The 127,650-nt window shown below is 41.3% G+C and overlaps 2 long non-coding RNA genes across 2 annotated transcripts; both read right to left on the reverse strand.

Moving 5' to 3' along the window:
* Nucleotides 1–16,404: 16,404 nt before the first annotated feature.
* On the reverse strand, nucleotides 16,405–87,306 carry LOC108448142. The gene is made up of 3 exons (XR_001863921.1): nucleotides 86,929–87,306; nucleotides 84,999–85,122; nucleotides 16,405–16,529 (listed from the first exon to the last, which is right to left on the reverse strand). It is a non-coding gene; the product is annotated as an uncharacterized LOC108448142 (long non-coding RNA).
* An 8,684-nt stretch (nucleotides 87,307–95,990) lies between these two features.
* On the reverse strand, nucleotides 95,991–106,795 carry LOC103619643. Its single transcript, XR_552357.1, has 3 exons — nucleotides 106,653–106,795; nucleotides 106,116–106,221; nucleotides 95,991–96,139 (listed from the first exon to the last, which is right to left on the reverse strand). It is a non-coding gene; the product is annotated as an uncharacterized LOC103619643 (long non-coding RNA).
* Nucleotides 106,796–127,650: the final 20,855 nt, after the last annotated feature.

Below are 127,650 nucleotides of genomic sequence, written 5' to 3' on the forward strand. Positions count from 1 at the left end.
CGCTGTTCCCCAGCCACAGCCCGGCAGAAACGGCTTCTGTTGCTACTGCTAATGATGAATACCATATGCTTGGCTCTTGCTGTTATAAAATAAGTTACATTACTACTGCCTGAGAGTGAATCAACTCTTTTCTTTCATTAAAAATAGACGTTTGTGCCCATTCATGTTTCCTCGGCACTAGTGCATGGGCAAAAATGTTTTTTAAAAAAGTCAAAATATCCTCCAACTATGGCTTTTTTCTGCCTTTCACCATAATCATCGCCTTCTTCCATTTCAAGCACAGCACCCCTTTTCCAAGACAATAATCCTGAAACAGAGAGGAGAAAGAATTTATATGATCATTCATACAATTTTGTTTTCTTCTGTTACTTTGCACCAGTTCAATTCACTGTAGTTAAAACATAGTATGTGATTGGCAGCCTTGATTTAGGAAATCCTTCTTTAGACACAGGAAAAAGAGAAGTTTACTGTAGACATTTAATTTTATTCAGCCTCCCACTATCTGAGTATCAGCTCTTTTATTAAAGTCATTTTGGCCACCACTTATTAATTTACCAGTGAAAAGGGACCTCTTGGATCCACTTGTTTCCATTTATAACTTCATATACAAACAATTTACTTTGCAATTTCACTAAAGGCCATCAAATCACAGGACACACAATTAATTCAATTAACATGAATCCTGCCAGCCTATCCACTCAAATACCATAGTTTCATAATTTTAAACTGTTGCCTTCACAACTGCGTACTCTGTGGTGATGTGAAATAGAAAAGTATTTTGTATTTATTTATGTTTTCAAATAAACATCCCCCTCCAATTTATAGGTATATTAGCACATACGTACATATGGTGACAGGTCCTTACTACAATGTGGAGCTCAAACACAAAAGCAGAGATGATTTAAGATTTTGACACATCTTTTTCTATTTTTGAGGTTTCTCTAAGATCAGTTTTTACCAGTAAAATGAAGCAAAGCTCCTGAGGAGTAGCACAGTGTCAGTGCAGGTAGAAGGAGAATGACACAACTGAATGCCACAAAAGACCCCTTCTTTGTACTTCTGACAAAACAAACCTGCAGATTGCTTCAAAGTCTGCTATAAACAGAAAACTGCAGAGATACAAAAAAATAAAGACCAGCACCAAGCCTTTAAAACAGAGACAACCCATTGCAGCACCTCTCCCTGTTTACTTTATGCCAAAACGATTTCCTTTCCACCTGCTCATAGAAAACGATAAGAGCTGGAAGTATCCAGTAATTGTGAATTGGAGTCACAGGGAAAACTAATACTTTGGCACACAGCCTGTAGGAAAAAAGAACACAATGTATTACTTCCATCATATGTGTAGGAACTACAGGGGATCATTTTCCTACACTTCAATAGGCCACTGTTAATGATCAGCAGTTGATTGGCCAAATTAACCCCAGGTCTGCCTCCAAAATGATTATGATTGCATATTATAATTAACAATGACACTAAGGATATTAGGCTCAGAAGGGGTTTTGTTTGTTTGAATGAATGATGGATCATTCCATTCAGGGGTAGATGTTCATGGCATGCTTTGGGCTTATGCATCTCCACGAAACCCCGGAGATAATCTCATGGCTGATGGTAATTCTGGAGAAATGGGAAAGGGAGGGGGGAGTCCCTTCTGGATTTTAATCTTATTTCTTCCCTTACGGAATGAAATTATCTCAACACTTCTTGGTTGATCTCTAGTCTATCATTTTAATTAAATGTATCTAAGCAGTCATTGTGAAGTCTAGATCAGAGTAATAGGTTGGCAAACTGAATATTGGTGTCTAAAGACAGCAAGGACGGTCTGCAGCAGTCCTGTATATGACCTGTATATGGGCCTTAGTAAAAGACAGGTTTTATGCATGTATAATGAACCAGGAAAAAAGAGATTTCCCGGAAAAAGAAGAAAAGAGAGATAAATTCCCAGACCAAATCCAAGCCCTGATCCCAAAGTTTGGGAGTCTGAGTGTCCACTGATCTAAATCTTGCCTGTCACCAGCCACTATCTCTGAAATAAGCAAGCACCTGAAGTCACACCCCTCAAATCTAATAACTCTTGAAATTTGGCTCCAGTTTTAAAGCTTGGCTACAATCACTTTGGTTCTGTCCTCTCACTCCCCTCCTTCGTGAAAAGATGAACACCTCTAAGAGCGGTTTGAAAATTTGGGGTTCTGGAGCTGAATTAGTGAAGAGCCCCAAACACAGGCCTGGCTTCACACTCCATCAGAGGTGACACATATTGCTGAAAGGGGCTGCAGCAGAAGGCTCCAAAACCATGAAATACAACATGGTTTACCTTTCAACCACCTTTCCATTCATGTTTAAAGTCTCCAAAGTGAGAAAAAACCTAACTAGAAGCAGGGCTGTGGACTCGTTCCTGGACCGGCCATTCAAAGCAAAGTTTGGGCTTTTTCAAAATAAGTTGATTGCTCTTGATCCAAAAGCCAAGACAAGTGAACAAGAGACATGACCCCTGAGGTAGTTTTTGCAATTCTAAACGTGATCTCCCTTGAAAATCTCCCACCACAGCACCAAAATTCTTAAATTAACACTTCTTTAGAGTGTGCAACATATCTGTTGATGGGTTGTAAAAATTATACACAGGGTGTGTTATTACATGTGCAAAGCATGACCTTCAGCACTGGATTTATCAAGAGATTTATGCATGGTTTGGAGAGAAAACAACCTTTTCTCTTTTTTTTTTTAATTTTTCCCCTCAACAATTATCTGATTTCCATGTGTAACTTTAGAAGAATTCTTTCTAATACCATGTAAGAGCAGATTAAAAGTCCCTTCTCTGGGTCTGTCAGATACAAATTTGAAGCCTCAGATCAGCAGTTCAAAACTGATATTTGCCACAGAGAAATTCTGGCCCAGGAAAGAATTACCCATTACCTGTTCCTGGAAAGCTGGTAGCAATAATCTCTCTCTACCTGTTATTCCATTCCAACTGCATGTTACATATAGAAAAACAAATATTCAAGTGAAAAAATATAATGTTGGGCTGCAGTAAAAACTTCATTTTCTTTCCATATTTACTTTTACACTTTAGTATTCATATAGTAGTTAATACCTACAATTAAAATAAACTAGAGGTTTATGAGGCAAAATATAAATTCTGAGTTACTTGGTCTTTGTTTTAATTTTTGCATTCTTCTAAGTGCATTGCTTTTCATAAATATGTAGGTATATATGTATAGGTACTTGTGTCCTCTTATATAGCTTAGAAATAAACATCATAATTACTTTACCTGACCAATTTTTCCACTACTAAGATCTATCTACCTATAGTTTTAAATACAGCAGCTACTTGACAGAGTATATTGATGGGCTTTAATCACTGCTGAACATTTCCTGTCTGTTTGTAGGCACTCAGAGAAACCCAAGGGGCATCATTTACAAGAGTCCAAACTGAAGAGATTTGACAGGATGTCACAGGGAATAATCCAAGAATTATGAGGGTAAAAACAGATATTGAATAGCACAAACCAGTGCAGCCCTCGCAGTTCAGCAATGCCTGTAAAACCAGAAGAATCACAGTGGTGATCTCTTACCAACATGGCATAGTTAGAACAAATTATTTAGGAAATTTTTGTGGAAAGCTCAAACAGTACTGAACTCCAACTGAAGTGCACAGACAAGTTTGAGAGAAGGGGAAAGAAAAACCACTGATGTCCCAGTGTTTCCTTATTTCTCAAAAGAGGATGCAACCAAACTTTGAGAGTTTTTAAAACTACATACGCACACAAAAAAGGCAGAAAGGCATTTCCATTTTTTTGTTAGAAACTATTTATAAAAAAATTAATTGAACTTCTTCAGTGTTTTTTGGCTCACACAGGAATAGAAATCACATTTAAAGTTGGAAAAGATCCTATTTGCTACTCCAAGCCCAGGAATTGCAGGTGAGCTCTTTGAATCAAGGCAGGTCTGCATTGCTTTACCTGGGCACTTCTCTCCCCAGGGATTCAGAAGCAAAGAAAGGGCCACATGACACGGACAGGCCACTTCTGTCCTGCCCAACCCCAGAGCACATTGTTTTTCACATGTAGCAGCAGCAGCAGAGGTGGTGATTTGGCAGATGGGAACTCACAATAGGACCAAGTATCTACAGGAAAGAATCCAAGTCGGAGAGGTGACAAGGGAGCTCAGGAGCTGGGGTGATGGGGAGAAAGAAAACAGGAAAGAAAAAGCATTTGACAAGAGGAATGCTGACTCTGGAAAAAAAAGTCAGAGGAAGAAAAAGGGGAGAGAAAATCAACATGAATTATATTGATTAGGGGATATGAACACCACTAGAAAATAATATGAGCTGGGCACATTATTATTCCCTGTGCTCCCAAGAGCTTCACCTTCCCATTTACAGAAACCTGCATTCCTTGACTGCAGACTGACAGGGAGCAGGTGAAAAGGAGAAGGTGTTGAAGGACTGGGAGGAGGAAAAGTGGCTGCAGAGATGCATTAGAGAAACTGGGTTTTGACAGGGCGCTATGTGTAATTCAGCACAGAAATGCCCTTGACAGTGTCCGGAGTGAACCCACCAAAAAAGCCCTCCTTGTGTGCTTACAGCTCGATTCTCAGCTCAGCAAGTTGCTAAGCCAGGGCCTTGGAGAAGGGAAGCTGATTCCTCTGGTAATGAAAAATGCCTGTGAGGAAGGAAAAGACATACGTGCATTGTGAAGAAAAAAGACCACAGACCCTGGATTTATTATATACATAATAATTAATAATGACCCAATTTTTCCTATTCCAGATTTCAAAATTCCTTACTCACTTTAATTAAGTTCTCTCTAAAAATAGGATGCTGTAGAACAAAGAACTTTTTTACTACTTTAAAAATGCAAGCTTACTCACTAGTTAGGATTCTCCCAGCTCTCCTTGCTTTGGTACAAAGAGCTATTATGACATGATATAAATGCGCTATCAATGGGAGACATTTTTAGATAAAACTTGATAATGTAACATTTACTGATTCCATCTGTCAAGACAGATAAAGAGAATGAGACTTCATAGCAAAACATGCAGGGAACATAAAGACAGCAACAAAAACAAGTGCATGCAGTGCAGACCCCACTTATGGATCTACAATCTGAGTTAATTTTTTTTTTCCCCATGAACACAGGGCCCACTTTCCACACCAGTATGGCTCTAGGATCTCCACTTTCAACAATACAACTGCATTTACTTGACAGCATTCAGAGCTTACTTACATTAGGCATTTTTAAACCTCCTAATTCTGTCTCCTGCACACAATCTTAATGATGAAGAGCAATATGGGGCTCTAGAGTTGTCTAAATACACGGCCAGTCCGATGAGATCTCCTTCCCTGAGGCCCATCAGCAGCACTGGGCTCATAAACACAGCTCAGAAGCCTCACATTCCCCTTCTGAGCCACAAACCTGATTTAAATTCTGAGCAAAGACCAGCATCCCCAATGAAGAAGAGCAATTGCTCTTTAAACAACTTTTGTAAATGCTTCCTGTGCCAACGAGGGAGTGCAGAGTTTGCTTAGGTGAAATAAAGCAGACAGACAGACCTCCCCACATCCTGCTTTGGTTCCAAGATTTCAATAATGAACAGGGGTGTGCAAAGAAATGAAAGCAGTGGAAGTGCCAAAGGTATCCCTTGGAGATGTGAGTATCCTGTTGTCATGTAAAAGAGCTCTTGAATGATAAAGAAGCGGAACCCAATTACAACTGGTTTCATGCTAATCTGAACCCACGACTAACTGTAGGTTTTGGATGGTGTCGTGGTGTCCACAGTAATTAATTCACCTCTTCCTTTCCAAAACATGCCAGGAAATTAATTTTCATTGCTGGAATTAATTTGGCACGAGAAGATGTGTAAACATTGTTTGGAGTTACCTGGCAATGATTTTGAGGTCTTATCTGGGATGCAGAGAAGTGGTGTCTGCCACCTCATGGAGGCTCAGAAACACCACTGCCATGGAAATCTACACTGGCCCATGCCTGCCACTGGAGAATGGAGTTTATCCCAACCTTTCTTTGGGAATGATGGGCACCACCAGGCAAGGAGAAGACTGCAATGGGCCAAGCTAGGGCATTTAAATGGATGAACTCCAAATCTTGGTGCTAACACAGTATGGTTTTTATGACCACACAAAGGAAGAAGCAATTTAAAAACAAATTAAACAAATTAATTAAAGAACAAATTAAAAGTGAATAAGCCCTTTTCAGGCTGTTAAAAACCAACATGAACACCTCGCTGGCTTTGTAAGAAGATGGTGATAAGTATGAACTTAGAGGTGTTAAGAAATCTTCAAGGTACAAGTGTAAAGTGAAGCCTGCTCTGTAAAGTAAGTTAAAGTCAGATTTTAAGTGATTTTGGATGAATTTTCATATGTTTGGGCACTGAAGGATTCCTGAAACCATTTTCACTGGAGCTTGAATTCCAGTTAATAAGAAAAATTTTACATGCAAACAGTCTTAGACTGTTCAGAAGTATTCTCACTAATTATCTACTTTTTTTGCTGATATGACCAACATTTTATAGCTGCGTACAGAAAGATCACCATGATTATAATTCTGTCAGCCTTGTGAACCCATCCTGCCAGATAAATACCAACAAACCAGGAAAAATGTGACATAGGATTTTGGTTATGTGGGGAGACATAAAAATCTTCCTTACTTTAAAAGGTGTCTAAAAGTAAATAATCATCCTCAATTCTGTTGGAAACCAAGTTTTGCACTTAAGCTAAAAAAAATTAACATGATACAAGAATGTCACTGTGTACCTAGGGGTAACTTACAAAATTTGCACAGACAAATAAATGAAATAATTCTTATCCCTCTTGCTAACTCTACTTTCAACCAATCCTTCTGTCTTCTCTCTCTCAGCCTCTGAAGGCTGATGTTTATTTGTGAGCTTTTAAGAGACATAAAAAAGCAAAGGACTGCATCACATCCGTGGGGCACAAAGAAGCTTTGCCTCCCCAAACCTGCAGCTAGTGACACTGGACCACTGAAATGGTCACACAACAAGGTTTTGGACCTGGGACAGCATCTGGAAAACATTTGCTTTACCTCTTCATTACTTTTTTTCTGCAAAATAGCCACTTTTTAGAACAAAAGCTAAAGCTTTTGTGATAGCTAGGGATGTGGCAGAGGTACACCTCCCTGCATCACATCTGATTTTTTTTTAAAGTAAAAAAGGGTCTTATCCACCACCTCAAATTAAAAAAAATACCGCCCTGCACTAACCAAACAATTTTCTGAATTGCAGCTTTTTTACTAGGTAGAGAGGGGAAAAAAAACCCAAAACAACCCTTGAGAAATGGAATTTTGCCCATAGACTGATGACTACAGATCACGTTTCTAGTGGGCTTATAACCTGCTCCAGTGAAAACATAATTTTTAATTTGCTTTTAGGGTTATTTATTTTTTTTATTATTACACTAAGGGTTTATAATTTAACGTCAAACATAATTTTGCGCGAATTACGAGGCTGCACTATGATGCTGAAGATAAGATGTATGTGACTGGTTGGCATGGCCTCAAACTCGGTTTCTGAGAAAATGGATCACTAATTGGCAGGCTGCCATCCCCTACACTGCTCAGTGCATCTTTACATGAGACGAGCTATCTTTTGCAGGGAGTTATGCACATCCTCCTCCCAGACAGTGCAAAGAAAAGTAGGCATCTTTTAACAACGTTGTATTCACCATTTCACACCATAGAGGCAACATTTGATGTCGGAATCATGGGATAATATTAACTTGTGCTGTTCTTAAGAAAAAAAAGAAGGTATTCCTAAATGTTTATGCCTTTAAGAAGAAAATAAGACTTTTCATGTAGCAATTAAAATCCTAAATTATTGGTCATATCACTTCATAAAAATCACACCAATTTTGATTAATTGTAGTTCAGCCATTTAAGAGCTGAAAAAACATGACATTTTACTATGATGTCATTTTCCCATTCATTCCAGTGGTAAAAGTCCACCACCACAGCTACAGAAAGAATAATATAAAAATTAAAGCATGGAAATGATCAGAGGAAATAATTTTGACAATGAAGTAATTTCCTAGATTGGTTTTTAAGTATGACTTCTTTGTCAGCTTTAAATAAAAAATAAAAGATGCCATGATTTTATTGAACTTGCATGGGGAATGAGTAATGTGCATGTGTAAGAAGTGGTGTCACTTCACTTGAAAAATCAAACCATATGCTCGAGCCCAGCTAGAACAGAACACCCCAAGAGTAAACCCAAATCAAACATCTACACGGGAATCCTGAGCCAAAGTCTGGTGCCTTCAGAACCAAGGATTCCTGATCATAACACCCACAAAAAGTAGGATGTCGAGGTCAAACACAATTCCATGACAAATAGACCATATGGCCTTTATTCCAATTTTTATTCAAAACTGTTATCAATACCTTACATTTCCTATCTGAAATGTCTGTAAATTTCAAAGATTTTTCTTCTAAATCACTAATTTCAAAATTTTGCTGATGGTTTGGGTTTTTTTTAATATTGTTTTTGAGTGCAGTGGAAAGTGAGGCCCTTGCATATGTTTGTATTTTCCTAGGTGCCAAACTGATGCTAGGATTCAATCCAACTACTTTTGAAATCAGTTGGAATTTTTCACTTGACTAGAATTCAAGCATCTGTTATTAGCAATTTCAGAGACAGAAAAAAAAGTCAAAAATAATCCAAAATACGGTGTCAGGACACCAAAATTTTCTCTGTTGCCTTAGCTCCTCTAGAAATTGTGTCACTTGCAATCTTCTTTATTTCCCAAAAGGATACCAAAGATGAGAAAAAGCAGCAGGGACCATATCCTTGTGATAAACTTCTACAGTGACAGCGTTCCCCACCAGCGCCTTGTTGGAACAACAAAAATGTGAAGCTCAGATACAGATGCAAAGCCCTCACACAATCCTGAACCTGCAGTAGGATCCAAGAGCAGAACTATGGAATGAATTTCCTTTTACAGCAATTTACATCATCCCAAAATGCCTTTGGACTGGAAACAAAACAGAACTTCTGGAAGGGACCTTAAATCTTATCTCATTCCAACCTCCCTATCATGAGCAGGGACACTTTCCACCAGACCAGGTTGCTCAGAATTCCATCCAACCAGGCCTTTTTCCAAGATTCCAAGGCCTCAGTTCCCCCATGCAGAGAGTATAAGGGCCCTTGATTAATCCACACCCAGAACAAGATCCATCCCTTCAGACTCAGAGTGCTTTTTTTCATTGCCAACCTCCAAGTTAAGGAAAACTTAAATTTAAACCCAACATCTCCAACACACCCAAATAAATCTACTTTAACATGCCTGAAAAAGAAGCAGTCCACTGCAAACAACACAGCTCTGAAGTGTTGCACCTGCCAGGAAATGAAATTTCTTGGGGGTGAAAAAAAAAGAAAGAAAAAAAAAAAAGAAAGAAAATCAGAAGGGAATCACTCTGCCTGGGCAGAGCCGTGTGGAGTGAATCATCAGTACCAAACTGGTTTTGCTTTAAAACCATGCAACAGTTTGTGTATTTAGGAAAAGATTCGTTTAGCAAACAGACATCAACAAAATTTGCTCAAGGGAAGTGTGCATATGTTTGGGGTAAGGAGGTGACCTCTGGAGAAGAAGATCCAGGCTCCCTGCAGTGCTGAGTGAGGACTCCCTTTGGTCCTGGCTGAGTCTCCCAAGGCTGCTTCTGTCTCAGAACTGACCCAAGGAAGGATGGATTTACAACCTTAGACATCTCATTGCAATTTGCTAACTGGGAGGTGCAGTTGTAGCAGCAGATAAACTTCAATTTATTTAACTTAAACCACTATAACCTTCCACTATTTTTTTTTATCCCTAATGTTTTCCAATATGGAGACAATTTCTTGCATATAAGGTGGTACTTTGGCAGCTTTCATGGGGTTGCTGCACTTTTTGTTCATGTGGTAATCTGATGTGTAAGATATTTTATTTAAATCACGGAAATTTAATAAAATATGCCAGCCACCAGAGAGAGAAGCTGTTCCTACAGCACAAGCCAAACATAAGAAGGGACAGCACTGAGCATAGAAGACCTGGGAATAAAGGATCAGTAGAGTGGGCTCCCTATCCCTTTAAAATTCATGGATGGTTTCTTTGCCAAAAGCCTCATTTCACATCGCAAACCGTAAAAAGCAATCAGAACCTAGCCAGGGTTTCATTTTTCTGCATGTGTGGGGGATATTTTGTGAGATGATTTTCAAGTCCAGTCTTGCACTACTGGGAGTCACCTGGATACAAAACTCTCTTTACCATCCAAGGGCGGTGGAAGTTCCTGGAAAGTGAACTTCAGCTAAGAATTAACTACAGTCAGGCCATCACTTAGAACAAGTTTCTCAGTTTTCCTGGTAAGGCTCTAGAATCAGAAAGTGATTATTCCACAAAATGACTTCATGTAAACATATAAATGCAAAGTCAGGAGTTTCTCTTTTCATAATGATTGACTAGTACAAAGCTTTCAGCTTTACTTGAAATATCCAAGTTTTTCTTCTCTTTCCTAAATTATGTGCATAATCATCATTTCCTTTTACCAGATTGCTCTAATAAGTGTACAGGAAATAATATTTCAAAAGACTTCTACAGACTTGTAAGGGATCATTCCCACTCCTGAATGATTTGGTTAAAATATTTTTCAGTTCTAGTTAAGAAATGACTTTCTTATAATTTTATTTTGCCTTTTACTCATGTTTATACAGAGTGCACCATAAGAACCTCACCTATCCCTCACTAAGCAGATGGAAATCATAAAATAGTTTGGGTTAAAGGGACCTTAAAGACAACCTCATTCCAATCCCCTGCTGTGGGCAGGAACACCTTTCACTAGACCAGGTTGCTTCCAAGCCCTAAACAACACTTGAATATTTAAAAAAAAAAAAAAAAAATTTGAAAGCATCTCTTTTGCCAGCAAATGGGTGAGCTTTGTCAATGACTGATTTTGCTGTGGTGAGAAATGAATGCTGTGTTACCTACAATTTACTAGTCCAGCAACAAAAAGTTTCTACTAGTCTTTAGAAAATCTTCTTGGACTTGAGTTGACTTCATGTCCCTCCCATCTCAAAAACCCTGCTATAAAACTCCATTTCTCCCCTTTCTCAGACACATTTTTCTTTGGTGACTCACCCTATCACCCTCTGACCCAGATCATCCAGAATCTTTAAAACGACAACAAAATTATAAAATAATCTGATATTTTGCCAGAGTTTTTGCATTAATTCAGCAGCCGTAACAGTGACCAGACATGACCACAAGCCCACGGCCCAGCATCCTCTTGCCTTATCCATGAACTCAGGTGCCTAGGTGGCTTTTCCCACTAAAACACACCTCCAGTCTTCAAGTTGTGAGCCCAAGCACTGCACACCCTCCCATTTTCCTTTCCCCCCCTCCTTTCCACACAAATAAACAGACACAACCCCAGCACACAGCCCAGTGCTGTTAGCACAATATCACAGACCTCCAGGTCTTTTGGCAGTGCTAAAGGTTCAATGAAGGGCTGTTTAATCAGTACCATAACATTAACACAAATAAAAAGGAAAAAAAAAAACCAAACAAAAAAGCTATAAAATGTGTCAGTCTCCCACCTTTACACATATCAAGAATATTTTATCCCAAAAGTAATTAACTGAAATACTTGGGCTCTCTGCAGTGTTTCTTGGACTGTTTGTTTTTAAGGTTTTTTTTTTCCTTCAAGGAAATAGGGAATACGTGAGATCAGTTTCTAAGTCCTTTAATTCACTCTGGTTTTTTTCCCCTCTCTCCGGTCTGCCCAAAGATTTTTAGGTTTTCAGATGAGCATTAGGAGCAGGGCAGAGCACATGTGGTAGGACTGTGTACCAGGTACTATCCTGCTCCAATCCCACTGCTTGTCTCCTGCATCCTGTAGCCAAGCCTGTTTCTTTCTCAGCTCTCCTTTCCCTCTACTCTCTTTTTTCTCTTCCACAATTATTCCATTTGGAAAATTCTCCAGGACAGAAACTGCTTTACAACTGTGGTTACCCATTACACCTCTATTGTTATTAATATTAATATAACAATTATTATATAAATGCAGACAGAGTCACAAGCTACACAAATTACCTGTGCCGCACACTGGTTCATGTTTCACATGTTCCCAAAAAATATATGCAAAAGTTATTAGAGGAGATGCTGAGCATGCCCATGAAATACAAGTTATTTCAGCAGCACAATTTTGCTTTTCTGGAAAAGAAAAGAAAATCCAAGTCTGTCTGTTTCCAAACTCCATGTGAATCATTATTGAAGGGGCTACTGTTATCCTGAAGCTGCTGTAACTTGCAATGCCTCCCCTCCTGACTATTCAAAAATCTTGGAATTCATCTTTTTCAGACACAAGCATGTATGCTTGAAATAAAAACTAAAGCAGATAGAGATGATCCTGGAAAGTTTTGTAGACTCCAGTATGGCAGCGAGTGGGACCATTAAGGGCAAAAATACTGACCATGGAAGAATAGTATCTGCATCGGAAAAAAACAAGCAGAGGTTTCAATATCTTGAAAGCAAAGAAAGTTTAGTGGTTCTTGGAAAAATAATTATTTTTTGAGCTTTACATGAAGGGTCTTCATCCTGTTTTTCCCTATCCAGCCAACTCCCATTAGCTTTGATAAACGTTTCCCCTGTCTAAGTGCAGGCAGAGCAAGGCCTGCTTGGTCATGGCCATTAATTGCATTTGGAAGAGGGGCACAGTCCAGTCTGACCCTGACAACATCTTTTAGGGAACATCTCTCTGTGCTAACAAGAAATGTCTTTTAGGATAAAAAAATATGAGAATAACCTACTATAACCTTATGTCCACCTATGGGCACTCTTGCTCCATTGCTTTGCATTATCCTAGATCCACTTTAATACCTTTTATTGTATAGATCTCGCTCTCCAAGCAGCACAATTTCTATTTGCCATGAGTAAAAGCAGTGCTGCTGTTTGCATCGCTGGCGTAAATGAAAAACTACACCTCTCTCACTTTCAAAAATACTTCTAAGGACAAGAACAATCAATTTAAGTGGAACCAACTTCAAAATGAAATGCACTTGCCACGACCAAAACTGCTTCGTGTAGGCTCAAGGAGAGGTGAACTTATTACTAGTTTAATCTAGTCATATTTAAGATAAAGCAGTTCATATTTTCAGAACCTAAGAATCAAAATTATAATTGTTTTTGTCATTTGCACAGCAATTTTACTCCTGAATGCGTTGTTTTAGGCAGGAATTAATAAAAATTGCATGCGCTTCAGGTGCTGTGTAGCTCACCCTTTTCCACACAGCCCAGCCTGGAGCTGTGAATGCTCCTTTTCTTATTATCAGTTAATAATTCTCTCTCATTGAGGCAAATTAGGAACTTGACTGTGTTAGAGAGTCCAGAACGCTGCTAGAGGCAAAAAGGGGCTAAATGGCAGAAATTCCTCTCTGAGCAAGATGCATGAAGCACAACATTGTGTCCACCACAAAAGCTGCTCTGTATTTTTGATCCTTTCTAATTTAATTAGCCCAAGAGGTAGCGCATTAATTTGCCAAGAATTCTTCTGATGCGAAAGCTGCCCTCATTGCAGCGAAGGGAAAAAATAACCTGCCTGCTACAGTGGCATGCCAGTAATGAAAGGGGGTTATTTTTGTGTTACAAATGGCATTGCAGGGTTACAAGAGACCTTTAAACCTTTTTATCTCTGGTTGGGTCATATGTAACACAAAGCACTAATTAACCAATTCTGCTCCAGAAATCTTTTTAAATGCTTAGAGTAACACTGTTAGAACCCAGGTCACAGGAAGAACTTTCTTTTTTTTTTTTTATTTGGGAGGAGAAGAAAAAAAATTACATACTATATTAAAAATAGCATTAAGAAAAAAATAAAAAAGAATCAATCGGCAGCACAAGTCCTGTTCCATGGGACTCCACATCCCAGACATTTATCCTGGCTTTGTTTTCTTTATGTTTAATGATATTCTTTATGTGGGCAATCTGGAGCCTTCAATTCCCTCAGCCTGTCTCTTGGCTCTTAATGCTGTATTTGTTTGGTAAATTGTCTCCATGTTAATCTTCTTCATCAAATACTTGGGGTCAGATTTGAAAATCTTTGATCAAATCTTCTACCACCCAAGCTTCTTCACTGCCATGTGCTTCTGATATGTTCTTGTGCATGTTAACGGGTCATTTACTCATTAAAGAACAATGAAAAACATGCATAGTATGAGACGTCCTGCAGGAGACTTTGAACTGTTTATTAAGTCTATGAAATAATTTCTCTCACTTGGCTTTTTTTTAAAGGAGATAAGCAGCTCATTTTCAGGGGAATTCCTGATACTTCACAGTCTCCTTTCTCCTGCTTTTCTGCACTACAAGGTTCGAAAATTACTCTGCAAAACAAAAGCTGTGGCATACTCCGATTCATCCCGTAGAACCAAGAGTAAATGACAAATTAAAGGGATTTCAGGCTTTCCTACACAGAAATCAAAGGGCACACCAGCTCTCCAATGGACTGGTGGTTTGTACTACTGGTACTCCTATACCTGCACATCTCAAAGTCCATCATTTGCATCAGACACCCTGACCTCGAGGAAGGCATGCCCTGGTCCTGTCTCTGCCTGAAGCACTCCTTGTACCTGTCTCAGCACACAGCTCGTGATGCAGATCAAATGCTCCACATCAAACATCTTGGACCCATCTTTGCTAAACGGGTTGTAGAACACAAACATTAAGAGTTTAAACTAAAAGCATTTCCCGGTTGGTTTGCAAATTGTTTTCCTGGACAAAGGACCTGGGAATACAAACTGACAAGGGACCTGCAGAGGCTGGAGTGGATGCTTGGGACATGGGCAGGACCCAGTCCCTCACCATCACCAGCCAAGAGCACTATTTACTTTCCAGCGGTTTTCAAGAACGTGTTTTGCAGTTGTGTTTGAGGTCAGAGGGACCACAGAGTGAGCCACTTGTAAATCAAGTCCGAATATTTCATTTCAGGATTCTTTTTGCTTGCTTAATCATTTGTTTTATGTTTATATCTGCTTTTGTTTTTATAACACATGGCACCAACCAAGTTCAAGTAGATGGCTTAAATCAAATGAAAAAGCCCCTTTTCCTCAAAAAAAGAAACCAAACCAAAACAAAACCAACATAGATATATTATGCAAGTTTAAAAGGGTAAAAAAAAAAGCTCTAGGAAAAAAATGTACTTTTAAAAAAAGAAACCAAACCAAAACAAAGCAAAACCAACATGGATATATTTTGGAAGTTTAAAAGGGTAAAAAAAAAAGCTCTAGGAAACCAATATACTTTTTCAATTACTAATAATCAATTTCAAGTTGTTTTCTAACTGCTTTACACATCAACAACTCCAAAGAGTAAAATCTTACACAATTCTTGCATCAGCAGGACTATTGCCCCCATAAAACATACTATACCACATGAGAACAAGGATACTTTTTGCTCTGTCAAAGCTGCATCTGATACTTTCTGGACTCAACCCTTTCCTTTTGTATCCTCCTACCATTTCCACTGGCTCTTTAATGTATTCCAATTGCCAAAATTTGCATGTGTGTAATTACAGTGCAGGAGGCATCACACGGGGATCTCCAGTCTCTCCGCACAAGCAAAACAAAATAAATCCAGAAAAGTTCACACTTCCAGACTGCAGCTACAGAGGAACTGCTGAGAATCTGGGACTTGTTTTGGCCTAATTTACAAAGATATTGTGCTAAAACTGATAAAATGCTGCCTGATGATGAACTTGGTTTGGAGCCGGCTGCCTGTCCGCAGGGGAGGAGAGCTGTGAGCCGTTTGAGCATCGACCTAGAAAAGCCATCGGAACAATCCCATAAACAATGGAGTGAGGCGGCCCTTGGATGCGATGACGCGCTGGGCGAGAGCCTTGAAGTCAATGGGAGGTTTGGCACCAGTTTTAATTAGGCCAGGATTTCAGCCAGTGAGCTTTGGGCTCTTAGCAGCCCATTGGGAAAGGGGCCAACCTCAGGAAGAAAGAAGCTGACCAGCAGGAAGAGGAAGCTCCCGGATTTCCCCACAGCAGCAGCTTCCTTTCTCCTGGCGCTCCAAAAGTGACGAACCTCATGTCTCGTCTCTGCGCGAGCGGCGGTGGGACCCAAACCACAACAAACAAACCCAGGCACCAATTCTTTTCTCCTCTGCATGATATCTGGAGGGAGATGTTCATAGAGGAGCCAGGGCAGAAGAGGGGCTTTGCCAAGATTGTCTGTAAACGCTCAAACCAGAAAGCAGAAAAGCGCAGAGTCAAGCAACCTATTTGAGCAATGGGAATTGCTATGGGAATATCCAGAAGCTATTTGCCCACAATAAAAAAAACCACCCTAACAGAGTCACAGCCACAGAACATCAGACATTGGAGGGGTAGTTGTTCTTCCCACCTTTAACTCCTTGTTTTTTCTCCTGGGGTTATTGCTGACTGCTGCATTTTGAATTTCAGTAGCTCCTGAGATAATACTGAAGTAAATGCACTTGCCTCCTTAATGCAGCTTCTGAACATGGGGGAAAGTTCCTAAAAAGTGGAAGAAAACAAAACTTGCTGAAAACACAGGGCAAGAATGCTGCCTACATTATCAGAAGCAAAAAGTAAAAGAACCTCTAAGTAGGTTTACCAAGAATCGTTAAGTAGGTTTACAAGAACAAATTGATCAATAAGTTAAAAAGAGAGAGCAAACTGGGGAGATTCCTTTGGTGTTGGGATTAATTCAGTGCCTCCTACAGTCAAAAACTTCTTTGCTCTAATCCCTGTGTGCATCCAGGGTGTACACTGGAGGCTGCAGCCCTCCCTCCATTGCCTGTGGCATGAAACCTTTATCCATATTTTGGCAAACACCTTTACCCTCAAGATGAGGTTGCTTAAATGAATAAGAAAAGATTGTTCATGTTGAATTTTCATTTGATATTTAAGGATATGTCACTACCACCACCCAAGATTTTTTTAGGGCACAGGCAAAGCACTGTCTTAAGTTTTAGTCCTCACTAAAAGCACTCCATCAGACCAGGGGAAGTCTGAAGAAGCTGAAAGACCAGAATGAAATTAGAAAAATAATGTATTATAAGCAAAGTAGATTTCCATGTACACACAGGTAACTCCACACATGGGGCATACAGCACTTCACTACAGTAAGAATTATTCAAGAGTGAGCTAAAGCTATAGAGATTTGCTGCCTAAAGATGTCCAAAAGCCCTGGGAACAAGTCCCATAAAAGTTTACCAGTGGAAACTCTTATTGAGCTTATGCCTAGAAATGAAACTAATGTCCATTTCCTTCAAGAAGGGTGATCTCACTTTTTGTTTGAAGACCTTTAACAGCTTTGTAGGCATTAAATTAATCTTTAAGGACATTTACTAATTTAATATCACAACCACCTTGCTAGACAAACTAAAAGCAGATTGTATATTTATGTGTTGTAAATATATACAAACTAACATCTATAGGTACATGTACACTTATGCACCTAAACTGATTCCCAGCAAGCAGGTATCTGCTGCTGCTTTTCCCTTCAAATTACCTCCAAAAATATCCAGTGCCATTGAAGCTGGAAGTCATAAGTACTTGCAAGCAAAAGGCAAAACTCAAGTCTTTTGAGCTAATCACGAGACCTTAATCCTTTCTTGTACATATGGGATAAAAACACATCAAAGAGCACATGTCAAAGGAAATGACGTAAGTCATCTCCATTATTGGCATTTTATGGAACAGTGAAAGCAGCCCTAAGTAAACAAGAGGCTGGCAGAAACAAGTTAATTTAATAGAGGTGTCATTTTTGAAGATGAGCACTTGTACTCAAGACAGACATATTAGGGTACTTTTCCGAGCGTGAGAGGTTCACCAATAATTACGCAGTGTCCTCTGCAGATTCCACTGAAATTAAAAACTCTCAATTTTTTTGAAAAGTCACTTTCTTGCCAGCAGTCTTAATTTCTCTGGCTGCACCAAGCACACAGACAGGCAATAATTTTTTTGGTGGAAAAAACAGAGTCCTCCAGTGCTCTAGTTCATGTGAGTAAGACATCACAGACCTTCACAGCCCCAAAACTTTAGCACATCACCTGCAAGAACCACCTTCAGCAGCATCTCTCTTATTTGAGGAGGAAAATTCTAAGTATTTTCAGCAAGGCAGATTCTTGCATAAAATTAACGCGTACATAAGGCAGATGTAGAGAATAAATATACACAAAAATCACTGGGATAAATCCATGTGCTTACAGGGAAAGTGTCTCAGGTACCTAACCACTGAAATCAGGGTATGAACCAAGTGCTGCCCTTCAGGGTTTGCAAGGATTTCCCTCAACTGCTTTGAACCTTATCTGCCCTGCCCTATTTCACCACAAACATTGATGCTGTAAGAGGAAGTTACTTCTCTTCGCCTCACTTTTTTTTTCTTTTAAAGACAGTCTGAAAATCAGACGCTGTAAGAGGAAGTTACTTCTCTTCTCCTCACTTTTTTTTCTTTTAAAGACAGTCTGAAAATCAGATTTTTTCCTTTTTGCAGCAAACAGAAGCAGATCAAATATTTTAATCACTCTTGGGTCGTTTGTGCTCATATAATTTCATACCCACATATCTTCAATATTTATAGCAGACATTGAAAAGATTTAACATATGTAGTGATTTTCACCAAGTAACTCCACACTCTCCCTGAATACAAAGATGTAATTTGTCACCATTTATACAACCCGTTAAAAATCCAGCTAGTAATCCATGTGAACAAGTTTCCCCTCTAAGATTTTAATTAAAACACAAATGTCTTGCACACTTCAAATTGTGATATCCTGTACATGTGTTTTAACTACAGCCTGAGCAGAGGGAGGGGTCTAGAAATAAGATTTATTCTCATATCTGAAGAACATCTAAATAATTAGATTAACACCATAAAATACGTATTTTTAAGAAGACTCCAAAATTACAGCTCTACTAAGAAACATGCAAAATAGAAATAAAACATTTAAAGAGTAATAACAGTTGTTGAGATCAAAAATAAAGACTAGCTCAGGACTAAAACTAAATGTGATTTACAGGGCAGCAACTTCATACATTTTAGAAGAAAGTTCATATTCTTTGGAGAATACCAGGAAGAGTTTTTTAAGAAAAGAATCCATAAAACAGGAAATTTGCCGTAAAATTGAAACGGTACCTGACAGGGGATCTAGTGGCTGTTTTACAGGGACTGTGTGTGCTTGCTGGTTCAGCGAATAAAAAAATAAAAAATAAAAAAAAAAAGTTATGATTATGACACATAAGGGATAGAAAGGGCCTCAAAATCTGAGTTACTGAGTAAAAATATAAGTAATACATCCCCATCAGTTTCAGAGCCTTTCATGTTAATGAGAGGTTAAAGCAGTTGCTTTTGGATACTTTAAATTTTGTGTGCATATATTTACACTACAAACTGGTTACAGAAATTGTCTACCAAAGGTCACATTTTGCCTTCCGTTGCTCACAAATAACTCCAATGGAATTCAAGAGGAGTTGTGTGCACGCATCTGAGGGATAGCTGGCCCCAAAATATATTCCTTAAGTTGCTGAAAATCTCCCTAGAACAAAACAAAAGTGATAATAGGAACAGAATATAATAAAATAACTGTGCTCCCTGGAGACCCCAAGACCACATCCTTTGTTTCTCTGCAACATTCCTTGGTAACTTTTCAGCTCTGTCTCTTTTTATTGCCCAAACTCTGCAGTATTCCTGTCCTCCTCCTCATCATCTTCTTTCTTTATCACCAGTCTGCAATTTGTCAGTAACCTCTGTATCTTAAAAAGCAGACTCAAAGCTTTCTCCAGGCCCTCTTTGAGAAAGTGAAGATAGATGTGAAGAGGAGACGTGTTTGACAAACTGACGCTCAGCAACAATTCCTAGGAAATGTGGACAACTTCTTTTTCCTCACTGCTTCTATCTTCTGTTTTATCAAAAACCATGATACATAATTTCTGGAAACAGGGGCCAAGCGGGGTGAGAGGAACTATAAATATCCAAAAAATATATTTATGCCTTCACCCTGTCACTGATGTATGCTCAGCGTGGCTTGAACTACAGGACTTCTCAGGGATGCCTCACATTTTCCCTGGACAGCCAGGAGAGTGTTAGCTAAGACCTGCCAGCAATATTTGCTTATTTGAAGTTGGACTAAAAGTGCAATTCTTAGCACAAATAAATAATGCTACTCTGCCTTACGCAAGCTGTCTGCTGTGCCCTTGATTTTGCAAATTCTTTATTGTATTGAGTAATACTCTGTACATATTACTATTTCTACATACTAAAAATCAGACCAGAATCTCTGAATAAATTTTTACTAGATATAAATCATTTTACTCTTTCCTTTAAACACAGGTTGGGTGAAATTCATCTTAGGAAAAAAAAAGGAATGGTAAGAACTAGTTACGTACTGGAATAAGTTTGTGTAATCTGGCTGTATTTGTGGCTTCTATTTTTCTGCAAAAGAGGTCTCAAATGGTGTCAGTGTATTTCTTCTATTCTCTAATCCTAAGGGAAAGTTGACCTTATTTTCATTTTCCCACTGTCTCAGCCTTTGGTTTGCTGCAAAATTCCAGGAAGAACTTCCTGCAGGAGAACAATATCTGGCACCCGTTGAGCTGACTAAGTGAAGGAGCAGTATACTAAAGGGTAGGTCAGCTTCGAGTAAATAAGGTAAATCACTGTTATCCTGGATACAAGACCTCTGAGGCAGAGCTGCAACACCTTTCAGGAAGCTGGGAAGAGCATGCCGAAGGCTGCTGCTCTCCTAGAAACACTAAATGGACAGAAGGCCATTCTGTCATAAATCCAGTTGCACTTCGGTGCACATCTTTATTCTATTAAAAAGAAAGCATCAGAAATGTCTCCACTGAACTTCAGGCTTGAGAGAGAGGGTTTGCTTGGCTTAATTTGTTTTAGGTTTTTTTAGAGTTTTCGTTAATATTTTTAGTAAATGCATGTACTTTTTGGTGCTATATGGGTGTGATCAAAATAACGCGAGCAATAAGATTGCCAAGATCTGTTGGCAGGTCCCCTCACTGTTTAAGTACTAACATAGATGCACTTTCACAGAATCACAGAAAGACTTGGTTTGGAAGGCACTTTAAGCTCTTCTCATTCCAATCCCCTGCCAGTGGCAGGAAGCCCTTCCACTAGACCAGGTTGCTCAGGGCTTGGTCAATAACACAAGTCTAGGTCAGGGCAGCAAGAGAAAGTCTGTGGTCTCTGACCATCAGTGAATCCACACTCAGCATGGTTTTGCCTTGGTTTCTCATGAGCACTGACTTAGAAAAGAAAAATATGGTGGAGTTCAGTCTGGAAGATGAGTTTATTCTACCTGGAGTACAAACTAAATGTGGAGAAATTTTCCTGCAGCACTCTTGAAGCATGTTCCTTATTTACCTGTCCAGGTCTGGCCACAAAGAAAGTAAAGAACAAAACAAGAAATGTAGGAGAAAGTATAAGAGAAAATGAACAGCCTTCTCTAAATTCTGCCAGAGCAGTTCTGCAAACCCACAGCAGCAAAAGCACAGAGCACAGTGATGGGTGCCATTCCCACAGGACTGGGTCAGGACACCAAACCTGGCTGCACCAACCCTGTCCCTCAACCTCCCCTTTCCCAACTTTGATCCAAACCTCTAACCTAGATCTAAGAAACATTTCCTGATGAAACACATGTAACCAGGTCCTTTTCACCAAAGCCTTGTGCCAGGAGTGGCTCAACATATCCGTAAAGGTATATCTTTATACATCTCCTTATCTCTGGAAATCCCTGAGCTGCAACCACAGGAAGGTGGGAAAGCACATCAGAAAGGTGTCACTCTGCCCACACTCACATAACCCTGCCAGGTAGCTCTACTGGCTCCATGGAAAAGTATGGACAGCACACCTTATCTCTCTTCAGGGTGGCCATTTCCTATTTGCATTTCTGTTCTGGCAACTAAACTGTGACCACAGGCACTGGATACACATGAACCTACTGTATTCCCTGATCCCTTTGGCTCACTCCTTTATTAACACGGACCCTATCCAACCCAAAAGTGGGTTCTGTGCAGCAGAACATTCCTAGTAAACACCCACATCCCATTCAAAACCACTTTCAGAGTTGATACTATTCTTGAAGTCTGTGGTTAATCTGGACTCTAACTTCAATGCTTTTGCAGCAGCTGAAAATCCATTGCTTTAAAGTGTAAAACCAGAAAGGATTAAACGAAATTTAAAAAACAGAGCCTCTTCTTTGAGGCAAACAGGCATATGGTTTAAAATATTTCAGAATTCTAGCTGTACCTGTGAAACATAAGCCTAAGCAGATCACAAGCCTGGGTGCTAGTTAACCAGACTAGTGCAAAAGCCTCGGTGCACTTAAATTAGAAGACTTTCAGGGGAACACATTCCTTTGAGTTGACATTGGCAATCAGATTAAGACACATGGCATCCATGGGGCCATTATACCAAACTCTGTTTGGGAGGGTACAAGTGATCTGCAGAGAGCAGTTGCCCTTGAGATGAAGGCAGCAGCGAGGCAAAATAGACGGATGTATAACAACCACATGTTTCTTGAGGGAAAAGGAGGCTCTGGCAGAGCTCCAGCAAGGGTACAGCAGGCAGCTGTATCTTGCTCTGAAAATGCAGCAACCACCTTCTAGAAGAGGATGAAAAGGGGCTGCTTCCCTGCGTAGAACTCCTTGCAATCTGCAGTTGTGTCTCCGGTGCAACTTTACACCAGTGTTTTATTATTCTCACTAGGGAGGAGCATGCTTCTGCAAATGCATTAGAAGTGTAAATATATTAATGCAATACTTACTCCCAATTAAATAATTTATGTACTCCCTTTATAACTGAAGCATGAAAGAATATGTGGCTTTCTACTAATATTTGAAATGGCAGTGGTTCAAGTAGTGCCACTTTGGGGAGTCGACAAGTTGCAGGTAAAACAGAAGTGTATGATCAGAAGCAGCCATGTTATCCAGGATCCCTGTATTTTGCTGCACTATTACATGTACCTGTGGCTGTATCACACCAGTGAAAAATAAACATCTAAAACACATGCTAAACTTTTAGTGCTTTCCCCCTAAATAGGAAATAGGAAAAAGATATTCCATAGTGCAACATTAAAAATGTATTTTTTCCCCTCCAACTTTTGTGAGAACATGCAGGTCAGACCTCTACAACAGTTCTCCCCAGGCAGGGAAAACCATTTCCTGTCTCTTTTCCCATGAATTTTGTTGCAATTTGCAGGAGTTTGTGGGAAATTTGCCACAATTTGTGGGACGCTTCGGTCCTCTGTGGGAGTTTGCAGTCATGCACCGCTGCAGCCTGAAGATTTTGCTGAGAAGTAGATTTTATGTGGTGTGATTTAAACCCAGAACTTCACGTGAGGATAGAGAATGGCCTTGTTTAATCTGGATCACTGGGAACAAAGTATTGCTGCACACTCACAAAGGTTGAAAATCAGCTGGACAATCAGGAGCCCCATTCATGAGCCATAGGTCAAGAAAAATTAGGGAAAAAGAAAAATGAATCTTCTTCACAAGAAAATCATGGGTTAGAACAGGGAAAAAGCCTGGAGGGAAAAAAGCCCCAAAACTCAATAAAAGAAAATACATTTTAAAAAATCACAGCTAATACCATATCTATATAATGGAGAAAGGAGTTAATACTTTGACTTCGCTTTTTTTCTTGCCTTTCACAAAAAAGCCCAGCTGCTCTCCCATCTCCTAGGTAGCTGATAAGCAAATCTTGCAAATTTTTGGCTCCATGTGATTTCTAAACAGCACAGGAGGAAGAAGCGACCATTTCCACCAGAGCTGGCAGTCTAAGAAAATCTTAAAAAAATTAAAAACAATGAAAAGAAAGGGAAGGATGGGGTAGAGAGAAGTGATGATATGACAAGAGAGAAACCCAAGTAAGTAATATTGAGGACAGGGGGAGTATCAATTCTCCAGGCATTTTTGTGCACAGGCACTGATCAGTGCAAGTGCTTGGTGAGCAGAAGAAAGGAAGAGGACAGTGGCTGAACTGAGGAGTGACAGGGAATGACCCTCCAGGAACACTTTTCATTTACCTCTGAACTCCACTACTCCAACAGCTCTTTAGTTAATATTTGCTCAGGTCAAATGTACCAATACCAGCATGTAGAGACAGGACTTTTTAACTCAGCTTTTCAAAATCTTAAAGCATATTTGGCTTCCTGGAATGATGCTGGCACTTCATTTTCAGAAAGCAGAAACTTATCATCCCCCTGGTTCCTCTATTTCCAAGTATCATGAAAAAAGTAGAAATGCCCAGTGTTTTCCAGTACATATCAAGGACTTTGCCAGTCATAAACCACTAGACTTGCCCACCTCCAGTACTGGACTACAGTAGTTTTGTGACAGACCTACATTCATTCATGATATAGAGACAATTTGAACCTAAGAAGCAGTCTGGTTATAAACAGATTCCAGTATCCTTTTGTTTCTTCACTTTGAGGCTGATTTCTGCTACAACAGTGAGTGGCAATAAAAAAAGAATAAAGAGACTGCTTCACCTTGTAGATTTTAAAGGAGAATGCTTTCCTTGGAATAGAGATAGACCTCTGTTTTCCAGGCACCATCTGATGGGAAAGCTGAGCCCCTCACCTCTGTTTGAGGGAGTTGATGTGATGAGCACCGTAGCTGTTTGCACAGGCAGTTCTAACCACTGTCAGTGGACCATGCTGGGATTAAATGATTTCTACAGATAGGTCAGAAATCCAGTTCACAGACCTTCACAGCATTTGCTCTACATAAATTATTCAGCTCAAATTTCTCATCATCCAAATAAGTTTGGAAACATGCAAACTTCTATGACTATTATTTGATGAGCATCTTGGCAATGATAACTCATTTTGGGGGGAATAGTTTGGAGAAAGGTCCCTCTATCTCTCGAAAAACCAGACAAGGCCCACACTTCACATTCACTTTTTGAAATTTTTAAAGTATTATTTTATTTTACTACTGCTTTACAGAGTACTCCTACATTGCATGCTTTTTTCTCCCCATCTACAGCAAAAGGCACTGATCTGGTACTTAACAAGACAGACAGTTAATAATTCATGTGCTCACGTTAAACCAGGTAATGCCATAAAATGGTGGAACCTGCTTTTTAGTTAATTTTTAAATAGTCCTTCTGAATGCTGAGGGGACTGCAAGCACCTCAACAGTATGTAATATTAACACATAGAAAGCTACATTTATATAACATTTATGTGACAAATCAACAAAAGCACAAAAATTCAAGAGGCAAATGCTCCATCCATAGCTCATTCGTAGACTTTTTGCTACCACACACACATGCATAGAGGAGCCAGACAGAGCTGTGAAACCCATGAGGCACAGCAGAGTAAAGCAGGGCATGACTGGCTTATCCTCTGCTTCCTCTGCACTTACACACTTGGGTCAGGCACTTGTGAGACAGCGAGTTTTGTTTCACTATTTAAAAAGATGAAAAACCAAAGCCAAACACCAAAACAGGAAAAGCTTAGAACGTTCCTTTTAGAACACCAGAAACTTGGCTTTTGCTGCTGTGTGGGCAGGAGCTTCTGTCCCTCGGAAGCCCCACTACATCACTATCCCTGCACAGAGTGATGGAGCAGTTCCTTGCACAGCACGGGGGCTTCAAAATCTACAACTTCATAGAACCCTAAAATGCTTTCCAGTGGGTTTGGAAGGGACACCAAAGCTCATCCAGTCCCACCCCCTGCCATGGGCAGGGACATCTTCCGCTATCCCAGGTTGCTTCAAATCCCATCCAGCCCAGCCTTGGACACTTCCAGGGATCCAGGGGCAGCCCCAGCTTCTCTGGGCACCCTGTGCCCGGGCCTCACCATCCTTGCCATGAAGAAATGCAATGGACAATGAATATGCCTCCTACAAACCAGATCATAACACCCCTAGGAAGTTCATCCAATGGTCAGTGTTTCTTGACTTGGTTTTATCATTTTCATATATAAATACAATTTTTCAGGCACTGCACCTTCCCTGGGAGAGTGTGTTTGGTTTAAATACCAAAAACATCACAAACCAAATAAAATAAGCTGTCTTCATCTCATAATAATTCAGTTTATGAGCAAGCCCTACTAAGCCGGGTGGAAATGCTTTGTCAGAAATACAGCTGCTGTAGTAGACTTCCAAGGATGCCACATTTAACTGGATTACAGGTATTTCTGGGCAGACATCCTCTCCAGTCACCCAAGCAGAAGAACCAACATGCTGCCCATTACCATTGCTCCATTTCCCTCCCACCACGCATTAGGAAGCAGCACCTGGAAAAAGCCTTGCTCAGATGGACTTTGCAGGGAAATTTCAGTGGCTTGACTTCATATACACCATGAGCACACACTTGCAAGGATGGAGCCATGCAGGAGAAAATACACCATCATGCAGAGACTGGGCCAAAATGGCTCCAGCAACCGAATTTCCTCACTTGCCCAATTCCCTTCGCTCAGGGAAGCCAAACCACCACACAGGATCTGCGACTGAGACCAACTCGAAACAGAGCTCGACTTGGAAAACAAAACCGATTGTCACAGACCTTTGGAGCCCTCTTAATAGCAACTGACAGCTTTCCCCCCAAGTAGAAAAATTGCCATTTTCAAATAATTACTTTCTGCTTTTCGAATTCAAAAAAGATGCATATTTTGAAGAGGAAAACCTGCTTTAAGATGCCTGCATGACTCTACCTATGAGGTGCCACCATAATAAACTGTCATTCAAAGGACAGCAAATTTACATAGCCTGCTAATGCATGGTAATACATGTAATATAACTCAGCAAAAGGCTGAATGAGATGAAGTGATTTCCTTGGCTTGGGACCGCCCAGATGAGGGTGTTATTATCACACAAATTAGTATGGCTTGAATGTCTCCCTTTAAAGATATTAGGATAACAATAAAGACAGTTCACCCTCATGTGACCTGCTTCTTCCATAACATTTAACACAGCCAAATTAAAAGTGCAAATCCGTTACCACTGCATATAAAAAATAATGTACCTCATATTATTTTAGGACTCTCTCTTTTTCTTAAGGGAAAAAAAAAAGTAACAGCTAAGTAACATGTCCTTTCAACTGGAAAAGAGATCAAGTTCTTTGAACAGGTAAAAAATTAATTAGGAAAATGTAAGTTATGTCAACTTTAAATAAAACCCACCTAATTAAGGATTTGTGGTATCCATACATCATCGTTCACTTCATGCTGCAACAATTTGTCACTTTTCTGTGTTTATTAAGACTGTAATTTCTCATACACTTTGTAAATGGAATAGGAATATGGGGGAGGAGTTGAGTTCTCACTATTTTTTGACAATATCCATTAAAGATGATTTGCGTATTAAAATTCCTTTTATATCCTCCCTATGCAGGATCGAGTTTAAAGTACAAATTATTCACAGCATTATATGCCTGGAGAGTAATTATTCTGCTCCACTGCCCATCATCACTGTACTCACAAGATGGGGAGAAGTGGGTCAGCAACAACAAAAAGAAAGCCCAAACTTTGTGGCCAGTAATTTTGAGGTTAACAAAAATCTTTGTAGCAATTCCTAGAGACCAACCAAAGGACACCGTGCAGAGCCAGGTTCTTAACCTCGGTGAACTCATACTGCTCCAAACAAAACTTGAGTTAGATTGAATCAAGCAGTTGTGAACATGGCCCATGACAGGTAACATGGGACAAAACTGAGTATATTGGGTGTGATGGGTTTAACTTGTGAGAGTGGCTTTTATCTCTGAGCTACTGTTTGCCAGAGAGGAGGAGGAAAGGACACTGTGCTGCTCTGTCACACTACATGGGAATAAAATCTTGGCATTTGGTGCCATTCAAGAAGTCCTAGCACCTTCTGCCAGAAGGAGACATACATCCTGTTATGGCAAACCCAGTAATCAGTGGAAAAGTACGAGAGGGTCACTATGACCTAAATTTTCTTGATATCAGTGTGAATAAAGTTCTTAAATTTGCTGGTTTGAAATGCTGAAATATTGACAGAGCATAAATTACACAGCCTTCTCTTAAACTGCTTGCTTTACCTACTAGTACCGTATGACAGAACCAATAATAAAATATGTTTTTATCAGAAATGCTACATGAGAAATGTTGTAGAAATCAGCGTTGAATGCACTGCTTTACCCAACTATGGCTTCCCTGCTCCCCTTCACAAAGGCCTCACACATGCACCCCCCTCCTCAACTTTCTTACCCCTTAAAAGCAGACAGAAGCTCTAGCACTGAAGCAGATGGACTCTGAGTCTGGGCTCAGCTTTTAACCCCCAAATTAAGCAAAGAGCCGAAGTGAAGTGTACCCCACTCAAAACGCTGGCTTGGCTCCAAAACCCATAGTTTGTCAACCCCAAATCAGCCCTTTTGGGAACAAAAATCACAGAGGATATTTTAATATGAAGCAAGTTGCTTTGCTGTCCATGTACAGCTTTGTGTTCCTGACTTCACACATCTAGCAAGAGATTTTCCAAGTACAAAGGGCAGTCAAGCCCTCAACACCATTGATCTGCAGCAGAAATAGGCCACCTAGCTAAACCTCCTGCATTTAAATATCCCTCGCCTAAACCTGAAAACGATGACTACTGTTCCCCCTCTCTCATCATAAGCTTCTTATCCCAAAGGAGAAACATCAAAAGAGAAAGACCTTAAAACATTAAACAAACACAAACTGTTCGACTTGCGTTTTGTAATAAGAAAAAAAAAAAAAAAGGAAAATTTAAGACAAAGCCAAGTATTTCACCAACCCAGGAAAATAGGATGGTGTTAAGCTCTAGGTCAGGATGTTAATGGTGTTAGAACAAGTCCTAGGGCTAAGGTTAATGATGGTATCTTCCATCATAATCCTAAATGTAAAATACTTGCTATTATTAGAATCTTTTATTCCTAATCCTGTTAAATTTCTACTCTCACAGTGACTTGGAGAGTCAGAGAAGTAGAGCACAGGTCAAATGACTCCTCTGTGCTAGAAATTTTTAATTCAAATGGAGGTTGTTCTTTTTTGTGAGTGTGTAAGTTAATTTTCATTTACTCAACTCTTCTTCCTTCCCCTTTAATCAAAACTAAAATATTTGCCAAGAATGAGAAGCCAATGAAAAAAGAAAAAAAAGCCTTGAGACTTTACCTCTGACTGTAGCCTTAGGTGAAAATCAGGGAATATTTGAGAAGCAGGAAAAGGAGGACAGTGCCCACTCAGTGAGCATTCACCATGCTGCAGTGACAGTGATCACTGGCTGTGTTAGTCCCTGACTCAGACCCAGCAACCTCAAGTTTCCAGAAGCATCTATTTCATCTTCAGCAAACAAGGCTCCTTCATAGCTCTCACAACAAAAACATCTTGAGGAATGCTGCCAACAACCATCCCAGAGGAAAGGGGGCTGTCATGAAGCACTTGCCTATCTTCATCCCAGCACCAAAGACTCAGCTCTGGTGTAAATATGGCTATAAGCAATACAAAACTTTACACAAAGGACCAAACAATCCTTCCAAACAATCAAATCATACACTTATGGCTTCAAACATTATTGTAAGTATTACCTAGATGATATTTTTACTTGGAAAGAATAAGCTTATGTAATTACCTAAGATTGTAGGTGATAGTATAGTCCACACTCCTTGATCTCAACTGAATTGCTGCCCAAAGGAGCTGTGGTAGCCCCATCCCTGGAAATGTCCAAGGCCGGGTTGGATGGGGTTTGGAGCAACCAAGTCTAGTGGGAGGTGTCTCTGCCTATGACAGGGTGAGTGGAACAAGCAGATCTTTAAAGTTCCTTCCAACCCAAACCATTCTATGATTTTATGATTCTATGAATTCAGCAGTAATTCTTCAGAAAAGGTCCTTTTTCTGTATTTCAGATGTCAGACTATTTTATCCTCTTCTCCTAAGCCTCCTAAGACATTCAAGAAGAAATCACCAAGACACACACCAGAATCATCCCACTAAAATCAGCAGCAGGTGGGTATTTACACCCCCAAACTGCGTAACTGCGTGGTTGAAAACTCATTTGCACTTGCTATTACCTAGTTTATGCACACATGGACAGAACCTGTGCTCTCTGGGTTGTGGGCAAAAGTTCTGCGTGGATCTCCAATGCCAGGTTTGCATCACTTCCACAGCAGCTCTGTTGGGAAGGTGAACCCACAAGCATCCGTGTGTGAACCTTTGATCTCTTATAAAAAGCCACAGAGGCAAATTGCAGCCCAACTGCAATCACTCCTTCTACCATTACAGAGTCTACAATATTCTGTTAAAGAGGTGCTGCTTGCAACATAATATATTTTAAAATTATCAAAGATGTTTGACTTTAAGAAAACCAGTTTGGAAAAATATGAAACTGCTTCAGTGATTTTTAAAAGTAATATGCTATACATTGGTATAGTCCAGAACTGAGATCAGTTCCAAATTAAAGCACCTATAAAACATCTGTAGTGCTCTGATAGTTTTAAATCACTTTACACCGCTGAAGTCCAGATTCCCTATCACTTTCAAGCTGAAACACTTATGATAAATTTGAAGAGCTCTAATAATTTTAAATCATTGTGTATTGCACATGCTCAGAACCTTGATCACTTCCAAATTCAAGGGCATATAAAAATTTGAAGAGCTTCAATTATTTTAAATCACCATGTGCAGTGTATAGAGTGATTTAAAATTGTTGTAGTGCTTCACATTTTTTTAAGCACTTCAGTTTGGAAGCGAGTCAAGAAGCATTCCAGCCTTGCAACTCAAGACACACTGGACTGGTTTTAAAATGCAGCACTCCTCAGAATTGGAAATCTAAAGGAAAAAACCCTTCTGCATTTTTGGGTGGGTTTGTGGGGTTTTTGTTTTGTTGTTTTTTTTTTTTTTTTTTTTTTTTTTTTTTTGGGAGGTGGCACAGGCAGGGCAATTAAAATAATTAGTATGCCCTTTAAGAAGAATGGAGAGAAATATCATGGGGTTTTGCATCAGAAAAAGAGGAAAGACATTAAAAAGAAAGTTTGAAAAATTGCTTGAAAGATTGGATTAGGATTTTTCTTGCATTTTAGCTGGACTGTACAGAGCTAAACACTGAAAACTCCCGTTTCTCCATCCTCACATCTGACAAAAATATCCTTTTAACCAATACATTTTTCACCCCTAGTCCAAGATCCTCTGCCCTGAACTGCTGCTCTAAGGATTACCACTCTCCAGATTTTGGGACTTCCCTGGAATTTAGTTCGTCTTGCCCTATTTAACTTTCACCTTCAACCAAGAACTAGTTGATGCTTCATTATAACAGTCCTTGGGAATATCTAAGATGCCTACCAGCAGGTAGGAATTCTAAACTGGTAAGAACTATGAGTTTACTAGCTGGTCTAAGCTGGCAGGAAGTCCCTACTAGTGTGTAGAAATCTATAAATGATTTGAAGCAAATAATATAAATGAACTGCCAGTATGGACCAGCACTTCCAAACCCCCAAGCCAGCAAAGCATCCATGATAACAGTGACAGACCCAGGCCATGATGCTGAGACACCCCCAGCCCTCCCATCCTGAGCTCTTCCCAGCTATTTTTAGTCATCCCACTTCTTTCTGAAAGAGAAAAAAAAAAAGTGACTTTGTGGAGGGGCAGAGAGAGGTTATTTGTTTAACTTTGTGGTCGTCTCTGTTGCCTGTAGGTCTGCGTGTGGAGCCGGCCAGGCAGTGCCTGGGAATCGGGGCGTTCTTCATAATTCTGCTTCAGTGGAAACATACTGTCCTGCAGTTAGCAGGAGAAAGGGAAAAAGAGCCTGAAGGCCCTGGAATAATTAAGCGAATGCAGTGACAGCTGTGGCAGGTCCTGGGCAGGACTGGCTCCACTGAGCTGAATTAATGGCATCAACAGCCCAGCATCTCCATTAACATTTGATCATTAATTATTACCCTCTGACAGTGAGATCTGAAACCTTCTTATGAGTGGCCTGTTATTAATCTACCTTACCTGCCCTGAAAATCAGGCAGCTCTCCCACCTAAACAGAGCAGCTCTGCTTTGTTTTTACCTCCTTTAAAAAGAAAACAACAGTTGCTTTCAGGGTTAGGTTAGAGAATAATACCCACAGAGCTACTTTTAAATTAAATAGGTGCATTCTTAAAGCATCAGCAACATTCCTGGCGTGTTCTTGTGTTGACTTAAACATAATGGTTACCTCATATACGTTCCTGGCTGCCTGCACTTCACATCCTCAGAGGGAAGAGCCACAAGTGCTGCCTGTCATAACCAAATGAAGGGCTCAAAATGAGGGGTTTGAGTTGTTCTTGTGCTTGTTGGGTTGTGAGGATTTTTTTTAAAGCTCTGCACAGCTGAGAACATCAGCTTCCTAAGCAGTGCAGCAGCTGATTTATCAAACCTAACTCACAGACCTGCTGTCATCAGAAGACCCATTGCGGAAGCTAAGCAAAACCTGCATCTTTGGAGAAAAAAGGCAAATAAGTGTAAAAAAAACCCAAAACCCTAGGTTTTTTTTTAAAGTGGAAAACAATAGTGAAGGCCTAATTATAACACTAAATTTGCATTTAGCAACCTTTGTACAGCCATTTGTGTCTCTGTCTTGCTAAAGGGGAGTTATAGAACTTAAGGGGGTTTTTATTTTTTTTTTTTTTTTAAACCACCAGAACTTGTTAGTCCTATGAATACCAGTCAGGAAAAATAGAAGTGGGGGGAAAAAAGTAAATCTAATTCTGTCCTCGCTGCTGTAAATCAGAAGTGAACCTTTCCCAGCCAGAGAGCACCAGGTTTGCTGCAGCATCACATGGGGTCCATGGAACTTCCCCCTCCACCATCCACCCTCCTCCCTCCTCACCCCCTCCTCTCCTTGCAGAAGGAGTTGTGAGTGCTGAATAGAGACCAAATCAGATTAGTTGCCTGTTTGACCTTTTCTCAAAGCACAGGGCTGAGGAAGGTGCCCAGGCCAGGTCCCTTGCAGCACAATGGCTTTTCTGATAAGAGAGGCAAATGGACATGAGCAACGAGGACCTCATGAGCTACGGGGGGAGGAGGATGGAGAGAAAGAGGAAGAGTGTACAGGTGGCCTGAAGCCACGCAGCCTGCTGCCCTCGTGTGCCTGAGCTGCCTGGCACTGACAAGAAGACAAAGGGGCCATGCTGGAGGTTGGAAAAGGATTGGGTTATCCCCCAGCACACAGAATCACAGTCCCCAGGGCATCACCAGGGACCCACCACACCCCACTGCAGGGCAAGGGAAAAAGTCATCCTGTGAGCATGGTCTCTGTGTGAGCAATTTCTCGGGCCAGACAGATTTGGGATAAAAATTATAATTATTAAGAATATTCTTGGCATTTCTCACCATACCCCCAGTAAAAGAAAAAAAAAAAATTAAAAAGATTAAAAAAAGTTTTCTACATGTTAAGACACTATCTCCTCTTCAGAGGCAGAGCTTCTCAGGCTGTTTCAGAGCTAACATAATGGGATATGTATTTTCAAAGGGGGCTGTGTTTCAGACCAGATGGTTTCTGTCTTCTCATAGAGAAACAGAGACTACACAGTCGCAGCAGTGTTCAGCACTGAGGCAGTGGCACCCACGTTTTGGGGACAGACAAAAGGATGATTCGTGAGAATCTCTGCGTAACTTAGGAAAAAATTGTTTCAATCCCTTACTGCCACAGTTTGCTGTGAAACTGGGTATCATATATCTCCAGTGATCACGCAAGCCTTATTCTGGTTTCACAAACACACCTATTAAAAGAACAGTGTGACAGTGTGCCCAGATTAGCCAAATAACGGGCAGTAACTCTCCCACAGCCCTGAATTTTCAGGAATTGCCAGTATTTCACTATTAAGCTATATCTTTCAACAAAGGGTTTGTTTCAACAAAGGGTTTGAAGCATTCTTCAAGAAAACAAACAAAGTTGCTCCTTTTTATAGCCTGGGGAAAAAAGTGTACCTGAAAAATAAGAGCTAGGCTTTTCTTTATTGTGGATAGCTGATATTTGCAATTTAATTTTCCAAAATGATTAATTCCTCTCTGCCCTTGGCTTTTGCTGGGAAAGTGACATGCACTGTTTCAAGCTGTTGTGACTGTACCTCACCGGGGTAACCTATAATAATAAATATTTTACCTGAGTGTCCCTCACTTAAGCAGGAGTGCTCTGCAAGTCTGGGAGGTGCAAGTGGATGAGTTGGTTCCAAAGCAGGAAACAGAGACAATGAGGCAAAAGTCTCAGTTACGGCATGCATGAAAAGTCAATGTTTTTGCATTGACCTTTCACTTCCAAAGGTGAGGCTGGAATGGATTTCTGTAACCCTACAGGGAGTTTCACTGCTTTCAGACCTTGCAGGTATTTGGGAGGTTATTAAAGAAAACACCCACACCACAAGATGAGAGCTTGCATGGAAAACTTGGGATAATTAAAATGCCTAGCCAGTTTTGCCCTCTGCCTTTCTGGTGAAGTGTTTTAATGAAGGGAGGACTATTTCACTAATAAAAATCTCCATGCAAAGTTATTCTACATATTTACATAAGCTAAAAATTTTAATAGTTTTTCCATTGCCAGTAAAACCCTCTCTTTTCCTTGATGTCTTGGTATAGTAAAAATTACAGATTAAGCATTTTCTAATTTGATTTAGTGAACAGATGCATTCTTTGCAGAACAGGTCAAATATCCCGTTCCAAAACTCCCTAACATCATGAAAGCATCACACAGAGCATCTTAGACTGAAATACATTAACGAATGCAAACAAATTTGGAATCAGAAATATGCTTAACTAGCCTGAAATAACCTGATTAGCTGGAGATCCAGTGCTCATTTTCCACAGACACTGACAACATTCATTTTTATTACTCTCTTCCAGAATAAATTTGTGTCCTAGAGTTACCCGTGCTGATGGGAATATAGCGTGTAAGGAAGACACCTTGATTAAAGCACTGCACATCAAGCTGCAACAAAACAAAGAATGTTTGACATCCCCCACCACACCCTGTGGATAAACAAAACAAGCTGAAATAAAACACAAACAACCCCTACACCACCTAGAATGTGGGAACAAGACAAATGGGTGAACATGGCTCTAAAGGGCATGACCAATCAGATCAACTCTATAAAGATCTTCTCCAGGAAATCTGTTTCTGCAACTTTAATCAGCCCAGAGTTCAGATGATGTGCAAAGCTCCAGGCACACGTGGCCAAATTTTCACAAGTATTCCATAGATTAGCTATCACCCCAGCAAATCCTTCCTTTTCAGCTGTTCTTGATCCATAATGCTGAAGTATAATTAATGCCACATATGAACTTGATATACTCAATTGTTATGAATAGCAGAGATTTACCAAAGCAATCAGAATATTATTTGCATTGGGTTTTTTTCTACTGGCTTTACAAAGAGCTGTGCTGTGTTGCTTTGGATTGGTATTAAAACAAAAGGATCAGGTTATCCTCTAATTGCACTGAAGTTAGAGATCTGAGATTCATGCAGAGAAAAAACCCTGATGAATAGCTTGAACCCAGTTCAAATATTTGGTGCATTTAGAGTGAAATGGGTATTTCCTCAAAGTAAGCAAGTTGAATAATTAGTAAGTCCCTAACCAAGCCAAGAACTTCCCATTTCTTTCTCCAAAACACCATACTTCCCAAATAGTTTGAAGAGCAACAATATGCAATGTGTAATTTGAAAACCTTAACTAAGCAAAGTAGAGAAAAAAAAAAAAAAATAGATATCTTCACATAACTTCTCCAGTATGGAGAACCTTCAAACATACTCCTGTTCCTAAAGAGAATCTGATTGTATTTTAAAAAAATAAAATTGTTAATCGTGTTAAAGATTTGGCAAAAACCCAGAGAGTTGGAAAGTAAGTCTCCAGTTTCCATGTGCTATTGGATAAATATAGCTGAGTTTTACATATTCCAAATATAACAGAAAACATCTCACTCCCTCTGGATCACCGGTGGAAGCAAGTAGGCTGCACCTGAGGGTCAGGTCCTGCTCTGACATTTCTCAGAACAACAAGGATGAAATTCCAGGCTCAGCAAAATTTGGATCAGTTATGAGAGGATGTCAGATCCTAGACTTGTGTCTTCTTCTTATGCCTGCTGTTTAAGTCACAATTTTTGGAGCTATAGCTGCAAAATCATCATGATGTTCATTAACAAGCATGTGTTTTATTTAAGAGGCCCAGATAATGGTTCTTTAGGACAGCCTCACATCTCGTGCTGTGGGAACATGCCAGCCAGCCAGCCACGAGTCAAGCCTTAAGCCAAGCCTTAGTCATAAAAGAAAATCTTGGTCCTTAATAATAAATCATCAAGAACATGTTTTTCATATAACATGTATTGTGCCAGCCAATAGCCCTCTTGTCACTTTGATGCCAACCAAATGAAATACAGATTAAACAAATTAAATTTCCTCTGCCATTGAAAGCAAACCAGGACAATGCATTCTAAGCACTGTGTGGTGTCATGGGAGGAGAGTAGGGCATAGGGTAACAGACAGACTTGGATTTGCATTAACCCATCACAGGGCACTCTGTCAGCTTATTCACATTTCTTCTTTGCTCCACATGGTGCCAAAGCACTGTAGGACCACCACAGGAATAGATCTGTGAGGACACAGAGCAGATGAAACTTTGCTTTCAGCCTCATCTGGAGAGACAACATTTTCTGAAAACTGCAGGGTGTTATCTACTTCCCCTGTAAATGCTTAATCACTTATGATTGTGCATTAGGACAATAAAAACGATACCAGAAGCTTCTATGGCTTGGAAAACTTCATCACTCCTGCAGAAACCAAGGCCATGCACTTTGGCTTTAGCTGGTAGAGCTTCACTGGTAAGAAAACTCATGGGCCAAGTATTTCCCAATCTCTAGGCTGCTGCACACTGTCCAGATTCATCCACTGACTTGACTTGGGTTTGACCCATAGCCAGAGATTCACAGCCCACAATCAGTGGAGCCTCCTGAATCAATAAGAACGGCTGTAGAACATCAGAAACCACATTCTCAGCAGCTGCATCCCCAAAATCTGTTGCTGTTTCCAGCCCTTAACCACCTATGCTCACTACAGCCCATGTGTTAAGCCTCCGAGTGTTGTCACATTACTTAATTTTTCTTGACAAAGAGCCTTTCAGAAATGGGGCAAATCCATCTGTGCAGTGTTAGTGCAAGTGCAATTACAACAAGAACCACCTCTGTCCTCTTTCCTCTTAACAATCAGATCCATAGGACTATAGAGGCTGTCAAGATCCACTTTGTAACAATCTAATTTTCCACAGCTTCCCTTAGTCAGATGCTGTAAGTTGGCAAACAGCAGGTAGTAACTCCAGAAAAACACATCTCGAGGGTGCCTGAAAACTGTATTTCTCTCAGATTACATACCAGACAGTAAAACTGCATCCTGCATCTCAAACCACCCAAAGTGACCAGTTATCAGATCAATGGGCAGCGCTCTTGCACAATTACACTTGCAACTCACATGTCACTGCACGGAAATTCCTGACTTTCTACTTCTTCAAGCTTTCCCTTCATTTATTATTTAATAAATTGCCCATAGGAGCTTTAATTGTAAACATTTGTTAAAGATATCAAACCTAGAAATGTGCTAGAATGTTTCCCACCTCAAGCTTTAATGGGTTTACAATACCTTCAGCCCATATGCTTCAAAAACGTTATCCTCAATTATGTAACAGGAGGTGCTCTGCTGATATCTGTTAACAGCTAGAACAGCTGTGGTTTTCTGCTTTTTTGCACTGCTCAGGAGAAGCAGCAAGTTCAGCTTCCTTTTTTTTTTAATTTGGTTGCAAAACCTCCAAGCCGAACAGGTGTGTGCAATCACGAACCACAGCGATGAGCCCAAACTGCTGCTCTTCTAAAAATTCCACCAGTTAGTGACACACACTGGTCAAGGTTGCACAACCTTGTTTTCCACAGGCTGTTTCTGATGATTCATTGCCCTCACGGAGGTGAGTTTCAATTATCGTTAATACTTTTTTTTTCTTGTACTGTACTAAGAACTTCCTCATTTTCATCTCTTCTCCTCCTCCCCCCAGCTCTCCTAATTTAAGTGAGTTTTCTTGTTAATCAAGAAACTTACCTTGAACATTAAAGAAAAAAATCTCCCTATGTGTGCCCAGAGCAGACTATAACAGCAGAACATTTTCTATATCATTTTATCCTCATTGGGCTCTATGAAAATGCTCCTTCATTCTTTCACCTCTCACTAACAATTGGCAGCAGCCAAACACTTTGTGATGTTGTGGCATTGCTCTGCAAAGGGCACTTGAGCTACCAAACTAATTTCACATATAGGTGAGCTTATACTTCCACTGGTTTCTAAAGAAAGAACATGACATGAACTTGACTGCCTCATGTTCCTGCAATTCCTCATTCCCTAATTTTTTTTGTAATTTGAGGTCTTCTCACTTAATCTTAACAAAAGAAGAGTTGTGGAAAAAAAGAAAAAAACAGAACCAAAACACACCAGGAAAAGCTTAAACTTAAGGAGCCAAATTTCTTATCACTTTTTTTGTCAATGTAACCTCCATTTCCTTTCCCTAGGTCTCCATCCCCACCTAAGTGTCAACACACAACTGTAAATAAGAGGAAATGTGTGGAAAAAACTGGGTCTTCAGGAGGTCAGACGACACCAAGAGCTGCAATTGTGAAAGCTGACATCAGACAGATCTCACTTTTATGTCCTCACAAATTCTGTCTGCAAATACATCAGACACTTTGTTTTAGAAAAGGTAATAACAGCTGCTTCCCAATGGAGAGACAGGAGCTGGTGCCTCCAGTGCTGCTGTCTCTGCTCAATGTGCCCTAAACACCCTGTGTGGGTTCCTACAAATATTCAAATAAGGCATCACTCGGGGCAAAAATAGGTTTTCCTTCTTTACGGACACTGGGCTTTCACAAGGTTTTCCAAACCTACGTGTTTACAGGCACATCCTTCCCCATGGAGCCGCCACACCAGAGAGGGAAGGGCTTCAGAAGGAAGGGGTTGAGCCTCCCTCCACTCCTCCATCTGCTTCCCTTCACCCTACTCATGGTTTCCAAGAAGTCTGGGCTGGCTGGCACAACAGAGGGAGGCAGGGGAAGCTCTGCTTGGTGTTGCCTGCAGAGCTTGAGCAATTCTGGAGATCTCAGAAGCACTTACAGTTTATCAACACACACTTCGTATCTAAGGAGATTAAGGTTTATCCAAAGGTTAGGTGGCAGCAGAATGTAGAACCTAGGTCCAAGTTTTGGATTTCAAGGGGTAAATCCCAGACAGACACTTAAGATCAAGAGTTTTTCTACAGGAAAAACCTACGAAAACTCAAAAATCCCACCTGGCATGTACTTGTATTTTTAAACATCTAGTCATCCTCAAGGACCTAAACACATTCCTTGCTGGAAGTCCTCAGAAAGATGATGCTGAAAGGATCTGGATGCCCTGTCCTGGGGTCTGACACCTTAGTGGGGAACACATTTCCCACAACTCTCTCAACACAGCACAGAGAGCTCTGTCTTCCACACCCCTGTGGACATCTTGCAAGTCACGTGTGCTGACACTCTGCAAAAACAAGGTTGTTACAAAGCAGCCACACCAAAATACAAGACCATGAGGCCTATTTCAAGGGAAGCTGGATGGCAGCATCCAGGACATTTAGAAAGAAGGAACAGAAACTTTTTTTCTCTGAACTTTTCCTTTGGAGCCTCATGACTTCAGATTTTGCAAGTGCATAGGGAAAGATACATGCACATCGAGAACCTGTGATTCACTAGGCTGCAATCTGTAAATTTAACTCCTGAATCACAGGACCTATAATTGTAAAATGATTTTCTACCAATTTTAGAGTCAAATAGCCAAGGAGAAAATATATATCCAGAGAAACAACCATCAAGGTGTGTCAGACTCCTCTTTTCTACAAAGAAGGGTATAAAATGACTGATTCATCATGTAAATTCTGAAATTCAACACTGGCCACTGCAACTTTCTACTTAACAGCAGAGACAAAAATAAATCTCCTTGATAAAAGCAATGGTCTGTATATTGCTCATCTGTGGAAGACACTGCAGCAAGACACCAAGCCCACATTTAACAGCTTTCATGCACTGACCTGATTCTTAATGGATGTTTTAATAGATGGTAGTCTGTGTCCTTACATATAAAATAAAATATCATCACCATCATCTTTACTTCAGAAGTTATTACAAGCTCCCTTAGATGCATATTGCACTCATGGAATGCTTGCAACAGGATCACAGAACGGTTTGGGTGGAAGGGACCTTAAGATTCATTCAATTCCACTCCTAGCCATGGTCAGGGACACTTTCCACTAGAACAGATTGCTCCAAGCCCTGGCCAACCTGGCCTTGAACACTTTCAGGGATGGAGAATCAACAGCTTCTCTGGAGTCTCATCACCCTCCCAGGGAAGAATTTCTTCCTGGGGTCATGTAAGGGGTTTGCATGGCCTGGTTTTTGGCAGCAGGTGTAGCTTTACCAGCACAATTGATTATGGGAGACGTTAAGAGCATCAGTCAAGCACCCGCAGTGCTGCTCATGTCACCCACCTTCCCTTTCCCCTCACACAATACCCATACATTTTAAAAAGGTGTATCAGACAAAACATAACTCACAGCCCTTTACTGACACAGGAACATGAGCTTTCCTAGGCAGTAAAATACACACTGGGGAAAAATGGCATGCATGATGTAGACAGATTATCTTAAATATCAGGTGTAAAATTACTTCTTCAGCAGTCATAGAATGACTTAAAGTCTGGTCGCCTCATTTAAGTATCCTAAATCCCACTCTACAGGTACCAGAGCAGCTGGCATGATCCACCCTTTGCTCAGGAATTTAAAAAATTAATAACAATAAATTGACTAGAGTAGCACTAGTAACAACTGTTTTGTTACTCACATCCACACTCCCCAAAAAGGCAGTGAGGGGAAAAAAAAAAAAAAAAACAAAACAACCAAAGAAAAGGAAAAAACTCCTCTTCTTCATAGGGTCAGAAGGTAAGGGCTTCAATTCATTAGAGAAGACAGCTTCCTTCGCTTTGCATCACCTTAAGGCTAAAATTCAGGATGTACCTTTTCACATTCCCACCAGGGCAAGCTTTATTGCTGCTTCTCCTCAGAAGGATACAAACACTATTGATTTTTAGTTCTCTTTTTCACTCCATGTCAGTACCATCATATACAGAGCTATATAATATCACAATTGCCCCACTGCACCCACTGCGTTGAGATTTTGAACTGCTGTGGAAAATGCAAGGAGACAACAAGGAAGTTTGGCAGTCAAATAAATCAGGGTTGTTTGGGGAGGTGAGCTGCCAAGCCAGGGTTTTTCTTGGAAAGAGACAGGAGAGAGGCACCCCAACCAATTTATGGGTGTCCAGATCATAGCAGAGGCACCAGGTTAGCAAGTGTCCATGTCACATCCAGGAAGGTGGGGTAATAATTTCTTATTGCATTTTATTTATGTGGCACAGTGTAGAATAGTGAAAAACACTTCTAGAAGGGAAGGGAGAAAAAAATTATCAGGATTCTTTTTTTGAGAATTAAAACAGAAGAGCTTTTTTCCTCCTCTTTAGTGATTCTGCTGGAATAGCCAGTGTCAGCAAGGTATATTTGCACACAATTTTTTCATAGAGAAAAAGAGTACTTTGAGTCAATTTGGTTACATCTGTAGTGATGTGTAAGTGTTTGTACTGCTGGTTAAATTCTTTGATTACTTCTCATTAGGGATCAGGGAGTAGTGATTTGGTATTTCAAACACTTCAAGTTCAGCCCAAAATCAGATTTATGTCAGACCAATGTAGGGTTCGTAATTTAATTTAAGGCCATGGCTACAACTCACAAAAGTGAAGGTGTGATCAGATTGCATATTGGACACTGAATTGTGGAAATGAAGCTCACAGTTTAAATTCAGCTCAGCTCCAGGAGAGAAAGGATGTTACTGTATTTACTGACTTCATCTTTGGGTGGAGAAATAGAGGCTATATGCATTTTGGACTTTAGAGTCTGGTAGCTACATATGTTTCTGAAATATTTTTAAATACATTTTACTACATTTCATCTGGTTCAAAAGTGGATGTATCATAATAGAGGTCATCAGCTTCTGTCTGAAGCCTGCTGCATCGTGCAACTTTGGTTACAACACTGAGTATTAGCTCAGTAATAAACCCTCCCATCTGAGATGGGGATTCAGATAAGACCCTCATTTGACTTCATGTTTTCACCCAGTCTTTAAGCCCCATCCTGTCAGAGGAGTATCTGGATTTTTTGCTAATAAAACACTCAGAAAACAGCACATTTCAAGTCAAACAGAAAAAAAAATTGGTAGCAAAGAGTATAGTTTTATTTTTTCATCTCATGCATTACAGGAGAAATGGGACAGTGCAAGTTCCTAGTCCTAAAAATGCTCTTTTCTACCTGCTTATCAGTAATCAGCAGTAATTAGACAGCTAAAAACCATCCTGAACTGCAGCTCCTCCTGCCATGGAAAAAGTGATTCTTCTCTAAATGACGCAGAAAAAGTCATATTTTATGGCACATATATATATATTTATGCATGTGTATATATATATATATATGTGTGTGTGTGTGTATTTAAAATCATCAATTTTCATTTAGTAATGTGTCAGAAGTGTTAAAAAATTCTGCTAAAGATTTAAGTGTAAGGAAAAAAATTGCCCGAAATACCACTAAGTACGTGAAACAAAATTTAAAAAGTGAAAATTTATTTAAACATTTCCATAAAATTTGCAGTCTTCCCTTAAAAAGACGATTATGCAGGCATTAAATGCCAGGTAAGCAGAGCATCCACAAGTCAGAGTTGGATGCTGGAGAGCAAACAGCTCCTGAAAAGCCCCCATACTGTACAAGGTAGCAACACTTTTTACCCCATGTAATTCTGGATTTGACTGCTAAAGCCTATATTAAGGTCTCGTTTCAAAGCTCATCTCAATAAATGGCAAACTCCATATCTGGAAAGAACACAAGCATTGTTTAGACCTCAGTGCCCCTTAAAGCCTGTATTAAGGTCTCGTTTCAAAGCTCATCTCAAATGGCAAACTCCATATCTGGCAAGAACACAAGCATTGTTTAGACCTCAGTGCCCCCCAGAATTGAGAAGGCAAACTCCAAATTTTTAGTTTTGTGGAGTTATCCTCAATGGAGGGTCTCATACAGCCTCCTCAGAGAATCAAGGCTGGAAAAGACCTCCAAAATAGAGTCCAACCAACATCCCAGTGCTCAGTAGCTAGAATATCTGTTGCTCTTTTTTTATGGCACCTCACCTGCTACAATATTCACTGTCCCATTGCTTGTAGCAATGTAAAGTAAATCCATCAGGATTATAAAGCTCACAGGCTGCTACTCCCAGTTAACAAGTTATATTTAGCTCAGGCTCAACACTCCTGGTTTTGATATAGTCTCTTTACTCCAGATTCAAAGGTAATGGCTTCTTCTATTAAAATTTTATCAGACATCTATAAATGTAGCAGTTGCTTTAGACTGCATCACACAAAGGGAAGAAAGAGGGAGAGACTGATAAATCTTAAAGATTTTATTATTAATACAGGGAGAATTTCCTTTGTTTGTCATGACATGTTTTATTGGTGTGCTCACCACAGCTCGATTTAGATTAAGAGGTAGGAAGATTGTTTCCCAAACGACAAGTATCATAAATAAGCACAAGCAGAGAAATTCCTGTGTTTATACCCCAGAGAGAAATGCCAAACTACCTACACAGAGCCAGGCTAATGGGTAAACCTGCAGGTTCAGGGGGAGCCAGCCTGTGTTTCACTGCCCTTGACAAACACAACTGTGCGGTTCTGCCGAGTTTTGATCCGCTGCAGTGCCAGCACTGCACTGTGTCAGGTTACACTGGGTCACATCTCATCTGTGATGTGACACAACGTGACATGACTCAATGTGATGCTCTGCACAGAGCGGGCAGGTGCCCACAGGAAGCATACACTCCATGACTACGAGCGAGTTGTTCGGCACAGCAGGTACAGCGCTCCGAGCCGCTCTGCACAGCCATTGATGTAGATAATTAGTATACAAAACAATGCTCTGCAATATGCTCATTCCATCTCAGTTGTTTCTTATAAAACATACCCCTAAAAAATATTTTTTGGGGGCTGTTGGTTGGGATGATTCCATGTTTGGGTGTTATGATCTTATAAAGAGTGAAGTTACCTGCCTCAATAAACCACCTTGAATCTCAATTTGGGAGGCAATGTTCAAATATTGGTATATGAGGGACATTAGCTAGGTAGACTTTGCATTTCATTTTGGTGAATAAACCTTTCTATAATGTTGTCACAGGCTGAGCACAATCTTTATAGCCAAAATAGCACTCTCTTCACCCCTGAGAAGGCCCCCAGCCCAGCAAGTGCTGATGGTTACCTCTGCACGGTAAATGGGAAGCAGCTACATTACAATTTATTACCAAGCAACAAAAGAAAAGCTTGCCACGAAACAGCAAACTTACTTTACATGCTTTTGCAAACTGACATATTATGACTTATCATAGGAACATCAACATTACTGTTTCTGATTGTTAATTGGCAAAAAAATTCTACAGCACATTTCAACAGTTGTGTCGTTTGATTTAGTTTGTAATTACCATACAGAGCTTCATGGATTAACATAACTCATGGTTCTTCGATGAAGGTCTGCTAATCTCTTTTTTCATAATCTATGCATTGAAAAGCATCCTGTCTTTCCAACCCAGGCAGTTTCAAGTCAAAAAAAATACCAGGAAAACCTGCCCAATTCTCAGTTTGGAGGCAGTTACTAATATGCTTATTTTTAATCAATTAATTTTACTTTTTTCAAAGTGCCAACAAAAAGAACAGTTCAGAAAGCCAGTCAGCAATGGGTATTTTTAGGTATCATATGAACAGCAATTTTAAAAAGACACCAAAAAAATGTCTCTCCTGGACAAACTACCATGAGGTGATTTGCTTATGTAGCTCTGCAAGGAAAACACACAGAAGAAACTGAGAGCACTCACTGACCCCCAAATCTTGTATCCCCTCTGCAAACAAAGGGCTAAGGCTAATGCACTGGCCTGTGAAAGCAGCAGAAGGCCCCTCTCTCCTCCACCCATGCACCAGATCCCTGCTGCCTCTGTAGATATGGTGCTGTGGCTTGGTATTTAATTGGAGGAAGGCGCTCCCAAGCACAGAGTGAGTGAGGTGTGACAGTGGTGTGAGCCTGAGCAGCTCACACACACCATGCAGCACATTGTCCCTGTGCCTGCCCAAGCCCAGGGCTTGGAACCTGAGGATTTTTAAGGTCTCCTCCAACTCAAACCTTTCTGTGATTGTCAGCAAGCTACAGGCACGTGTAAGAAAAGGCAGGAGAAGCAGATGTGAGACTGCAAGGGGAAAGGGCAATAACAGCCCCAGTCAGAAAGCATTCAGTCCAAGGTGCCCTTGTTTTATATTTAGGTATTCCTTGCCTATAGTTTTAAAAGCATGTGTGCAAAATGAGCAGCTTTATTTTGCCCTTACAGGAGAGATGTTCCCAGCCAACCGAAGGGGGATGATGTACTGTAGACTGACAAGGGCTGCTAGGCTCGATCACCGCAAGTGTTTCAAACTGTGGGAGAGCTAAACACAGAGTGAGAACGTTTTATTTTTAAAAAGCCTGGCAAGCCATGCTCCCCATATAGCTCACTTCCTCCCAGAAACTTTCCCTAAAATATTTTTGTTTGATATTTTGATCCAAGTCCTTATCAGATCCAAATCCGAGGCTCCTGACATCTGCTCCCATCTTTTCTGGAGAAGCTGGAGCCTTCAAAAGCAGGTAACTGCTGCCTCTGCACCCTGACTGCAAACACGCTCAGAGTAGTGACAATGGTCTGTTCTCAACTGTCAGCGTTTACCAGCTACTACCCACTTCTCCAAGCTCCAGCCCTGCCATATGCTCAGTGCAGAGTAGCCCCTGATGATGTGTTGTAACGAGGATGATCCTGTTTAAAGGTTTGTGCATAATACAAAAATAAATATCAGCATTATTGGCAGCAGCAGCAACACATATAATCATTCGCCTGAAAACTCCTCTTACTAATAGACACTGATTTCAGTCACTTTTTGTCTAGCCAATTTTAACTGTTTGAGCTGGCAGTGTTATGCCAGGTATCTGTTTGAGAGACAGATGCTATGGAGACACTTCAGCTCAAAAAAGTTGAGGCATTTCTTTGATGAGGACTGGGGAGAGGAAATGCATTGCCTTGCCCAGAATAACAGCGAGGCTTATTCTTGCCAAAGTTCCTACCACTGTTCCAAGCAGGAACTTGGGATTCAGCAGAAATGGGGTAGCTCTTGTCCAGGATCACCCATTTGCCTTTGGCCAGGTTGTTCTTATTTACATCTCAGGTTCTTCTTACTTGCATCTCAAGCTCATGACAGATTTTTAATTTTTTTTTTTTTTAAACTTCTCAAAGTTGAAATGCATTTTCCCACAAGCCAAACCTATCCCTACTCAGGGTTTTCTAAAGCCACTTACACAGCAGGGGAGGGTTTTGTGCTGAGCTTAGGGCTACAGGAGTAAAAAGATTTATCACCTGCAAATGCTGCTCCTGGATTTAGGGCTGGGGACCCAGAGCAAACACAAATTTCAACTGTCCGTGCTTTTCAGGCAAATGAAATAAAAGTGGGGTTAAGGGGAAATCTGGTAAAAGGAAACTATGAATGTGCTAGAACAGGATAAAGGTAGAAGAAAATCTGATCAAGACAAGGTGAAATGCTAGGTACCAGACAGGATAGAGAAGGCTCTGGGTAGAGGAAAAACAGAAGTAGAGTAGAATCTATCCCCAACATAGATGCAATAGCAACCAGGCTACAGGTAAAAAAATCCTGCAAGTGAAGTGTGATAATGCTTTGGTTTTAAACTCAGCTCGTCCACAGAAAAGCCCACGTGAACAAGCTCAGAGTGTCAATGTTTGGCTTCTCAAAGCACAGACTTTTTGTTTCTCCACCCTCACAGAAACGTCTGTCTGGCTGTAACCCCTGCCTCGCTCACGTCTCACTCCCAAACATTTACCCCGGCGAGCGCAGCAGGGGACGTGATCAAACCCTGTCATGACGTATACACAGAGAAGGCCACTACATGTGTATACAGTTAAGGTCACACAGGCTTTCTTCTGACTTTTGAGTCTCAGGCACTGCCAGATTTTGTGCTGTGCAAACATAGGATGCACACACCCAGGAGCCTCCCCCCGGCATGGGGTGCATTTGGGAGCAGCATCCTACACTGAGGCAAAGTCTCAATGGAGTCTGCAGGAGCTGCAGGGTGCTCAGCACTTTTGAAAAGCAGAACAGTTATATTTAGACTCTTAAATGAACTTCACAGCCTAAATTTAGGCTCCTATTTCTGACACTAAATAAAAAAAGAAAAAAAAAAAAAAGAAAAAAATCCATATGAGCCTCCAAATTTAGAGCTGGGTACCTCGACATAGTCATGTCGGAGTGAAATGTAAACCTTGCACTTCGGCCCACATTCCTATCAAGTTGATTTCCAAAAGGGGAAGCAATCAAGCACGCAATATTTTAAAAGGAAAATAATAATCCAGACTTGCTCGTGTGAATTCCTTACATCCTGCTTTATTGCTAGCTGCGAGTCAATTGATTTGGATCTCGCAGCCTCTCACACAACTGCAACTCCATCAGCTCTAACGAAAGCAAGATTTTTGCAAAACTTTCATCTCAACTTCAGCTGTTAAATCATATTTCCAAAGGGAACAGTGGCATATAAAAAAGTTTTAGTCCTAGCAAAGTCAGCAGGGCTAAGGCCTCTAAATCCATGCTGAAGTATTACACACCTTTCAATTTTGACTCGTATAAAATATCACTGTGCAAATATTTTCCATTTGCAGGAATCACCTGCTCCTGACAGCTTCTCAGGGAATTTTTCTTCACATGTAATACAATCTAAACATATGTGTTGCATTAAGTTGGGTTATATCAGGTCATGCCACCTGACACGGTATATCCCAACATAATCTAATGCCATGTAAATCATTCATTACAACAAACCTAAGGAAAGAAAAAGGCAGAAAAAAGCCAACTTTTCTCCCACCTCACAGGCAGCTGCAGCAGATAAAGTGTCTATATTTTCATAAAGGGCCAGGTGAGCATCTGTGTTTTGGTGTTATTTCAAGGCATTTCACTACACTTCCATTTCCATGGTGGCCGTAGCTACAGTCCCCAGCCTGCTGATAACAAGTGGTGAAAGGAAGGGAAGGTTTAGGACTTAGTTTTATAGAATATTTTCATAACTAATATATGCTACAACAAAAGTAAAAATGTCAGAAGTATTATAGCAGAGCCATAAAATTCAGTGCAGGTCCAAAGCTCAGTGAAAACCAACAGAGGAACAGGTGGGAGAGCAGGCAAAGGGGATCATCTGTCCGAGGAGGTGAACTCAAGCCACAGTGCAAATCCATTCCCATAGAGGCCAGATTTCAGGTTCTCCCACCTCACCTTAAGCAACAGAAATTAGTAATTCTGCATCACTTCACCAACTTTACCTAACTGGGGGTGATCAGCCTCTTTTACCAGCCCCACTTCTCCCTACATAAAACTGGGGAGGCAGGAGGAGACAGAACCATAGGGCAGGTTATCCCCTGCAGGAAACCCACTCCCTTCACTGGGAAGTGGCGTAGAGAGGTTTCTATATCCCATCCACTCTGTGCAACATTTCATCTCCATGCAGCCCTTAAAGCTGGAAAAATTACTCTTGGGGTTTTAAAGCAGGCATTGAAAATCAGCAGTTCTTCCATAAATATTAAACTATCACACTCATTATGACAAAGGCATCTGCTGAAGGCGATTATTTGTCTGAACAGCCCACACAGCGTAGGTAGAACATGGGTTATGTTAAGAGCCTGTTGTAGGATGCAGTCTTGTATCATTTTATAAAGTAGGAATTTTACATCCAAAGGGTAAAGCTTAATATCATGAATTATAACCGTAGTAAGTTACTGCTGATTTTTTTTTATTTTGCAATTCTGTATTTTTAAAGCTGTCTACTTATCTGCTAGAACTGCACTGAATTGGATTTAATTGCCAACAGATTTTTACTTATAGCAATAGGAGTGTCTTGTGAGTAGCTACAAAAGGATTCTTACAGGAGCAGGAAAATACCATCCCTTTACACTGAAACAAACAATTACTGCTGATGTAAAAATACAGCGAGTCTCACAGGCAAGCATGAACTCTGCAATTGAGATCATTTCAGCTGAACTGGCTTTAAACTCAAATTCAGGCTAATGAAGAGACTGCAAACACACCTTGAATCCTAATTCAATAATGAGATCAACAATTACTCTTAAAGGTTACTTAGCACTGCAGCAGTGTGAGCAAAATCCTTTTGATCACCTATATTGCTCTGTTCATTATTTTGTTTGATGATTAATAACACTGAAAAGCACTTGGTAAAAGAATAAAATGAAGTACAATATTTATACCTTATTACAAAGTGCATTAGAAAATCAGAGCCCTCAGAGCACCTACATTAAAAAGAAAACATCATCAATATTTGATGTCTGTCTTCTTTAACATCTAGTTGTGGTTTTAACAACAGCAAAACTTTCAACCTTGGATCCACTGCAGTTCCCAAAAATGCCATCTTTTATCCAGCAGACCCATGTACTGGCCATTTCCTTACACTTCTTTGTTTCCATCTTTGTGTGGCCCTTAGAAAACAGAAATCAGCATTTGTGAATGTGCAATTTCAAGAGGTGAGTGGCAAGAGACATTTTAGCAAGCAAGAGGAAGGCAGTTATTTGACTTGGTGATTTCAAAACTATTCTGTGTCGGGAGGGAAAATGGTACGAAGACATTGTGCTAGGCAACAGATCATGTAAACATTTCCTATGACAGTCTTTCATCATCTATAGGAACATTTACACTGCCAGATCTTGTCTTCTTTAAAAATGTCAGCTTGGTAAGTTTGATGCACATGTGCTCCTTCTGTAAGTGTCTGCTCAGGCAGACAGTTTACTAATTTGTGGCTCAGTAAGCCTTCCACTGCACCGAGCACCTTGAGGTTAGCACATCTCTAATCATTATTTGATAACAGAAATCTGTAAGCATCACATCCCTGGTAACAAGAACATTGTATCTTAGCAACCAGCCTTGATATTCAAACAATTTCATTAAAGCGTAGCACCTCTTAGCAGGTGGGTGAGTGCGGGTGTTGATAAACATTTATAACATGATCAACCATTGTGTTTGCCAACACTATAATCATCATGACAAATTTATGAATTTGTTTACAAGCTCTTAGGTACCAACCTAAGTAGGTAAACTATCTCATAGCACGCTTCTGTGTCTATAGATAGAGGCGCATTCCGAGATTTGATGCTTCTTTAAATTGAACATATTGGGGAAAAGGTTAGCAGATGAACATCACATGTCACCATAAAAATCACCATTTAAATTAAACCACAAAGGATGTGTTAGAGCAAGGGCAAGGATTATATTTCACCCCCAAGAGAGCAAGGAAATTTAAAGTTGAAACAGTCTGTAGTCTGTTCCCAGGTCCCCAACAGGGCACGAATGTGGACACAGTGCCCCAGCCCCACACGGAGGAACCTGGGGGTCACCCCCACCACGCACAGAGAGCAGTGGCTTCCTAACCTCAGACAGATCTTGGCAGCCCTGCCAAAGGGAGATACCAGGATAGCACGTGCCTCTCAAGAGAAAGGGACAAAGCTCAAATCATTCCAGCTCATCAAATACAACACACCTACACCCAGGAAGGATGACAGGCCTTGAAGAAAGCAAATCCACCACCTTATTTGGGAAACGCAGCTTGGACATCCTCAGTCATGCTCAGCAAAAAGGGCTCACATAAACATATCCTCTGAAGTGGAAGCCCTGCAGGCCAGATTGGCTAAATTTTGCTTATAGAAACACAGGAAATCTTGCTCAGTTCTGAGTTAGAGCCCTGTCCCTTGTTATCCTAGGAAAGCTCATCATATAATGCTGTTCATAAACTACTTAGCTTCATCTTAAGTCCAGTCAACTTTGTTAACCCCATAACTTCCATGGGTAGTTTTTTCTGGAATTTAGATAACTTGAAGACTCTTAATCTGGAGCTGGTTTTATTTATGGCTCTTGAATATTCGTTTGTTCTCATGCCAATATTGTCATTTAACTCAGACCACTCAACCCCTCTTGGTGTTTACATCCCCCTTTTTTTTTTAAGCACAGAGCAATCATGACCCCGCTTAGTCTTCATTGTTGCTAGGCTAAACAAATTGTGCTCTTTTATGGCTGTATTACATCAACACAACCCTGTGGAGGGCAATAGGTTTGCTCTTTTGTAATCAAAACCAGCATTTGATCTCATGAACTTAAATGGAAATATCCTTCTAGAAGTGTTACTTTCTAAAGTGATTTCCAGTGCTGAGTTGCTGCCCAGAGGGGCAAGGGGGAGGGAGAGGGGACAGCCAGTGAAAGTGAGCTGGCCAGCCCAGGGTCAGACAAACTGACCGCTCTGTTTGCGATTCCACGCGCCAGCTGAAGTCACTCAGATCCTTCAGAGGACCAGATTTTATGCAAGGGTTTTGGTTGCCAGCCTAAGCTATGAAACCACCAAATCCACATAAAAATGTGAGTCTCTCCACCCCTTCATTTCCCTGTGAGGTGAAGCCACCTTTACCACCTCACAGGGTTCTCTGGGAGCAACACCCTCAGGCCACAACATCCCCTGGCCATGTATCACACAGACTCGGGTCCAAACCCACTCTCAGATTCAAATTTCATAGTCTTACATCTATATTGTGCACCAAGCCAGCCTGTGGTTGGAAGGCAATATCTACAAACTTCCAGACACTTTTTCTGTGAGCAAAACATCCTCATGGCATTACCCACCAGTCAGACGCCTTTCTGCATTGCCATCCACAGGGGAGCGCATGCCAGGAAGCAAACAAAGGCAACAGGAGTGGCAAAAGTATTTAAGATTAATGGGTAGAGAAACAGAATACATGTCATACTCTGGCTTTGTGTCTGATTAAAGGATATTTTACTAAAAGAAATCTGGAGAAAAATTCTTGGAACAGTCAAGAACTCCTCGATGCTTCGATCTAGTCTTCAAAATGACCTGTTCCCCTCTTCAGTGACTGGTTTGCAATACTTTTTGCAAGCAAACCCAATAATAACCTTGCTGGAGCTGCAATGCGTGTTTAAAATTTACCAAAAGGTGGAAGGATGGAATGCACACAAGAGAAAAACAGGAATATGAAGTTTGTACCTTGTACCTATGGCATCCAAGGTAACACCACTGCATCACTGATTTCACACTGGGCACGTTACATCAGGCTATTAATCTACCTGAAATACCTGGGGCCAAGTGAAGCGTTCTGAAATAGGTAACTGAGACTCCCTTTTGGAAGCTAAAGTCATCCACTGCAAAAGAGGAACAACACATTGTGCCACTGTAGCTTGTTGTCTTTGTGGTTAACTTTCCTTCCAGAGCTAAGATCCGATGATAATCCTATAAACTACAGCTGGGAAAGGAAACCCACCTGACACAGACTAATGTTTTGGTGGGGTTTTTCGCCCCTCTTTTCCTTTAAGCCAACAGTCCAGGTTTGAAAAGCTACATAAGTTTTAATGAGGTATCTGAAGATGTTAAAAACACCCAGAAATCAGAAACAAGAACTAAGGGCTGCAGTAAATCATAGAAAATACTACACACACATTTTACTAAAAAAGTGTCAAGTACACATCCACATCATATATATAAAAAATATAAATTTACAAATCTGACGCAGTCCCACACCAAAAAAAAAAAAAACAACCAAACCTATTTTAAGCAGGAGACCAAGTAAATCCGTATTTTCTCCTATACAACCAGAGTAAAAAATTTAATTCCCAAAGGTACACCCTTTTCTGTTATCAGAAAATATATATTAAAAAAATTGGCCAGCTGTGGCTTCTCATGCCTCAATTTCACCTTCTATAAAATGGGAGAACTTGGTTCCCATCTCCTTTCCTGAAAGCTATCATTTTCAAAGCACTCTAAACCTGAAGTTATTTTTGGAATAGTGTCTTCAGAACAGGCTGAAGAAACACCATAAAGAGCAACACCACTTGCATGCAGAAGTCAGATTCATATTCGTTAGCAGAAATCTTTATACTCTGTGTTTTCATAGCACAGCAGAGTCTGAGCTACAGAGTGATGACAGCGTTAAACTGGAAAGAAATTTTCTCCTTCCCCTTCAGCGTATTTCTTTTGCAGGACGCATGTCTAGCAGTCAAAGAAGAGAAATGAAAGAGCATTTGTAATGCTGTGAAAAATTTCAAGTTTGGTTTAAAATTTCCAAATGCAGTTTGAAACGGGACAGGTTTAGAAGAGAGTAAGAAGACTTTGAGGTGGCCTTCAGGCAGTGTTGCCCTGCTCTCTTACTCCACCCATGTACTGCTCATAGAAAAACCCAGTATTTTGGGTTATTATTTTCCCAGCAGCCTCAGATTGCATCTATTCCCCATGAAAGATTAGTAGAGGTGTACATGAAGCCAAAAGCTGGTGTAAAACATCTCTTGCTGTGCACCTTGTTTGCTAATATTCTATTAGCCCAGCTTCCAAGTCTGTCCCACGTCCCTGCTGCAGAGGAAGCCACCTGATGACACTTTCTGGCCACACAACACAGCAGGCAAGGACACATTGCCCAGGTCAGCCAGGAACAGACATGGGGGCAATAATAAAACAGTTCTACAGAGGCAATAATCACTTAACACCCCCATGGGCTGGTTAAATATTATCCCCGTTATGCAGCTGGGGAAAACTGATAGAGATCGTGCTGAGGCTACATGGAGCCACTCATCAGACATGGAGTTTGATCTCCTTGGATTCAGGCCCCCATTTTTATACCCACAATCAATGCCAAAAAAGGAAAATGGATGTTTTCAGATACAGAGATTTCTGGGGGTGAGAGGGGCAGTTTCTAGTGCTTTTATGGCCTTCCCCAAAGCAGCTATAGGGCTGCTCAAGAGTTTTGGCTCACAAAAGGAGAAGGAGCACATGCTGAGGCCACCTGTGGCTCCACATTCCCCTCTTTCATTCCTCATCCTTCTCCTCCCCTCCTTCCTGGGGGGAACTACTTACAAAAAGAGACACACCATGGGTATATGGGAGGTCCCATAAATTTGAAATTTCTGTGATTCAAACTCCAGCAAGCTGTTTTTACCCATACTGGGCCAGGAGCAGCAGAATGGGGAAAGTATGCTGAGAAACAGGGTCCTACTGCACCAGCTGGGGGTAACATTTTCTTACAACCAGCACAAGATGCCACAGCTGATGCCTGAAGATAAATATACACCCTTTCACATTTAACCAGCATATTTCGCCTTTTCAGCACAATACTCAAATCTGTTTAATTTTCAAACTGCCAGTTGAGATCTTCCCGACATTTTCAGTGGAGAAGGACAAGAGGACCAAGGCTGAGGATGCCCACACAGAGCACTGCAGGTGACATCACTTTGGGCCCAGAACAAAAATGCCACCCCAAGGGATGGTAGAAAAGCTCACTCCAACACTACTACACAGCAGCTTCCAAGACTCCAACATTTGTTTTACAATCACTAAGCAAAGCCCTTGAAACCTTTTTTACTAACTTTAGGCAGTCGAGGTGCCCATTCCAGTCCCAACACAAAGGTTTAAGTATTTAAAGTTTTTGTGCTGATGTATGCTGGGCTGCTACGTGCTAGAAACATCCTTTTCCTTGATTCCCAGCAGAATTTTTTGTCCAAAACACACATACAAAACCAGCACAAAACCAAAACCCACCATAACCCAGGTAAAGCTGAGTTTCATACTGGTCTGAGACAACTTGTGGGCCACCTACTTAGTACTATCACACTAACTACAAATGTTCTAACAGCAGGAGAAGGTGGAAAACACTTTGGATGTTTTGCTGAATCTCCTGGAGTTGTATGAATTTCCCTGCTTTAGTTCTTCAGAAGCCCATCCTATAGATTAAGATCTCGCAGTGGTCAGTTAAATTATATATGTTTTTCATTAGAAGCCTAAAGATAAATATGAATTTATAAGTGTGTGTATATACACTCATATTTGCAGGACTTAATCATTCAGATCACAGTGGAAAGTAGTTTTAACACAGCAGTGAATTTCGCCTTTCCAGTGTGTTAAAGAAAAAAAGTAGAGCTGTGTATGAACATAAATCAGAGTGACCTTTACCACTTCTTAAACTCCCAAGGAAAAGCTATTGCATTTTAGGGAAAGAATAGTCTCCATTAAAGAAAGAGACAATCAGCCCATTAGGTCAATTTTAATTTTAAGACCAGAATATTAAATACTCCCTTTGATTATGAATTGTATTAACATGATTAAAATCATCTAATAAAAAAAAATCCTAATCCCAGACCTGCTGTCATATAAATATATACGGTTCAAAATATTTCAGTGCAACTTAACATTTGTAATAAAGTCCATAATTTATTAAAATTATAATCTAACCACATTTAAATTAATTTTAAAACTCAAAAGTATAAAAAAAAAAATCACATTTTTTAGCCTTTTACTTCTCTCCCGATTGTGTGACCACCTCTACAACACAAAAACATCTTAAAGGACTCAAACTCCATCAGATACTGGGAGAGATGAGTGACAAAAGCTACAGGCAGAAATCCTAACATTTCCTGAAGAATCTTTGGTATTATTTATAAACACTTTTTTTTTCTGTTGCTGTAACACAACCAGGAGACATATGCAGATAGATAAAACACCAAATGTTTATTTTTTTTCAATTTGTTTTTTTATGTTTTAAAGTGATCTCTACATTATGCAGGCTTTTTCCTCCAGATCACTGTTATAGTCTTCTGAGGCAGGCTGCAATCCCCGTTTGGCTCATCACATTATGTGCTCGTATTAAGTTTTGCATTAAATCCCAGTGCCATCTATAACTTGCTACTAATATCTTTACACCACTGAGGCTTTGATATTTGATGGAAAGCCCCTGAAACCTCACCAAGGGTCTCATCAAATCAGGCAAGCCTCACTTTGCTATGTATTTACCAAGTGAAGCATATATTCAAGTGAACCCAGTTTGAGGAGTCCATGGTTAGTTAATCAGCTATGAAGAGTTTTCTCAACCTATTGTTTTTAGCAATACAGCCAAAATTCTATGAAATGGCATCCCTTGCTGCTCTACTTGAATATCAATGCTTTACCTGAAGAGAATCAAAATGGTATCTCTCCCTCCCACTAATTCCTGACTTCTTGCTTGTGCAATGCATCTAAAGAAATGAAACTTATTGAATCAAGTTTAATGACATAATAAATTCTTCCCTTCAGACAATGTTGAGGCTTAATTCACTAGGCACTTTAAGCCTTTGCCTTTAGCATCTGATGGGTCATTAGTCTGTAATCCAGCAGCTAGTCTGTTTGGAATCTAAACTAAATCAGGAACCGTATCAGTAGTTTCTGAAATATGACTGGCAGGTCAAGTGGCCTCAAAAGGACTGCCTGGGGCAGTTAAGACTAGGATAGGGCATGACTAGAACAGAACCAGTGATGAATCTGGAAGCGTGTACTCAATAAAGACTTCATTCATTCTAACTCACTAAACAGCAGTTCTTCAAATGACTTGACTTATATTTTTGATGTTTTTAACCAGTAGGTCATGCAATAAAATTGTCCTGTATGTGCCAATAGGCTTGACACACAGATCATTGACTTGCATGCTTGGGCATATTTTATTTATATTTTTCCCTCAAGTTTTTCCATAGCAGCTTGAAAAAGGCAATAGAATCACTGCTGTGTGGGAAAACATGTAATGTAAAGGACTTAGATCATACAATCTTGAAAAGCAGAAAGTTTGATGAAACACCCTTTTGTCCAAAAAGAAAAAAAACACTGAAATGCCAGTTCCTACACCTGGAAAGTCACATTCTTGAGATGCTACAAATAATCTGTGTTCCCAGCTGAATATTTGTCGCATTACGTATTAAAAACACTCCATATGTAATAATTTTAGGGCTTTTCAATACAAGCCAGAAAGCCAACTCTGCTTTAGAATTTCAGCTGGAGTATTTCAGGCTTATTGGAGAGGAAAGTGTGCTGTGCCCATCTCCAGCACCCTCCACCACTGCATTCACTGAACGCTCGTAAGGCTTGATTCAAAGTCCACTTCAGTCAATTGACCCCAGTGGTCTTTAGATCAGGCCCTTAATCTGTACATTGCACTCAGATAATCAGTAACAGCTTAGTTAGAGGACACTTTTTTTTTTTTTTTGCACCCATCATTTCCCAGATTCAATGAAACATTTCCAAACCCCTCAAAATCAGACTGGCACTTCTGGTGGATACAGTGAAGCACATGCTATAGTCGAGGTTTAAGTGGTATTTGCAGTTAGAAAAACAAAACAAAACAGAACCCACAGAGGGGAAAAATAAATAGATAAACATATAAACTTGATGCTCTGACTCACAGAAAATACCCTGAACTCTGCTTCAGCTCTGATGCCATAGTGATTTCTCAGTGGAGACAAAGACACATTGGCACCAAGCAGGGAGTGAAAAGGAAGACTAATTCTGGTTTGGAAACAGAGCACAGGGTTGGGTTATGAACTACAGACCAAGTTCCTCCACTGTCCCTAGAATACCAAAATACCAGGATTCAAAAGGCAGGCAGGATAATCTCAAGATCCCTGCTCTCAGGAGTGACACGAGCCCACAATCACCCCATTTAAGAGTCACCTTCTACAGAGTGGCTGTGTGAAATTCAGCAGGGCAAATCCCAAAATATCCCCAATTAGAAAGATAACTCATTTCCAGATCCAGCCTGCTCAAAGTTGTCTACAGTTTAATTTAAATATGCATTAAACACACTGTGTAGCAGAGGCAAAATTACTTATTGCTTTAAGCATGCCCATGCTATTTTAAAATAGCCTGGCCGTCATGAGCATTTCTCCTATTATCTTTGGTGACATTTAATCAGTGCTTAAATGTTGGGAACACAGGGGAAAGAAATCAGGTTATATATTTGGGAAGGCAACTCTTAGAAATTAGGCTTCTTTCCAAAAGAAAACTTAACCAGTTGCTCACTGCCTAGGCAAGCAGAGTTAACACTTACACTCTCTCCTGGTAGGAGGAAAGCCACAGGACACTTCAACCTGGGTCAAATCTTTTGGGGATGCACTACCAAAGCTGAATTCAAATTCCCAGAAGACTCAGACCAATAACTTCAGCCTCTGCACAGCAAGATTCTCTTTTCCCCTGTATCTCACAAACTATGGAGGTAGAAGGTATTTACAGAAATGAGAAAATGTAACTTTTTTTTCATTTATTATTGAACAGTTAAAGGCACTCTGTCATTTGGGATCTCCCTCCATCTCCAGCCTTTGTATGCCAAGGTACTTCAGTAACAGCAGTAAGTGAAACTAAAATGCCAACTTGAGATTTGCATTATAAATGGCATATACAAAGAGAGATTTTTTAAACTTTGGTTGATCTAGCATATCAAAGATCTTTTTCTCTCTTTTTCTAAGCTACTTCAGTGACTGTATTGAAGTGAACTGAAAGGATTAGCTTGAAAGTGGCAAGAAATCTGGCAAGCAAAGAAATAATTTTTTTCCCCCACACTTATTTCAGTTGAACTCTTCATTATATGGAGACCCCTTTCCTCTTCTGAAATGCATTTTGCTCTGTCTCTCTCAAGCCTTCCCATGCTGTTCCAATACCAAACAAGGTGAAAATACAAAGTGTGCAAGAGCAGCTCCTGACACTGGTTCCTTCAGCCCCTCTTCAACCTTCTGCACTGCTAAACTGGGTACCATAGTGAAGACTGCAGCACATTTACTCATAATTTCCTCTTTAGCCAGAGCTGGAGGTAAATCCAGTGACACGGATGGCATCTGCCTCTCCCACACTTCATCCTGATGCACTTCCCTACAGCACAGACCTCCATGTGATCAGGACACATATCCCAGAAACACACACGGAGGATGTTCTCTGCCTTCTGAGGAAATCACACGCTGTTTTCACTACATGCAGTGTGGTTAGCATAGCCTTGCTCCAGTAATATCTATCTGGGAAAAATGAAACAGCATGGAAAAGTCACCAGGGGAAGAAGAGCAGAAGGAATGACTCAGCTGTGAACCTGGATTCAGACAAAAATGACTAAGAGCTCCCAAAATCAAAGAAAAAAATTTCAACAACTGCTGATACCAATTCTCCACTCAGACATGCTCCCATTTAGAAAACTTACAACAAGTTAGGTTATTCTTTAGAAATATTGGTCACTCTGCGGCTCCCTACCTAGATGGTCTCTTTCCCAAAAAAAAATTAAGCAAACCAGCTGCATTAACTCTTTGAAACAAAAGCCCTTTGTGTTTACTGACAGGTCCAGTGACAGTCCTAGATAAATCTCAGAGATGAGCTCCCAGCCTGTGTTTGGTGGAAGGCTGAAGGTCTGAGGAGAAAGAAGGGGCTGGCAGGCACAGGCAAGGGGGAAGGTTTGGTTTTCCCGGGCTGAGTCAGAGCTCTGTTAGCGCTCCGTGTTTACGGAATAAATCGTTATTCCCATCGCGGACGCATTCACTGCCCACTCCAGTCAGAGCTCATTCCTCTTACATCAGTGACTCCACAGCAAGATTAGACAGACATGCAGCAGGCAAAAAGTCCAGCTCAGGACAGTGTAATCCCCGCTTTCCCAACAAACTTGTTTGTGCCAGGGCAGCCCAAAGGCCTGCAGGAGAAACGATGTGTGTCCAGGCTGGTGGCCGAGGACAAACCGTGGGACACTCAGAGTACCCAAAATATGGGGAAAGTTACTCCAGACATAACAAAATACAGCGTATAGGGACATGCCACTGGGATGGTCGTTAATGTGCAGCTTCTAGAAGTTGATTTATTAGCAACTAATTACAGAAAATACTGGGGGGTTTCTTCGCATCGCACAGGCCACAATAGATGCTCCATCCCTCAGTGCTGATGACACAGGCACCCTGTCAGAGCTGAATAGCTGCCTACTGACCCCTCCTCTTCATCAAGGGGGACTTGCTAATGTCCTGGGCTAAAACTGTGCCAGCACCAGCTGGCAGGCACGCTCGTGAACCCACGAAACCCACCCTGAAGACAAGTGAGACCTCTGCAACCTGCAGAGGCAAGACCAGAATTTCTCCTTCCTCCCAAGATTAACTGCAGGAGAGTGCTCCAACAGCTATTCATCACCAGCAGCACCTAAAGCCTTCCTTACTGCATATATCAACGTGTCGAGGGCTGTGACTAATGGAAAAGGCACCACCCTATAAAAAGGAATAAAAATGAAGGAACCATCAGTAACAAGCAGCAAGTCAGCTGTATCAAGCTAATTTTTTTTTAATGTAAAGATTTGAAGTAAATACACACTCAAAAAAAAAAATAAAATCAGCCTTCTTATTAATCTCCTGATAAAGAAATGCAAAATATTAGATCAGTTTAGGTTTATTTCAAGCAGTCTTAAAGAGATAAATTAAAATAAGCTTCCAAAACACCCAGGGAAGTGACACGAGCCTGTGATCCCACAGAGGCTATGAGGATGCTGAGCCACACAAAATACTGTTTGCATATGTGAAGTTCGGCACACAACAGACTTCTGAGGAGAGGGTAATGTCAAATAAAAGAATAGCTGTATTAATAGCTATATTTACATTTGCTGCTGCTCTCCTGTAAGACTATGTATAGGTAGAGAAATTAATTTTCAGAGTGCTGGCAGGGGAGAGCCCACCTTCTGTAATGACCCACCCAACTGGGTCAGCCTGAGCCTGATAGCAAAAATGAGCAATAAAAAGTTTAACACCATCTGAAATAATCCCGGATTTCATTTAATCTCCCTCCTAGTACTAAAAATAACAGAAAGCAATAAAATCTCAGATGGTGCATATTGCAAGAGCCCGCGTTTAATCTCGCTGATGAGAAAAAGAAAAAGCAACAGACCCCTTTCTCAGCTTCCCAAAACTCCCAATTTTGATTCTTTTCCTGCAGTGCTGGAATATGCACCTACTTCCTTGAATTAGCAGATCTCCAAATAACACTCATAGGGACTATTTTCCTACACATAAAGTTGCTGTCTCTGTTCAGAAGAGTATAACTGGCTTTGGGAAGAAATATAAAAGAGTTGCTAAAGCCAGTAATTTCCTCAGCCACACATATGGCTTCTAAGTTTAATAGCAATTATGTCATTTTTATATATGATTCACTTGATGTTGTTTTCATGTGAATCATTTGACATATATAACTCTGGCAGATTTCTTAAATAAGCATATCACCAGAGACTAAATTACTAATCAATTAACCAATTTCTTCCCCCCCCCCCCTTCCCCCCATCTTGGCATGCAATTAGGAGAGAAAACTAAACTTAGAAAGGCACTTAGAGAAAATGAGGTTTGATAAACCATGGGGTTTTTATTCTGGGGGGAGGAAGAGGATGGCAGGGCAATAAACTGAGGCCTACAGCAAACAAACAAATGCAAAGACTTTGCATTCAATGTCTCCCTGCTGGGACCTGAAGAACATCTCTGCAGCATCCAAGGTTTTGTCAGCACCCCAAATATTGTGCAGCCACCCTGGGCACGGCTCACAGGGCTGTAACCCTTCATCCCTTCCTTGCAGGAGCACAAACGTGGCCACAGACACCTGCTGTTCAGCACTTGAGCAGGTGCAGCAGGGACACCAACACCCCCAAATGCACAAGGTTTTAATTCTCACTTCTCTTCTTGCTGGGGATAACAGGGGAGGCCAGTGCTGCAGAGGGAACAGGGAAGGAAACAGCCCGGTTGGAGAGGTGTTTACAGTTTCCTTGCCCGACCTCCCTGCGCTCTCACCGCAATACACACCCTTCTTTCCAGAAGAAATTTCATACCCTGCAACACCCCTTCCTCATTTTCAAACCGTTCACCACCCTGGTGCTCAGCAACCTGTGCCTCGGCCACAGGCACAGACCAGCCCTTCCTCCCCTTTCCTGGGGACACACAGCTGAGCATCCCCTTCCAGCCCCACATCACCTCAGCTCCCGGTGCTCTCGGGAACAATGAGCACAGAGGGTTTATTTGACCAGCTTAGCTGTTTTTAACATATTTCCTTTAGCTCCCAGCTCAGCATATAAATGCAAAATACCTGACTCATTGCATTTATGGGCCTCAAGTGAACCAGCCACAGGCATTTTCCACACCCTTTTTGTTACTCTGCTTGGGGACCAGGCATCTTTCAGAAGGATATCTGCTTCTCTTGCTATAAAAAAGGCCTTGAAAACTGGTTGTCACATCTTCAGCTGTAATTGCATGCAAAGGCTCTATACATACAGCAAATTTCCACCAATATTTTGTTTCCCTTTTATAAACTCCACTAGTCCTCACTTACAAATGTAAAGCAAAGATAGCTGCTCTGAGCAGTTTCTGAGAGCTGATATCTGTGTACTTTGGCTGGTATCAAAAGAACAATTAAACACACACTTAACATAATCACCCAAGTAAATGCACTAACTCCCTTAAGACAACCTTATTTGCTTGTTTTATTTAAGAACACATTCAAGAGATTCATTTGAAGAAACCAAAGCAAACAGCCAGACCAGGGCTCAACCACTAAACATCCACAAGACCAACCACTCCAAATCTCTTCCAACACAAAAAAATGAAATTCAGTTTTCACTGGCCAGCTTTCAAACACAAAAAGTTCATAAGCCACCACGAGGTAGAACCCCAACTTTGTTTTCCCACCTCCCATAGCCAATTTTACCTTAAAAATGAACATATCCTCTCGTCTCTGCTTCCTTCTTTCTGTCCTTCACCCAAGAGAGTGGCCAGCCCAGCTCCTCTGATATAGTCACCTCCCTGCAGTCAGGCCCAAGTGAAGGCACCTGTGCCCTCTGGGGCAGCCAGAGCACACCTGGGAGCAAGGAAGGAGGTGAATGAAGGCCTGAAAGGCAAGTCAAGCCATCTAAACTGGCAAGTGACAAGTGTGAGGTTTACGCACCTGCTGAGAGAGTAATAATCCTCCTGCTAGGGTGAGCAGGTGCCCTAATCACCTCTCTCTGTTATCCATGGTATTCACATTGAGTTTTTGTCTCCAGGCTCCCCAGGGCAGTGGTCACAGCACCAAGGCTGACAGAGCTCAAGAAGTGAGCTCTAGGCACTTGGTGTGACTCCTGGAGATGGTGCTATGCAGGACCAGGAGTTGGACTTGATGATCCTGGTGGGTCCCTTTCAATCCAGGATCTTCTGTGATTTTGTGACACATATAATGTCCCTTGTTTTTTACAGCTGAAACACCTGAAGGATGAGATTAACTTCCCTGGTGAAAACACCCCAGGGACACCGGGATAGGTCAGCTTGGAGGTGAGCTGTGTTCACACTGATGTGAGCAAGCCCACGGGGTTTTTTTCTCACAGCAGTGGTCCAACCTCCTTCTGTTCACTCATTATTTCAGGTGCCTATCCCAGCTGCTCGTACTCAGATGTTGCAGATTATCACTGATAGGAGCTCTTCACTCCTAGAAGTTTTGTTCATTTTCATTCAAAACCTGTTTTTTTTCCCTTTTCCCTTTGCTGTACAGATCTGGAAATCTGGTTTTATAAAACAAACAATTCCCCAAAGACAAGTGTGCTGACAGGAATCAGTAGAGCTGGTTTGACTCCCCTGAGACATGGCTCGTTCAAGGCAAAAAGCCTGCTGGGTTTTCTTTATCTGGCTGGTTAACAACTGTTATAAATAAGGAAGTTCTGAGCAACAGAGTTCATAGAATCACAGAATGACTCAAAGGGACCTTAAAGACCATGGGCAAGAATATTTTCTACTAGTCCAGGTTGCTCAAAGCTCCATCCAGCCTGGCCATGAATACTTCCAGGGATGGAGCAGCCACAGCTTCTCTGGGCAACCTGTGCCAGGGCCTCCCTGTCTCCTTCCTGCGCAAACCTGGCAGGACCATCTTCCCTACCCAGGAAAGAGGAACTTCAGCTTCCAAGATGTGTCTGTATCATGGGGTACCAGCTTCAGAGCACCTGCCCAGCTCCTGGCCATGACACTCCTCCCAGCATTTTCCAGCGGGGTGTTGCATAACTCTGCCATCTTTCCCCCACATCATGGACATTATCTGTGCTGGTCTGGGTGCTTCTGGTCCAGTGTTCATCCAGAACCCTACCTTTGTTTTGTGAACGCTCAGTTCCCTTTGCAGGGTGCCCAAAGACCTGTTGCCATCAGCTGTGGCTTCCAGGCAACCGCGTGCGCTTCCCCAAAGCCTCAGAAAACACCGAAGCTTAAGCACTTCTCAAAAGTGAATCCCCCTGCCTCCTTTTTTGATCCTGTTTACTCTGTGCACTTGATTAATACAACCACATTCTGAGGATGCATGTTATCAGCACCACATGCCCTGGCCTAACAGAAATCATGGCAAAGTATTAGTAATAAAATCCCTGCTCTGCAGAAAAAGTAACAGCAAAACGCTCCTACGCCACGTACCAAATGGCACGTCTGCTGTGGCCTCCCTCTTCCTGTGGCTGGTCCATCTGTCCTCACTTGGGAGCTCTGATTTCACACATCTTTCCCCATCACATCTCCCCAGCTCGCTGAGTGCTCCTCGGCCACTCTGTGATTTGCAATCCTGCAGTAGTTGCACTGTGTGGTTTCCCATCGCTCCTGGGCTGCCCTGACTTCCATATTTCCTGCTGCCAACAAATCCACCTTGCACTCATTGCCAGACCCCCCCAGGGCACTGCTCCCACCCACCTCATGTGGTCTGTGCTCTGGTTGTTGGCAGTGTGAGCTCCCCACACGCTCTGCCTGCCGAGTTCCACTCGCCCATTCCCTGCCATAACCAAACGGAATAATCCTGCAGGCAGGAGGACGGAGACAATTGTGCAGAGTGGCCGAATCCTTCCTCTGTTCCCCTGCCCATTTGCCCCTGTAGACTCTCCACACCAGGAAGGCTGCTGATGATGCTCTGAGCTGTACCACTGTGGACATCCAGCTTGGGATCTCCCACCCTAGTTAACCTTAAGAAACTTTCCCAAACCCAGGTGAGTCCTGAGAAACAAGACTTCCCAGCTTCAGAATTCTCGGTGCCAACAATCTCTGCAGTCCCAAACCTGATGTGATCCAAGCTTGGAGTGGACCTGTCAGATCTGCTCTGAAAAATTCACAGGATAAAAACTCAGTAGAAAAGAAGCAGAGCAGCTCTCTTGCTATCAGAGCAAAACAACATAAAAACATTAATGACCATCCTTGCTCCCCCATGAATTACTTGGCCAACCAGGAAACAACTAAGCTGGTTCCCTTTAAAAGTTATGATACACTCTGTAGCAAAGGTATTAAAAATTTCCAGGTTTTTCTCTTCCTCAGATTGATTGACACTGCAAAAGGACAGACAAAGCTTGGGCAAGAGGAATTTTCAGGAGTCTTTCTAAAGTCAATTTCCTACATTTAGTGAAATTACATGCTGCTGATACATATTATTGGCCTACAGAATGAGACTCACCCACCCAAGGAAAAGAATTAACTGAAATACTGCCATTTCTAGGAATTAAAGTTATTGGAATTCAAGCCGAAGCCCATTTCCTATACGCAATCTTAATGTGATCCTCAGGGAGCTCTGAAATTATCATCTTCAAGTAAGTGATCTTTTCATGCAATTTTATTCTAGCACTATATCTAGGTATCTTCTCCATAACTTCTATGTCCACAAGCTTATTTATCTCCTTGCTAAAGTTCAAAATCTAATTTCCAACACAGGTTACTTACTGTAATAAACTGTACAAGCTTTAAAGTGACAAGTTGAAAGATACAATTTTTTAGAGTTATGAATTAATAGCCATATATGTCAAAGAAAGTGCCAACTTTTTCATATTTATAGATATATTATTGAAATGATAAAAAATGAACTGAGGAAAGAGAAAAGAAGTGAGGAGAACTACATATAATGAATCAAACATACTTAACAAGACATGTACAGACACTTTAGTGTGCATCTATTTTATTACATTACATTAATCAAATTCTGCTAAAGACATCCATCTAAGCGAAGTGTCACAGTGATATTCTATAAAAACATTCTTTTGAAAAAGAGTCTTCCCTGACAGCAGTATCAACTCCACTGTCTTAAGTGATTGTCAGGACTGCATTACTCAGAAATTAAGAGAATTTATGTAAGTGCCTCACGAGATCCCCTGAAGAAAAAAAAATAATTTAATTGGAGGAAGTGTACAAACTCTGATAAAGGCTGGTAAAACAGGGATAAGTGATTTCACTTAGGGAAGCATGAATGGGAGTTTTTTTCTGCTTCTTCCTCCTTTGGTTCACAGCACCGACAGACTTTCTTAGTCTGGAAAATCCTGGAAGAAATTCCTCCCTTCTGCTAAAGTGGGCAGAATATGTGCACTTTTGCTAAATTATCCAGCAAGACCTGATCAGCTGAGATTTGAGGCTTTTTTTCTTCCTCCATGTATTTATTTATTTATTCTAATGAGCCTACAAACAGCCCTCAGGAAGGCAATGGAGGTTTCTTTGCCATGCAGATGTGAGGCCCAGATGTGGCACTGCTTGGCATGGCCCAGCTCTGGGGAGCAGAGATGGCTCTGGCAGGTTGGGCACTTGGGTCTCGGCCACATATGAGCTCAGGTTTACATCAGGCACGATCTTCTGGCTCCCAACTGCCAGGCAGATGCTGCAAACCCAAAGGAACTCAGCATTTTTGCAACCTATTGTACCCGTGTGTTTCACAGTGGGGTTTATAACAGGTCTTCATTAGTTACTTAAGAGGAAAAAAGTGTGGACTTAAAATTTTGGTTTAGCTCCTGCATTACTTCATCTCCTTCTTTAAAACAGTCTAACCCAGAATTTCTTAATTGACAAATCTAGAAAAAAATATGAATGCTAAAATTCCCATCAAACAGAGAATTCGGATGAGAAGAAGCTACTTTCAGACCCCAGTGCCAGCAAGCCACAAAGAACAAGGGGTGAAGGGTATTGCATCACTTCTCCTCCATTATTTAGATGCAGTGGGATTCATAAATCCACGGAGGTGACATCCATTAGGTAGCATTAAGGTAGTGCTGGTATTCCCACTCAGCCCTGGGCTTCCCACTGTATGTGGGGGGGGTTGTTTTACTTCCCTGCAAAGGAAGAGAAAGCTCCTCAGGGTAATCCCTGAATGATGTGGCATCAAGTGTCAAAATATAAGACAAGGAAACGAGGCACAGGGAACAGTTTCATCTAAATGATTCACCAACAGATCACAAAAGCAACGATTTGCTCTTCCCAATTATTCTCTAATTTCACTAATCAAACTATTAAGCCTGGATGTTATTCAAAACTCAAAGTCAACACTACAAAAAAGCCAAACATGAAATCCACCATTTGCATAGCTTATTAAGTGAAATATGGAATTCATGTGACAGACAGAACGTCAACTTCAAACTGTGTTTCCAGCCACAGCGAGAGCTGTTTGATCTACACGGGCTAGTTCCTTGCTCAGGCAAAAATCACACACACACACAAAATTTGCCAAACTAGTCAATGCAGTGCAATTTTGCAGTGAACTTCATAAATGCAGGAGGACTGTGAACACGCCGGATCAAAATTCTGCCACGAATTCAAACTAATATTTACCAAACATCCAGTTCACTGCTCGCTCAGCTGCTCTTATCAATGTTATAATAAACTATAAATCCTAGCGAGCCCTGAGGCAACTTAACTGCTGTAGTGATGCTGGAGGGTGATTAGGAAAAAAACTAAAGATAAGATCCATTGTTTTTTTCATGGTTGTGCACATCATTTCTCTATTTCTGATGCTTTATGTGTGATAATCTGAGCTTCCTCAGAGGTAAATTCTCATCTAATCATAAGTCCCCACACATCAACAGAACATATCCTATGTGGTCTAACAACAAAAAAAAAGCAGAGAGCAAGAAGTGCTTCATTAAAAACATGGATTTAACCTACCGTAAACTCATTTTTAGGCTGCAACAAAAGCCCTGGAAAAGGTGAAAATTAAAAGATGCCACCTAAAGAGCTCTCTAAAATTAGAATTAATTTTAATCTGCCTGAAAAAAAAATCTGAATGGTGCTGAGAGCTATGAAGAGGAAGGGTTGTTTTAAAAATATATATAATATCAAACAAAAGGGACAAGCAAACCTGTTTTAAAAAAACAGGGCAGACGTCGTGTTCTGCTGGTCAGATTTATACTTAAACCACATGAAAAGGTTTTGCCCATCCTGTGGCATTTCTGATATGTACAATGTACAGGGATGGGCTCCCAGGTGCAGCCAGGTGCAGCAAGAGGAGGAAGGGCACAAAGGGGTGGCAAAGGAGGCGCAGAGGGATCACCTCACGTTTTGGTAGCCCCACAGGTGCCAGAGATGGATCTTGGGTTTCAAAGGGGCATTAAAAAGCCATGTCAGGATGTTCTGCCCTGGAGCTGCTCCAGGCAGCATTGGGAGGCAGGAGATAGCTCCTCTCGCTATTTTTGGGTTGGAACATCCCTGCTCCAGACAGGTTCTGTTGCTTGTCTGATTCACCACAACCACAGCAATAAACCAGCAGGATGAGCTGGCTTAATATCAGGTGTGTCATTAATAAATATTTTCCCCTTTTCCACCGTTTCTCCTCTGTCCCTGCCTGGGTCTGCTCTGCTCCCCAGGCAGCCCATCCCTGGCTCTCACAAGCCAGGCTGACCTTTCTCTGCATACACAGCCCTGCCAGGATCAGCCCCAGCAACTGGAATTTGTCTCCCTCTAAGTGACAGCTGCCATTTTAATGATCCAGCAGCAAAGGTGAGTTTCATCTCAGGAGGCAGGGAGGGAATGCAAAATAAAGAAAGGGAAAAAAAGTGTTTCCACGAGAAGCTCCTGAAGATGAGATGGTTAGGAAGTGATTTGGGGGTGAATTCTATATTTAAAAAACATTTTTAGCCAATTTAACAGATAACTTAACTAGTTCCTACATTGCACTGATGTATATTTATAACTCCTTTTGAATGGATTTGTATTAAACTGACGATTTTCAGTGGTTCTCAACAGAACCCGACTCTCCCCTGTCCTCATCTGCCTGGTGAGCTTGCCCAAAGGCAGCTCTCTGCCAGACTATTACACTTTAAAAATAATTTCGGTGACTTTCTCCCTTGGTAATGAGATGGAGTGATTAGAAGAGCTCTCACCATTACCCCACCATTTTCCTTTAAGACACATATGAAAATTCCTTCCCTTTCTCAGCCCTGGCACGTTCAGAGTTACTGTTCCCACTCACAGCTGTCACTACCATGCAAACTTAATAAATTCCATCTATGCATGACTTACTTAGCTAACCTCCATCCACCAGAGATACACGCTTCTTACTCAGACAAGCAGGACAATAACATAGTAAAGCTTCAAAACAATAGCTCTCATGTTTCAAATATGTATAATATTGCAAGGGGCTTATCCCAGCCCTGGTGATCCTACCCGAACAGAAAGGAGCTTTGCTTTCATACTATTCAACTTTGGGGATTTTTGTGTTTGGAAGGGTGGTTTGTTTTTTGTTTTTTCTTTTAATGGGGTAGTTTTGGTTTGCTTTTATTTTTTAATACAGAAGTAGTTTATAAATTATCAGGATAGGCAATTGAAATTTAAAAAAACTAAAATGAAAAGAGCTCTTTTAAAAGGAAAAAGGTAAGTATAAAGGAATAATTAAGTAAAGAAAGAGTTAAAATGGGCAGTGTTTCTCTCCCTGAGCAGAATACACCCCAAAACACAGACAGGCAGATTCTGACCCACCCCACCTTTGAAATTTCCAGTAACAGATGAACCCTCTGGAAGCACTGCAAATTCAAATCCACATAACCCAGAGTAAAATCTGGCCCCTGAACAATTTTGTTAGCAGCAAATTTGTCATGCACATTAAACCCTCCCCACCAACAGCCTCGGGCCACATCATTTGGGACCCTGCACCTTTCCCCTTTGCCACCTTGTCTGTCAGGAGAGCAATCAGCACTTTTTGGAAGAGCTCAGCGTTTTTCAGAATTAACACTGCAAGAGAAGTAATCGTGCCTGTGTTAAATAAATACTTCCAAATGCCAGGTGAAGTGCACATCAGAGTGCATCAGGCAGCCACACAAGGTATCTGGAGGCAGTAGAACAAAGTATGCTTCACTTTGCATTAGAGTGGGCAAGTGCTGAAGCCCACGAGCAACAGAAAAAATGCAGGATGAGTAATTTTGCTAGGTGCTTCCCTGCAAGATTTCCTGGGGCCAAGCACTGTCCTGGCTGCATAATTTTGATTGAATCAATAGCTTTTTATCAGTGTGCCATAAAACGACAGGAGCCAGATGTAACAGGACTGAAACTGAACACAGGTAAGCGAGGATCAGCGGCAGGGCTGATGATAACCAGTAATTTCTAGACTGATTAACTTGGCCTTGAGGATGGGCATTGGAAAGGTTCACTCAAGCCTTTCATCATTCTGTTTCTCCTGCTGGATGTCCTTTAGATTATATTAAATGATGGATTTCCCAGCAGGTTTAGCCTGCTAAACTCCCCATCCCTGGAAGTGTTCAAGGCCAGGCTTGGAGCAAGCTGGTCCATTGGAAGGTGGCCTTGTCCTTGGCAAGAGGGTTGTAACAAGATGGTCTTCAAGGTTCCTTCCAACCAAACCATTGTGGGATTCCATGATTCAACAATTGCCTGGGTGCTGTGATACCGTGATCCAGTGCAATTTTAAAAGTGTGAATCCAGATAAGTAGGATTTGAAGCACAATTCCGACTATCAGAATATATCATTCTGTTCTCTTTACTTTCTGTTTTAGAGTTTTGGGGCGAACTTGACAATAAAGGGGCCACAAGAAGCAACGTGTGCTTGGCTCATCTTCTCCTGCCTTTGCCCTGAGCTGCTGGTGGCAGTGTTGACTTGATCTGGAATCCACGGTCCTTGGATTGAAACCCCTTGTCCCAACCAGATCCTGCCATGTGCCTCCACTGGAGGTGGATCAGGGGAAGCTCAAGGACATCCAGTGAGTCTAGAGGAAATCTGGACTTTCTCCTAGACCAAAGCCTGTCCATGGTATCTGTTCTAATCTCTCAAAGAAAAAGATTGCACAACAAGTGGGACACACAAACCTTTCAGAAAGGTGTAATGCGTAACAAATATCGTTTAAAGGTGCCATTTCTTATGGAGCATTCATACAATTAAGTTCCATTACAGTCTCGACTTCCACGTGGAAAATGGATGTCATAAGAGCACCTATAAATCATTCACATAGTTACTAAATGAAGGGCCATCAAAAAATTGTCATGGGCTATCCATATACTGTATGGCTTGAGCCACAATTGACAACCTAACTAATATTTTTAATATGCCAGTTATTTCATAATTACAAGAACACTGGTATTTTACAGTATTAGTTCAAAGTGTGAAACTAGGAAGACAAGTAAACTTGGTGAAAACTCTGAGCTAGATCCTGCATCCTTTGAAAAGCCCAAGCTGGAAGCTCACGGTGTTTTTATGGACCAGTGGGTACTTTTGGGTATGCACAGAATGAAGAAATAGAGCCCCATAGTGGTTAATCCCCAAAGCTAAAAATAAAAACAAAACAAAACCCTACTGAAACCAGAGCCTTTTAAGCCGCTCTCATATTTTAAGCGAGTTATTAAAATGTTAATTATCTGAATAACATTATGCTTGAACACAAGGGGAAAAGACATTTTGAAAATTGTGCGCTTTTTTAACTGGGAGGGTAATTCACAGATTTCTTCCAAAATGACAATTTCTTTTTTATTCAGCAGCTTGAACACTAAGTCAGAGCACTCTTCAGACTGCAAATATAGCAATTATCCCAAGTAATGCTTTGACACTGTTACCACAGGCAAGTGGCCAAAGTGCATCAGCAGTCAAAATATCTAAGCAAGTTAACAAGCTCCTTTTACTCTCAGCAGAGCAGGAGAAGAAAGGGAATCCAACCCCTGAGAAATGTTAAAATAAAGGAGAAAGAAAAGCTGCTGGTGTTTGTTAAAGAAAATGGTGTCACTGTCTCGGCCTGATCAAGGTGTAATATCCGAGTCCCTGACAGATGTCCCTGGCTGTGTGGGATGGGGAGGGCTCTTCCCCGGCACCGCTGCCGCGTGTTCCCGGCGGCAGCCCACCAGGACCCGCCGTCAGCCCACACCTTGCTCCTCGCTTTGGTGCTCTTTCTCCTCTCTCTTTGCCCCATTTTTCTTTCTTTTTTTTTTTTTCTTCTTTTTCAGCTCCATTTGCAAAATACCCCCACATGTACCATACAAAAGACATCTAAACTCATTAAGGAAATTCCCAAAGAACTATTAACAAATCATTTTGCTTCAGCCAGAGATATCAGATTTAATTAGGTGAGCAGTGTTGATGGGGTGCAAAAACAAAAGCCATCTCCTGTCTGAAAAGGTTCAGGTCCTGTGTAGGCCCCATTCTTTCCTCCATGGCACAGACAATAATTGAGCATTTTTTTAAAGGACATAGGGATGAAAAGAGGAGTCTGTCTCACAGACAAAAGCTTTCAACTAAGATTTGTTTTCCTTTCTCACCAGGTGACTTAAAGGGAAAAAATCTTCAGCTGTAAAGAAATAGCTACAACCTACAGTGAGAGCACAGCGACTGAGAATATAAAACAGCTCTAACAAGCATAATTTTTGCAAGTGATTAATCAAAATGTATTTAGCCAGTCATTTTCAATGATAATCAAAAGACCCGCTTAAAACAATAATCATTTTGCAATAATAACAGTTATGTTCATTCAAATGCAGGCAGGCTCCGCTGCCTGGAATGAAACGTCAATGCTGGCCCCGATACAATGCCCTGAATCACTAAAGGGTTCCTTCGAGTGGGAAATCACCAGGATGGAGACTACAGGTTGCACAGATTAGGGTCCTGCACAGCACAGGAATGCAAAGCACCGGGGAGCCAAAGGTTTATTTCTCCTCTCTTGTTTTAAACCTTTGAGTTAATGCTCTTTGGAGGTCTGGCCAGTTGTCATTTTAGGGCAATATTATCTGGGTGGTAGGATAATACTGGCACATTACTCAGTGTGTAATGGGAATGTTTTTCTAACAGCTTCCAGAGGCTCCAGAGATCACATATTGTTAAAGACAAGACTCATTTCATTTTAAAAAATACATCTTCAAATTAAGAGGCTTAAGAAATACTAACAATTGACATATGCCTTTGTGGTACCAGCTATTCCTCCAGACCTTTAAGCATATTCCTCATCTCTCCTTCCCTCTTGTACTGGATGAAAAAAAAAGCAAATCCCACATTAGTCACTGGCATATCAGAGCTGAAACCACTCTGGGGTCTAAGAATATATCTTTATCATTTAAGGCTTACAAGGAGCATGCACCAATTAACACCGTGGAGGAAGCTTTTGATACAAATCATCATTAAATAAACACGCCAAAGCTTTTCAGAACCAGGAGCTACAAATGATAACAAAAGAAGTCAGCAGATCCAGTGGGAAAGAGCAAAAACCTCCTCAAAACACACTCTGATGCCACTGCACAAAAAGCAGCGGCTGGCAGAGATGCCATCAGCAAAAAGGGGAGGAAAAAAAGAAGGAAGAAAGTTTAAAATCTGCCACTCTAATTTTTAACAGTTTGAAAATGTTTAGCAGAATATATTTTATGCCTGTGGGAGATAAGGACGGGAAGAGTAACAGGACACTCTTCTAGTCTTGAAAGCCACCAAAAAAAAAAAATTTGGAGGTATTTTCAACTTTATTTTATCTGAAGCCCTGACAGTTAATTTGGTGTGAAAAACTGCAACAGTAGAAAACAGATGTTAAGGGGCAAGCATATAGTTAAGGTCAAAACAAACATAAAACACCGCTTCCATTTCGAGGGGAAGGAAAAAAAGATTTGTCCAGCAACAGGTTTTATGCTAAACCTGCTTTTTTATTGTTCTGCTTGTGATATCTGCAGACTACACAATGCAATACTGTCTGCCACAGCGCAATACCTCTCAGCACCAGTAATTTAAGACTTTCTTCTCTGTAATACACTAAACCATCATAACCTGTCTCTTCCTATTTAGTTTAACCTACAACCACCACATACTGATTTGGCTGTGTGTGGCTTTCTCTATTGCCATTTATTACTCCGCTCGACTCCTGAAATTCTGTTTGCAATTTAAGGCCACAAATTAGAAGCGTAAGTCATCTGTTTCCTATAATCCCCCTGTCAGGGCTGGAATCACATTTGGAGCTCAGCACCAAGCTCGGTCCTGGGCCGGCGCTGCCGCCCCGATTGGCCACGCGGGCTGGGAGCTGCTCTGGGAATAAGGAACGGGAATGGGATCGGGGCGCGGGGCTGGAGGCGGCGCGGGGGGCGCCGAGGGAGCAGCAGCCGCCTGCGCAGCACAGAGAAATAAATACTATTTTACAGCCGTAACCTTTCGGAAATATCCTAACCAAGTGGTGGGGGATTGCTAGGGGGGCTTTTAAAGATACGTTTTAAAAATTTTTTTAGTACATGTATTCATTATTTTTTAAGCCATTTTACAGGGGTGGTTGTAACTTCCTCCTTCAATCCGAATCTTTGGCGAGTTCTGCCACCTTTGTCACACAGCACATTTTCGGTCTGTGCTGTCTTTTGCTGTCCTAATTAACTGTTTTCCCCCCGCATGGCAGGCAGTATACAGAGCTAAAATGGAGATTTTAACACACTGGTTCCATTTTCCTCCTTTTTTTTTTTTTTTCTTGTAATTATTCTAATGAATCCATGCATTTGTTCCTTTGATGCCAGTGGAAAATGATTTTTAGTATTTAGATGAGAAATCTTAAAAGTGAGGTTTTTTCCTTCCTGACAACAAAACCTTAGTTAAAATTAAAAAAAAAAACAACCCACCCCACAATCACAATTCTTTCATGCAACATTTGGGGTTATGTCCACAATTTGAATATTATTTTCTTTCCTGTAAGGTATTTTAATACTAGTTCCTGATCATCACTGCTAGGAGCAAAAAAAAAAAAGTCAGTGTTTCTTACTTCAGGTTATTTTAAACTTTCTCTTTATTGCACTGGGAGTGAGACAGTGTATCCTGTTACAATCTGAAAAGAGCAAGATAAAGCCTCTAAAAAGACCCCAATTCAGAGCAGCAGTCAGCAGGGAAAATAACTCTAGTTAATAGTCCAATGGGAGAACTGCTCTGCTTGGAGGGGGGGTGGGAATAAATAAATAAAGCTAGATTCCATTAATAAAAATTCCTCTGACTGCCTCATATTTACTAATAGATTTGCTTTTGCATGGGCTTTGAACTTCTAAGGAGCAAATCAACTTGTTTTAAGTAGCACACTCTGCTCGTGTAGGACAGCCAAATGCTGAACTCTGCAGTGAGATTCAGGCTGAGTTGCAGCAAATTTTTTTTCCCTTGGATTTAAGCAAAACAATAAAAACCTTATAATTTTTGTTTAAGTTAGAGGAGTCCTAAAAAAGAACATTCCACTGCTCTTTGTGCTTCTGTAACTTAAAAATTGGCTGTGCTTTTAAGTGAAATTTGGCAGGCTGTTAGTCTACAATGTGACTAGGATATTTGGACATAACAAAATTGGCCAAGATATGATATTTTAAATGGAACTACTGTTCATGTAATTTCCTAAGGTTTGTTTTTGGGTTGGTTTTCTTTCTTTTTTTTTTTTTTTTTACTATGCATTTGGTATTACGGTTTTATACACACAAATAAATACGTATTATGAGTCCATAATCTACAAACGCAAACTATTGTCAAGATGCATTTACAGTGTGTACTGTGATGATTCCTGAGCAAAAAAAGCTCCCTCATAATAATGAATGCCCATTATTATAAATAAGCACACAGTAGAAATAACTCATGGCACACAAAAGCACACGCAAACCACTTGGTTTGTTCCAGAGCTCAGACACCAGCACTACTATTGCCGAGCTCCGCGTTGGAAGAGCAACTGGAGTCCTGCCATGGAAATGAGCAGCATGCTAAGGAGCAGATGTTCCTCTTTGGAGGGGTGTGGGGGGAAGTCTTGCACCAAAATGTTGGTGGCCCCTTCTGGGTTTACAAGACAACCCAACTGCTGTGATGCTGCCCTGAAACTGTGAGGGACCTGTCTGCTGAAATCTGGAAGCTGTCGGAGGTGAGCCTACAACAGCACTCCAGAAATGTTTTGAAAGTCACATTTAACCACCATTTTAAACCTGTGTCAGGGGCCAGAAGGATTATTCCCCTTCACCAAATACTCCATACGCTTCCCAGTTCCCAGAATGCCGAAAAATACACTGACCATCATGCTGGGTAGGAAGGAGGATTGCGTGTGCCAGGTTCCACACAGACAGACACATGGTATAAAGTCAAATTGGCCATCGCTCTTATTAATTACCAATTGAACCAAACTGAGCAACTTAACCCCAGGCCTGGAAGCTGTGCCAGCTCCACTGCAAGCTACGCACAACCTCCCCCAAAACCAATCCAAGCGAGCACATCCGCCTCGCCTCTCGCTTCACCAACACACTCGACACAGCCCCAAAAGCTGCAATGGGGCTCTGCAAACAAGAAAACCCTCTCCAGCTCTACTGTGTTTACTCTCCCTCTATAAAAATTAAAGAAAAATTATGTTTTTTTGGCTTATCCCAGGGATATGAATTAAAAAAATATTTTGCTTCATGAACGATGCAACTGTATTTTATGTAGCAGAGAAACTGCATCTCAAAATTCATTATACATTAAAATACATGGCAGCAATTTCAGATGTAAGTTAGAGGCCAGAGTGGTGTAAAAGCACCATATAGGGAATAAATTAGAATATTCCAAAGGACACCTGGGAAGCTGGTAGCAGAGGCAGGTGCAGGAATTGAGTGGTTGCAAGGCTCCAGCTCAGGCCATGGCACAGCACTGGAAGGTTTGAAGAGCTCTGGAGATGAAATCAGGATCATGCATAAAGCAGAGTGCCTTGAGAAATCAGGGGAAATTCCCTTGGTTTGGAAGACAGAGAAAATTAGGGAGCTGAGCAACTGTGAACGGTAGTGCAGGAAAAAAGACAAGATAGAAATGACTAAAGAAATATATAATTATAGAATAAAATTATAGAATCATTTAGGTTAGGAAAGACCTCTAAGTTTATCGAGTCCAGCCATTCCCCCAGCACTGTCAAGCCCACTATTAACCATGTCCCCAAGTGCCACATCCACATGGCTTTTAAATCCCTCCAGGGATGGGTACTCCACTACTGCCCTGGGCAGCCGTGCCAGGGCATGACAATGCTTTTGGTGAAGCAATCTTCCCTAATGTCCAACCTAAACATCCCCTGGCACAATTTGAGGCCATTTCCTCTTGTCCTATTACCTTTTACCTGGAGGAGAGACCATCATCTCCTTTCATGAAGAGAAAAGAAACTAGGAGAAGAAAAGGAATTTGATCCATGGTTGAATCCCTAGATTAGCTTTCAGTATTCATAGTTTGATGCTCAGTTTATGCTTCCAAAAAAACAGACAAACCTCTGGTGCTTAACACAGATTTAAACACCCCTTGGGGACCGCTATTTGGAATAAACTGGAGGGACTGCACAAGCAGTTTTAAATTAGCAGTTCTGAACTAAAAAATGTGGGTTTGAATTAAGAATGAAATCTTGAAGCAGAGCCTAAAATCACCTGTGAACAGACATGCTTTTGTCCTGTTCCTTGGAGCGGAGGGTGATGGGTAGGGAGGAGAGAAGGCGAGCCTTTCGTTCTTCATCGCTTCCCAGCTCCTACAGGAAACATCCCAAATCCACACAATGTTCCCGAGGTCTACATCTTGCCTATGGATCTCCAAGCGATCTGACAGATGTGTAAATTCACACCAAGCCAAAAACTGCCCCGGGATAATACAGCTGTGCACACTAAAGAGAGCAAGTTATTCCAGCATGAATTCGTGGACAAAAAATAAGTCATTTTAACCCACCTTTGGCTTCAAGGTGTACATGTTCCTGAGGTCATTTGGGGCTGATTTCACACTGTTGTGGTCACACTGACCCCTTTTTTGCTTGTTAAAACTCAAATGCAAAGAGGATTATTTTCTTCTTTTTCACTTTCCTCTTTTTTTTTTTTTTTTGCTAATAGAGTGAGTGTTTAACAGGCGATGCGAGGATGAGCAGATTTTCTTAAATGCCAAATGTTGATGGATACACAGCACAGATACACCAGTATCATAGGCTGCAAATGTCACCTAGCCTCAAGAATTCCTCTGTCCAACACTGTTATAACAAGGTGCTTTTAAAATTAGAGCAGGATTTATACCAGCGAGGTGTGAATCAAGGATACTTTTTTTTTTTTTACCCAGTGATAGCTCATCACTTCTTACAGAAACCTGGCATGGTTTAGGCAAAGCTGGATACTTACTCAAACCCACAGTGATTTACAGGGGTTGCTCTCAATGCTTTCAGAAGAAGCTATTACTGGATGTCCCAAAAGTAGCTTTGAGCATAATAGCCCAGTTTGTGATGCACTGACCAAAGTAGCCAAACAATCCGGAACATATTAATTACAGACAGAAAACAGATTGTTCCTGAAGATACAGTCTAATACTCTGCCTTTCCTTGGAACAGCTGTTTCTGAGTAGGTGAGGCACACAATAATTTGCTCTCCAAACCAATAGAAACATGTCATTAACAGGGGCACAGTCAGCAGCAGTCACTCCTTTACACCAACATTCACTGGACAAAGTTATTAATCCCACATTAATCATTGGATAGAGTCACAATGGAGTCATAGAGTAGTTGAAAGATTGTAAATTTGGAGATGGGATACAGCAATAGAAGTGGAAATAAATATTTTTAGTTCCAAATAAAAATGGAGAGAAAAAAATAAATGTTATATTTAATGAGTTCTACGGGGCTATTGCTTCATATTAAAAATTTTGGTTTTCCAAAACTTCTACATCAATGTTTCAAAAGAGAATGAGGAAAGAAGCATCATTGTCTGGCATTTGGGGTAGAGGGAGGGGAAAGATAAAGAGGAAATATATCCCAGTGGTAAAAGCATGAGATGAGAAATCATCAGCCCCCTCCTTGCTGCATTGCCTTTACTCCACTTGCAAATCATGTGGGGAGAAAAGGGAGATCCTGAGGACACAGAGTTTCCCTTTCTCTTTACTGGGTACTGAACATTCCTCTCTCTAATACTTTTCTATACCAATGCTAACCTGGAGATAACACAGACCTATTTCTTGCTGTCCTCCCAGAGTCACCTGAAAACGGTGGATCTCCTCACTCATTTCCACATGGGAATATTGATATTGAAAGACCAACAGTGTACAGCTCTGCACAGCTGCTCTCCACACCAAACCATCTCCTGAACACTCCTGGGGAACTCGGTGTCATGTGCCATGGTGTGGCATTTCACAGTGTGCTGGCATGTGCCATAATGCATCACTGAGCTGCAAGAGCACACGAAGCCCCCATAAAGCTAGAATGTTTGTTACTGTCTTAAACACAAGGATAAAATTGCATAATTGTGTATAATTGCATTTACATTGCTTTAGTCCACAAAGCACAGCATTCCTCGTGATGGTTTTGGGCTGATTCCCAAAAACCTTGCTGCAGGAGCAGTAAAGGTAGTTCCCTCTAATAAAGTAATAAATATTTCTGACTGACCTAAAGTGGCGCTCAGATTACAGCAAGAAAACTACATTCCAAGAGGAAAGGTACAGATGAAGCAAAAATCCCCACAGATTATCCTCAAATATTCTGGAGGACCTCTCTTTGGGTGCTCAGCATGAACAAACCAAAACTCCACCGTGGCTATTCAATGATGAATTTAAAAGGCAGAATATTCTCTGATCATATTTTTATGAATAACTTTCCCTGTTGATAACATGCCTGTACTTAATGCACAAAAGTTTCTTCACTGAGATTTTGTTTCTACAAAATGCTTTGTGTTTTAATATGAATTCCTGGGCAAAACTGCACTGTGGGCAAATGCTTTGTTGGAGGACTGGGAGTGAACCTCTCCTTCAATGAGGTACCTTCATGAGCCAGGACTCTTTCTCCCTAACCCCACTACTTAACCAGGCAGCCTCTGTTCTGTCTCACCTCTGCCTTCTCTCACCTCCTCTTTATCTCCTAAATTGGTTTAAATCCTTATGTCTGTCCACATGGCCTTTCTGATCCCCCCAGGCATCTGTTAGCAAACCAATCCAAAACTCCCCTCACGTTCTTTGCTTTTGTGAAGATTTTTTTTTGAGGTTTCTGTACCTGGCATCACAGTGAGCAAATTTTAATAGGGGAAATGTCATCTTGGAGCAATTAACATCTTTTGGGGCTACCCACGGGCAGCTCCCATCCTTGCCACACCCTTCTGCACTTCACTCTTGGGGTGACTGTTGTCCCCTGAGCGCTTCCCGGGTCTCACTCCCTTGCTGTGCTCGGACAAACTTCTCAGCCCTTGTCAGGGTCAGATTCTGTCACCTTTGGGATTTCAATCATTATTCTCTTCAGTGCCAACTCATTTCAAAGGAAACAAATACAATGTACAAAGGAGAGAATGAGGAAGAACACCCGGCTTTTGATTTTATTGATATAGATGAATGTAAACAACTTCAAGGACCACTGCTTGGGGAAAATGTTATTTGTCTGCTCTTTTTTGTACATATAACTTCAGACTTTGTGAACATTTTGAATCGGGTTGCATCTTCCAGATTAGAAAAATAGAAAATATAATTCTAGGTGACCTGTATGATCTTCTACAGATGGAGAAAAATTTGCTAATGGATCTCACAGCCTCAGATAACTGACTCAGATTTCTTAAATCAGACAGAGTCTGGTGTTAATGACAACATTTGTTGCCTAATCCAAAAACCAAAGTATGTTTTGCCCATGCTATGCAATCCATAATAAATGTTTAAACAATCTATGTGATTTCCAAAGTCCAGGAAAACCTCTCGAACATGTTACATCTCTAGGCACCTCCTCAACGTGGAACAAGATCTCCTGGAAATGATTAACACCAGCCCTCATTTCACTGCTCTCCTCTTCTGGAGAGCCACGTGCTCCACTTGCTCCGGTGGCAGAGGGAAGCCAACCCGTAGGAAATGGGTCTGTTGCAGTTTACAATGCCTTTTAGCATGGCAACAGTAAAACCCAAAATAGATTTTTAAACCAGAATTACATTTACATACGTATTGATTCCTTTCCCTTTTGTAGTGGTGGTTAACGCAATCTGATGAGCCGCATGCTGAATATTTGAACACTACAAAAAATCTGCTTTTTAGGATATGTGTGTGATAACTTGGATGCCACTAATGTAATTTTAAACTTTTACAGCATGCCAAAACATCTGACAAATTTGGTACCTTATTTCAAGAGGATTTGGCATTTTTCTGTGCTGGTTTCTTCAAACATACGTAGCAGATTCACTTACTACTGAAGTGCAGCAACCTCCAGCTCAGCATGTATTAACTCTTTCACAGCACAGGAAAATGCACTATTACTTTGTACAGGAAGTGAAAAATATTGTACCCAATTAAAATTGCATGGAAAATGAATGTAGGAAAAAAATTAATTACCCGAGTTGGAGTTTGTCTAGGATGTAAAGGCTAACACCCATACAGTTTTTTTAAAAAAGCATAGCCCCTATAATGGCTCTATTTAATATTTTATACATGACCCTAGGTTAAATCTGAAAGATCTGCTATAGATCAATTATAAACCACTGATTTATCCTTGAAAAGGAAGAAAACAACAAGTTTTCTAGTAGCGCTGAAGAATGTTACAAAACATCAAAGATCTTGCCCTTTTCCTGATAACACAGAAATCAGGCACTGATGGAAAAAAGCTCTCCTGATCACCAAGTAATGAAACAGTAATGAGCATGGCAGCCAGCTCCTCTGCTATCTCATTACAATGCGGGGTATTGTGGTGTGTTTGCCAACGTTTGAGAGAAAGGGAAAAAAGGCTGACAGTCTCTCCTATGAGGAAAGGCTGAGAGAATTGGGATTCTTCAGCCTGAAGAAGAGAAGGTTTTGGGGTGACCTGATTGTGGCCTTCCAGTACCTGGAGGGACCTGACAAGAAAGATGGAGACAGACGTCTTGCAAGGGTTTGGAGTGACAGAACAAGGGGGAGTGTCTTCAGACTGAAAAAGAATAGGTTTAGATTGGATATTAGGAAGAAATTTTTCTCTGTGTGGGCAGTGAGGCCCTGGCACAAGTTGCCCGGAGAAGCTGTGGCTGCCTCTGAATCCCTGGAACTGTCCAAGGCCAGCTTGGACAGGGCTTGGAGCAACCTGGGATAGGGGAAGGTGCCCCTGACCATGACAGGGAGTGGAATGAAAGGATCTTTAAGGCCCCTTCCAACCCAAACCATTCTGGGATTCTATGCCTATATGTCTATATCACTTTGCATAAGGAAAATGTTAATTAATATAGGACAATTTTATTTCTTCTTGACAATAATCCTCCAAAAATTGCATTCTTGATTTAAATGTTCATGGATATGGTTGGTGGCTGAGCCACAACACCAAAGGCTGACTTGCTTAATTGTTAAATTTGCAATTACTCCAAGAGGAAACAGTCCAACATAGAATTCCTTTATAAAATCCTTTTTTCTCTTCAAGAAATGAACGTGTGGCAGATTTTGTTACCTATCTCTTATTCACCTGGAACTGAACGCTATTTCTCAGAGGTCCACTGAACTCAGCACAGAAGGAACCATGGCACTGGCAGAGGAGTTTCACATGAAAGAGTTAATGCATTTGCTACCACCAGACGCCAACACGAATCTTTGCAAGTCCTGCTGTAATGCGGCTCCCCTGATTGCCTCAAAAAGACAAATTTCTGTTACAACACGGAAGCATTATAAACTAAATTCACCAGAGTCCCGTTGTGCCTTAGCTAGAGAATATGATTCCTGTATTAAGTGCTTTTAATTTCAGTGCTTGGGAGCTGGTTTAAAACCGTCTGCTAATTTGCGGCGCTGTAACAGTCGCGCTCTTGTCTTTGCAATCAGAGGCAGAACTTCTTTAATGTGCCTCTTCTCATTCCGCTTTGCTCAGAGATAAGCCTGGGCAGCTCTCCACCTGTCTTGGCAAATAAATCAGCTGTGTGAAGCCTCCGACAGGTGAATTTATCAAGCCTTGATATGCTCCTGGTAGGAGCGAAATCCTCCCATGACAGGTGATTGTAGAATCCCAGAATGGTTTGGCTTGGAAGGGACCCAACCCTTAAAGACCATCTCATTCCAAGCCTGCCTGCCATGGGCAGGGATATTTCCCATTAGACCAGGATTCTCAGGCCCCATCCAGCCTGGCCTTTAACATTTTCAGGGATGGGGCAGGCACAGCTTCTCTGAGCGACCTGTGCCAGGGCTTCACTACCCTCACAGGGAGGCATTTCTTCCTAATATCCCATCTAAACCGCCTCTCTTGCAGTCTGAAGACACTCCTCCTTGTTCTGTCACTCCAGGCCCTTGTTCTGTTACTCCAGGCCCTTGTAAAGAGTCCCTCTCCAGCTCTACTACTCAGTTGTAGCACCTTTAGGTACTGGACAGTGCTTTAGGATCTCCTTGGAGACTTCTCCAGACTGAACAACCCCAGTGTTCAACCTGAACTTACCCCATCTCTCCTATCTCCCAGGGTGACCATCCTCCTGCTTCATTGCATCAAGTTCTTGATGCACTGACCCTCAGGAACCCAAAACTTCAAAATTATGGACCTACTGGGGACGATCTTGCAAAATGTGTTTGATGGCACCATGTACCTGTCCTGCAGGCTGACACAGGACCATGCACTCAGCATCACCCTTGCCACCACCACTCCCTGCAGCTGGAGGCATTGCAAAGCAGAATGAACGTCTCCACCTTTCTCATCATCAGCTTGCAAAAATAGCCAACAGTTGTCCTAGGCCCTGAACATGATAAAATACTTGAAAAACATCCAACTGGCCAAATCCTGAAAAACTTCCTGTTGGGAACATCAAAGAAATTTCAAGCGGATGTGGTCCCCTGCTCCATGCATGCCATCCACTAAAAAAAGTCACAACACTGTTGAAGGTTACATGACATAATCTGGCACAAGGTGGTAAATACTGAAGGCTTGGGAAAAAGAAATCCCCAAGTTCAGTACTCAGTAGTAGATATTTCATGGGAATTTATTGCGGTAGGTGGAAGTAGGGTAGATGACAATGACCTGCAAACCATAAACTTGTAGGTATACTTTTTTTCCCCGTGAAAGTGAATTATTTTCAGGTAGTTTAACATATCTCTGATTCTAATTAGTAGGCAGACCAAGATCACTCTGAACATTTGACCTAAGTAGCTTCATTTCTTTGTTTAAGAACAGATTTACTTGAGGCTGGTACAATATGTGAAAGGAGCTCGGCTCCACTGCTGGGAACAAAAATGGAGTATTAATCAATTATTTAATCCCTTTTTTAATTACTATTGTATCAGAATCCTAAAGTGGGGCATTTCCCTATGTCAGGAAATGGCTTTTAAAAATGCATCTCTACAATAAAAAGTAAAAAAAGAAAAGGAAGAAGAAAGAAGAAGAAATCATTCTTCTTCAAATTGAAACCAGCATAAAATATTACCCCAAAAGGCCTGGGCTGATTTCTTTATAAATGAGGACAACGTTAGAACCATGGCAAAGGCAAATTGGCCTACAAGAAAACTGACAGCTTTATAGCCCCTGCCTCTGATTGAAACGTTGGGAAATCTCTTGGCAATTCTCCCAGACATCCAGGTAGAACAGTGAGTTCACTGATTATGTTAACTAAAACAATCTGCCTTTGCACAAACGCACCTCGAGCCCAGCCAAGTGTGAAGGCTTATCAACGTGCCAGACCAAGAAAAAGACCTATTTACCTGCAGAGAGCAGCTAAACGACAGGGCTCTGCAAAACAACCCGGGGACATCAGTGTGCAGGGCTTTTATTGTCATTTTTTAATATACGGCCTAAATGAAGGCCTCAGCGGTATCGTGTGTGTGTTAAACAAGAGGATTCCAACCGATGTCTTTAAACACTGGTAGTAATCATTAATAACAAGAAACACCATCCTCAGGAACATGGTAGTAAAACACATATGAGCAGGGAGAATAAACTTACTTCTGGGAGAAGGCTCAACACAGTCCTTAGCTGTTATCTTTTCGGCCGGCCATGGCACAGAGGAGGCGCTGCCAGGACACAGGGATCCCGCTCGCAGGGCAAACAAGGGAATTGTTTATGTTTTCTAAAGGGGGAAAAAAGGAGAGCCATAATAAACCTAAACAATAAAGATTACAAAAAGAAACAACGCCGTTAAGTGGCAATCTTTTGAGGTGAATGCATAGCTGAATGTTATTTTAAACAGCACATAACCCAGGGAATTATGATGTTGTTTACACAGGCCTGTCTCTTGGAATCTGTATATGTTTAGAGTTTGGTTTGTTATATGTCTTGGTTAAGCTCTCCAATATGTCTGTCTTCTGAAAAAGGGCCCTATACTGCGCTAAAACTTAGCTCCAGCAAGTTAAAAATACGGAGAAAGTACCTTAAGTAATGTCCCTTTCCCCAGAGATGTCCTTGGTAGCAGTCAGTAATGCAATCAGATATCCAGGGTTATTTCGATTGCCTGCCAAAACATCACTCATGTCTATTAAAGCATCCTGAAAAACACCATTACATCAATTCCAGCAACGGCATAATTATTCTTCTTTCTGGAATGTCTTCTGATGTGAGTCACCCTGCCGGCGTGGGATTTCTCTGGAAAGCGGCTGCAGGAATGTCTCAGAGGCTGCGGGGTAGGGTGGGGGCCGGCAGCAAGATGGTCTCACCAAAATTTGGTGGATGCCCAGGATGGTGGCTGGATGCAGTAACACCCCACCAATGACTTAGACACAACCCTTTTTTCCAAAGACATGGAGCACCAACAGGTTTCTTCTGCACTGATACACTGAATTTTGAAAAAGCACATTTTTGCAACTGCAAACCAAAGCAAAGCACTGACAAAGATAGTTTTGCTGAATAACTTGGGCTTCTCCTTAAAGATGCAGGCAGGAAATTTCTAGGAAGCGCAAGGCATAGTTACAGTAGTTTATATATTAATGAGCGTGTCTCTGCTCATTCCAGCTGCAGTTATCCTAGAACTTCCACATGGGCAATGCAAGCCACACCTCTTCAGTCCAGTGTAACATGACTGCCACGGGGATTGTAGATAGAGAATCCTTAGGAACAGGAGGATTATTATCATTCCACGTTTTAAGAATTAACAAAAATCTATAGAAAATCCACGTGAGAAGTTCTGGGTTTGATTACACTAGTGTAAATCCCAATTTCTTTGAGGCCAATGGATCATCTAACTCAACACTCACAGGAAAGTTTGTCCCTCTGCCTTCTCCTTTAATCTTCCTGACCAAAAAGTTTGATTTGATGAGATTCTGTTTCATTGCAGGAATAGCACTAGTAGAATAATGCAGCATTAATTTTGCATTTTGGAAAAATAAAAAGCATTTGATGTTATCACTAAATAACAACTAGACCAAAAGTCATTCCTAAAAGAGCTACTTATAGACTTTTTTTTTCCAGGAATGCAGAAATGGACAAATACCATTGCTAAAAAAAGTGAGTAATTTTTTTTTTTATTGCTTTGTATGAACATTCAAACTGCTCCTATCCAGCTTGTGAAGCCGTGGCAATACTAACAGACTCGTGATGAAGACCTATCCTCATTGAAATCAGTCAAATACCCAGAAAATTCAAAATCTTTGTCTTTTAAGCTACATGCTGCTTGCTAAATATCACTGAGTCCATACCAACAAAACACAAAGCATTTAATCAGCTATCAAATAAATCCTAGAGTCACAATCCAAATGAGAGCATGGGAAAGGCTCTTAAAAAAGACCCTTTGAGCATGAAGGAAAAAAAATAATGATAACTGAAATGCTGAATAGTCATTTGTATTGCTCTTCTAGGCACAAGGATAAATGTGACATTCGTCTTCATCTGCTGCTTGATGCTGGTCAACAGAAAAATAAAACCTCTAAAATTTTTCTCCTACCTTTCGATAATGCTCTCTGTTGCATTGGGTGGGATTATTGGGGGTGTCCTGTGCAGGACCAGAACAAAACCTCCTCCCAAATTTCAGTCATCATCTCCCTACAAGGAGAAAGGACATGAACAAGCCATCAGCAGGTCCAGGCTTAGACTGTTTGCTACCAAAAAAAAAAAAGTCATAGGAGAAGTGAATGTGAATAGATTCATTTTATCAATGAAAAAAATGAAGGCAGAGAAGCATGAAGAATTCTCATAGTTTTCAGTAGGATATTTTCCTGCATTTGGCATTTATCACAGTTTAATCTGTTTTATGTTTTCTTGATTGTTTACTGTAAAATGGGATAGATACTTTGAACAAAGCTAGGGCAGGACATGAGTCAATATCCAGCAGCAACAAATATTTAGAGGCAACAGATTTGTAATAATTAGATGGAGACAAGAGATGATGAATTGGTAAATCTGAAAGTCTTTACAAACTCCGAAAATCTCAGATGATCGTTTAATCCATCAACTATCTTCTTAAGAAATACAATCATGGAAACTCCTGCCAAAAAAATCCTTACTGTAATCCTACCTTTATCTCATCCACAAATATACATTTTCTATATAAAGACACGATCCCTCTTAAAAGGTCAGTGTTTGTAGCTGTCCACCAAACACCCCAATATGCCCACGCAGCCCTGCAAGGTCTCTGCTGTGTCTCTTTTATAACCTACAGCCACTCCTATGGCAAACAGGGGGAAAACTCCCATCTCTACGTGGCACACATATGTTTCTCCACGTACCAACTTCCACTTCTGTTTCTCGCAGGTTACACATGGCTTAGATCCCCTTTCAGCCCAACGTGTACTGAACTTACTAAAGATGAAGTGAACAGGCATTTCCTCATAGCACTACCTCACACTTGGGACAGCTTAATGGCTTCGCAATTAATATATGCATAAGTACAACCTGCATTAGTGGTGGTAAAAGGCAAGTTGGCTCCTTGATTACACATCATTAAATAATACCAAGGTTCTCGAGTTTGGTGCAAGTGTGTGATGTACCTGTTCAAAGGTGGAATATTGTGTGGGTCTGCACATTCTCCCATCCCCATACGTGGTTAAGCTTGCTCTGACATGATCCTCTTCTTTTCTTTCAACCTATGGAAACCACCTGGTCTCATGTTTCCTGGTGACAAGCAGCAATTTTAAAATGATGCTGCACCAAATCACACTAACAATAAGAGAAAGCCTGGCTCAGGAGCTATTTACTTCTGAAAATAAAAACAAAAACAAAAAATAAAAGAGGATATTTAATCTGAACACATTACAAAGAACTGCTGCATGATGGCAGTGGGGCCCCAGAAAGGGAAAAGCTGAGGAAATATTGCTTTATAGAAATCAAGGATAAATATCCTTTTTTACATTAGAGGAATGAAAATTGGTTTAAAAATCCTGAGGAGGGTTGGGGAGCTGAAGTTGGTTTCTTTAAGCAGAGCCTTCATATAAATTCTAACTCTGCAGTTAAATGGAAATGCTTAAGCCTATAAAACTAGAAGGAGATGAGGAAAGGGGGGAACCCATATACATGAAACCAGCAGATACAGAACCATTTTATACAGTTCAGTAGGCAGGCTAACATGAACTTAATAGTGACAATTGTTTTAAATTGATTCAAATAACAAATACACATTTCAGAGATTATGAAGTTTTGCACTGCATTTTTCTTTTTATCTTTCAAAGAAAACAATGCTAATAGTTTCCTTTTTCCTAAGCTCAATGACTATTTACTATGTTCTTGATGTGGACTTTCAAAATACAAAGAAGGTTTGGCAAGTTTTCAAAGTCTTTCTTCAAAGTCAGCTCTTAAGTACTTTTTACAAAAACATGAAGAATACTTCTTACTACGGAGAATTGATAATGTACTGCTTTCATTATTTGTATATGAAATACTGTCAGATAAATGCACATGGATTCATTTGTTTGGACCTTCTCTGTTAACCTTCTGTATGAAATTGATTTCGATTGATCACAAAAGTCAGGAACGTAACAATTGCTTTCAACCAAAAAGCTGCTTCAGACATTATAGACCCAAGTTTCAAAGAAAAAAAGTTACTGTACTTGCAAGTTTAGAGTCAAACTTGGCAGTTCTTCCAAACAGAGTGGTCAGAAGAAGAAAAATAAAAACAAACATCCTTCCAAGATTTTTTTTTCTTCAATTGCCATACAAAATAATGGTACAAGTATGTCACAACCCTTTCCGAAAGTTATTCATGAAGACATAAGCAAAGTGTCCTAAATACTTTGTTGCCAGAGAGTTACCATTTGTAGAGCGTTCTGAGAATTTAAGAAACTTCAGAAAGTTGTCAGCTCTTTGCTGCTGCACAGAGCTGAGCTTAAAACCAGACACAAATCAAAGCAGCCCCCTCAAAGGGACAAACCCGAGCGGTCAGACCATTTGTAGGCAAGCGCATTGGTCTGTTTGGTAGAGGTGAACTGAACTGGGGGCCAAATCCAGAGGCGATTTGTAAGGTGGTGCAAATTAAATTGTGTTAAGTAGGAGTAAGTAGATGTGAGTGAGTGTGAGAGCGTGGGCTGGTGGTGCTCACACGGCAAGGGGCCTGGGAAAGGTACCAGGAGAGAAGCAGCCCCTAAGGCTAAGGGGATGTCTCATTCCAGACGTGTTACCTAGAATGGTAGCACCAACCTTGTGCACTCCTTGTCACCATCCCGCAGAAGAGGCTGCAGGGAACATCCCCCAGCCCTGCTCAGAAATACCCTCTGGGTTGTTCAGAGGGGTGCTCTGTCAGCAGTGACGGAGCTCAGGTTATGTTGGTGGCAGTGGATAACGAGCATCTCCACCACCTCCTCCTTCCTGCTGCGCCCTGAGGGCAGTGCTGAGCCCTGAGGGCAGTGGGGATGAGCAGGACCATTTTCAGCTGACACAGTGGGTTTCCAGAGGAGTGGGTCTCTGCTTTTACCCCAGTTGTGGGTCTTTCTCTGATTATCTCCAGAAATTACACTCTGGCCTTCATTTCCCTCCCTATCCCTAATGCCCCTGTTCCTCCAATTTCCTGTCTCCAGTGCTGACACCTCTTTGTTCATCTCCCATCTTTTCTCTGTCTTGTCTATTTAGACCGTAAATTGTTTGATAAAGGGACGATGACTTAATAGGTGTTTGCTCTACATATGGCACCATTTGGTCTTACTCTCAGCTGGGACATGAAGTCTCTACTATTAAGTGAATAATTAATAATGATTAGGTCCTAAACCAGCAACGTGAAACTCCACTAACCTTACTCACTATATGCTATCACTCTTCCATTTCTTCTCGTGCCTGCTGGCTTCTGCAGGGATTGTTCCTGAACCGTGTCAGCCGAGGGGCAGCAGGCATTGATGCTCAGTAGCCCACTGGATACTTTGGAAAAAGGGAAGTTAAACTGGAAATTATTCTAAACGCAAGGGCAAGGTCTCACAAAACTTATGATGTATTCTTATGACAGGGCTGTGCTATGCATAATATAAACAGCTGTGTGTAAGGGAGATCGCTGCTCTGTTTCAGGAAGTAATAGCTAAAGAAGCATTTATTTCTGACAATTAATGGACATAAAAGCCTATGTGCTATCTAAAGAGGGGAAGATTAAAAGGAGGGAAGTAGCTTATACTATTGGATCAGCTGCACCAAAACAAATAACCTCACAACTTCATTTTGTACAGAGCCTTCCATAAAGTCTGGATAATAAAATGCTTTACAGCGAGCAGAGAGGGAGGGAGGAAGCAGAAAGCAGAACAGATATGTTTTGAGCCGAGATTGGATCCGAAGCAGTGAAGCCGTGCCAAGCAGCAGGAGCTGCAGAGGAGAAGCTCTCACCCCAGCGGCGGCAGGAGCCCGGGACGAGCCAGGCAGCGGGCTGGGCTCAACCTCAGCAGTGTCAAAAAATAAAAAAATGGAAAGAGGAGAGGGGGAATAAAACGACGAGGAGCCAAATTTTTCTCCTGATTCCACCAACGCAACCCCACTGACATCAATGGGTGTAACTGAGAACAGAGCCAACCCAAGGCAGCCCGACAGACACGCAGGGAGAGTTTGAAAACAAACAGGATGCTCCTGATGGGTGAAGGAAGATGGATGGGGAGCTGGCGGGGGAGCTCCTGGCTGCCCTGCTCCTTGGGAGACCCCATCCCAGACCCACAGGGCAGCAGCTTGCTTCCCACACGGGAAGGGTTCGCTGGGAGGCCCCGGGATGTCCCCAGGGCCACGGCTCACGGCTTTGGGGGCGGGCTGAGCAGGTTAAAGCTCCTGCTCCCCGCAGACTGGTGTGTCAGAGCCTGGGAGGCGGCGGGCAGATTCTGGACAGAGGGTTGTTCCCTAAAACTTCCCTGATTTCGCAGCGAAAGCCACATTTCTGATCAGCACTACAAAAAAAAGAATCTTAGGGAGCCCACTGCCAGAGATGTTTATCTGCCACATGACAGGACCCCCCGCGATTATTTCTGGATCCAGTTGTAGCACGTAAAAAGACCAGATTCAATAAAGGAGCCGATTTCCAGCTTCCCCAGCACAGAGACCCATGCAAGACCTAAAATAAAACCCGATTTCCCCAGGCTTGTGCAGTCTTGTGCTGAGCTGGGTAACATGCAAAGCAGACAGGTTTTTATAGAATCTCACCCTAGATTACTTTCAGAAGTAGTTTTTTCACAACATATTTGTTTGGAAGATTTTGCTGTCTCTTCCTCTTTTTCTATTTTCAGACAGCTTTGTTTAGTGGGAAATAGAAACAAAAATGCAGCTCTTTTAGCAATTACTCAAGATTTCAAAATTGATCCAGTAAAATAAAGAATTATTCGGAGCTCATGGGACACACACACACACACATACTCCTTATTCTCTAATCCTTCCAAGGAAAAAAATGTCCAAATAGTCATTTTGAAAAGTTGCTGGGAGTACACAGACAGCTGTTCCTCATACATACTGCAAATGTTTCTTTTAAATTCCTACGGACGCAAGAGTTTGATACCAGGCCAGTACCTCTAGAAATGGAGAAAACTAAACACACCCCATACTGATGCTTTTACTGTCCCAACAAACTTTCTCCCACAACTAAAATGTTAAAACTTTTACCCCACATCCCACATTGGGAGATTAGTCCAATAACTAATGTTCTGTCCAAGTAAAATACATTTTGTCATTGCTTGAAAATGTTACCTTTCACAGAAGTATAGTATTTCTGACCAGCAGGGAACATATGTCAACATTATCTATTATTACACAATGTCAGGACCAGAAAGGGAAGGTGGGTGGTGGATGTTAATAACAACTTAAGCGATTTTCTAAAAGAGGCATTTGAGAAGTACAAAGCCAGAAGTTTTGAATGTTTTGTCTGATTGTAGCTGTGTCAGCAACCTGCCCCCACCACTAGCACAAACCTAATTCTGCCTGTGACCCAGTGCCTAGTTCTCTTTTCAATTTGAGCCAACACATTGCTAAACTGGAAAGTTTGAAAAATACCTTCGAAAACTTCTCCACCAAAAGGAAAGAGGAAAAAAAAAAAGAAAAGAAAAACTTATGATCAGTCCTGGTGGAAGTGTTAAGGCTGCAATTTTAAGACCGAGATTTTTCACTTTGATTTTCTTTAACACTGTGTTAAACTGCTTTTCGTGCGCTGCTACCCATGACTATATTTGTCTGCAGAGTGTCTTCATGTTAAACTTTTTTTTCTTGGTGGAAAGGCACAGTCCCATGAGGCAGACAAACTCAGAAACCATCTTCCTGTTCTAGACAAGGAATTTGAAAATTGGGGGTCACCCCACATCCTGCCACAGATTCCTCATGTGGCCCGAGCCATGTCACTCTGCCCCCCTCACTCCTCGATGTCCAGGGTGCAGCCTCTCCAAGGTGTTGTGGGATGCCTGTGCCAGAGACCAGGACACAACTACAGCAAAAAGACCTTCCAAACACCTGAGGTAAACAGCCAACTGCAGTGTGTACTTACCCCATGTGTGTGAGACATTTCCCTTCCACAGCCAAACATGAACTGCTCATTTGGGTGCCGGGAGATGCTCGGAGGCAGCATCAGGATGTTGAACGATCACAGAATCATAAAATCCCAGCATGATTTTAATTGGAAAAGACCTTAAAAACCATATTATTCCACCCCCTGCCATGGGCAGGGACACCTTCCATTAGACCAGGTTGCTCCAAGCCCTGTCCTTGGCCTTGATGATGGACCCTTTGGAGGTCCATCTGCTCCCCAGAGCAGCTTTCATATCCCTCTGCACCACCCAGGTTTCAAAGCTGTCTGAGCAGTTTTAAGATGACCAGACAACCATTTTTGGCATGGACTTGCGTATAAAACCCTTACTGCAGGAAAGTTTGGGAAACTCTTATTTCCCACCAGAATGCCTGCAAACAGAAATGGAACAGGCAAAAGTTGGCGCTGAATAAATCAAAGGGAGATGAGAAGTGATGCTGTTATTCAGCCACGTTTCCAGTAGTAATTCTGTTACTGGAAATGTTGAAATTAATGTCTTCAGCATCTCTCTTCCACTGTCTAGTGCTAAATCAGAGAAAAAAGCTGGAGGAGAGAGGTCTGCAGTGCTTACCTGTGTGGAAGCCCATACAGGACTGCTCCCTGCTGCCGCCAACACCACAGGGCAGTGAACAAGAGGGACCCCATGGGCTGAAAAGAGAAAGGAAAATGGCATTGTCCTTAAAATAATTGCAGTGTGTGAGGCAAGTTTGGTGCAGGTATTTCTTAAGCAGCACTTTTCCACAGAGAAGAATGTGTTGGTTCCAATCTCACCACTCCATGAAGATCAGCCAGCCCCTCAGCATCATTCTGGTATTTGGGTAGAGTTGCCATTAAACCCTGTTTTACACATAACCATGCCTCACGTTCAATTTTCCAAGCCGGATTTGGGCGCTGAGAAAGGAAAATTTCTTCCCCCACCACAAACACGCTAGTGTCAAAGCTGCTGGGCCCGTATTTCCTCACCTTTTTGTTTTGTTTGTTTCATTTTGTTTTCATATCTGTTTCAAAAATCTATGTAATTTCTTTGCAGTGTGTTCTTTCCCCAAAAGCAAATCCTTCAGGGTATTTATTCCCCTCAAAATACAAATTATTCTGTTCCCCAGTAATTATCTGTTTTGCATATAGTTACACAGCTGAATCAGAAGCAGCAAGATATGAATAAATATATAAATAATGGACACACCGAGGTGTAGTTTCTCATGTTTAACATAACACAGGGGAATACATTTTTATAGCAAGCCAGTAAATGTTGCAAACTGATGTTTTCAATTCCAGTGACTTAGAATTAACTTCTAACTGTGAGAGCTAAACTAGCTGCAGTCTTTTATAATCTCATGCTTTAAAGTTATAATGGTCTTTTTTCATCTGCTGTGAAAGAAGAAATTATATTTTACTAGGAGATGGTAAAGGTAAACCACGGGAAAAAAAGTACACTTCAAACTGCTTAAATATAATTATTTTTGTTCCATGTGATTTCACTCAGTGATATAAAGGAGAGCTGGGTTAGCCTGTTGGAGTGGGAACGTGCTGGTGAGTAGAGAAAAGCACATATTGTTTGGCAATGCTTAAGGCGTTTACATGAAAAAAAAGGAGAAATATAGCAAAAACTGCAGAAAAACTGGAGAAAAACCACTTCTTTTTCCCCATAAGCAGCAGTTCAAACACATATCAAAAGCAAAACTTAGCCCTGTGTCTTTTTTATGAGGCTGAAACCAGTATATTTAGAAAAATTTTCATCCAAAAAACCCCCAAATCCTCTTTGGATGCGCACGTTCCTCTAAGCTGTGGCAAGAGGTTGTGTTCGCCTTGGGTAGGTTTGGACCAGACCAAAGCTGCCCCCAAGATATTTTTAATGAGCATTTTTTTACATCACTGACCTACAGCACTTCTGTGACCCCTGCCACCCCACCTCAGTGCTCTGCAGGGCTGGAGGCACCCCAAGGCCACCACCACTTGCCCCACAAGGCTCCTGAGAATCCAACACTCCTGAACATGGGCTGCAAAATTCAAATGCAGCCTGAGCAGGAGCTTGCTGGTCTGACTCTGCTTCTTTGGGAATAAGGTTGGAGCTCTGAACTCAGATCTGAACCTGGATCTTGGGTTTAGATCCAAGGGGTTTTGGGTTGGGCCCCATCTCTAGTAAAGAAAAGCATAAAAAGAGATGAAAAGATAATTGTAGAAACTTAAAAGCCAGCACTGCATTCTTTTAAAATTACAAATTAAGCTATAAGTGATTCCAAACTATGCTGTTTTTATTAAAAATGACTTAATAATCTAATCTTCCTTTCCTTTCTCTTGGAATTTATCCTATATCCCAGTAATCACACATAGAAATTACACAACACCACGTTGGATACCCCTGACAATATAAACACAATTGTTTATCCAGAAGCATTATAGGTTCATGCAAAAATACAGCATTTAAAGCTTGTGGTCAGATCAAGAAACCACAAGTATAATTGTTTGTTTATCCAGCCAAGCATTACTCCACTGTGTAAGTTTATGGGGGGGGTTGAATTTATTTATTTATTCCTAACCTGTTTTAAAGTTATGGAGCGAAGGCAGATGATGAAAGGCAAAAGGGAACATTTTGAATAAGGAAATAGCGCCTTTGTCGTAGCTCATGTTACCCTGCTTCATCCTACCAGGGAAGCCTCGTGATAACAAGGCCCTTTGGTGGAATTTCGACATATTTTTCCCTTTAGTTCGGGGCAGCTGGTTTCTTTCCTCTCGGAGGAGAGAGACGAAGTATATTTATCACTCCAGCAGTGACTCAAAACAAACAGGAAATCTTCATCAGCAGGCTCCTGGGCAAGGCAGATACCAAGGTACTGGCAGAAAGGAAACAGAGGCTTTGGGCTGTGGGAGTCCGACACACAGCATATTCTGCAGCAACAGCAGATAACTCAGCTGGAGAGCCACCAAATTATTTTTAAATTACAAAAAAAAATAATAAAAAGGTGATCCTGAAGTATCTGAGAGCACTCATGGCATCCATGGGGGTGGCTGAGTTGGACACCCAGCCCGGACACGTGCTGGGAACCTGGGAGAGGGAGGAAACCTGTGTGCTGGCCGGGCTGGGAGGTTTTGCTTTGATCCCGTGGCTTAGGAAACCCACTCCTTTCGCCTCAGCAAGCCCTTCTTTAAAAGCAGAGGTTTCCGGCTGGGATGGTCGCCCTGCAACCAGGAGGGAGGCAAAAAGCTAAGAAAAACAACAGCAAAAAAACCCCAACTGTTAATAATTTTAACCTTTGATAAGATTATTCATATTTATTAATGGTGTGTTAGTAATTTTAGCTGTTGATACAATTATTTATCCTCATGGGTAGTTTTAGAAAGGCCTCTGAAAACAAGATAATAAGTGGTCCAGCAATAATGATTCCCCCTGCACTGGTTAGAGACAGTCCTGACACAGGAACTGTTCTGTAGGGTTGGTTGTGGGGTTTTTTTCCTTCTCTTTCCCCACCAGCATCATGAAATATTAAACTCAAATACTTCAGTCCATCTGAAGAACAAAACACAAGGACAGCACAAGGCCAACCCTTGTCTGCTCCGTGGAGACATCTCTGTTAAATGGCTTCAAGGACACTTCGAGGCTGTAAGGCTGACACCACACCAAACACACGAGGAAACAGTTGCTGAAAGCGGGTAGGACTGGGAAAAGTCACAATCTGCATCCCCTGCTCCTCTGCATCTCCCCAGGCACTGTGGCCAGAGATGGGGCACGATGATCCCTGGGTCTGACCTGCTGTGGGCTTATCTCCAGAGCTGGCAGGAGATAGTGGGGCTGGCCAGGACACTGTTGGGTGGTTAAAAGGAGACTCATGCACCTTAAGACACGTGCCCACCTTGCCTTGCTCCTGGCCAACCCCGGACAGCTGCAGCACTGAGAGCCTTCCACACCAACCTGCCCTCTCGAGCCAGATGCAGCCCTTGACCTGGGAGGAGCCTGGAAGGGTGAGTTCTGCAGGGACATTTTCACATGTCCAGGCTGGGCTTGGTTGGAGCTTTCACAGCCAGTCCTCCAAGGCAGCAGATGCACGTCCTTATCGCCGAGCTGCACCCTGTGACACCAACCTCAACGTCTCACCACAGAAATCCAGCCTTCTATTAATAAGGATGACTGGCTTGGCTGCGAACCTAAGGTGCAAGGGGCTGATAGAGGGAACACCAGACACCCACATCCTTGCAAACAGTTGGAGGGGCAGCGTGCTTAGATGCAAACACTGTCTGACTATGGAAATGACAACATGAAATCACCATGGCCTGAGACATCCCGGACACAATAAGCATTAGCAGTGAAGGAGCCAGTGTAAAAGCAAGTGCTTCATCCTGGCTCATTCACAACCTCCACGGGACTGCCCTACAGAAAGCTGGCTAAGGTCTATGTCAGAGATGACTACCAAAACCTCTGAGTTGGGACAACTCTTCTTGGGAAGCATCTGGCTGAATGTATCACCACTGTGCTGACTCACAGATGTGTCAAGGCATAGAGTCAAGCTAGGTGAGTAGTTCTGGAGAGTTTCTCCAGAGACCAGACTGTCTGTATCATCTTAAGGAACTGTGTGGTCTAACCAGCACCTCAGTCAGTGCCAGAGAAGGGAAATCTGGTGACAGTCTCTGCACGGTGTGCAGTAGGTGAGAAGCTCAAGTTCATGGAATCACAGAATCCCAGAAAGGGTTGGAAGTGACCTCAAAGATTGCCTCCTTCCCAGCCCCTGCCATGGGCAGGGACACGTTGCACTACACCAGGTTGCTGCAAGCCCTGTCCAAGTTAACAAGGAGAGAAAACACCAGGGTTGTAAATAAGAAATATGTGGTACAAGAGTGCTGGAGGCTCCCTACTGCTTGAACTCGCCTGTTTCCAGCACAAAGCAGTTTTGTTTCAAGTGTGTAAGCTTTACTGGAACATTATGTTGACTGCATACCTACCAGATCAGGCAAGACTCCCACACAGCCTGAACTCCAGAGCATCAAGAGTTTGGAAAGGCCACGGTGAGTGGGGCTCCCAGCCCACCCTCATCATTACAGCAGGCACAGACCACGACAAAACAGCATGGCCAATGTGCTGTGCCAATCTCTGCTGCTGGGGGAGGTGACACAGCCCAAGACTTTCGCCTTCCTCTCAGAAGAGTCAGCTGGAAAGCAAGGCACAGGAAAGCCCTCAATTGTGACTGGAGCACGGGCAGTAGCATGAGGTCCAGAAAGTGATTGGTCAGGCATTGGAACAGGCTGCCCAGGGAAATGGTGGAATCACCATCCTTGGAAGTGTTCCAAAGGTGTGTGGATGTAGTGCAAGGGGATATGGCTTAGTGGTGAACACGGTGGTGCTGCGTTAATTTTGAGGCTCAATGATCTTAGAGGTCTCTTCCAGCCTTAATAATCCTATGATCTTCATGCCTTAGTTTGGAAATGGCCCCTTGCCTTACAGATGAGTCCTTTGCCTGCTCACTCACTCAAATGAGTGGCACACTCACTTTTAGTTATTCACCACTAAAGATCCAAAAGTGTGAGATAACTAAAGAAAGTGTCACACTGAAGATGTGACTTGCAGTCACGAGGAGCAAGTGGCAGAGCCAAGAGCAGAGCAGAGATCCATAACTCAGTGCTGTACCTACCTCCTCAGACCTCAGCAGGGTTCAAGCAATTAGCACTAACTCTGTGCCTAAAGGTCAGCTTTGAAAGGATGCAAGAACAGTCTTTGGTCGCTCTGGCTAGCCTGTACTAGTTTGGAGTTTGCCATCTGCAAGCCAAGGAAGGCTAGAGTGCAACATCTTTCCACCACATGTCTTTCCATCCCTTTCCTTGCCTCTGGCACAGCCTTAACAGCCAGGGCTGGGGTGAGCAGTCGGTGTGTGACCTTCCACATGGCAGCAGGGCAGCCCAGCTAGGCAGGGTCCCTGCTCCCAAAGTGAGGTGCAGGCTCTGTGCTCTCACTGTTTGATCTTCACCAGCTACACTGAAAATACTGCATAGCAGAGGCCTTTGGAATCTGCTCTCCAAGTGATAGAGGATTATTGGCTTGGTGATGAAGTGCACTAGTCAGGAATGGGAGACGAAAGGAATTATTTTCCCTTGGTATTGCTCTGTATCATCTTGTTTGATTACAATATTTTTTCCTTTTAAATGTGTGTTTTCCTCCTCCTAACCTTTGAACAACTTTGTGTTGAAACTGAAGGTCTATATGTTATGCTATTACGTATTGCACCGTGTCCAGGATCCAGATCCTGGACATTTGCCCACCTGCCACATTGCACCACAACAAACCTAAGGTGCCATCCTGCTACAGATCCATCAACAGGCCAGAAAGATGCTTGGATACCCCCAAAGCAAAGCAACACACACACACACATCTTCCCTAGGAGACAGCGCTCCAGCAAAGCACTCAAAGCCACAGGTGTAATTGATTTTTATCACGCTTCCTTTTTAAAATCAAAAAGGCACATTTTCCAAGCTGATATTCACATGGGATATATATAAATCCTGATTCTTAAGGAGGGTCAGGAAAACAGATTGGAGGAATCAAAAGGGGGGAATTTATGCGGAATCCAGAAACACAGAGAGGCAGCAGAGAAAAGCGTTGTGCATTCAAGTGCTTAAGTCCTGCTCAACTCCATGATGACAAACAAACAAACAAACCCCGTGTCTCTTTTTCTCAGCTCAGTGATTACAGCAAACCCACAGTGCCAGCTTCAGACTGGCAAGGCAACTAGCACTGCTCACAAAAACAAATTGAATGCTTTTTTTTTCCTTTTTTTTTCTTTTTTTGTTTTGTTTGTTTTTTGTTGGATGGTTTAATTATAAAGATCTTCCACACTCTCACCTATTTCCTTACCATCAGTAGAGCCACTGCTATTGTCTCAGGCTTATGAAATAGCAAAAACTGAGGAATGAAGGCAAAAAATGAAGAAAGCATACTGCACACACAGAAGGAATGAAATATTTTCTTTCAAAGTGAGCGTGCAAAAAGGAAACTCAGGAAACCCATGCTGCCACGGTAATTCTGCTCTGCCTCAGAGCTCCCACCCAGGAAAGGTGTCTCTGATGTTACCTAGGTGTCATCCAAACAAAACAGTTCCAAAACAGATACCTGAAACCCCTTTTTTCTCCTAACTCAGCACTTCAGCTGGAAGTAAGAAATAAATGAGAGTCAAAACTTCTAACCAAAAAATTAATAAAAAGTTAATTATTAGGAAAGAGGTGAACTCCTAGGATGCCTTAATGCCTGGATCCTAACCTGGCTGCCCTACTATTCTGAGCTCATCGGGATATCCAGAATACTAATTTAGAATTAGGGCATTAGGGAAAAAAATCTCCTGCTTTAAAAACGGAAAACAGTTATTCAGTTATTTCTTGAACAAATACACTTCAAACAATGTGAAGGAAATGGCACTTCCCATTTATACGAGTTTACCAACAACAAACACTATGAAAAGGACAAAGACTATTTCAGGTTTGCGAGGGCTGTCTGTTGTAACACACTGTCCCATGCTGCAGCCAGTATAGTACTTGCAGGATCTGAGAAATTTAAATTCTCAGAAATCCCCAGCACAAGCCACTCTTCATTATAAATGCAGTATGAGGTTATTGTGTCCCAGAGCATCATCCATAGTATCCCAGAATGGTTTGGGTTGGAAGGGACCTTAAAGATCATCCCATTCCACCCCCTGCCATGGGCAGGGACAACTTCCACTATCCCAGGTTGCTCCAAGCCCCATCCAACCTGGCCTTGGACACTTCCAGGGATACAGGGAGAGCAACAGCTTCTCTGGGCAACCTGTGCCAGGGCCTTACCACCCTCACAGTCAAAAATTTCTTCCTAATATCCAATCTAAACCTGCCCTCTGTCATTTTAAAGCCATTCCCCGTGTCCCATCACTGCATGTCCTTGTAAATATCTCCTCTCCAGCCTTCATGAGGGTAATTCTGCCTCTGAGGAATAAATCAGCCACTACTGCACATGGACCTCTTGTGAGTCTCTGTCCCCACACAGCTCAACTCCTGCACCACCACAATTCACTCCTCCTCCTCCTCCTGGGCCCACAAAGGTGGGTTCTGAGCTTTTAAATGCTACTTCAGTCAAGAAAACCCCACTCCTTCAAAGCAACAGGTTGCTCTCTTTGGGGCAGATTGAAGAGGAGTAGAGCCTGCACCAGAACATCCAACAGGCAATGTCTGCTCTGTGCTTAACCTATGCAAATCAGGAGCAAATGTAATGATGTTCGCAGCCCATCAGCAGTTTGGCTGGGGTAACAACAACCATAGGGAGATAAGATAAGGCTGTAGGCTTTCAAGGTTGGGAAATAAAGTATCAGGATTACCAGAGCGGTTTATAGAGACTGTTCTCCCACCCTCTTCTAAGAAACAAAACTGATCCTTTGCACTTCACCCCGAGGGAGGAAAATAGTCATTAGCTTTACATTACAAAGATACGTACAATAACTGTCTCTCTAAGATCAGCCTTGCCTACCCCGAGCAGCCACAAGTGTGTACAGCTGTAGTTTTTTCCATTGTGACACAACCTACCCTTACTGTGACCCTCTCTCATCAGGTCATTTCTAAAACGCAGCTCTCTGTGAACTGGGACCATGTTCTGTTGGTTTGCACAGCTCCTGCTTTTTGCCACTATAAATAGAAGAAATAACTTTGCCTGGCGTGTTCTCCTCCGAATTATTTTGTCGGTTAAACAAACCTTTAACTGTTTCAGATAAAGCCAAGCAGAAGGTGTTTTTTCCAAACATCCCAAGTGAAGGAGTGCATTTCCTGCTTCCCTAATTCAACCTACGGCATCAGACATCTGTAACTCTGTTTACATTCCAGCCCTTCACAACTTAATACCGCTTGAAGCATCAATAATATAGGGCACATTTCTGACTGCTCTTTAGATATTTTTTTATCTCCATGGGACTTCCTGGTTTGGGATTTTGTAGTTTACAGTTTCTCACTAATAGTAACTAGCTGCAGCATTTGGCCTTAAGAGTTTACATATTATTTAACTGGATATAAGCAGCCTATTTTAATTACAGTAAAGAGCCCTGTAGAGGCCTTGTCTGTTTTTTCCCCCTCCAACTATATCAGTTGGCTTAATAAAGATATTACCACTCCCTATAAACCAGGCTGTGATCAAGCTCCTAGATATGCTAGGCTTTTATAACATACTTTTACCACTTAAAAAAAACAAGTCCTATCAGATCTTCAAGCACTCAGATGTCCATGGCTTTAATGAAGGCAGTGTGAGCTTTCTGTAGCTCACACGCATTTTAGTTTCTGTGTGTGCACATTCCAGCACTTCTAAGAAAATCACTCACCCCCCCACAACCAAGAGTCATCTACTCCTGTCACTGTAGTACAGCTTAGCTTTGCTGTATGGGCTGCACTCCTAGGACAAGCTGCCCTTTCCCTGGGGGATGTAGAGCTTAGGCTTCCATCTCCCTTGCCTACAGGGCCAGCAAGAGGCCTGTTCCTACAAGGGACACCTTTCCATGAGCAGGGACACTTTCCACTAGACCTGGTTGCCCCAAGCCGCATCCAACCTTGGACACTTCCAGGGATCCAGGGCCAGCCACAGCTTCTCTGGGCAACCTGTGCCAGGATCTCACCACCCTCACAGGAAAGAATTTCTGCCTGTTCTCTAATCTAAACCTGCTCTCTGTCAGTTTGGAGCCATTCTCCCTTGTCCTGTCACTCCAGGTCCTTGTCCAAAGTCCCTCTCCAGGTCTCTTGGAGCCTCTTTAGGCACTGTAAGGGGCTCTAAGGTCTCCCCAGAGCCTTCTCTCCTCCAGGCTGAACAACCCCAACATTCAGCCTAACCCTACTATGTAGTACCTGTATCCCTGATGCCTCTCTGTCCTCATCTTCAGGTCCTATCTTCATATTTCTCACATGCTGTCACTACACATGCTCTCTGACCTTCATTTAGATAATTCTCCATAATTTATTCCATTCTATTTGAGAGCAAAATTCATACCCAGTGCTGGCACTATGTGCAACTAACCCTTATTCACACCAGCCAGCATCTTGCTGCTGTTGATGTTTCATTGAATCCTGCATGTGAAGCCAAGGTGAGACACAGAGACTTTGGTTGTCTTATTTCACAGGGCTGCTTTCCTCTGCAAGGTGTCAAATTAGTACCTGAACATCACCTACCAAATCAACCTCGCATATTCACAACTCTTCTAACATTTGCAAGCAGCATTACTACAAAGGAAAGCTCGAGACAGCTTGATTAAGCAACTTGCCCAAGGTCATACAGGAAGTTGTAGAAGAGTTGAAAACAAAAGCCAGATCTTCTTAGCTCCTGTCCAACCCTCTCTGGAATGAAAAGGCCAAACTGCTGTGTGGAAGTATTAGCAGAGTCACAGATCTCATCCTATAAATTTCATAATGGATTCACAGCTTAGCAAAGAAAATGCACAGAGCTCCCAGTACTTTTTTCCCAGGAAAAACGTGCAACCCCATGGTGGCAGCTGGGAAGTGTTCCCCAAGCTCTGAGTGGCGCTGGCTGTGGCCACAGACCCTCCACTTACACAAAAAGAGGAAAACAGGGAACAGCACTATCCTGCAAGGCTACTTAATGCAAACAGGTTCTGCCATGCTTTTTCCAGCCACTTCCCACCTCTCCAAGAAAGTGAAAAAAGTGCATCTACTGGAACAGCTACTGAAGTCACCCAAGAGCGAGCCTGAAATCGTTCGGGATAGCAAAAGGAGCATCCAGACTGTAACAAAGGCGGTATTTATGTCTATACTTCTCCCTGTCTGCGTGGCTCTCAGTGATAGCCACAGGAACAAACAATAGCCTTGGCCCCTTGGCTGCAAACGGTTCGCTGCAGAGGCCCAATTAGTCGTGGAAAGTCTAAACACAGGCACAGGAATCCGCTAATGCGGACAGGCCTGCACAATAGGGTCTCATCCTGGCTCTGCCCTGCTCCTGCTCACCACAACCTTGCTGGGAGGAGAATCACCCATCACCAGAGAGGCTCTTCCCACAGAGAGGTCCTGCTCCACCTCAAAGCCCAGTGCAAATGTGCACGGTTCCACTCGCTTTGGGGAGGATTCTGGCTCTGGGCAGCATCAAGCTCATGCCCAGCAAGATGAGTTGGGTGATCTCAGCCTCGCTACCCGCCCAACAGGCCACACGTGTGTGCACACACAGGCAAAGGGCACTTTAAGAGTGATCTCCCTCCCCAAATCTCCATCAGGTTCAGGCCCTGCTGACACAAACACTTCAAACAGCCCAGGCAGCCTCAAGAGCAGTGCCAAGAGCAGATAGAGGCTTCGACATTGTCTCGGTACACAGGATGCTGGCCTGACATCATTTAGTGGAGACAATGCTCGCCCTCTTTCTTTGGGAACCACGTAAAAAAACTTGGCCGAATATAAAACAACTTCAAAGACACATTTCTGTGCCAGCCAGGATGCATCAAAGTTGGGAAAGGAACGACCCGATTCACCTGATCCAGAGAGCTGATAGAGAAGCACAGGGAAGCGGCTTTTATCGATGTACCTTCCCAGCACTTCCTTCCTGGCCCCGATGCTATTTAAACCCCTTGCCTACCTCCAGCCAGACCTGCCCGTCCTCCGCTCTAAGGAGGAGAAAGGAAAAAGCAAAGGGAAGCCCTAAAAAAAGGCGTCCCTGCAAATTTCTGTGCAGTTACCGGGCAGTCATATCCTTCTGCTTTCCCCTGAAAAATCAAGTATCACCTTATCGTTTCCTCACCAAGATTAACTCCTGCTTCCTGAAGAGTATTTCTGAGGTAGAAAGCAGAGGTGGTGGAAAAAAAAATAAAAATAAGGAGGGGGGGGAAGCTGAAAACCCAATCTGTCAAGCTGCATTTTAGAAGAAAGGAAAACTGAAAAGTGAACGTATTTAACATGAGCTATTTCCTGCACTCAGGAGGGAAGAAAGCATGCTACTAACTGTGTGCATGAGGAGATCTGCACTAGTGTTATCTCTGACCTGCAGCTTAGCCCTTGTGTCTCAGCTGCCAAAAAGCTCCTATTCAACGTTATGCTGAGTTCATCAATGCTCCACGTGTCAGGATCCTAACAGGAAAAAGCAGGACAGACAGTCACTCTATTCAACTGCCTGGGGACCCCATGACAACTAAAATCCCCTTGCAGACTGTCCATATCAACCTACGGCAGGTCAGAGCGCGTAACCCCTCCAGAACCGCAAGCCCGGGCCCACACCCTTTCCCCTTGTCAACATTGTCACTTTAAAACAGCCCATCTAGCCTTATCACCAAACCTGGAGTAAGTATGACAATTAAGATGGATTGCAAAGCCTGCATGCGCTTTACAATTAACAATAACTTGGCAGCGTGTCCCACGCAACTGTTGGGTGGTATGGCAAGAACTTTATCCCTGCTTAGTACTGCATTAGCATATTTAGTAGGCTGCAAGACATAATTCCTCAGATATGAACATATTTTTGTCTTTTCAAAAAATCTGCAATTAAGCCATAACGTGCAGGCAGTGTGCAGCCGGCGGTAAACTTTGGTATTAGGGGGACTGTGCTGAAACGGCCCTTTCTGACCTTATGTCAATTATCTATTTAATAAGGAATATATTCAATTTTTTTTAAAAGTGTCTTAGCAGGCTCTTTGCTAGGAAGTGACAGCATTCAGGAAACTACAGCTGATATTCAGCCCTGTATTCCTTGTGAAGAACACAGTGCTTAAGAGGGTCTGGGGGTAGGTATTTGAAAGCAGGGGCATTTTGTTGGGGGGCTTGTCTCAAATTTTGGTTTAGAAAAGGCAAACTCTTTCTTTTTGCTTTGAATTTTTAAACTGTAGGGTTAACTAATTGTTTGTGGAAAAGAAATATAGCCCATTTAAGAAGCATCTTCCTCTGTGTGTTGTGTAGCTCTTTTTATCCTGTCCAGGATTCCCATGTTTATAGGTAAATTAACAGCCTTCCAAAGTAATTAAATGCATTTAAGGAGCAGTTATTTAGCATGGCCTAACTTTATCGATTTCCTCCATGCTGCACAAGACACTCTCAACCCCACTAAGCTTTTTAAGTCTGTTTACAGTGTACATTTATCTAGAAAATCTGATCAGGTGGGGGGGGGAGGCAAAGATCTTGCCTCGATAACCCGGACATTGTCCCCCTTGACATCTGTGTTGCTGGTGGACAGGATATCCTGCCAAATGCAAGAAGACAACTGCGTGACCCACCTTGGGCGAGAGGCACCGCAGGCTGATGCGAGCACAGCGGGAGCGGGTGCTGCCTCTCCCCTCCCGGAGCCGCATCCTCGGCACACAAAGAGCAGCCAGAGAACCTCTGCAAAAAAAAAAAAAAAGCCAGGGGAAGGCAAAGTAAATAAATAAATAAATAAATAAATAGGCAGTTTAGGTGAGTAGCACACATTCGATAAGGGAAAGCAGATGAGGGCAACAAATGCAATTCAGCAGACAAAGTCTTTCTTCATAAACCCGGCAGAGGAACGGATTAAACCACCTGGCAATCTTGGCAGGAAAAAAAGAAAATCTCAGGCGGTGACAAAACCAAACAGGTGGAACAGGTATAAAACTTTTGCTTCCCAATAATACCCCTCTCTTCCCTGGAATGCTTGGACAGGTGCAGAAGTTCAAGTTACAGCGTGGAAGTGGCAAATAAATACACAGCATTAGTGTCTGACGTGCTCGGCGAGCAACCGGGGATGTTAATAACTGGCAAGGTACACTAATCTCTGATTGCAACATTTGGTTTACCTTAATCTGGAGGGACAGCTGTATTAAAGAGGGAATTATACTAATCAGTTCAAGGCCCTTGCATATAAAACTTCCCATTAGGCTTAAAGTACAACAGCTTACGCTCATTCTCTAGGAGCCTTACATCTGGTTCTGAATAAGGCTGTCTCTCATTTGCAAGGTACAAACCGAAAACAAGGGAGGGGGGAGCTGACAGTTGCTGGAGGATGGTTGATAGAAGAACAAGCTACTAATTCTTTGAAATTTTTTACAGCGCAAAACTGGCTGTAAGGCATCTTAATACTAAAAAAACAGGCATGTGTTATCAACCCTAGGCCATTTTTTCCTGTTACCGGAGGTGACCAACATAAAATAAAATTGATGATGTCAGTCAAAAACAGCTAAGCACAAAGCTTGGCTTTGTTATCTTAAGTCAGAAGGTATGATAGGCCATGCCATATGGCTGTAATCCTCCTATATCTCCCATCACCTAACAGGCAACCTTCATGTAGCATGACCTTATTTGGCTGGTCTCAGGTTAGGGCTGCCCAAAGGGGATTTTTCTGTTTCTGCTATATCCAAAGGTTTATGTTGATTTTTTTTTTCCCTTTTTTTTTTCCCCTTTTTTTTTTTTTTGAGCCCTGCAAACTATAAATCCGACTGATTACTCTGCACTCTTTTGCTTGACTGAGCCTTTACAATCAGACATCCCCGTTAACAATAAGCTCCTAATGAATCAAACATCTATGGCATTAGTTTCACCTAGCTGCCTCTTTCCCATGCACTGCAGCTCTTTGTCAGACCTGGCTTGATGAGAAAAGCTAGTGACACTTGGTGCACCTATTGATAAACAATTCAGTAATGAGGGGCATAACAAAAATTACCTAAAACAACCTGATTAAAAATGACAGGCAAAGGGTACTACAGAGCTTTGCAGTTAAGGTAACTCCTGTATGTCGGGAGGGATGGAAAAAATAATTAGGTGCAACACAACTTGCTTTAAAATTACAAGTTTGAACTCACATTTTGGCATTTTTTTCTCCCCCCCCCCCCCCCCCCCCCCCTTTTTTTTCGGGACTAGGAGTTTGATGGGTGTTAAAAGGAAAATGTTCCATCATACTTTATAAGAGATTCATCTTTTTGCAGAAAATTTGCAACTCAATAAGCTTTTTCTCTCTCCTTTTTGAAGCAGCACATTAATGGCAAAATGCACTGCTATTTGCAATCCAACTTTCTATCTATAGCAAATTCCTATATTATAACTCAGCATTTTACTTCCTTTGTTTAAATATTGGTTTTGTTGGTTAAAAGAACATGTGGGCTGTAAACAAAGGATAAATAAGCTGTGAAAATAAAAGCAGGCTCCAAGGAATAAATAAGAACAAAATGGAAAAGACTGCACCGGGCTCCTGCAATGAACACAGGGATCTCTTTGTGAGAGGGGAAAAAAATGTGTTAAAAGGGCACATACTGCAACTCTGAGGCAAACTTTGAAATGGAAGTGTGGAAGCATAAGAGCATTTGATTCCAAATCAGCAATGTGTGGGTTTGCATTTGCGTAGCAGCATGTTGGGAGGGTTTCAATCAGTGCACAGATGCACTTGAAAATCAAATATGGACATGGGGAATGTTTTTGGATATAGCAAATGAGGACTGATGACATGTTTACACTTTGCACATGGATCCAGTACAAAACCATACCCTGCAAAAGAAACAATAACCACCATTTGCTGCTTTTCAGGGCTGGAACAAAATGGTGGCAAAGGAAGAGAATACAAGGGAGTGTCTATTCTCACCTGGGAGAGGGCTGCACCAATTCCCTGCCTCCAGGCTCATTTTGCTCATCTATCACTTGAGAAGGGGACTTTTTAACCAATATTGAAAAAAAATAAAGATACATAGGCTTGAAAAACAACAGTGTGAGAGGAAAAAGGAAGAAAAGGCAAGTTTCAAACGTCAGTGATGCCTTTCTATGCTGTCAAAATATTTTCTTTACAGAAGAATTAAAATTATAGTTGGAATGTTGCTGGAATGAAATAGGGAATAATTGTAAGCAAATGCACTTTCATCGTCTCCAATGGAAAATTGCCATTTTGACATTATTTCAGTATCTGGCTCTATATTTCCTTAAAGGAGAAATTCCTGGCTTATAAATAACAGATTCTGAGCTATGCTGAGCTGTTAATGAAAGTTTATCAAGATGGCAAAACTTTTTTTAAAAAGGAAATAGTAGTTGCAGGCAATTGCATCTGACCAGACTACAACGTATCCCTCTGGAAGGCAGCTCCAGCTCACGGTACGAAGTAATGGTTTGTGAATGTTTTCCAAGCCTTGATGCATATTTTACATTTTGAAGAAAGGGACAAAAGTTAGCTATCTATGAAAACAGGGACAAACATCTATTCTACACTTTCTCCCAATCAGACATTAAAGAAATGCACATGAACTAATACCCCAAGTTTTAAACTTCTATGAAGAGCTGATTTCAAACTTTTAAGAGGGTATCGTTACAGTTCAAATAGTCCTTCAGACATTTGACTTCTGCTACTGATTATTAATAATAATCATCCCATTTTCCCTTACACTTTTCAGCATGAATTCAGAATGTCAAAGCTAATTTTCTCATCAGCCTCAGGCTTTTTTAAAACGTCGCAAACGTGAGACTTCAGTTCTCTTCTCACACACTTGGGGCTTGCCATAGCAAGGGGCTAGAGCATTCAACTTCCACAACTGTGCATGGGGTCAGCATCTGTCCAACTGAGACCCAACAGCTGGATTTTCACAGAAGTACCTGAATCTGAGGTCTCTTGGCCCTCTTTCTGGCACATGTCCAGCCTGAAGCCCATGGTTTTGTCTTGGAGGTTTTGGAACCTGGCTGGAATTGTGAATGGAATGAAAATGGAATTATCTAAACAAAGTCAAGCAACAGATTTAATGAGAAATTTGTGCAAGTATTTAGTAAGATAAGATGCTCAAACCATTGAATTTTAACACCTTCCTCTCTGCTTGTTGCTAGAGAGGATTCACAATTATGCTTTGCACCACACTGTCCTATCTGATGCCCTGAAATGATAGCAAATAGCTTCAGTGTGAAGCCATTCCCCCTTGTCCTGTCACTCCATGACCTCATCCAAAGTCCCTCTCCAGCTCTCTTGTAGCCCTTTAGGTACTGGAAGGTATCCGTGACCAATCAGTGATCACAGGTACAATATATCTATCAATTTCTTCAGCTCCGTTCTTTAAACTTCTATTTTCTGGATATATCCTCCTTTCCCTAAAGGATTTAGCAAAAAGGCAAAACAAACTCCAGCAAGTGATGCTTCCTTACATTACAAGCTCAGTGAGAGGTGCATCTAATCATGGCTTCCTCCAGATTTGGCTTCAGCCCCCCTGCCATGTTTTTTGTCCAGTGTTTGTATATCCAACAGCAAAAGGAGGAACGTGTAAAATGTCCAGGTATGTGTGTGACAGAATAAGAGTTATAAGATATTATTCTTATTAAACATCACCAGCCTTATAAAACTATGCAAACCATATTTAGGAAAGTAATTTCTGAGTTGTTTCCTTTCTAGTATAGAGTAAGGCATTTCCATTTGTTTCTCAAATAAGAATGCAAAGTGTCATTTCCTGTTGGTAGCCAGCAATAAATACATTTGTGTTTTGGAAGCCCTTTCATGTATCATCTTTTTTTACTTGGGAAATGAACAGACAATCCAATTGCTATAAATTTATCATGATTTCCAGCTGATAGAAGTCACTGTAGTGCCATGGTTGTCACCCAAGTGAGATTCTGAGTGGAAGCTAGCACAGGTTACCCTTCCAGTCATACACAGAGTCAGAACTGACTCCATGGAGCCAGGGCTGAGCTGGTGGATACCAGCACTACCTCCAGCATCATAGGACAAAATAACACATAGAATAATTCTATCACCTCCCCTCATGCAGCTTTTGAACATGAGCCTATTTGATATTAGAGCCAGCTTAGTCAACTCACTGTAAGGGCACTCTTATATAAGAAAGCAAAAACTCATCAAATTCATAATTCAGCTTCAGCTGGTTCTGATGCTCAGTGGGCAGACATGAGCTCAGCTGTTTGCCTCAACAGAAGAAACTTCATTTCCATTGACAGTAAATTTGGCCTTTACTTCACGTTTTGGGAGAGAATCTTGAAAAACAACTTGCACCAGGATCATCTTCTTATGTTTTTTTCCCCCGTTTCTGACAGCTTCATTGGAATAGACTCTTATCTGACTATGCAGTAAGGCCAAGGTTGAAATTAAAAACAAAAAAAAGGAGACAAGATATCAAAAAATTCAATTCTCAGTTTTGATTTTAAAATTATTTGTTGTAAAGTGAAACCTAAAACATACCACCAATATTAGGGCAAGGTTTTTCAAGGCTGTAGGTGAGCCAGAATGTGAACGTACTTAATATTGAAATTCCCTTAGAATGAGACAGTCAGAGCAGTGAGGTTGGTCCCTTTGAGGCATCTCACTATCAGAAATGCAGTCCAAGGGTACTCTTACCTTCTCTGATATTTATCAGATAAAAATAAAATTTATAGCGCTTCAGCTGCCCCATAGTTAATGGCAAAGTTATATTTATTTTTTAGCACTTGAAGATCTGGCCTGATTAAATAAAACAGCCAATTAGGAAAGACGACAAATTTATGTAAGCCATATAGTCAGTATGTTCTCCCTATCACCACAGAGACTAGATGATTTTTCCCATCACAGGTCTCTAGTCCAACACTTGCTCAAAATTCTGAATTTGAGAAGTGCCACAATTTTAAAAGATTTTCCCGAAAGCCAGGCATTGAGAATTTAGGTGCCTTTTCTCAGGGCAACATCTTGTTTAGATCAGGAGATCATTTTCCTTCCCTGCTCTTGAAAAACATTTTGCTATTCACTCGGTGTGTCCTATTAGCAGAAAATAGAGAAAGTTCTGATGCATCATAGCACGCATCTGAAATTCTAATTAACAAGAAGTCATCTGTAGTTGTCCAACATCATATTATTAATTCACAAAGCAATAAAGGGATATATTTCAGACTGAATGAGAAAATAGGTACTGAACGGGGTCAGAGTATTTCACTACACATAATTTGTCATGATCTTTAACTATTTCGAACCTACAAAAGTCAAGTTGTACAATGCCTTACCGTGAATAGAATTTCTCACCTATATAAAGCAGTTACACCACTATGATTTACTCTCGTGAACTTAAAACCTAAATTAGTTCTAAATCTGTATAACCCAGGGTTGCATAAGGAAGTATATTTTTACTGTGAATATGTAGACTTTTGCCCTTCATGTATTTCTGAGCAAGAAAGGCTCTTCTAGGGCCACTGTAATATATAATATATATAATATATTGTATGTTTTTCGGCACTATGATCAATACCCAAATTAATTAGTTGAAAAATTATATTCAGTAACAGGAATGGTAGTTTTGACAACTAAAAAGCACATTTCGGTTAAATTCTAACCAACTTTACATTCCAAAAGTCTTAGGAATACTTCTTTTTATCCTATACACTGAAAATGCAGGTTTTTCAAAATTCATGGCCACTGAGTAAAACTTTCTTCTTCCTTCTTGTTTTAAAAAATTAACTTCAAGGTAAAATATGGGGAAATGAAGAATGATTCATTCATTCATCCAGTACTTTTCCAGCAAGAGGTTGCTCAGTTACTAGAATTTTACACAATTAGTGCTCTGAGAGTGCTTTAAATGCAAACCTGCAGAAGGAAAGTAAAAGCAAATCAAAGTTAATCTTGACTGGCTGGGACAAAATGCTTAAATCAATATGGTGATGGCTCATCCATCATCATTTAGCCATTAACAGGGAGAGGAGGACCTCCTGCTACAGCAGATATTTTATTTATTTTTAATACAGATTTACCACTCCCTCAGTTCGTACAAAGCCAAAGTCATTCCAGACTTGCCCTGTCACACTGTTTACTCCTCATATTTTATTTATCCTTGTTTGCTCTTTACATTGGTTACAGAGATAAACACATACAAATATTGTGATGTTCAGCAAGTTTAGTGCAAGAAGAGATGGCAAAAGCCACCATGTCCCATTTAGAACACCCTGGAGAAAGTGACAACAACATAATTCTCCTAAAGAAGAAAACCCATGTAATACAAGATTTCCTTTAATTTAAACCTTACTTTGAAGAGTAACTCTGCCAAGTTTAGAAATATTTTGAAGTGTTGCTTCACCCCATGCAGAAGTCAGGTTAAAACATGTTTCCAGTATAATTTTGGGGTAGAAACCTCTTTGTTAGGTGTTCAACATAAAAAAAAGCTTAAGGACATAAGGGCTATGACAGAGGAAAGGACGCTTTGGGGACCCTATGGCAGGGCCTGATATTTAGATCCTACTGGCACAAACAGAAGAGCCAAATCTGTTCAAATCAGTGGTGTTTGACCAGGGATCAGAAGCAGAGTTGTGATCTACATGTGTGACTTTTACTGGAAACCACAAAACTTCCCCAGAAAAGTAACCCCTGGGGGGTTTAGGCAATGCACATCTGAGCAGCAAAGGCTACTTGGTCATAATTGTGACAAAGCAAAGTGTTTCATTCTGGTTCCTGAACTGGAACAGATGACTATTTCTTCTTTTAAGAAGATGAGAGTAAAAAGGGAGCCAATCCAATCTCTGGAAGTAAAGCCTACGATGCAACCTCGAAATAAATACACTTATTTGCATATACAAACACTAGATGTACCCACTAATATCCCTTCCTTAAACCGTGAGGAATATCACATATGCTACAGCTCACACCAACCAGAATAATGAGGGAGGTGTTGGGTTTTGATATTTTTATAAGTTCATATAACTCTACAGTCGAAGCAACTGTAGGTTCATCAGAGCTATCACATAAGAAAAAGGGACTTATCACAAACAAGTTTGTTTAATCATCAGCTGCCTTAACTTTAGTCCTTTCTCTCTGACCTGTATGTCTCGTCTGTGTTACAGTCTGTATTGCAGCCTAATCACACAGAAAGGCAAACTCTGAACAGCTACTGTCACCTCCCTCTCTCTTTTCCTTTCCCAGCAGGTTAAACGTGGAAAACGCTAAAAATCTCCTGGGAGCGCGTCTAAAAATGAAGTGTAAATAGGTACGGGAAAAAAACCTATGAGAAAAAGTGTTATGGAAGGTGCCTGAATGGCAAAGTGCAAAGGGTGACAAGAAGAAAATTGTGATGGCACACAAAAGGCGAGGGAACAAGAAAGATGCGATACAATAGATAGCTGGTGAGAGCCTATCCACTGCCTGGTCGTTCCTGTTCCTCCCCCTCAATACCTTCATTTTTTTTGTTATGATAAAGGACATTCATGATCAGTAACAATGTTATAATGATAGTAAATGAGGGATTTAAGGTATATAAAAACCTTCAGCCAACATTAGAAAGCCACCAAGGGGGAGTTACCTTGCTCGAGGTTCTATTTAGTGATGGCTCCACTCTTTCACTGCCTGACTGCAAATCAGCATTTTTAGTGGACAATAGGCTCAGCAGTGGCCTTATGATTGCCTCTTTTCAAATGGAAATGGCTATCCTAACTCCTCTGCCAGGTTTTTCTTACTATAGCACAAATTGCAGTTTACAAGGCTCTAAGGGGAAAAAAAAAATCTTAGCTGAATATCTTTTTTTTATTCGACAAACTGACATGTAAATTACCCTTTAAGTGCTCCACTCTAGGGCTCTGATCATCTCCTAATTGTCACAGTCAATTGTAGCCAACAGTCTCTTCAATCCCAAGCGCTTTGACAACAAGCATAAGGATCAAAGCAGAATCAGCTCCCTTCAATATCCTTCTGTTTAGGATGCTACAAAAAGCCTGAAAAAGAAAGGTGTAAGGGCATTAGTGGAGAAGGAACTGAGAGGAGAAAGTACTACAGCAGTAATTTTCTTCTTCACTACTATTATATATCCTTATATACTCTGTTATCCCGTGTTCAGCATGAATACATAAACATCCCAGAGAATAAACATGGTTTAAAACCACTTGGATATATTACTACTTAAAAATAAATGCATAATACATTTCTGCTGCTTCCTGCATGCCTCCCTCCAACTTTCCCCTCGACTCTGGGAATGAATGCAGCACCAATTATTTTTTAAGCAATTTTTTTTTTTTTTCCCAACGCAGTCCTACAGTGTCTTCCAGGATGAGCTGGGCTGCAAATCAGTCTACCCCGATGGAAACCCATCCCAAGCTGCATTCATGGGGCCGGTGTGACTGAGACATGAAGCAGGTTGTTTGTGCAGCTCTGCTTTTGCTTTCTGAAGTGCCTATAGCCCAAGGTCAGGCAGAGGCTGGAGGAAAACCCTCTCATTCAGTTGGAGTCCAACTCTGAGAACAGCCAGTTTCAGTCACATCCAAAACGGCTGGGAAGAAATACAAGAATAAATTCAGCGCTTCTCAAAGCCTGCCCAAGGGGAAAAAATTATTTCCTATAATTCCGAATGAAGATTCACCTTTTATTGTATCCCAGACCACTTTAAATCAGCGCCACACTACATCGCTGAAATTTTTGTACTGGCTGGCTGTGTTTGATGATACGAGCTTGCTCGCTCTGCAATACGCTTTCATACCCTCAGTGCCTCACAGACGCCTTGCTGGAGTCGTGTTTCCAGGGAATAAGAGTAAGGTGGAGCTATTCTGAGTCACATTTTTACTTCAAAACTTGTGCGTCTTCACAAACGTAGCAGTAACTCCCACAGAGGCTCGCAAGCAGCTTCTGCCACACGGGCTGCAGGGGAGGAATCGCACGGCTCCTGCAGGAGATGTGCTGCTGGAGTGGGTGAAAGCCTGCAGAAGACCAGGGAGGCAAGCTGGGGATGTGCCAGAAGCATCTCCAAATGGATAACCAGGTTCTGCAGGGTTAGGCAACCGGAGCCTTTGGGCCTCCCCGACAGTCTTGCTACCTTAGAGAAAGCAAGCAAGAGACTTCATCCGTTTTCCTGGAGCTGTGTCTCTCTTACTCCTGAGAAAGATACAGGTTAAATCCCTCAAGTAAAACAAAATGGGAATTTAAAGGTGAAAACCTGTTTACTCCTTCATAAGAAATTAACTCGCTCCTTACAGCTGTTTTTAAGGAATTTAACATTTCTTGAAGATGGTGCACTTTATCCATTGTCTCACATGACACTGAAGGAATGAGGGGATGAGACAGCTGGATGAGCTTCACAACCTGCTGCCCCCATCCTCCTTTTCACACCCACATTCTGTGTAGTAGATGAGCTGAGTCAGATTTACAGGCCAGCAGAAAACCAGACACTTGTTTAACTGGACACCAAGACAAGGGTTTAAGGTAGATCTTCCTGAGCCATCACCTACATCACACTCCCCAAAGAAGACCAAAAAGTTAAAGATGCAAACAATAACCCTGTGTGTACATAGAGAACACTCTGAGTTTGTAGGGAAGATACAGCAGAGATACAGCAAGTCTTCCTACAGAGCTGCCTCTTCACCCAGATGTGGGTAATACAAAGGTACAAAGACTGGTGGGAGAGTGTTTTCAATAATGAATAGGAAAAAGAAGTCAAAATTTCTCATGGGAAAGATATTCCAAAAAATTATGATTGGGAAACATCAGAAGCACTAATTTAAGTGATGTCGAAATAATATACAAGGTTAATCTAATATATAATTTAAAATAAATACAAACCCAAAATTACAAAATTGAATTGAAACATTTGTCTTGTCAAGCTGTTTTGTTTCCATAATATCAAACGGAAATATTTTAACTCTTTCTGACCAAAAATTTCACCCAAAAAAATGCATACTCTGATGAAAAATTTCCAGCTTAGTAAGCACATTTTGCCCAAGAACAAATTTACAAATTTTTTCAGCCTTATATAAAGATCAATATCTTCCCCAGCTAAATTTTGACATGACTCCAGTTAAAACACATACAATATTTTCCTAGCTATTCCAATATAAAAGGTAAATCCCATTATTTTTTAGGAACATTATTCCAAGACACTAGGACACCTTCCAAATTAAACCTCCCCAACATTACCAAATTTGTGGCTGTTTAGCTCACTAAAATTAACTTGAAATATAATGATAGTTTTACCTCCTCATTCACACACAAGAAGCATCACATGCCAAGAAAAACCTGCAAGGTCACCTGGATTGTAACTAACATTATTATTATTATTATTAATATTTATATTTTTTTATATTTATATAACAGAGGCATTTCCTAATAATAGGAGAGCTAACACAGCCTGAACTGTTTTGTCACCTTGCTTGAAAACACATCCATATAGTTATTCCATAAAACCATTGGTTCCAAGCTCAGTCAGTGGAGTTGCTGCTGATAGACTCCAGAGAGATGAGTAGCACAGTAATCCTGGACATTTTCCTTGTTTCCAGCTGGTAAATCACAATAAAGAAGGTTAAAAAATGTTATTTCCCTTTCAGAACATTTTTGTGAAGATAATTGCTATAGCGTCTTGCTAAGTACAGATTTCATTACCAGAAAGTAGTAGAGGGTCCATATGACAATGAATAGAAGGAGATAAGCTCAGTGAGAGGGTTTTCCCTTAAAATAAGGGACACTTTCATGAGAAAAGTTGAAAAAAACCGGCCATATCACAAAATATATTCTTTTTTTTCAACACATGGAACAGCAGTTGAGATGTTTGATGCACTGAGCCATTTGCTGCACATGACTATTTCATTATACTCCAGAGCTGCACTTTATTCCAGGTGATTAACAACTGTCTTGCACGACTGTAATGAGGGAAAAAGTGCCACAATGTTGTTTGTGCGCTGGAGCAGCCTGCAGGAAAGTGGCTCCTCCAGCTGCCTCCCACAAGTCACGGGTCTGCTGGGGACAACAGGGGTTTCTCTGGGTGTGGTACCCCAAAAAGGGAGCACTGAATGTTGATCAGAGCTTGGGTTCTGAGAGGATTCTGGTGCCCTTTCCTACAGACTCCAACATAACCCCCCAATGTGGTTGTAAAGGAGGGGAATAATAGTGTCCATTGTGCTGCTGACATTTCTCTCAGAGGGGGTGGCTCTTCACTAAGCAGTTGTGTTTCCTTATTTAGTGCTCGGCCACAAGCATGGATTTTTGCAGGCTTTTCTTTCTTATGTGCTTCTGAAAAGTGAAAGGATGAAAAGTTTCATTTGAGAAGCCTTGGAGACAGTCAAAGCACATGCACTGATGTGAAAGTCCGTGGCCACAGAACCACTTCAGGACTATTGCAAGGCTCCTGATACAGCTCTTAAACTACTGATGATTAACTGATGTGCCCTGGTCATTAAATCCTTGTTCAACTCAGCCTTTCAGGCAACAAACTGTTTCCCTTGGGGGTGCCTTGCAGGTGCTGAGTTTGCTAAGAATGTACATTAAGTCATTACTTCTGCAGCGGCCAGGGCCAGGTGAAGAGCCTTCAGAAGACCTCAGGAAGCCACGGGCTAACACCTCAGCTGGGTCTTGTTTTAAACAGCTCACACGCCCATTTTTAAGTGATTATTTCTTGCTGGTACTCAGAGTGGGTTGGTGATAACAGCTCCTCCTGTGCAAAGGTTGAGGTTCAAGCCGGCAATAACAGGACTTGTACTAAAGGAGTCAAATTGTACACAATTCCTTGCTCTTGGGGAGAAGAGGCATTTTTTGGGTGTCTTCATAGCTCATTAGCACAGTTTCTACTGCAGTTAACTCGACTACACAGCTCCCACTCCAGCCACATGCTCCTAAGCCCAGGAAAACATTCCAAAGCTATTTTACAGAAGAGGACATAGAAGCTCTTTTAACAGTGGGATCCAAGTCTATTAAAAGCTAATGAGATGTGCTGTCCAGCGAACTCACCAAAATCATGAAAAACTGATGTCAGAGCCAGGGCCACACCACAGCAGCTCCCAGGGCCTAATCTGTGCTCAGGCAGTTTGGTATCACAAAGACCTTCCTGCTTTTGACTCCTGAGAGGTGACCTCCAGGCAGCTAAACACACACCGAGGACGCTGCGCTCCCTTCCAGGCTCCTGCATGACAAAATCCAGATCAAGGGCATCATTCATGGGCGCTGCCATTGGAACTGGGTTGCAAAGAGAGCTGTTTCAAACAACGACCAGAGATCAGAAAAATCATGTCTAACCACATGTCTGTTAAGGAGAATATTATGCAGCATTTATCAGCCCAGACAGGAGCTTGCCTCACAAAACTGGTTTCAGTATAGGAGTTTAAGTATATGGCAACTGAGAGAGGGAATACAGACATTATTCTACACAGGGAGAATTTCTATCTATTACTAAGCTGTAATTTTAATTGACATTAAGCAAGCAGAACCACAAGAATAGAGCAAGTGCCCATTTCTCACAGCACATCTATCTCGTGTAGAGTTGCTCAGGGCTCATATACCACCAGTTTAGAAACATGTGTAATTGCTTATGGTCAGCATCGAACCACTGCCAGGTCACACATTAAACAGATAACCACTATTATTATAAGAGCAACTTCCTTGACCTCAAATTTTGGTCTGGCTCTGAATTCCTGTACTTTACCAGTTTGGTTTGTTGCATTTTGCCAGCCTTCTGCCTCTACATGTCATTTTCTACTCCTGTAAGTGACCAGTGCAGTGGAGAGCTCACTCTAAAAATGCATATTTGAGCACATGAATAGAATAAATTCAAGAAATATGATCACAGTTGCTCCTGTAATGTTTTTATAAACACAGAGTCTCTGCTTTTTTATTATAGTTAAGGTACAGTGTGTTATTTGGCAGTGGAATCTGACTTGAAAATGTAAAAGGTTCAGGCAACCACACATTTGGAAGTAGAAATCTTTCCTTAAAACAAGGCTCTGGTGTTTAAACATAGCAAAATTTCTGGAAACTTCAGTTTCTCAAAGTCTGCCAAAGCTCCAGTCACATGTAACATATTCTTGGGGCTTACATATAATGCTTCAAGTAATAAACAACATCTTGTTTAGAGCAGGATGGAAAAAAAAGGGGGAAAACATTCATTAGGAGTCAAAGCTCTGCACCAATACTGAAAACAAAACAAGTTTCTTGCACTGAAACCTCTGAATAACTTTCACAATGGATTAAAAAAGATTCAAGTACTCTTCACACCTCTAAATATTGCAGTTAAAATTGTAGGTTAAGTTCTTACAGCAATTAAATAAAATATTCTATAAAAGAAATAAAATACACTCACTGAAGCGCACTCAGGTTTTCAGCAACAGAAAGAAAAGTTCTGATCATCCTCATTGGGTAACAGGATGAGTTACACACTGTACATAACTATAGGTCATCAGTAGCCCTTCAGTGCTCCCTGTACAATTCATTTATCGCGCATTTTTTATTCAGGAACAAGGCTGGATTTAAAAAAAAAAGTCTCTTCCATACGAAGGCTCATCGTGCAGAATATTCACAGCTTAAATATATGCACAGTCATCTCTACTAGTCAGACACCATTTCAGGCCTCTCATCAGAATGCACATTAACAGAATGAATTTGAGATACAGAAATAGCACACCGCAGCCAGGCCTGAAGTATGGGCCCTAATACCTACCTCACTGGGATCTAGTCAGGTTTAATTAATTAATGCTTATGGAGCACTATGAGCTCCTCAGATCATCACTTCAATTCATTATCACCCCCATTTGTTTTGTGTCCCACTTCCCCCCTTAATTCAACAGTGAATTTCTTTTGGAAAGTGTTGCATTTACAGAGTAATGAACAGATGAAAGCGGTTGGAGTGATTTCACAGGAGTATAAAAGGGAGCAGGAATCCTTCCCCTTCCTTCCTGCTTGAGTCATTTAGCATCAGGTCTGAGAGGAGCATGAAGCTTCAGGGAGTGTAATGTTCTTCTAGAAGTCACCCCTGACCAAAACTGTGTCCAAATGCACTGGAAAATGATGAATGGAAGGATTTAACATTAAAACAATTGAGTTTAGTCTGGGAAACCTCTCTGCTTGCATTTATATTAAAGATGGGCATGAGCCACAATGCTCAAAGGGGTGTGGATGCAGGCACTTGGTTCTTCCCTCATCTCTAATAATTATTAGATACATTGGATGGAAATAGTTGGAAAGAAAATCAATATGAGAATGAATCAAGAAAATTAATGGCAATTTCAAATACTTGCAAGTATAGGATTTCACTCAAGGCCAAGACAAGATAAAATTAGTAGTCTGTATTAAAAGAAAACAAAATACAGTTTGATCAAACTTCTATTCAGTGGAATCTTCTTTAAGGACTTCAGATTTTGGCATTAAAGAATTTGGGTTACACAACTTAACAAGGAAGAAAAGAAAGATTATCTGGTGAAACTCCAAGGCTGCTACAGACTTTCCAAAGAGAAACCAGATTAAGACAAAAAAATTACTGGTGGAAGAAAAGCTGATAAAGAAGACTAGAATTTGATAATGGAGGAATTTAATTATTCAGGTATTGATTGCTATGATAACTCTGTGGAAGCTAACAAAGTTTGTTTGTAGCTGCAATGCTATTAGTCCAGCAACTGAGCCCTGTGCTTGGAGCTGGGCGTGTGTGCTGTTATAAAATTAATTTTAATTATAAAATTTAACTTTAATCACATTTCATGTCAATATAAGTTTAAAAGTTAATGATAGAGAGTTCAAACTTCACTATGATAAAGATCCTCATAAATTTAAAGGATAAATCAATGGAAAACATTCTTATCAAGAAAAGCTTGGGAGGACCCACAAAGTGAATAGACTTGGGTCAAAAGAACAATTGAAGTCCGCATATGCTCTTGTTGTTCATTTAACTTAAAGAGAAAATCTTACTAAAAAGAATTGATACATCCAATGGTGAGGGAAAATGTGACAATAATGAACGATAGTGGCAATTGGAGAGTATTGAACCAGGGAAAAGGAGATATGCTTTAGTGGGGGGTGTTTTGTGGTTATTCTGATTAAAAAATTCTTCCTACTGGACTTCAAAGTTGGGACCTCATCTTTCAGGACTTGCAAATACAGTTTCTCGTTTAGTTATTTTTGTTGCTGACATAACAAACCAGGAGCTTTGCTGTTTATAAATGGAATCGGCCTTGTGCAGAGAGCAGTCCCCAGTTCCATGTGCTGTACATATAAACACTGTGATTTAAGCAATATACCTGTGAGCAGGTACTTAAAATCCAGTTCTCTCCCAGGATGGAGGAGTTCTCCCCCAGCAAGAGGAGTGGGCAGCAACCCCAAAGCTGTTGAAGGTGAGATCTTCTTGGTTTAGGTTTCCTACAGAGCAATGTTGAAGCTGACTGGGTTTTCCACGCACTGGACACACATTTCCACCACCAGCTTAGGTGAAAACAAGCCCTAGTGGCTGATCCTGAGCATTTTACAACACAGCAGCCTTCTCCTCTGCCACTGTGAGAGGTGTCTGTCCCTGCTGGGGTGCAGGTTAAGGACCACCACAGGATTTGGCACATTCCCAGGCTGCTGTGTGATGCATGCGTCACAAGTGAGAGTCTGTGCCCTCCCAAAACCCTTCCTGGCTCAGCTGAATGTTGTTTTGCCTGGCTCTGCCCTTGGATTGCACAGAAAGCTCCACTCAGATCCAGTTGCCATCTCATGTTTTTGCCACAGGTGAGTTTAGGGTCCCAGGTGGTTCAAAATCTTTCCTATCAGACTTGCTTTCTCATTGATTCAAAAAAAAGATTAATTCTTTAATGAAAAAAAAAAAAATCATCTTTCAGAGCAAAACCCAATTTTAATTAAAAAAAACCAAAAATAAATTGGAAAAAAAACTAAGGTTTTGATTTTCCATGAAAAATGTTTCTGTTTGGAACCATAACCACAATGGTTTTTCCTCACTATGATTATTAAAGCAGACTATAATTCAGGCAGAATATCAGCTAACTTCAGCAGAGAGGATGTGGCACCCAAGTTACAGCTCCTTTTAAACAGGTCCAGTTAGAAATAGATTATTCAAACACCATTTGTTTTAGTCTTAAATTTTTCATTTGGTTTCAACTCAAAGGGAGGGACTGTTTCCTGTGTAAAATGTTAGCTTTCTGATATTAAAATCAATCTAAGCATGAATCTAATATTAATCAACCACTTACTGTATTTACCAGAAATTGCCAGGTTCATCATTGTAATAGAAAGATCTGCAGATGGGAACAGAAAGCTGGGAAGGAGAGTAAACACCCTAAAATAGTCAAATAATGGAAAAATAAAGCAGAAGAAACTGCTAATCCAAAACAAAATATTACATACTACATAAAATTTAGAATTTTGAATGAACAATTTAGCATTAAGAATTATTTTTGCAGCAGCAAATAAAAATATACTTCTTGAGCCAAAGGAATCCATAAGAAATGTGGGTAGAGACCTGTAATAAATCAGAAATGTTAAGAAGTATCCCAACAGTCATTTTGATCTCTTGGCACTGATGTAAAGTAAGCACAGTGCATAAGGGTTAACTCCTCAGCTCACATAAATCAAGTTAACACCATTTAAGTTAGCAAAACGTATTCAAAGTCAAATTCATTTACTCCAGCCAAAGATCTGTCCCTAACTCTATCCTTTGCATTTTATACTGCATTAACAATTTTAACATATTCAGCTTTAAAGCCCAATATACTTCAATATAATCTCCATTACATACTCACACTTTTATGTACACATGCATATGCAGAGGAATATATACATATAAAATTATTTTAACTTATAATATAAACAAATTAACATAACACAATTTGTAGCTATGAAAAACAGAATAGGCATAGTTTTGCCGGGTTTAGTGAGGAAACACACTGAAAATCCTAATTTGAGTAGAGTCAACCAACCTGGATTTATGAGCAGGAAACCTTGCTCAAATAATTTGTTGGAATTTTTCAAAGCTCTCCCTGCCAAGGTAGACAAGAAAAATACTGTGGATGGTACACAACATGCCTAGACTTTCAAAAGAGAGTTTGATAAGATCCTACACTGGAGATTACCAGCAAGGTACAGAGCCACTGCATAAATGATAACAAACTTTAATGAACTGATAAGAGTCTGCAAACAGCATTCACCGAGTGACTTAGAGATTGGCAGTCAATACAGGGTAGTGCCTCGGTCAGGTTAGGAGCTTGTCTGGCCTCTAATCTATGTAAAAGAATTAGATCAGAATATCAAAGGTAACATATCAAATCGTGCCGGGGACATGAAAGTGACAGGGGCTGTAGCAGCAATTGTCTCACTCGGGCTATAAATGCGAGATCCAGATCAGCAGCAACTGCAGCATCAGCAGCACCGGGATCGCACCGCTGTGCCGGAGCCCGCAGCTGAGAGAGCAAAGTAAACAGGTTTTTCACATGCAGGGCCAAATGTGAAAACAAGCTCCACGTGGGCATCGGGGTGGGAAGAAATTGGTGGAGGGTGTAATGGAAAGGGCAGAGGGAAATCCAGGTGCTGCTTGGAGAGAAGGGAAGAGCTCAGGAAGGAACTGGAATTACAGCAAAAGGGAAGGAATAGATAAGAGGATGCTTTGAGTCTTTTAATGCTTAGGAGATGGGGAGTTTAGAGGAGATTAAAATCTTCTAAAATTAAAAAAAAAAAGCCAACCTTTTTTTCCTATCCCAATTTAATGGGTAAGTGTTTGGGTAAAACTTTCTATTCCAGGAATATGATTATGATTTGCTGTCAGGATGACAAAACCAATCCTGTGTCCTTTGAACCCAAGTCCTACATAGTTTTGGAGCCCTGCAGTCCCTTTCTGCCCCAAGGGTGGCAGATCTGGCCAGAAAAGCTCAGCACAACCAGCAGACCAGGGGACGGGACAAAAGCCTCAGTGTTCATTTCTGTGCTGCCACAACTCAGGGCAGCGTTGGAGGAGCTCGACAGACCTCCTGATGTTTTTTCAGAAGCACCAAAGAGATTATAGCTCCTAAATCCTATTTGCAAGAGGGTCTCCTCCCTGGAAAACACAATTTGCAGTAAATTTCAGTGGTGACTGAAAGAGAGATTTTGGGGGCCCTGGACCTCACTCCCAGTACAATTTTTTACACTGCCAATTAACCAGGTCCATGAAATAAGCTGCCACAGAGGCAAAAAACCCAAGAAGAGGACTTGAGTCCAGTGGATAGGTCCTTCACCTGACAGAAGGATATGTCCTCCTATAAATTTTGATGAAAAAATGAAATGAAAAAATTGCTGAACAAGGCCAAATGGACCCGCTCCAGCATCTGAGGTTAACTAAAGAGTTTTCAGTTTCATTTTGTCTCTGATAACTACACAGAATTTCACCAGGTATTTAAATTAAACCAGCAGCAGCTAAGAATGGGTTCTGCTCCTACAGCTTTCCTACTTTTATCAGCTTTTACATCCACGTTTCTTCAAACAACTTGCCCAGCACTAGATCCAAATTCTGTTGGCTTTATTGCCACATCTACTTCACTCATTTTAATGGATCTTGTTTCAACAGCCAGACTGAAAATGTTTGGCCTCATGAGGATTTACTGTAACTGTACAAAAATTAAAATTTCAGCTTATTATCACACACATTTTACCAATTATTCCTTTATTGCCTTTATGGAAGGATTATCACAAAAAGCAGTCTGATGTTGTGGTAGTCACTACACTAACTCCCACTTTTTCAAACCTGTATCTTTAAAAAAGTGATAAAAAAAATCAAGGGATTTTAAGCTGTGGGTGCCCAAGAGATGCCATTAGAAATGTTTTTTACATCCTTCATTGCCTTTGTCCAGGCCTAAAGTGGCATTTTTGATTTCTCTTTGGATCACCAGCTCCCTGTAAGGCTGGATTCATCCCTCAAAATTCAAAGGTAAAATGGTTTTTAGACTTTTACAGGGGTTTTTTATCACTGTGGATCCTGGATATAAACCTGAATCTTTCTGTGGCTCTCAGATACTGTTTACTGATTAAGTTTTTTAACCAGCTGCATGCACATGTTTTCATTTCTGTCAGAACTGTTTCTTCACCTGCCTGAAACCAAGAGATTTCTAATTTTTCTTCCGTTTCCAAGTTTCTCAAAGTTCCCTGTCCACCCAGCACTGCCATCGTAGTTCCTGAATAAAACCTCAGTGTTTCTCAACAGGGCGCAGCATTTCTTCCCCTAAATAACCTCTGCTAGCAGTGCCTCTTTTCTCAGGGGAAAATCTCTAAATAAATAAATAAATCAGACTTTCTATCCATTGTAAAAGCAAGTTGCTTTCCTAAGCAAGAGGGCATGGTTGGATATCAGAAGTAACTGTTAATATATTGGTTTTCTGGCATTTCAATGCACTTAAACAAGAATTTTAAGAGTTTTTTCTTGATCTTGCATTACAGTGATCTACTTTGCCTACTTCCCACTTCATGCTTCACACAAAATGTTTTTATTTCACCAGCCTATTGATCTTTGAAATTTGAAAATCACTTAGGTTTGTCTGTGACTTGTGTTTCTTTCCCCATGGTTTGTGTTGAGAGCTTTAATGACATTCTCCTTTGAGTTGCCTCAGAGGAAAGGAAAGACCCAGGTTTTTTCACATGTCTGAGGAAGCATCTGTATGCTAATTCCCTCTCAACTTTGCAAGCAGAAAATTTAAAGGGAGATGGTTTTTAGCAAATGAAGACCAGTTAGCAGTTAGAAATCCTTGTAATGGTACCAATTTCTTGGGAGTTCTTTTTCCTCCCACCAGCCTTCAAGGCTGTTTCTTGACTTTACAAGATCATTATAAGTTAATACTTGACTCCCAGACATCCTGCTCCACCTTAAAAATTGTACTGAATCTGTCAAACATCAATTTTGAATCAATGCCAATTCAGTATAAATAAAGTGTGATATGGACACTCCAGCAAAGGATTGCCTGCAAATCAAAAGAGCTCTTATCACACAAGGAACGTGATAGATTTTTTCTCCAGTAATTCCAATTCAGATCACCTTTTCCAGAGCAGAAGTTTAGCGACTGAAGACATTAAACAATTGTTGTTTCTGGAAGTTAAAGATGCTACATATAAGCGAAGGCTGAGCCTAATCATTTTTCAAAAAGATCTAAACACTAATATTTTCATAATTAGGATGAGTACTGAGGTAGTGGTTGTATCCGGTGAATTCACTTTAGAAAGTGAAAAACCCCAGATTATGCCAATTAAAAATGAAAGGTCTAAGAATAAACAGGGAATTCTTGCAGAGGGATCCAATTCACAGCATAGTAGGCATTAAGTCAAATAAAACCACAGAGTGAACTGAAGTATTAATGAACAGAAGAGATAGCCAGACATGTTTACACAGGCAGACAGGGCTGGAGGATATATCGACAACGTGGGGAGGTGTGTTGTAATAAACTTGAAGGGGGACAGACTTGTTGGGCCAAGTGTCCCTTTCCTGTCCAGGAATTCCTCATGTCCTTATTACCCTTTCACCTCTGGACAGCTGCAATATTAAAATCTGGCTCATATCTTAAGGAAATTGAGTTTAATGTCCTTAATTTAGTCCCCAGTCCACATATATCCATATCATAAAACAATCATGCAGTTTGGCTCGACGGACAGTGGCTGCTGAGGGAAGAGGCCCATCCTGGAATGGCAGGGCTGCTGCAAGGCAGGCCCAAGGCCTCTGTAAAGCAATACATGCACTGTACATCCACACTTGTGAGAAACCATCTCATTTCCACTTCTTTCTTTTTCTGGTACCTTTTGCACACAGATTTTTAATTACCAAAGCCGTTGTCACGTTCCTATATCATGGCAGGGGCCAAGCTGGACAAGAGCAGAGGTGGTCTCTTGGTTTTCTCATGTTTTCTTCAGCTCTAAGTGCAGCCTCAACAAGGAGCTTGATTCAGCACATCTCACTTCTCTCTGAAGCACGGAGGAGGGCTGCAGGGTTAGGTGCTGCATCCATAGATTACATAGCAGGGAAAACATGAGTGGCATATTTTGGTCCTGGGGATTGATATGCAACACTCCGAACACCAAAGTCAACTGCTAAATAATCTGGAGTCAGAAAGGGGCAGAGCAGTTGTGGAGGGGGAAGAAAAAAAATGTGAAGGGGATAAAAATTAATCATCGAAAGAGTATTATGTTCTATGTTAGTAAAT

The sequence above is a fragment of the Corvus brachyrhynchos genome, unplaced genomic scaffold (assembly GCF_000691975.1).
Source record: "Corvus brachyrhynchos isolate BGI_N302 unplaced genomic scaffold, ASM69197v1 scaffold126, whole genome shotgun sequence".
NCBI classification, from domain to species: Eukaryota; Metazoa; Chordata; class Aves; order Passeriformes; family Corvidae; genus Corvus; species Corvus brachyrhynchos.